We start from the raw sequence: 143,458 nt of genomic DNA on the forward strand, positions 1-143,458 counted from the left end.
ATGGAAAGGTATAAATATTCCCTCGGGGTAAATAATAAAAGACCCACATTAATTTTAATTTTTGTCTACTTAGTGACCACATGGTACTACTAGAGATTATGAAGGTTAACACCCTTTTAAATCCCATGTTCTTTCTCTTCCTTCTTGGATCACTCATTATTTATGTTTGATAATGCAAGCACTCAATATTATGGTTCAGAACAAAATAAAAAGAAACAAATATAAAGGCTGCAGATATAAATAGCTCATGAAATTTTGAGTGAGTTCACTTTTTTTTTTTCATGTTTATAGTTTTTTTTATCCGAATATCTTTTTAACAAATTAAGATTATTATATAAATTTGATCTATCACGATATTAAAAAAATTATTTAATAAAATAATAGTTATACAAATTTATATTATTAATTAGTCGTTTACTCATGCGTTGCACAACCGTTATTATTATTTCGACTATAAAATTAAGTTGATAGATAAAATTTAATAACATTTTTAATATTTTATATTAATTTATAATATTTTAAAAAGTAATAGTAAAATAGCTATTCTTAAATGTCCTTTTGATTTTTAAGATTTTAAAATTTTATTAGTACAATAATATAAGAATTATTTAAAAATATTTATTAATTAATTTTAGTATTATATAACTCAATACTATAATTGATATTACTACTTTTAAAATTGAAAATTTATTATACAATCAAAATAATTAAATATAATATTAAAAATATAATTTAAAATGTTAATTTTTAGAATTAAAATTATTATCTAACCAAGAATTTAATTTATTAGTTAATATAATACTAAAATATAATTAATATATTATTTTTTAGAATAGAATTAGTATCATTATTTTTTATTAATTAATATAATATTAAAATATAATTAATATGCTAATTTTTAGAATTGGGGTCAGTGTTTAATTAGAAATGTAACTTATTAGTCAATAAATAGAAAAGACTATATAATTACACATAAGCTTGAATTCTATGTGTCAAAAATAATACATATATCAAAATAAAAATACTACGTGTCAAAAAAATATTTTAAGTCTCAGAAATTTATATACACTAGTCGTTTACCCATGTGTTGCATAACTCAAGTATTATTATTTTAATTATAAATTAAGTTGATATATACAATTTAATAAAATCTAAATAACTTAATATTAGTTTCTAATATTTAAAAATAATAACAAACTAACTAATTTTAAATATTTTTTTAATTTTTAAAATTATAAAATTTTATTGGAACAATAATTCAAAAATTAATTTAAAATATTAGTTAATTAATTTTAGTATTATATAACTTAATACTATTATTATTTCTAAAATTTTAATTTATTATTAAATAATATATTAAAAATATAATTAATATATACTTTTTTTAATTATCCGATTAGAAAACTATTTATTAGTTAATATAATATTAAAATATAATGAATATATGATATCTTTTAGGATAGAATTAGTATAATTATCTGACTAGAAAATTATTTATTAGTTAATATTATATTAAAATATAATTAATATTTTTTTAAAATATAAAATTAATATCATTATCTGATTAGGAAACTATTTATTAGTCAATATAATATTAAAATATAATTAATATGTTATTTCTTAGTATTACAGTTAGTGTTTAATTAGAATTGTAACTTATTAATCAATAAATTAATAGAAAAATTTATAAAATTACACATAAGTGTGGATTCTGTATGTCAAAAATAGTACACGTATCAAAATGAAAGTCTAACGTGTCAAAGATTAAACACATATTATGAGTAAGTGGAGAGTCGTGGTCCAGGCTTGTCTAGAAAGTTATTTTGGTTTAGGTTAAAATGAATTTAGAACCTTTCTTCTGTAGATCTTCTTCTTTCTCAAATTCTTCTGCCTCTGAATCATCGAGGTACAAAGGTCTAGTAAATAATGAAGAAATCACTATTGAAGATTTTTCAAAGCATATCGACGATTGGGAAATACCCAAAGTCCAAAAGAAACAAATTTATGAGTTTTCAAAGTTCCCTCTCTTCGGAGACCGATTTTACAATCAAGATCAAGAAAGAGATATCCAAATTTCAAAACCTTTTGAAGAGATTTATCTCTTAAATCCAAAGACCCTCCAAAAGCATATGGAAAAGGATTATAAGTATATCCACATAGGTCTAGTCCAGGTAGGTATTAAGCCCCTTACCAGAGAAGGTCTAGATACTTCCATATTAGCCGTCCTTAGGGATGCTAGGTTTACAAATTTCTATGATTCCCTGTTAGGTACTGTTGAGTCGAGCCTCAATAAAGGACCTATTTCTTTCAATTGTTTTCCAAATATCACGATTTCTTTAAACGATAAAAATGTTTTAAAGAGCATCGTTCTTCAAATCAAAACTCACAATTACAAAATGCTTGAAGGATCTATTCCGATAGCATTAATTTTCAAAATTCATTACAAAGCTATGATTTCTGCCTTTGGTTCCAAACACAAGCTTCACTCACCAAAAGGAGAAACACTGTTCCTACAAACAGATCTATCCAAATCCAACGCAACTATTCCAAAGACCATTCAATGGAAAGACATTACACTTCCAGAAGAATGGATCCTTGAAGGTGCAACCCAACCTACTTCTCCAAAGCAAACAGAACCGAACACAAACCTTAAACACATAGCCCAATATCCAGATGGAAAGGTAAAGATCACATTCAATAGAAAGTCAACTTCCTCTAGATTTTCTGATGATGGTTCTTCAACCTCGACCATAAATATTGGAAGGGTATCCAAAATTCCTTCTGTTATCTATGCTCCTTACAAAGAACCAATTCCATCTCAAACTCAACCCAGATTTTCAACATCTGATATTCCAAAAACACTCCAGAATGTTGATTACCAAAGCAACATCCCCATACCAGTCTACACTGATCCAAAGAATGATGACGAAGATGTAGAAATAACCTCTACCCCATCTTCACCATCACCATCAGCCATTACCCAAAACCTTGAAGCAGAGATCAACATGATTTCAAAAGAGTTTGAAATTGATAAAAAACTCTTGCATGAAGATTTCTATTCAAAGAAAAACCATCTTAAGAAACTTTGGTTTTTTAAGAATTTTTTAAAAGAAAAAGATAGTATTCAGGAAAAATACTATCAATTTTGCATTCAAAACAAAGCCCAAATCAAATTTTTTGATTGGTTTCAAATTTACTGCAAAGAAAATGGTATCCTTTATCCCTTTAAGGATAAGTCCATTAGTCCTCACAAGGTAAGGAACAAAGCCCCCGAGTGGAAGGTAGGAGAAAACCTAATCAACATCCTCCCTTAGGAAGATAACCATTCCTTATGGAGAGAGTGAGATAGAGGCTACACCTTACAAATTGGTAGGCGAAGACCTTGAAAAGAATGTCAAGAATATTGTTCAACAGAACAATTATTCGAACACCTGTCTAAACACTATAGGAAAGCAACTGGTTAGAATAGAAAACCAGATTCAAAAGCCCCCTGTAGTGGTGACATCTCCAATCCCCAGTACTGGTCAACCAAAGGAGTCGAACCAGTCAGAAAAGCTTAAAAACCCCATTTTTAAGCCATATGAGCTTACAAAGCCAAGCCAAGACCATTTCCAAAAGCAAACTGAGTTTGCCAAAGCAGTTAGAGAATGATGATGAGGCTTTGGATTTGCCTTTAGAAGAAGCTGTCTCAGACAACTGTTTTATAAGTTGTAGGAAATCTTCTTCAATGCGAAGCTTTGGAAGGAGAAAAGACTTCTGTGCCAAGAACGTTGTTTGTTCTTTAGGAGGAGGCAAGAAGCTATATTTGGTCAAGAAGTTTTGAACGGCTTTTAGGGACAGTTTGTCTTGGTGGTTGAATTTATCCCACCATTTTACTTTGAATCGACGGATAAGTGTAATCTCACCATCTGGAAGCAGATTGAAGTGAAAGTACCATACACATACCTGTGGTAAAAGAGATTTGAACCGGAAAAGGAGAAGCGGGAAAAACGCTTTTCCATGGAATTTGGTTTGTAATTTGTTTTGAATAGGTTGAACAGGGGTAAGACTTCGGGAATAAGAGTCTCAAGGGCATTACCGTAGTAATTCCACCACTGTTTAAACCAGTAAGGAATTTTGGAGGTTTGGATATTGGTGTCGAAGTAGAATAGCCAGGAGTGGCTTCTTCCTTCGTTTTGGATAAGAAAGGTATTGAACCAGGCTTGCTGGTAATCCCAATAGGAGAAAGATGTGTTAAGATTTGAAGGGTAGGTTCTTTTTAGAGAAGTATGGAAGGAACGAAGAGAGTGTAAATCCATACCCCAATCAGACGGGTGAAGGATTCTTTGGATTGTGCATGTTGAATATGCAGGGTCTTTATGGGCTTTGTCTTTTTTGAAATGCTTGAATTTGGTACGAACCAGTAACCTCAAGGATTGACTGGTAATAAGCCTGAGGCTTTGAAATATTCCAGGGTTTAAAAAACCAACCTGGAGGGAAAATCTTTGAAACCAGTTTTGAGGGGCTTTCCGTGCAGAATCCTTCCTCAATGGTTAAAATATTTTGAAAAATAGGTTTTTCCAAATACTCATTTGATTTAAAACGTTTTGATTGCGTCAAAACAATCTCCTGAGAGTTTGGCTTTGAAAGACTATTTGAGTTTTGAGATAGATTTGGAGGGAAAATCTCTATCTCGGTATTTTGAAAAGGGATAGATAATATACCTTTACCCTTTGTGGAGGAAGATGACGACTTTGGAGTTGCTTCTAGCTTTGGAATAATTTGCTTTGTAGATGGTTCAGACAGGGATTGAACCATTTGTCTTTTGTATTCTTCTACTCTTTGAATGAATTTGTATTCTTCTACTCTTTGAATGAATTCAGGGTCTTGCTGGGCAAGCCATTCCTGAATTTGTTTGGCTTGATCGGCTTTGAAGGGATCCATTCGTTGTTGAACTGGATCCGGTTGATTAATTTCTTCTTGGATTATCTCAGTCCAAGTCCTGATGGGCTTTGAAGTTGAAGGGAGAACTTCCTTCACTGGGCTTTGGATGGGCCGGCTTTGAAGTGGCCGTGGACTTTTCTTCTTTGGATTTTGACTTTCTTGGCATTTTGTATCACTCCTATTTTTGTAAGAACTCTCTGGTTAGAAAGTCAGGAATAGAATTTGATTCTCCTCGAATAAATTCAATCTCAAAATCAAAAACAGATAAGATAGCTTGCCAACCAAGCAAAATCTGTTTTGAAGCTATATTTTGGACATCTTTTGTAAAACTTCTTTCGCAGACTTGCAATCAATCCTTAAAAGAAATTTTTGATTTAAAAGATCGCTTTGAAATTTAGAAATACAGAGAACTATCGAAAGGATTTCCTTTTGATAGTAGAATAATTCTTTTGGGTATCATTCCGGAGTGTGAAGTAAACTGGACAATACATTCTTTGGAATTTTGAACTTGCTTTAGAATCCCACCATATCCTAACTCCGATGCATCCGTTTCTACAATCTTAAATGCGAAGGATCAAATTAGATGCAAGGAATTTCTAAAACTTGTTTTTTAATGCTTTGGACAATCTTTGTATACGATCGGACCAAGGAGGAGGGTTTTTCCTTAGCCTATCATGCAGAGAGCTTTGCAAGACAGTTTAAATTAGGATAAAAATCCATGACATAATTTAAACTACCAAGAAATCTTCGTCGGGTTTTTTCCAAAATTTTATCCGGAAACTTTGGAAGTGAATGCAAGGGATCTCTCAATTGGAGTAATTGTTCCCCGAGAGATGTAATGACCAAGAAATCTAATTTCGTTTGAAAAGAGATATCTTAGACTTTGAAACCACTAAACCATTTTTCTTAACAACATAGAAAAACGTTTCTAGGTGTTTAAAATGTCGTTCAATGGAATTTGAAAAGATTAAAACATCATCTATGTAGACAATGCGAACTTTGAAAATGGATTAAAAATGTCATTCATGATTTTCCCGAAATTCGGAAGGGCATTTTTTAATCCAAAAGGCATGACATTCCACTCATATCGACCGAATGGGATCAGAAATGCCGTTTTGTACGATCTTTGGATCAATCTGGATTTGCCAAAATCCCGATTTCATGTCAAACTTTGAAAAGATGAATGCAGAATGCAGTTTTTGTAAAAGATCTTTCTTATTTGGAATAGGATACCTAATCCACTTAAGAGCTTTGTTCAGGGGTTTATAGTTGATCACTAGCCTAGGAGTTCCTCTTTCTATTTCGCTATTCTTATTGACATAGAAAGCTGCACAAGACCAAGGTGATCTAGACTTTGTAATTAAACCCTTAGACTCAAGATCTTTAATCTCTAATCTGCAATGGCTTTCTAAAGACTCATTCATCTGAATGGGTCTGGCTTTAGTAGGGATTTGCTTATCTGAAAAATCATTTTCATATGGCAAATCTACCATATGTTGCTTTCGATTCCAAAAAGCATTTGGAAGATCAGAACAGAGTTCATTCTCAATCTTCATTTGAAAATCAGAAATTTTTCTTTGAACAAAATCATTTTGCAGTTGATCTAGGATTTTCTTCAAACCCACATCTTGTTGAAGATGAGAAAGATGGGTTTGTTTACCTTTGATCAAAGCATTGATTTCAAAATTGTAAATGGAATGTGCTTTGATAAGATTCAAATTTCTCTTTTTTGGTTTTTCTAGAAAAGGAAAAACAATCTTTGAATCTTTAGCTTTGAAAATGATTCCAGCAGTTGTCACTTTAAAGGGAGTTATCAAATTGATAAACGGAGTCCCTAAGATAACAGTTTGCTGAAGATCCTTTGTAAGAATAAAAACATTCTTTAAAACAATGTTATTATTAAGAATTGCGGCTTCAGTTTTACCAGCAATCTTAATCTTTGAAGAATTGGCTGAAGTTAGCCTTTCTTTGGTTTCTTGATGAAACCTTTTAGGAACCAGTTCGCAGTTGATACAATTGAGGTCTGCTCCTGTATCAAACAACGCGATGGTTTCTATCTGGAAATCACCAGGAAAAACAAGCTTTATTTGAATCAAATATTTTCTTGAAGTAATTTCCTTTAAAACATTGATAAAGTTTTCAGGAACATTTTCAGAAACTTCAAGGTTTTGAAAATCATTTTCCTCATCAGAATCAGAATCACTATTCTGTTTGAGGATCAGGCTTTGAACATAAACATATAAACAACTTTGAAAGCTTTAAACAAACATATAACTTTGTAAAACTTTGAAACAAGAAGAATATAGACTTACAAGAGGAGTTACAAGATTTCTCTCTCTCTCACTCACTCTTTTCACTCTAATATAAGTTTATAGGCTAGAAAACAGATTCTGTAAGAGCATCTAAAGCTCCCACAGGCTGCTTAAAGCATGAATCTGGTTACAACGCCACGAACTTAGATCTAAATCTTCACTGCTTAATATTTCCTTCTATTTCCTAGATCTCGTTCTAATTTGGTATCAGAGCCAGGTTTTGAAGCAAAACAGAATCATTTTGTTGTTTTTCTTTCAACTCTTTGAGTTCTGTTTTGATGGTTTTAATCTCCTTCTGGAGTTCCTGAACAGTAGGAAGAGGGTTTTTCAACTTCTTCCCTTTGTCTAAAATCATAGTAAGATTATAAGTATTCTTACTAGAAGAAGGAACCAGAGATTCAGTTTTTAAAATTTCTTTTAAAACCTGCTTTTGAATAAGAGGATCATTAATATGCTTTACAGCCTCAAGAAGAGCTTCTTGTTGCCTAGTGAGCATATTAATGTTCTTCGAAGAGCTTTCCGAATCATCTCGGAATAATCAGTTGAGGTTTTGATTTCATCAATTTGAAATTCTTCCTCACTGTTTGAGAACTCGATTCGGATGAATCAACTAAGAGCGGTAAATTTTTGCAAAACTTCTTCTTCTATCTGAAGCTCAAGAAGTCTTTTGGAAAACTTACAATACTTCAAGTATGGCCTTTCTTACCACATTTAAAGCATGTAATTTTTGAAAAATCTTTTTAGAATCTTTCTTTGGAAATTTAGAATGAAATTTGGAAGAAGATGGCTTTTATAGAAATTCTCCTTGCTTTTAGAAGGCTTTCTATATTTGGAAAATCGCTTCTTTTGAAAGACTTTGAGTAAGAATCAACTTTGCATTTCCCTTTGCAACTAGACACAGGCTCTATTGGGTTGTACTCAAACTGGTTGTGAAACTACCTAGTTCCTGCCTAGTCTTTTTCATCTCCCATTCGAGCCGCTCTTTGAAGCTTAAGGTCATGACAAATCTTTAAACCTTCTTTCCGGGTTAGACTAACTAACTCACCATAAGTGTAGAAATCATAAGGGATTTGACCGCTATGGGCTTCTCTTATGGTATTCCTAACTCTTTCACCTAAAATCTTAGGTAAACCGGCTAAGAACTTTTCTTTCCGGAAGGTCGGCTAGAATCTTCCCTAAGCATGACTCTAGTTAGGAAAGTGTCTTTGTAACTTTGGAAGTTGCTAAGCTTCTTACAGGTAAGGTTGCTAAGGAGCTCGGCATTTTGTCTTTAAGCGGAGAAGGGTCTCCTATGAAATGTAAGGAAATAGTGAGGATTAGAGTTGACACCGCATCCTCAATCGGATTTCCTATTTCATCTAGAATGGGAGTTCCTTCACTGTGGTTTGGATAGCACCTAGGATTTGGAGTTCTTTGTGCTTGAGTGAGATGATAATCCCACCATCCTTTTAACCGGCCGGAAAATCCAGTTTATCGGAGCTCAAAGAATGGCTCTATCGGAGGTACCACTTTGGGTTTTGTAGGCATTGGGCCGCCATGGTCATCCTGTTGTAAGAGACCAAGGATGTTGTATTCAGACATTCCATCTATATTCCATTCATAGACGGAGGAGGCATTGAATCTAGACTGGGTTAGGATGTTGTTCCTATTCTCAATTCCTAGATCTGGAGCAGTACTCGTAGGAGTATTCCAGGTTAATCTAGGGGCTTGGATTCCCAATCTGTTGATGTTGAAGGGTTTTGGAATGGGGCTTTCAAGCCCTGAATCATCTGATTCATCGCTTTGGGCTTGTCCTATTGCACTGATATTCCTACTACTTTGGGGAGTATCTGGGTCCTGACTTTCAGATTTCTAGATTATAAAAAAGAATTGACGGAAATAATAAAAGAATTGAAATAGTAAACTAATTGAATGGTGAAAGTGAAAGAGGGAAATTTGGAAGAAAGCAGGTATAGTTTGACTTCTTTATTTTGTTGGTTTTCTGTTTTAATTATCCCATATTACAACAGCATTTCAATAAATTTGAAGTTTCAGAATTTTCAACTGACCAAATTAATCTAATTATTAATATTTAAAAATCACTCTCTCCTATTATCACATGGAAAACGCTGATACGTTCATTGTACGTTGACATTTTCTTGTCCTTCTTTTTCCTTTTCTTGAATTATTTGTACCTCTAATCTTTAATCATTGTAGTGAATAATGATGCTTTTCTTTTTCAAAAATAGAGACATTTTCATCCCTTTTCTTCCCAAAGCTTTTCACAAACAATATTAAAATTTGTTGAATGATATATCAATGTAGTTCAGTTGACTATCATTTTTGAGGTAAATATAAAATTTAGTGTACAAACATTAATTATTAAATATCTATTTAATTTACTCAATAATATAATATACATACATCTAAAGTTATGAATTCAGTATTAGTTATTGATTCGACATTCTTATTAGACTGATCGAAATATTCCGTTATTGCTTTTCGGATGATTCTAAATTTATATATATATATATATATATCAAAATAAAATATAAAAAATTCACTGATAGTATTATTTTGTCTCTTTTCCTTATCTTTATAGCATATTTTTTTATTAATTAAAAAATTGAAGGCAAATTATATAAATGTTAGAAATAGCTAAAAAACTTAGCTTATAAATTCTACTTTATATTACAATCACAAAAAAAGATTTATGCTTATAGTTATGCTAAATTATTAGCATAATCTAATTGAATATGCAACTTTTATTATTATAAAGTTACAATAATAAAACTCTTTCTATAACACGGCCAATCAAAGTGTAAAACAGTAATTTGTAATAGATAAGTCTTGAGTTGTTACTATTAAATAATATAGATCAAATTATAAAATTAAAAATTAAAAAATTAGTAAAAATAATAGCTAGATAAACTGTAGAGCACAAAATGAAGTGACAGATAAAAATAAATATATGATTTTGATGATTATTGAATTTTAGATTTTAGATTTGGATTTCTATTCATTTTTATTAGTAGAGAAAAAAATTATTAAGTTAGGGTTAATTAAACTATTAAATTTAGTTCAACAATATAACTTATTTTATAAAATTGCTTCATCTCGATTCATTTCGTTAATTTCAGGCGAAATGGTCATTTTAATTATTTTATTTTGAAAATCAAAATATTGGTCGATATAAAAAAAAAAGTGTCTTATTTTTTTTTTTTAATAAAATGAGATATTTCAACTAAAACGGAACTGAATTAATTACGTTATATACAAACGATGACTTGCTCTACAAACCGTCTCCCTCTATATATATGTCTATAGCAAATAAATTATTTTGGCTAATGTTTATACTTAATAATGATCTTATTGCTGTCTCAAAAAAAAAAATAGTTTTATTGGTAATTTAAAGCACAACCATTTACTTAAATAGAACTGTGGAAGTTTATATATGTTGCTTCAATGGAAATAATCATGATTTCTTCTAATACTTGCAAATGATTTACTTATACTAAATAAACCCCTTTATAAATAGATTTTACATAAAAGCCTTTATACTTATGAAAATAATTAATATAATAACTTATTATATGATATACTGTTATAACGACTAATTACATGTTCAGAAAATAAAAATAAAAATAATAAAAATAATAATATGTTCATAAGAGAAAAGGTATTTAATCATTTATTACATCATAACTATTCATGTAATGAGTTATTATTATTATTATCTTACCCAATTATTATCCTAGCAATTTGGTCCATTTTCCACTTATCATTTCCTTTGCACGCCAACTCACCCATTTGTTAAGATTTATGAAATTGTTAAAAACTCTGGGGAGAAAGCTCCACAATTAATATCCCTCTCCTCAATGTTTTTTACATAAAGATTTTGCATAATAGTTTTTAATTTATAAATTTACCTAATGACTTATATAATAAAAAATAATTATTTTTTTATATTTATTAAAATACGATATTTTATATAATATAAAAGTAGTAATTTAAATTTAAAACTTCTACCACTTTAATGTAAACGCTTGTATTATTTAAGTTATATATGTGAAGTATCGAAATGTATTTTGTCATAAATTTTTTTAAGGGAGATGTTTTTGCTTCTAGAGCTTACATCATAACCCTAACTTTCAATAATTTTGTATCAATTATTATGCATGAGAGAAACCCAAAACATTAATGAGAAAGCCAAAAACACTTTCATTCACAGTTCACATTTGGTATCAGAACAACAATTACTATCAACATTCATACAAAATCTGTGTCTACATGTCCCATGCATAAATTTATTGCTATTTTCCTTTCCTCTTTATCTCCACGAATTGAAAGCATATGAAAATATATGTTCTTGTGTTTCAGTGGCAGCTCATATGGGCCAGAAATTTGCCAATTGCTCTTCTGGGTCAGTAGCATTGGGTCCATTTTTACTTCATCCTAGAAGAAAGGCAGACAAAACATCTTCACTCACAATTTTGTACCTCCATTTCCCCTTATAGCTTACATCCTGCCACTAAAAGGTGGCGGTGTACAACTGAGCCTAAGGAAAGCAGCATTGCCTCATGTGAAGGCTACTTAATTCTTTCATAAGAACATGTAATTTCTGTAATGACATGCTATAAATTGCTATCATTTCATCATGTGACATAAAATTACATAATTAATGACCAATCAACTTTATCCCACTCATATGTTAAAACTGCATATAGGAAAGCTCGAATTATAAAAGAAATCTAATTTACACAAAAAAAAAAAAAAAAAGGAAAACATACATAGCAATGAAAATATTACATGTTTAAAGTTACAGAAGTTACTGTGTTTCTATATAAATTACTATTTCCCTCTCAAAATTTGGCTTCAATCATTACCCTTCACTTTTTTCGTTTTTGATAAAGTTTAATGCCTATTTCAAAATAATATATGTATCTATTTCCTATTTTTATATTTTAAACATTTCCATTTTTTGGACCTTGTAAAATAACAACTTTTAGTCCTTAAATGGTTAATATAAGAAAATAAAATATAAATTAATTGTAAAAGTAGGAGAGTAAAATATAATGCAAGGACTAAATGTATATGTTTTCAAAAGTTAAACAACGATCTCATAAAGTTTTAAAGGATGTAAAGTAATTAAAATTAAAATTCAGGGAGAGAATAGTAATTTACTATCCGGATAATTTATTGCATTTCGTGGCATCATATAAGACACCCAGAGAAAGATCCTAGCTGGCAATGATGACACATTTAAAGTCACAGGTGGGTAACGTGGTCCCCACAAAGGGAAGGACAAGAAAGGGAAAAGAAAGATTGTCGCCTAGCAGAGTACATCGTACGGACCGCGTATGAGCGGGCTGGCTATAGTAATTCGGACATGGATCATGGCAGATCATGCCAATCGTCTGCAGTATTTGCCACGTTGATCCCAACAGTGGATATAAATAAATCTCTGATCATTTATTAATGAAAAAATACTATAGATATTTATATTTTGTTTTTTTATTATATAATTCTTAAATTTGTTGACATTACAGTTCCAATTGTTTTTTATTATTTTAATTATTTTTAATAAATTAATTATAAAACAACTAATAAATAATTAAAAAATAATTACACCATAATTTTAAAATAACTATTACAATTTGTATTGCGTCAATATATTTAATTGATTACAAGATTAACTTAAAATCAACATTAAGTTTTAATATTGAAATTAAAAATTCAAAAATTTATTATATAAATTTTTAAAATTTAAATTTTTTTAAATATACATATTTAATTTTTGATATATAAAATTTTTATTTTGATATATATTTATTTTGACACATGGGATTCAAGATTATATATAATTTTATAATTTTTCTATTTATTTATTAATTAATAAGTTACATTCCTAATTAAATACTGACTCTAATACTAAAAAATAACATATTAATAATAAATTAGTTTTCTAATTAGATAATGATTCTAATTATAGAAAATAATATTTTTAAATATCACATTCACTAATAAATTAATATTTAATTATACAATAATTTTTAATTCTAAAAAATAATAATATCAGTTATATTGATAGTACTAATTTATATAATATTATAATTAATTAATATATTTTTTAAATAATTTTTATATTATTGCACTAATAAATTTTTTAAAATATATAAAAAAACTAAAGATATTTAAATATAGTTAGTTTACTATTATTTTTTAAAATATTATAAATTAATATTAAATATTAAAAAATTTATTAAATTGTATCTATAAACTTAATTTTTTTTATAATTAAAATAATAATAACAACCATACAATGCACGGATAACGACTAATTATATACTAAATTTAATAACAATAAATGACTAATTATATACTAAATTTAATAATAGGAATTAGCATACGATTTTATTTTTTTACTTTTGACAATAAAACTTATTTATCAATTAAAATGAAACAATCATTTACTATTTGATAAATAATAGTAATGGTAGTCATTTCTATTTTGGATCATCGTATATTAAAACATAAAATATAAAAATAAAAATTTTACAATGAGTGTCATTATATATATTGAAAAAATTGAAAAATTTATAATAAAATTTTAAAGTGTCAACAACATCATCAGGCTACCGTACATATATCACATAAATAGTGAATACCTTTCATCGATTATGTATATGCTTCTATCTTGCTTGTAAAGATAATATTACAATGGCAAGATCTGTTACATAAGCAAATGACACAGAATTATATCAATAAATCTCTATATAAATATTCTACTTGTTTATTATATATATAAGAGACATTTAAAACCAAAATTATTCTAACTTTGTATATTTAAAATAGCCATTTAACTATTGAGTTCGTACTTGTGTTTAATATAGTTGTTGAAAATTAACTCATGGTTTTTTGGTTTTCAACAATTATATTTAAATATTTTGTTAATTCTTTTAATAAAAATAAAAAACTATTAGCATTGTTAAATAGTTTCAATTTATAAAAATTTTAATTTATTAAATATTAACTAATTATTAGTCACGGCTATCAGCTATCAACAACATCTAACATACTTAAACAAACAAGTCTTAATGCAATTGCAAACAAATTAAGGTTTCCATCCATTTCTTGATGTTTGTCTTCGATGAGTATCTTTTTGGATCATAATGTGAATTCATATAGGATGTGGGTCTTCAATATCAAACTAGCCAGTGTGTGATTTTTAATTGCATGACACCTGCATTCCTACAGGCCACATAAATGTTTGTGTACCTTCCAGAAAATCCTCTCAGGACCCAGAAGTGATTCTAATCTGCATATTCTGACCATACAGCTGCCTTTCCTGCTTAGAATAAAACCTGTCAGCTTTGGCCTAACCATTGGCTCATTTGAGCAAGTATTCGCTGCATGTACATACATTTTTCATTCTGCCTTTCTTTGCAAAGTTCTTCATTTTATAAGAACAGACCAAAACAAAAAGAAAGGAAAGCTAAAAGGTGTTTCTACTCCAAACTGAAACGAAAAAGAAAATAATAATAAACTTTATATATAAATATTTAGAGTGACAGAAACCCTTTTGTATAATATCTCTATATTTATTTATCTATAGTTTCACTTTATTGTCATTCGAGATTCCAATTTGACCCTTGATCATGAGATAGCACATATTTGGATATGAATATAAATTGAGTGGCCCATGAGCCCATGTAACCATAATTCACAAAAATAAAGGTTTAGACTTGAGATTTATGTCATAGAAGTAGGGCCGGGCTTTCCAAAAATATAGGCCCATATGATTTCAAGCAAGATGCAAGATAGGGACTTTGCGATAAAAAAAAGTGGTAGCCTGATGGTTGGCTTTTACTAAGTAGCTCAAAATTTTGGTTTCAAAATTTAAGAGATGGTTTTTTAAAGGCACTTTCTTGAGTGTTTAGATCCACGATTTAGTTGGGTTTCCCTGCCTAATTCTGAAGTTGGTGCAGTGATGATCGACCTACTCCTTATCCAAACTAACTATAGTTTTACGAATATTTCGCAATAGAAAAGAGTTTATATAATCACGTCGACTAAAAGTTACGGCCCCTCTTCATCTCTAGAGAAACAAGCTTTGGTGCCATACTGGAAAATTTGAAGGCACCCGAGGGCTCAGGGCTCCAAGTGCTCATGGCACAAAGGCCAAACATGGCTTGGGCCTAATGACTACTGGGTATTATTATTTCCTGTGAATGTGTGGCATTATAGATTAGTAGGAGTGTAATGTAGCAGTGGGGAAGCCCAGTTTCCGATGCTGATTGGCTTGCTTTTCTCATTCAAAGAATTAGCACTCTTAACACAAGAGATTACTGCCGCATTATAAATAAATCATATATAATTTGAGTTATTTACAGTTTAATACAAAGAGTAACATATATCATAAATCGTATTATACGAATTATATATGATTTAAACATTGGCTAAAATTACAGTAATGTCCCATTCATGCCCCTGTCTCCTGCCATTCCTAATGTACTCTCTCTCTTGCCTTTTTTAGTAATTTACGTGTCCAAACTTAGGGGTAATTTTTCTACAAGATTCCATTTTCAGACTCGCAATTGCAAACAGGGCCACCAAAAAGCTCATTTTTTCCCCTTTTTCAGATTCGCCCAGACAAAATCACACTCCTGCGCGCTTAGATTCCGGCCCCATGCATGCATTAAATTCTCCAGAATACCCTCATTTCTTATACAAATTTACATTCTTTAGCCACGTATAATAGAAAAAACCGACAATCATCGGCCCCATTTTCTTAGTTACAAAAGGTATGACGTCACTGAAAAATCTGTTATATTATAAAATAACCACTAGCTTAAGAGAAGTCGAAATCTTCAGCTACTCTCCTTTCATGTTAAGACCTTTCTGTGTTAGCCGTCGTTTTCTGTTCAGAGCTGCTGGGTTTAACTCTTCTCATCGCAATTCTAGGTAAGACAGGTTCTTGTTTTGATCGAGAATTCGAATTGAATTAAATTATTATCTAGTTAGATTTTCAATGAATCTGAATTCGTTTGATTTTTTAAATTTTTTTGAAGGTCGGTAAGCTCGAGAATATTGCAAATGGCGCCTCCAATCTTGTCTTTGGCTCTTCCTTCAGAGACTGGTCGTGTTCTCAGCATTCAATCTCATACTGTTCAGGTAATTTTTTTGCTCTTTTTATCTATTTCAACCTTTGAAATCTTTCTTCTGTTTGATTCTCGAGAAAAATGAAGAGAAGCTTTAATTTCTGTCGTGCAATTGTTTAATTTTCTCGTTGAGTTATTTCTATTTGAATGTTTCTTTAGAATTAGATGGAATGTTTGTGTTGACCGTTGACTTTTCAAGTGCTTTTTTTTTTTTTTGGAAAAAGGAAAAGTAAAAATTGCTTATTGTTAGTTGTATTTTTATCTGATTATTAATTTATAAGCTAGATTAAGAAAAATGAGGGAATGAAGATTTTCTTATTTAAGTGTGATGATAGGAGAGTTATAAATTTTAAGTGAAGTTTAATCTTTTAGGAAAATGAGATAAGTGAATTAAGAAGTTGAAAGGAAACAAAAGGCGTGGAAGTGGAATTACAAATCTGCTGTGGTTAAGTAGTGAATTTGTTTCCATTTGATGTACTTCTTTCTTTCACCAATCACAATTTTTATGAGAATCTCTCCTTTTCAATCATTTTTTGAGGATTGTGAAAAAGACAAAGGTAGTTTATCCATGCATCAAAGATTATGCCAAAATTGATGATCCACGTGGAATGTATAGCTACGAATATTGTCTTCGTGTGTTCCTTCTTTGTCATTTTCTATATAAATTTGGGGTTGATTTTATGTAGATTCTCATTTTGCAAAATTGATGGAGGATAATAAAAGCGAGAAAGTTAGGTGATCCTTAAAGCAAGTAAAGGTGGGATTATGTCATAATTAGTGAACAGTGCAGAATGTGTAACTATGGATATGGTATTCTTATATTCCTTTTGTCTTGATGTTGATAGATATGGATTGACATTATTAGATTCTGATTTTGGAAAAATTGGAGTATATATGGTAACAATCCTTTAACTCGCCAGTGTCATGGATTGCATGAATCTTAAAATACTATTTCTTGGAAGCACACATAGCGGAAACTGCATCTTTCATATTCTGCATTGCTTTGTTTCTCAATTCAGTATGGAAGAATTGAGTTTATTGTGGCATATTGGAATGTTAAATTAGACACACAATGGAAGGTAGTGGGATAAGCTGAGACCTCCTTTTGGAATTCTGAATCTTTTACTGCTATTGAGTCTTATTGGTATTGGAACAGTTAAGTTCCGAATAGTCCAAGTGTATCTCAATTGGCAATATGGTATGATTCTAGAGTTATCCATCTTATGTTCCATTCTGTATGTTTCTGTTTCAGGGATACGTTGGCAACAAGTCAGCTGTCTTTCCCCTCCAGATTCTAGGTTATGATGTTGATCCAATCAATTCAGTACAATTCTCAAACCATACAGGCAAGCAGCTTATACTACTTCATTCAAACAGTCTCAGAACTCTGAGGCCTGATATACGGTGCGATGCCATCTATCAATCTGTATAAGTTCAGGCATGATTTCCTGGCTATAACACAGGTGGATTTTTGTTTGATCAATCTTTGAATTGAGCAGGATATCCATCCGTTAAAGGCCAAGTTTTGAATGGGCAACAACTATGGGATCTAATAGAAGGTCTTGAAGGAAATGACTTACTGTATTATACTCATTTGTTAACAGGTACATCGCCTCATTTGCCCATTCTTTTTTAAATTTATTATGGGTATATGTCACTCAATGAAGGGTCACCACCAATATAATCAGGAAATAGGTTATGACGATATAAATAAAAGGAATGGTTTTCCACATTCTTTTATAATGGTATGTTTCAGGAATAAACCAAAGCACAAAGCAAGAGTTATAGTTGAGTGATTGATAAGATCAGAAAGATTTCCCTATCTTGTAATTACCTTCATCATGTTGATGTACTATACCAAATTCGTTATCAACTTGCTACTTTCTGAATTTTGAGAATAGCAAAAACTGAAGTTGCCTTTCTGCCAGGGAGAGGAGTGGAATCTGAGCTCAAAACTTTAGTAAATATTGCTTTATTGTAATCTGGCTTTCCTTTGCACTTTCTTATATTGTTATACTATAGATGGAACTTGCTCCACTTTTATGTGGCTCAATTGTTGTTATTGTACTTTCCAGGTTATATTGGTTCTGTTTCATTTTTGAACACTATATTGGAAGTAGTCAATAAGCTGCGGTCCATAAATCCAAAACTCACATATGGTAAGTAAATCATGATGTAGAAAGCCATTTCTAATTTATTTTTGCCTCTTCTTGCCCCCAAAAGGAAATAAAATAAAATAGAAGTGCCAATGTTTCCCCTACCTGAATGGATGGTGAGTATATATCACTAAAGTAGGAAAAATCATTGCAATATTATTTTTGCTTATATCTTACCTTGAAAGAGGAGAACAGAAACAAGAATAAGAAAAGTTGATCTTTCTGCATCCTGAATGTGCTCTTTTGCAAGTAATTTTGCTTCTTGAAGTTTTTTGCATTGCATCAATCAATTGGTAGACAACTTTCCCATTTTAGCTTCAGTACATTTCCTTTATTCTTATGTGATAAAATGTTATGACAGAAATGTAGAACAGATAAAATTAATACAAGCAGTTTTGTTGTTGGCATAAACTAAAATGTTGATTACTAACATTGGAGATCATCTTGAAGAATAGGTAAATGACTTAAAATCAATTGTTTTTAAGGGTCAAAGAATCATAAATCAGCAGATGATTGACTGTTCAGTTTTCCTGACAAAATTTGAGTTAATTTTACGGTTTATTTTTCAAATCTTTGACGTCTCTGGTATGTTGTGGAGAACATTCATTTCAACTGGACAACTGTATCTATACATATTTGTATACCTATATTTTCGTGAATAAAGAAGAATGCTTTCTTTAGTCTGATGGATCTGTATTAGCTTTAACTGGTAGAATTGCACCAACTTTGCATGCTTTGATCGTTAAGTTTCTAAGAAATCAGTTCTCCAGTCAGCTTTTAGGAGTTAAAGCTTGTATGTCTAGTGCTATCAAGGCTATAAGGTTGACAATCATGGTTGTAAGTAAATGTCATTCTTTCTTGCATCAGGATTTTGGACTACTGTCTCAGACATTACTTTTAGCATAGAAACAGGATGACTATTGCTTCTTATAAATGTGGCTCTACATCTTGTCTTTTGGCAGCATGGTAAAAAACAAGTCTATTCATGAATATTTTGTTTTCTTGTCTAGTTTGTGATCCAGTGATGGGTGACGAAGGAAAGCTTTATGTTCCACCCGAGCTAGTAGCTGTGTACCGTGAAAAGGTGAGCCTTTTAAAATTTAAGTTCATATTGACTTTATTGAGGCTTAACTTCATCATTCAGCAGTATCAAATGCTAGGGATCTGGTTATTGGTTTGATCATGCAATTTGTCGTTGCACTTGATGAACATAATAGTTTTAATTTATTTAATGACTCTGATTTAAAGTTAGTTACTATAAATTAAACGTGATGTCGTAATGACACATTTTGGAGACTGAACTTCATAATAGGTTGTCCCAGTGGCTTCAATGTTGACACCTAACCAGTTTGAAGCTGAACAGTTGACTGGGTTCAGGTATTTGCTGATACAATGTAACTGATCATATGATCTTCACTTATGTGTTGATATATTCTTTTTTTTCCCCTCTCTAATAGATACAATTATAAATTATTAACTCAGTTTATTCTTGTGGAAAATCTGATTCTCTTTCCCTTTTTTTTTTTCTTCCGGTTGTGCATTGAAGAAGTTTTCATAACCATGAATAATGCATGTAAAAGCCAATGGTTGACGACTGAAAAATACTAAATGTATGAAATTAATTGATACAAAAATATGCAAGTCAATTGGCAGTTTACCCTTAATGTAGTCTTCTTTTTCCCCAAGGGAGGGAAACAGCAAAGACAGGGGTTTGAATGCTCACTGTCTACACCATGAGGCAAATGGACTGCTAGGCTAGTGGACCAATGAAATTTGATAATGAATAACAATATTCTTAGAAATTACGGCTATAATCAAGTCCAGTAAGTTGAAGGGGTTTACATCAATTACTTTCCCTGAAAAATCTTTTCAGAGGTCAAAACCAAGCTCATTAACTCTTTTGCCTGCAGTCTTGAATCAATGAAAAAAAGTGAAGATTTTACACTTTCTAATACTCAAACATTGATGATTTTGGGGGAATTGTGTTTAATAAATTCATAAGGTAGTTTATATTGAAGATTCTACCCTAACACTGACATTTGATTCATTAGTTCATGCTTTCAAAATGTTCTTGTCTATGATTTTTTATTAATTATTTATTCTTTCCTTTTTTTCTTCTCCAAGAGCATCCTTACCCATGTTCTGTTGCCTTCCGCTTCTGACATCATTATTATTATTATTACAGGATTGTCACTGAAAAGGACGGCAGGGAAGCTTGTAACACTCTTCATGCTGCTGGACCCTCAAAGGTTTTTGCCAAATTTTGTTGTTAGGAACCTGCTATAAAACCCTTCAATCTACCACATTTTAGAATGAGTGGCTTCTTTATTTTGGTCTTGGTTTCTCGCCTCTGATTTCTGTACAATGATTATTGACTGGCTCAATAACATGAAATTTGTAATTTGTCTTTTCTGATTTTATTCATACTTGGCATAACATATGATACAATTTGTGGATATATACCTCGTGTAAGATAACATACTTTGTGACATGTTAGCATCTCATTTTTTTCAGAGGCAACAACTATGCTTTATGAGAATAATATTTTATGAGAAACTACCCCATGGACTCGCTGTTTCATTCTCAGCAAAATGTATAACTTCTGATGGGTTTCAGGTCATAATCACAAGCATCAATATAGATGGAAATCTTCTCCTCGTTGGCAGTCATCAAAAAGAAAAGGTATGTTCCACCGTGTTTCATCTATCTTTCCTTCAGAATCTAAGCTGATGCTGCCATCACTTTGTTGGATGTCATCAATGATTGTTGGCTATTCTCGTGATATTTTGCCAAGTTAAATGGCCTCTATGTATGGCTGTCTTTTCTTCTTTTATTTTCTAGTCATGCTTTTATACTTTAGATATTAATTTATAAAGTTTTTCTTTCTCTGAAAATAGTGTAGCAGTCAAAGTAAGATAAGGTTTATGTTTACAGTTTTATGCTTTATACATTTTTATGATAGGACCAACCTCCTGAGCAATTCAAGATAGAGATACCCAAAATTCCTGCATATTTTACGGTATGTAGATTTTCCTTTTGAATCCTCTTATTAATCGAACTTGCTTTGCTATTTGAGGTGTTAAAAGAAAACAAATATCTATCTTGCGGTCATGATTAGCATGAAGATTCTGTTTTTTCTAGTCCATTTCAGATTTGTTCTTGTGTAAGCTAGTTATTCATTTAGTTATTAACATTATTGTGTTTGGAGCTTCAAGCATTTCATGCATTAGGCTGTCAAATTTTTAACTGCTCTTCAGCATTAAGGAATGGGGGCTTTCCTAGCATTATTGTCCTGTTGAGTTATGTGATGTGATTCATTTTGGATACAGATTATCGCATAAGGAAGGTTCTAACAGGGTTGTTTATCCTATATGGTCTGCACCATCGAACTTCCTTTTAACAAAAGAAAAAGAACAACCATAGGAGGTTTCCATGATCAAACGTCCAGTAATGAGCTGTGGATTCTCTCTGACGTTAGCAGCTTAGATAACACATGCCACAGCTTTAAAAGCCAATAGAGATTGGCATGACAAACTTGATTAAATTGAAAGCAGTCTACATGTCGTGTTCTAAAGAGTCCCATTCCAGAACCACTTTCTGATCAATATTGCGTCATTATTAGTACAAAAGAATACCTTCCTTGTTCCATGACATTCTCAAAATCCTTGGCTTTTTTATAGAAAAAGATTTCTTTACAAATATGTGATCCTTTCTATTGTATAATACTGCTAAACTTAAGTATGTAACTTGATACTGATGTAGGGAACCGGGGATCTGATGACTGCACTTCTGCTTGGATGGAGTAATGTAATGTGCCATCATTGGGATCCATTTTAAGCTATCTTGAGCAATTCTTTCCCTTCAAGTTTTTATTGTTTATTTTATTTGCTTTCCTTTGTATCCAGAAATATCCTGACAATCTTGGCACAGCAGCAGAGCTTGCAGTATCAAGCTTGCAGGTATTTTCTTTCCCTGGGTGTTTTCCGAAGTTTATACAAAAGAATAGACAAGTAGCTTTCAGGTGTCTGCAAATCGCAATTGGGTAAGGATGGATATGATATTTGGATGTCTTCCAAAATTTGCAGGCGCTTCTGCAGAGAACAGTGAATGACTACAGAAGCGTCGGATATGATCCCCAGTCTAGCAGTTTGGAGATCAGACTAATTCAAAGCCAGGATGACATTCGCCATCCTCAAGTTAAATTTAAAGCTGAAAAATATGATTAGAAGGGTGAAACTGTAATGAAGTTTAACTGTGGGATGTTCATGTCAAAAACTTCTTCTATTTTGGCTTATATAACAATTGAAGGAATAAGGTTTAATTTGCCCCTTGAACTTTTCGAAAAAGATCAATTCACCCCTTTTGACCTTTTTTGTTCAGATCAGTCTAGAACTTTGCTATTTTGGTTCAATATCCTCTTTAACTGAGAGAGTGAGAAACACTTTCTTAACAAATAAAAAAATTAATAATTATTAAAATGTATTTTATAATTTAAAAACAGCTCAAATATTAAATTAAAATAAGTAAATTTTAGTTTTTTTTTACACCACCACCATTGCCACCGCATTGCTATTAATACTTTTAGGTGGTGGATGGAGCAGCTAAACATCTTATACCAGCAAAGCTAGTTGATCGGCCAAACACCAGCATCAGGGGTTGTCGTCCTTCATTCAGAGATTTTTGGCAGTGAGGAATCGATCGCCAACCTCTAATTAGTGAGATCGAGCAGGTGAATTACGTCGATGAGCAGGCGAATTACGAACGAGAATGGCGCGATTTCCTCTCTCTTAAATTGACACACGTGGCTTTTTCTAACAATAAATGTGGTAGGAAAAAGCTCACGACATTGAGGAGAGCCCATAATAGGAGTTTATTGTCTAACAGTAATTAAAGAAAGAAAAAAATAGAAGAAAGACTCAAATGATGAGAGGGAGAGAGAACCCGGAGGAAAGAGAAAGTGTATAGTAGCCTAAACATATAATTGATAATATTCAAATTTACTGTTAGACTCCTGAAGTAGTATTTTTAAATTAAAAAAAATTAATTTAATTTAAATTTAATATTTATTATTTTCTTATTGTATCATTCTCTTATTAGTGAGAGTGAAACTCACTCTCTGAAAAATGGGTTAAACTAAATCCAAAAACAAAGCTCTAGGCTGATTTGAATAAAAAAGATCAAAATGGGTGAATTGATCTTTTTTGAAAAGTCCAAAGGGCAAATTGAATCTTATTCCAGCAATTGAATGCAATCAAGAATCGCCTTGTTGCAGCCTGGTAGTAGACTAATAGACTTGCCAAGCTTTCAAGGTTATCTCGAATCAGCAGTGTAGCCATAAATTTTAGGGATGGTAAGGGTGCTGAATCGGTTTTCTTCTTCTTCTTCTTCTTCTTCTTTCTTTTTAAATTTTTTTTTAAAGATGATTGGAAAAGGTTCCTGAGATTTATCATAATATGCACTTTTGGTTGTTCACTTTTTTTTTTAAAAAAAAAATTAATGGCACACGGTTTTTTTCTAAAAAAATTCAGACGAATTCTTTTTCAAAATTTGTTTTACAATTCTTTTCTATAATTCTTTGTTTATATAGTTTTCTTTTTTAAAAAAAAAATTCAGGAATGTTGTAGATTTTTTATTTTTATTTTGTATTATCTATATTTGATATCTATAAATTAAATGATATTATATATTTTTTATAGCAATTAATATATTTTGATGATATGAAATATATATTTTAGAAAATATTATTATAATATATTAAAAATATATTATAATACGGTTAAAAGTATATGAAAATAAAATTAAAATAAATTAAATAACTTTATTTAAGTGCTCAAAAAAGAATATTGTGTTTATAACGGCTATTTAAATTTTAACGACAATAAAAATGTGAATAAGGATGAAGATGATGTCGTTATAATTTCATTAAAAAAATGATATTAAAATAATATTAAAAAAAATACTATAGTACAAATTTAAAAAATTGTATAAATAAAATATTTTTATATTTTAAATAAAAAAGATATTTGAGCTGTAAAATAATTTTTTATATATTTTAGGTTGTAAAAGAAATATTTGAACCGTAAAAATAAATTTTTTTAGCTTATTTTTCATATATATATATATGTAAAAGGAAGCCTTTCCTTTTTATCTTTTTTAAAGACTCTACATTTTAGGGCTTCATTAATCAAAGTATATGTATAGTGTTTGTTGCATTGAATATTAATAGAACCGAAGATGTTGAATTTGGCTCTCTTATTCATAGTTGTTTATTAGTATTGGACCACGAAACGAAATTGCTCATTTGCTTTCTTCTTCTTAGTGAAAGTTTATTTTGTTTCAAAAAATAATAATAATAATTGGATTAATTATTTATTCATAATAAAAATAAATAATTATTAAATTTGAAATAATAAGTGCTTTCAATGTTAAAGAATTGCATAGGTTTTAACAAGTAGTTCACTTAATTTTGTTTTCAAAATCAATTAATTTATCTTGCTATTGTATTTATATGTGATTTATTATATTCATAAATAAATTAGTTAAGTTAATTCGTGAAAGTTTTTAAATAATTGAATTTCAATTTTTTATAATTAAAAATAAAATAATTATTAAATTAAAATTAATAAATTATTTTTAATAGGTTGATTCATTATAATCACAATAATTATAAAAATTATATTTCCTTAACCATATCATTATATATTTGTTTGGTAAAAATGATTAATCTAATATATATTGGATATTTCACCATTTAATCAATTTAATTTTTTTATTTCAACACATATTATATATAAGTGTTTAAATATTATTATAAAAATAGAGTTTAATTGTCTATTATATTATTTAAAAAATCAAAAGTATTTAAAAATTATTAAAAAAAAGAGCTAAAATATTTGTAAAGTTAAACTAAAAATTAAGTGATTGAATGATCAAAACTCAAGTATTTCATTAAATATATAATTCTATCAACCTGAATATTCATATAATTTTTAGGTTAATATTCATTTCCTAATATGTTATATATTTTTTATTTATAAGTTTTTTGGCAAATTGTTTAATTTTATTGCATGCAATTTAGTGCTAATTTACAAGGAAGAAGCTTCTATTTCTAGCTTGTATATTTAATGCATCAAATACTAATTCATAACAAATAAAATTGAAAAATTTTATAAGAATATTATTTTAAATAACATTAATTGCTCAGGAATATTTTAATTCTTTTGTTGTTACATTTTCTTTTTTGTTCCTCATTGTTATGTTTCATAGCTCTTAATTCTGTTATCATGGCGTAAATCTAAATATTAAAGGCTATAATTGTTTCTAATAATTAGATTTTATTTTTACGTATTAAATTATAGTTGTATTAATTATTTAATTTTAGTTAAATATCTAATTTCAATTGATTTATATGCAAATACTTTTAGTCCACTAAAAATGACGGTAACTTTTGTTTATTTGTTTAGGCCAACTTAACCTATTTAAATTAAAATAAAACACTCTCATATTCTTTATAATTAACCATTACTAAAAACACAATAATTTATTATGTATAAAACACTAACTTTTTCTTCTTTCATATAATAAAAATCTAATTTTTAACTAACATTGAGAATTTTAATAGACTTGGACTTTTGATATTGGACATGTAATTCCTGAATTATTAATGTTATATTTAATAAATTTTAATTACTAAATGACTAAATTAATTAAACCATTCATAAAATCTTTCAATAAATTTATTCATCTTTCTCTTCACGCTTTTATATATATATATATATATATATATATATATATATATATATATATATAGTAAAAGGATTAAAAGTCCAATCTTAAAACAGTAGAAATTAAAGTATATATGATAGTTAACTTCTAATTTTAACCTTTTCTTTTTCAGATATCTTTTACATTGAAAATCTCTAGGCTTTTAATTCTAAACTAAATTAATCAAATTTGTCTGTAAAATTCAATGGATTTTATTCTCATTAATGTAATGTGAGGATTGACAATTGAATAAAATTTTAGTCCATTACTTAGCTAAAAGTTCAATAGAAAGAGATTATCTTAAATGATGAACAGTAATTCTTCATTACTTAGAAGTGGTGGCACTCCTAAAATGTAACAGAAAAATATTAGGACATTTGCACAAAACCAGCCTCAATCATATTTAATTTCTAGCTACCAGGCTGTTGGAACAGGACTTTGATCAAAAAAACAGTTTGAATTGTACCCTTTTCCCTCCTCCTGTTTTCCTGATAGGTAACCAAACATTAGAAGCTGTGTCTGGGCTGACAGGAAAATTTTCAAAACAACCCATCTAACTTATTATCATTTATCAGGCATGCTATCATTAAGCTCATTTTGATTTTGTGATTTTGTTTTATGGTTTATCCTTTCCCTTTGTGGGGGATCTTTGCTCCCACTCAATCATTCATGCTGTCATTATAAAGGTAATAAACAAACATTAATGATTGTGGTAATATGCTTTGTGAGTTGATATCAACTGTAAAACACAATTAAGTGAATAACCATACTCCAAACACTTCTGTCACTTTCTTATAATCTTTGTGGGTTCCATTCTTTTGTTTTCTTGTTATTTTTTTATTTAGTTTGCTTGTCACCTCCCTATCGCCCAAGTTCAAAGGATACAAGTGGATAGGCCAAGCATATTCAGAATCTTGTAAAATAAGGCTTCATTATTTTTTTTTATTTTTTTTTTTTTTGCATAAGGTACTTTTCTAAAGATGATGAAATGGAAGGAAATTAAGAAAAAAGGCATTGAATATAGAATCGAGATCCTCTTATGTACAATTTGAACATAATTTATCTGTTTATAATTTTTGTTTTTTATTTTGAATTAAATGGTTGAAATTTTATCATAACAGAAATTTAAATTTCAGAAAAGAGATATTAATTATTATATAAATAGAGTTTTGACTTATGTTGTCAAATCTCATAGCTAATGGAGCACAGATGATTTTTTTGTGAGTTCTACCATAATTTTCAAAAAAAAAAAAAAAAAATAGCCCCTCCAAATGTGTATTTCTTGTATTAAAAATATAACACCACTAATTTATACTAACTTCTAATAGCCACTCCCATTTTAAATTCTAGTTGCACCCATGTGTGATATGAACCATTCATCACCCACCCCTATATGCTTATAGAACAACGGCAAAACCCCACCCATAACAAATCAAAAGCAACAAAAACCAGCTCAATGTGGCAACTACGCAAGTGATTCATAAAATAGACAGAGATGTTGGCAATGGCCAAGTGATGATGATACAAATTTGAAGCACATAAGAACATAAATAAATAAGAGAGGGAGAGAGGATAGTTGGGTGTGTTGAGGTAGTGGGTGGTTAAATGCTAGTTTGTCTCATGCATTGGCTTCTTTCTATTGAGTCCATTTGTTGTCCTTAAAAGGGTCAGAAGGCTCTTTTTTTCTTTTTTTTCTTTTTCTTTCTTTTCTCTAAAAGCTGTAAGAGACTTTATCACCCATCTCTGCAGCCTGTTGTCTGGGCCCATTCCAATCTGTTTCTCTTATGTGGGCCCTTTTTTATAAAAAAAGGGCCCATTTCTGCATCCTAACCAGGTTTCACATGTACATTTGATCTTGCCTCATCCTGTGCATCTACAAACACACTCACACATACATACATACTTTCCTCTAAATATGCAATTAGCTAGCAGCTCCTGCACTGCAGGAAATTTGGTGAAAAATGCTGGCTTCCTTCTTCAACCCCTTTTGCTTACAGCCTGGATTTGGTCCCACCTTGACCATTTCTTTTCGGACATCCACATCCCAACCACAAAGAAAATTGTGGACTAGGCTGTTAACTGTCTTCGGTGGTAGCTCAAAATTACCCTCATCTTATAAAATCTACGGCCCAAAAAGAAAAATAAAATAAAATGAATAAGTTAATGAACTTATTTTTTTTCACATTATAAATTTTTAAAAAATTCTTTATCCAGATTGACACATGTTCATTAATTTTAAATAATAGAATATGTGTTAATCATCCAATATCAAAGTATTTATTCTCCTATTTATTATAGTGTTTATAGGAATGGTAGTCGTACGGATATTTTCGGACTTTCGACCCGACCGAACCCAATAGGACATAATCGAGTAATAATAAATGAGTTAATAATTTAATTTTACTACCATATCGAGTTCTGGTCGAATTCGGGTTTAAATTTACGATATCTGTTACTTGATTATATTAAATTTTATTATTTAGAATATTATTTTAAATTATACTAAATTTATATTTAAATTGTATTAATATATTAAATATTTTATGTTAAATATCTAAATTTTATTAGTTTATATTTGTGTTTTTTATTTACATTAATTTTTGTTAATATATTTAATAATTTAATTATTGTAAACAAGTTGGGTAAATAAGTATCTATTTAATTATCCGAGTATTTATATAAACAGGTTGGGTACTCGTTATCCATTTAAATATCCATAAATATATTTAATAATTATTTAATTTAAACGAATTTTAATCAGGTTCGGATAGTATGCGGGTATTTCTATTTAGATTTGAGACGAGTTTGGATAACAAAGACAATTTTTTAAACGAATTTAGAAAGGATTCAGATACGTATATTTTAATCAGATTTAAATTCTGATATGCTTAAATGGACGGACACTCTACCAGTTGTCATTCCTAAGTGTATTTAAATAATAAGGTTACTAAATTCTTTCAAATTTTTATTATGTAATGGTATGAGATAATCTCTACCAGTTGCCATTTTTATTTTCAAATTCCGTGTAACATTAGTGAGAACATAAGTTCAACCTTAATATATATAAAAAAAAAAATAAATAAATAAATAAAAACACCAAAATTTATAGGATCTATTTTATTAGTCATGCATTGCCCCAAGGAACAGAAGCTAAATTTTCGAATGCAACTGTCATGACAACTGTCATCATAAATAAGTTTTAGAGTATAGTATTTGTGGGTCTATTTTTGTAATAATAAATTAGAGTTAGAATTAAAAAATAAAAAATAAAAAATCTCGATGTAACCATACACAAGAAAAGGTGCATAGGAGGGGGAGCAACCTGATAAATGATGATTGGGCCATTTAAAGGTAATTATTTTTATGACTTTTTTATAAGTTTTATTTTGACCGTTTTTAAATTTTTTATTTATATAAATTTTGTAAAAAAAAATAAAATTAAAAGCATACATAAAAAATTATAAAAAATATATATAATTTAACTTGCATTATTGTTAAATTAATCAAGTGAGATAAATTTATTATTTTTATGTTATTTTTTATATTTGGTGCCGATGAATTGAATGATATTTCTTTTTCTTTTATAGCAGTTAGTATGTTTTGATGACAATAAGAAAATATATTTTTAAAATATATAAGAATATATAGATGCAATTAAAAATATATAAAAATTAAAATTAAAATAAAACTAAAAACTTCATTTAAAAATGTAAAATGTATTTATAGGAGCTAAAATGAAAAATGATGTTGTCATAAATTTTATTAAAAAAATACTAAAAGAATACCAAAAAAGATATTAAAAGGATATTATAATAAAATCCTAAAAAAAATAGTATGAAAGACAACCATCCATCACAATAATTCACTATTTCATTGATATTTTGCTTTATGCGATGTTTGGATTCGCTCTAGAAACAATTGTTTTATGTCAATTCTTTTTTCTTGGTTGAAATTTATTTATTTGTTTATGTTAAATTGTGAATATTTTTAATTAATAATGTCGTACAAAATATTCATAAAAAATATTTTTCTTATAAATTAATTATATAACTTAAAATGGCATTTAGAATGGTAAGTTATATATATTTAATTAGATAAAGAGAAGGACAAAATTTAAAATAATTTAGGCCTAATTAGTTAAATATATTATGAAATCCTTTACTATATTCAGAGAAAATGAGCATAAATAACTTTAAATTGTGTAATAATTTTGGAAATACAAATTTAAGTGTCTTTTTCAATTATAAAATTAATGCTTGTAGAAATGTCTAATCAAATCACAAGGGAAAAGGTTTTCTAGAACAAAATGTCATTGCATGAGACAAAAGTATATGGTTCCTACTTACTTTACCCGTGGCTCTTAATGCACATGAAAGATTATTATATCTCCTTTTGATTAATCTTAATTGTTATATTCATTTCGGGCCAAAAAAAAATAGACTTTTATATTTATTATAGAGATGATAATTATAATAATTTATTATTAACTTGATTATAAAAGAATTTATAATATGAAAAGGAAAAAGATTATTAACTTGATTTAAATTACACTTAATTGTTAGCCAATCCTTAATCTTCTATTGCTGTAATTTAATTCAATTATATCATACTACATGTTTCTCTACTATACTTTATCTCATTAGATTAATTCCCAACTAACTATCTCCCATCAATATTGTATCATATGTTATGAATAATCTCGATCACTTATGTTTTATGATGTTCAAATGTGAATGAGAAATTATTGTCGGACATCGAATTGAGACACTTCTATAAAAGTCATTGCATAATTTCCACATATATCGACAAAGATATGCAATTTCGACAAAACAAAGAGAAAATTCATCAAGTTGTAAATACAATGTGTGGAGTAGTCTATTTTTAAATATTAAAAACATGAAAGATGTCGGAATATCTTTTCTTTTCATATAATTTTTTTATAGAAATAGTTACTCGTTATTTTTTTATTTTCAATTTCAACAAAAATACTAAAATTTTGTTTTTTTTTTTATTTTTTTAGTTCATTGAGAAACAAATAAAACTTTGAAAGACAATGCTGAAAATTTATTAAAAAAGAAAAAGAAAAATATGAAAGTATTTAAAAATAAGGTATTTAATTCCATTACTTATTGAAACAGACTGGATAAATATTTTAATATCTAAAACCGACTAAAATACTATATTGAATATTTTTAATTTAGTTAAACACTTGATTGAATAAAAAATAACTTAGATATTAAAATTGTGTAAATAAAAAAATTGAGGCACCAAATTGTTTTTTTTTTTTTTCCTTCTAGTTATTGCTTGTTTGTGTTGTTCCCGGACAACATCCTAGATGATTTGACAATTTTATAGTGGGCCTTACCAATGTACCCCACCCAATCAAATCAAATCTTTGCATCAGTGATCAGTACTTACTTACTTCTCACCTCGTTACAGCTGGACGGTCCTGATTAACTCTTTCCTCCCTCTCCCCCTCTCTTCTGTCTTCCACCCACTCTGTTCCTTTCCCTCCAAAAATCCTTTCTCTCCCCCTATCACCATCCCCCCATCCCTTACGTGGCACACAACCCGTCATGCCCACGTCATCACTTCCTCGAAATTGTCCAAATGCCTCCTCACAATTACCATAATACCCTCAGTCTTTCCATTACGAAAAGAACATTTCTTCATTCACAGCAAAGGTATCTTGGGAAATAAAGAGATTATTTGGCTCCTACTCGCTGCGGGGATTTGAGTACAGACAGAGGCGGATATAAACACAGGTAAAGTGGCAGACACGTGGCCTCTTACTACTGGTCCCATCTACAGAAGATACCATCAGTACGTAGAGTAAAATAATTAAATGCTTGTGATGGGGGCATTTTCGTCCAATGAAAAGGTGAAGAAAGGCAAATGGTCGTAGATTTCCTGTGTGACCCATTAGTTTTCATCCGTAGATGATTGGTAAAGAATAATTGAAACATCATTATACACTTTTTAATCTTTGACCAAGAAAGTCCATCATAACATTAGATAATTAATATTTTAATAGCCAATGGACTTGAAAATAATATTTATTATTATTGTTTAAGCCCTGTAATATTATAAACTTCATCTACTAATGAAATTATTACATTTTATATTTCTCTTTATCTTTTTTACATATTTGGCATTTGGTATTAATAAGATAAGGGAAAAAGAAAAGCAACTCTACAATACTATGTAAATATCAAACTATAATCAATTTAATTTAACTAAATGATTGAAATTTTTTAACTTATTAAAAAAGAAAATAACACTAGTATATTAGACAACATCTGAAAAGAACAAATAAATTGAAAAAATATAAATAAAATAATAAAACATCCTCTAATTTAACTAAAAATTCTTTGAATTTTTAATATGCGAGTGCATCAAATTATTTAAAATAATATTTCATTATTTGAAAGAGCTCTATCCAATAGAGCTCTAAATTACTCTAGATTATTAATAGCCATGTAGGATGTAAATAGTACATTTTCCTACACTAGCACTATTGTGAAATAACTTTACTAAAAAAATTTGAATAGTTTTATCATTATTTTTATTTTATTCTTGTACATTAAAAAATGAGTATCAAAGTCTTTATAAACAAATGTCATCCAACTATCTATAAAAATCAAATAGGATAATCAATAGTTTTCTATAGGCATATAGACCAATTTTAGTTTGAGTTCAGATTATATTAACAGTCTGACCAAATAAAGAAAAAAATAAATTCTTATATAAATATTAAAAACTAACAAAAACCCTCTTCATTTTTCACTTAAACTTGAGACTATCCCCAATTCCTTTATATAATCAACGCATAATGATAACGAAAAAAAAAAGAAGAAAAAAGGTAGGGTCTTCTACTCTCTCTCTCTCTCTCTCACTCTAACAAAAGAGATATATAAAAATTAGAGAGAGATATTATACGATATATATAACTAGTGGTTGTCTTATCTACGGTTGCTGTACATCCGACGCAGAGGATCGAGGCCGCTTTGCCAGTGGCTCAGCTTCGGCTTGGCTAACAGAACTAGGATTCTCGGAACGCGTGTCACAGCTCCTACAAGCAGCGGCGTCGAGCACGGCAACTGGGCTAGGCGGCGCTACTGGCGGCTCAGATGTTGTATCTTTAAACCGAGCTGATGGACACGTGTCAATTAAGTACTCCTGCATTAGTTGGTGACAGCTTCTCACCATTTCCTTTCAAAACACAAAAAAAAAAAAGAAGAAGCAAAAAAGAAAAGCCAATTTTTATTACACAGTTTTCAATACAACTTCTCAAAGCTTCGAAATTCTCGTTAAAAGAAATTAAATATTTACAATTTAATCCCAACATAAACAAGTTTTTATTAAAATAACCACAAACGAATTTAAATTTTTTAAACTTTACCCACTTTATTTATTCTCTTATGAAATAACTCTTCGTTAATCGCCGGTGTTTCAAGACTCTCTCCGGCGCCGGCAGCACATAGCACAGCCGCTGCTGCTATCGTTGATGCCGTAAAGCCCAAGAAGTCAATCACTGCAAAAGTTTTTTTTTTTTCAGAAATACATTAAATTCCAAGAACAGGGAATGAATAAAAGGGTCGAATGCGGGTCCAGAAATTACCGCGGGTTGTGCTAAGAATGAGATCCGAACAAGCGGTGAAGACCCGACTGTAAGCATCGGGTTCTGGACAGGAGTTTGAAGGCAATCTAGAGATGAAATAATCGAGATAATCAAAAGGAGTAACAGAACGCAGTCGCCAATTGAGATTAGACATAACATGGAGCTCCATCCTTTGAATGGTTTTGGGTTCAAATATGAATCCGGGTTCAAGTACTTGAAGGTCTAATAATAATGGCACGTGCATCTCTTCCATTTTTGCCGCTAAAGACAAACACGCCACTGATAATAGCTGTAACGGCCACCCATTTCCCTGTCGCCAAAACCCAAAAGATAAATACTTTCCACTATGCAAAAAATTTAATTAAAAAAGAAAACTGACGGCGAGTAATGTATTCATACCGGAAAAGAATGAGAAGAAAGGAAACGGTCGAAGTAGTTAACGGAGAGTAACACCGTTGCTGGCCTGAAACGATAATATGCACGCACCTGCATTGCATTTAATTAACACCAACATCTAAATATATACACACTAAGGATATAAGCTTTTTATATATAAACAGGTCAGACCTTGAGGATCCAGTTAATGGAGTCTTGACGAGCGGTGATGTCGATGGAACGGTGACGGAAACGGATGAGGTAATCAGAGAAAGGAGAGAAGTGAGGTTCAGAGCCAATGAGCGTGTTAAAAGTACTTTCATCTAACGGTGGAGATTGGAGATGATGGGAGGAGATCCGCGTGTGAGGTTGAGATTGGACGAGTTCGCCGGCGTCTTCGTCACAGTACAAGTTGTTAGCAGCGGAAGAAGCGGAAGAACGGTTTGGTGAGTGAGACATAATTATGAGAAATGACGAAAGAAGTTAACGGGAGAGTGACGGCATTGGTGAGGAAGAAACAACGGCGGCGGCGGCGGTGGTGGATTAAGAGAGAAGAATTGGTGGTGGCGGTGGGGGTGGTGGTGGTGGCTTGTGGGTTTGGTACGGTCATGGTTTATGTTATGAGTAGTCTGTGTGTAGCATGTTTTAAGCTCTTCGTGTACTCTACTCTCTCTTCATTTTTCTCATTTTTATTTTTATTTACTCTTTTTTTCTGGATTTGTAGGCTTAGACAAGAGTGAGTGTGTGTGGGATAGGGAAGGGCGTCAAGATTGTAGACGTGGATATAGCAGGGAGTGACTTTGATTTTTTTCTTATTTTGACCAATAGTAAAATGATATAGAATTTCTTGTGTGGACCATTTGTCCCTTGGATCATATCACATATATAGTTTTTAAAATATGCGATGGATCTTACGTACACTTGGCTTATGATTCCATAAATCAGAGTAACAAAAAAAAGAAAATTCAATCCTCCTACTGGATTCATTCTATACTAATATTCTCCTTTTGAAAACAAAAAAAAGTCTGTAATTTTTACATATTTAATATGATATTAATTTTTTTATTTTTTCTTTATTTTAGAATAAATGTAATAATATATACAATATTTATAGTATGGTAAATTAATAAAATTAGCTAGTTTATTTTTTATAATTAATCATCTTAAATAAATTTTTTAGTCTGAATGAATTATTAAAAAAATAGTTCGTATATAATGGATTTATATAAGATTAATAATCCCCTTAAAACGTAGCTTAAGTGGTTCTTAAAAAGTAAATGACTTAGAATTTAGGTTTTTTTCTCTTTATATATGACCTAATAGTCTAAAAATTCAAATATTTGTGATAGTTTGCTATTTTAGCCAATTCTTTAAAAATTGTCAATTTATTCATAATTTAACTAATTGAGTTGTTAGTCAAAATTAAATAATATTGAATGAGAATTCAAAATTAAGTCACGTGTATAAATAATGTGACATTAGGATCCATTAATTTGGGTTTCTTATTTTCTAATTGACGTCCATATTACTGTTTGCATTGCTTAATTTTGATAAACAACTCAATTTGCTAAATCATTGTTGAATTGATAACTTTTAAAGAACTTACCAAAATAATAAAAATTTATAAAAATTTAAATTATTTAGACTATTGGAATTTATTATTTTTATATTCGATAAATAATATTTTTTCCACTGTGAACATAGAAAATGATTATATCTATTTATTTAGCTCATAACTTATTAGACCTTTCATGAATATAGAAGAAATAACAACTCTAAGTAAGCTGTATTACATCTCTTCCTACCCCAACAAGTTTTGTTTATTTGGGGTGTCTTAGCTAGCTGGTTGAGTATATTTGGGAAGAATTACCCAACCGATTCATTTTAAAATAATAATGAATATTTGAAATTATGTAGTAATTGCCTTTTAGCTTTATTATTTTTTTTATTTATGAGAGAGTTAATAAGTCGTATAATATATAATAGAGATAGTTATCTTCTTACACTCATTATAAAAATAAAAAATTCATATATTTAGAAGAAATAATTCAAATTCGAAATTTTTTATTTTCAAAGTAAACTCTTTTAGCACTTGAATTAGCGTAAAATATATTTTATTCTTTTCCTAGCAAAATAAGCTACGAACGTGAAAAACTCACAGAAGAATAATTATTCTTGATTATAGTGGCTTAATAATTTTAAAGGCATAATAAATACTCTCTAAGTATATTTCGGAATTACTTTTACAGAAGACTAACATTAAATAATATGAAATTAATTTATCACCAAAATTAAATTTCATGGTTTAGTGTGTTGTGATTCAATAATGCTTTTTAAATTTGATAGAATTTTAGAAGCATATAGAGTAGACATATTGAGTTTTACCTTTTGTAGATATTGATGCATGCATTATTGACATTGTTCACATATGTATATTTATGATAGTGGACCTATGTGAAAAATCAAATAATGTTGATAAAACCAGCCGAAATAAATTCTTAATCCAACATCATATATCAATAATTGTCAATACATTTATCTAATCATAATCTTTTTTCCTAGTTCATTTTAAGTGTGTATGTCTAATTACATTTATTTGGACTAACTAGTATAGTTAAAAGTAATGTAGCATTTCCATTTAGTAAGTACTCCCACCATTCCATATTAATTGTCTGATTATTTATCAATTTTATATTATATTTAATGTAACATTAATTTTTTTTCTATTTATCTTTATATTGGAATAGATGTAATAAATTTTTCAATTTTTATAGAAGGGTAATATAGTCTAATTTAAATATAATTAAACTTATTACATATTTTTTTAATTTAATGAACTACTAAAAAAATGATAGTTAGTATGAAATGGAGAAAATAATAGAGAAATTAAATGATTGCTTTGTGTATATAAAACCAAAAGCCAAGAAAGGGAAAGTCAAAGAGGGGGGGAGGTGTACTTTTATACGTATAATTGCTTTTTGTTTGCTCCTTTTTCAAGATAAAAAGAAAAAATGAAATCATGAATGCACATAATCTAAAGCACATGCAAGTGTGTGACTTTGTACACAAAAAAGGGTCTTTGATTTGAATGCAAGACAAGGCACAAAATTAAGCAAGAAAGATTGGGATTAATTGATGTGTGTTGAAGGAGGCATGTACTAGCTATACTTATAATGTTTGTACTTAAATAAAAAGATGAATAAAGAGATGTGGGCAACCTCCCCTCTCCAATTTCATATCAAGAAGGGAAAAATCTTAATGACTTGTTTGGATCAATTTAAAGAAATCTTTCTATATTGAATAAACGAATCAATGTTTATACACTATAAGGACATGAAAGAAACTAATAGCATTTTGTTGGTTGTTGTTCTATATAAGCGTAAAGTGTTTTCTGTCTAATGGCTCCAAGGCCTGGGGCTACCTATAGCAAATTTTTCTGTACCTATAAGCTGTCAAGCACCTTATGGGTATGCTAATTTCCATAAGAATAAGATGTGTCCCAACCCTATATTTCTGGATATATATGTTGGATGTGCAATTATGCTTCTCTATAATTTCACTAATTTGTTGCCTGACCTAAACAATTAAATCCATCAATGCTGAGCAATTATGTGGTCAAAGGGTAAGGCTTAAACTAAGAGGTCTTGGGTTCAAATGTATTGCTCCTGGAGGAGTTTGGATTCCTTTTTACTGTTTTGCAAGTGTACGTGGTTTAGAGTAACCTCTTAAAAAGATATTTGAATTTTTATTTTTTAATAGTATTTAAATGTTTATCTAAGTACAAGTAAACGTATTGAATGAAGACACATGTTAAAAAATATTTAAATAACACAAAAAAATAAGTTAATGAGTTTATTAAGTTATATTAAAAATTAAAGTGTTCAAATGATTAAAGTCTAAGTGTCTAAATACAGTAAAACCTATCTATAGTGATACTCTATATAGAAATAACTTTTATATAGTGATAAAAAATTATAGTCTTATTTTGAGCCAGTTATAAATAAGAATAAACTATCTATTGTAATAAGTTATAAATTTCTTAAATCCCATCTTAAGAAAATATTTCTTTATATGCTAATATTTATATATATAACTTTAAAATATATATATTATATTATGTTTTGTCTTACAGTAATATTATTTCTTCTCATCAATTTTATTTGTATAGCATGACAAGATATTAACATATCTTATTTCTGGTTTATATAATTTAATCTACAAGATTAAGTATTAAGTCTAAATAAAAAAATTAATACTCAAATCTCTATTAAATTATAACCTTCTTATAGTCATAAATTGTATTTGGTGCCAGATGTATGACTATAAAAAGGTTTTATTGTGCATATTTTGTCATTTATTATAATGATATGTAATAGTGTAATTTTATCTCTTTTTTGTTTGTTTGTACTTATACATGTCTCGACGTATACATCAAACTGATACCTAATTGACATATATTTATTAATTTTAAATATTAGAGCATGTGTCAATCATTTAATGTCAATATGTATATATATGTTATTCTTCTATTCGTGTGATGTATAAATCTGGTGTGGGTAAGAATATTCTTTTCTTTTAAAATTATATAACTATTTGAGTCTTTGTTAATGTGATTTTGTGAATGTTATAATTGAGTAAAGAAGACTAATTTCTTTTAATTTAATTATAAAACTGAATTTTATAAATTAATTTGCAGAATTGGAAGGTCAATATAATGCTGATTGCTGATAAGATAAAATCAGAGGGCAAAGATTATCAAAATCCACAATGTAAATTGGTTTTCTACCATAGAGAAAATCTGGAGAAGAGAGAGTTCGCATCTTTGATCTCTACTTCGCTTTTATAGAGCAATAACTGTCACGTTTAAAGTTATTTTTTCTTTAATTTAATTAAAAAATTAGATTAGATTTTTTTAATTCATTATAGGTGGATCCGGATCTAGATCCGACCCTAATTAATAATAATTGGGCAAACTGCCTTTTCGTTAAGCAACTAATTTTCTTACACCACACTTTCAAGTGATGAACAAATTGAAGTTTAATTGACTTAAAATCAATGGAATTATTCTGAGTTTTGGACTTCATATAGCTGAATTATAATCTTCTTAAATCTGTATGGATGTTATGCATAAAATATTTGTTTAATGGAGTGTATATATTAATTTTTTTTCTCATAATTTTCAGAAAAAAAAATCTAAAATCACCTGCTTATACACAAAATTTAATATAAAGCACTATAATTGTTTAAACTCTTTTCATTCATTATAAACTCATTGATTTTGCTATTTTATTCACTAAATAAGTGGTCTTTTTTTTATTGAAATAAAAAAATTATAATATTATATGGTGTATAAGTAAAAAAGAAATAATTATTGTCTATTTTTATTAAAACTAAATATAGTTAGTATGTTAACGTGTTAAACAGAAAAGTGAAATATTTTCATAAAATGGAAAGTAAACAACTGCATTAATCTCCGATATCAAGTTTATAGGACGGGCCAAAGCCTAGTGGCATCACCGATGGTATACCTCATCAATCCATATTATAATTATTTAATTCTGCTGATGAATGCATTGATAACTTTGTAACCGATAATTGATGGCTAATAAATTAAACTGTTTGGTAAAATTTTATTAACAATTGTTGTTAGTATGTTAAATGAATATCGAGAGTATAATTTATCGATAAATATATTTTATTTTATTATATTATATTTAATTATATAAATTAATAAAATAATTTATAATAATTAAAATTATTATATTTAATTTTTTAGCTCAATTTTATTTATTATTAAGAATATTTATAAAAATTATTTTAAATATAAAAATTTAAATTTAAACTTTACTAATAAAAATTTATAATTTCAAATACTATAATTATAAATATTAAATATTTTAATTATTTATAATAAAATATAAAAAATCAAATTATATGAAACCAACTTAAAATAAATTATTATAAATAAGTTTTAATAAGTATAATAGTGTTTAAATAAATAAATAAATAATCAAATCAACTATCGACTGATAATAAAAAACTCCAAAATAAAGCTGATGCAATTAGTATCTGATTGGAACTAAATCAGCTTTTATCTGATGTTGCATTAAACTTTTGAATTAAACAACCTATAATGAAAAATCTGTATACATATATGAAAGCAAGATTTTGAATATCCTTTCTCTTTCTTACATGGCTTTTTCTCTATTTTTAAGGCATTTTTTATTTATATAAATTATTTCTTTTTCTCTTAAGTTCCCTCTTTTTTCTATTAAAATGAGACATTTAAGAGATTTTATTTCACCTAAATTTTTTGTTTTTTTATCTTTTATTGATCTTGCATCTAATTTTTTTAACTTTTTTTCTTTTATTGTCATTTTTCTTTCATATATAACTACTAGCACTTTATTCATGTCATTACATGATTATTTTAATTATTTTATATCTAAGAATTTTATTTTATATATTATATAATTCAATTTATAATTATATTAGTATAAAAATAAATATTTATTTTATTTTATGTTATATATATATAATATTTTATAAAAATCATAATACATTTCTATAAAAAATTTCTATTTTTATATGCTAAGGTAAATAAACAAGAGATATATATACTTATCAATTTTAATTCGTTATCTATTTTATTGCACTAATAAATTTTCATATATTTATATAATACTTATTTTTAATAAATAAGATTTTTAGAAATTTTTATGTTTATTTTTTAATTATTTTTGATATCACATATATATAGATTAATTTTTTATTTATTATATTGAACTAATAAATTCTTTAATATGTCACAAATTTCTTTTAACTATTTTTAATGATCCAAATATAAATTCTTATTTTATACTATTTTATTAATTATTATATATATATATATATATATATATATATATATATATATATATATATATATATATATATATAAACACATATTTTATTAGAAAGATAATTAGATCTATTATTAATATAGAGTACTTTTAATAATTATTATACATTTAAGAATATAATAATCTTATATTTAAATAAATTAAAAATACTATATTCATTATTTGTATCATTTAAGATCACATAAATTCTTTTATGAATATTTATAAGTTAATATTTGAATATGCTATGTCATTTTCCCATTGGAAAACAATATGACATGGCTTCATAAGATTTTGCCATATAGAAACTCATGGGAAAAATTAGCATTTTTTTTATATATATTCTATAGTTTTTATTTTTTTAACTCTTCTTCTCCTATTTCTAAAAAAAACAAAAAAAAAACTTAATTCTCATATTTCATTTATTAATTTTTCTCCTTACCATTTATTTTATTTTATTTTATTCGCAAACTACCGCCATCTTCTTTAACTCAATTTCTTCATTATTTTTATGTTTGTCATAGATTTTTTTTATATGAACAGATAAATTTATCTTTATTCTTTTTAACTTTTTCTATGCTAGGTTAGTTAAATTCAAATCAATAGTCTCTCTATATAAAAGGAGCATTTTAAGAAACGTTTTCTCTTTTCTAAATATCTATTTTTATTCTTTAAAATTATTTTTATGTATTTTGATATATTTTTAAAAACTTTTTATCACATATTTTAATATAGTTTTTTTTTCTTACATAGCACTGTTTCTATTATTTGAGGATATATGTGTAATATATTATTTTTTTCTCTTAATAATTTAATTAAGACCTAGATGAGTTTATCCATATTATTATCTCCTTCACTTTTAACAATGGAAGTTTAAATTTTTAAATTTTTTTGATTTATTTCGTATATTTTATTTAAAAAAAGTTATACTAAAGTAGTGATTATCAAATACTGAAATTTTCAATAATTCATAAAATACTAATTATAATGAAACTTAATAATTGATAATTTATGATATAATTATCTAATATTTTGATATTTTATTATATTTTATTAATAACTATATAAATAAATTATTTAATATTATTGTAATCCGTCCAGAATGCCGGCACTCGTCTAATTATAAACTAGAGCAAGAGGTGATCACCAAAGATGCATCCTAAAGTTGAAAATGGAGAGAATTGATTTATATACTATAAACTCTGTAGATGATGTGTGCAGCTTTGGCTAGTTGTGCAGCAATAATTTATGTGCTTTCAATGCTTCTATGTGATTCCAAGGCCAACCAGCATCATATTATTATTGATTATTGATTATTGAACATGCAAGGAAACTGGCCTAACTGAGCACAAGTTTCTGGAAAGTAATTTCCAGGAAGCAGCTGAAGGGTTCACTCCAATTCAAATGGGCATTTAATTATTAAGTCTGTCAGGTTTAATTTGAATACTGAAATCTTTGCTCAAAATGCTCGTTACTTACAGCTTTGCTTCTTGATTACTAAAAATATGTCACAAACCCAATGTTGTGATTTTGGCAGCTTTCACATTAGTGGATGCATGCGAAATACCATATCATTTTGTTGTATAATAATACTGCATATTAGATTTTTCCCCTTTTCAGTTTGATGATAGCCAACAATATGACATGAGCATTGCCTTTATTTATTTATTTATTTATTTTTGGGTAATATCAGGATTTCTTTGAAGACAAAATTGCACCAGTGGGGTGCAAATTTTTCAATTTTTGTTTATATTTTTTATTTTATTTAATTAAATTGTTAAATTCTTAAAAAATATTCGAATTTATTTTTATCGGATTCGATTTGATTGGATTATGCTTTCGTGTATAGCACGTACACTTTTTAATTGGTGTGTCACTTGATAAAATAAATACTTGAATGAAAGTGAAATTTAATCTAATCTAATTTAGAAATATTTATTTAAATATATATTTTATATTTCAATAAATTGATTGCAAAGGAAAATATTCAAATGACAAACTAACAAAATGTATGCCATCATTAGTGCAGTTTTTACTATTTTTTCATGCATATACTTGCATTTAATTGGACATAAATTTGAGCCCCCTACCACATCATTGTCCCATCCTTTTTTGGGCCATGATAAGACTTTGATTGATTCATAGTTCTTTTCACATGAAGACTTGTGGGCTTAAGCTCATAATTTCACCACTCAATTAGCATCCTTCTGTTACTAAAATGGGGTTCCACAAAGAAAAAAAAAGAAAAAAGAATCAAAATGATATAAGAAGTTGTCATTCTAAAATGCTTCCAAAAGCCCTATGATCTAATTAAGAATTCTCTTAGCTTAAAGAAATGAATAGAATCCTTAAGGAACCTTTGATTAAAATAATTAATTTATAAGTGTTCATATCAATTAAATTATTGTAAGACTAATTACATCATTTGTAACATGAATTTATTTGTAAACATAAAAATTTTACGAAATATAATTTAATTGTATCGAATTATTTTATATATAAATGTTTGAAACGCACTTAAATAACTGTAGACAAAATCTGTTTATATTATCAACCGCAAATAGTTAATTCAAATCAAAACAGTTTATGATAATAATTTTATTTACAAAAAATATAAAATTCTTTGTTAATACTCATAATTTAATACCAAATATATTAATATAAGACTTTTATGAAATTAAATAGTAGTCTCTTATCTTTCTCTCATCTTTTTTTTTTTTTAAGTTAAAATTTTATTTCTTAGCTCCTTGTGGATCCTTTTAGATATTAAATTATTACTTATAATAACTAATTAAAATAAATTTGACCAGGGATTCAAAAGCTTTAAATTTTATTTCAAGCTCAAAAGAGAATAAAGAGAAAAGAAAAGAAAAGAAAAGGTGTCTGCAGTCGATCAGAATCATGAGAAGAAATCACTAAGACTAGAAGGAAGAGAGTAGATTTGCGTATCAGGGGCCTTGATATCTTTCAACTTCTTTTTCTTGGCTCTGATTAAATATGGAGCAGGGGGTCTCCCAGGAACTTTTTCCTGTTTCTTCTCCTCGTCCTTTTTTGCCTCTTTTTTCTTCACTGAAATGTGAATGTCATCAGCAAATCTGAGTTTTTCCAACTGCTTCAATGTCTTAAACATAAGTGTGCCATCATCAGCGGCTTTGCTTCTTTTCAACTTTGCTTTTTTAATTATTTTTTTCTCCTCTTTCAATTTCTCAGCAGCTTGCTGGTTGCTGTCCTCTTTCTTAGGCTCATCAGCAGCCATGGGTATATCATCATCGTCTTCACTCGATGCATCTTCTTGCTCACGTGACTCCTTAGACAGAATTCTTTTCAGAAATTTTTCATTGTGAAGTAGGTCAGAAAAGAAAGCAGCTATAGTTGCAACTGTTGGTGGGGATGAAAATATCACTTGTATTATGTCGTTGAACTGCCCAACCATAATAATAATAATAATCATTATGTTTAGTAATAATAATAATAATAATAAAGTTGCAATTCAAACACATACACACCCTGGTTGAGGGAGTAATAGGAGGAGCAGTGGCTTGACCAGAAACTAAAAGATAGCCATTGAAGTTTTGAGGCAGAGAGAGTCCAGTGAAGAGAGAAAACCCTAAAATGAACTTTGACCTGAATCTATTGGTATTGCAGAATTGGAGGTAGTCAAGACCTACTGTAGCTGTTAAACCCACAAGTGATCTTTCAGTCATGACGCAATTTCTATGAAAAGTCAAAAAAAAAATTAAAACAAAAGTAATAAACAATAAATAAATACATAGGATGAATTTGAAAACATTATGAAAGTTGGGGCCAACAATTGAAAAATCCAAAATATATCGGAAAGGTTTAAAAATTCTGAAAGTCTAGGGCTCAGAATGGAAACTTTTAAAATTTCATAGATAAAAAACTAGAATCTTAAAACATTAATAGTAGCACATGGAAGTCAATCTTATAAATCATCCAACATAGAAAGAGGATACATACCCACGTAGGGGAAGAAGACAATCTGCAAAGCAGCCACAATTGGAAAGGGTATGGAAGCGAGAAAAGCCCCAATCTTTGCTGTTAAAGATGTAATTAATATGAACCCACAATCAGATCAATTACTAGTAAACAGTTCTCTGTCTTTGTCTCTTTTTCTTTTCTTGTTTTGAGAATGAAAAACCGACAGCTTAATGGAAATTATCAAGCAAACTGACAAGTTTTTAAAGATATGATATATTCGAAAAGAATGACCCGGACTATGGAGACCCCATTAGGCCTAATATATAAATAAAATGAATAAAATGTAAGAATAGACTTCGGGAAATAGCAATACACCTAGTATGGAAAGGGTAAGCATGAAAGCTGATGATACCAGGACGACCCTTCTGCTGCCTACCTGTGTTAATCCCACAAGACCTGCATGTTCACTGTAAGTGCAGAAGAGCTTATTTAATTGGCCATCACATACAACGTACATATATACATATATATTATATGATATGGGGGAGTGTATATATATAGTCTGGATGTTCAAAGTTTATTCATTACTTACACTGAAGCAGTGGAGCCATGTCCCATGCCAAATATTGCTTCTATAAGAGTTCCAATTCCCTATATATATATCAATATTCATAAAAGTTAAAACCAGCAATTACAGAATTAATGCGAGCGACAGATTTTATAAAGAACATATTGATAGAACCGGCGCCTGCATAAGCATAACAAAGTATGAAGCCCCTCGAGAAGAAAAGAAAGGCTCTAGGCAAAAAGAAAGCCGAAAAAAGTCTCAAGATTTTTTATTGATAAGTGGCCTAGCTAAGGGCCGGCCCTGAATAGCTACCTGCACGCCGATTGCACGATCGAGTGCTTTAGATCGTATGCGATACGCACCCCCTAATCTGGATGTTGAAATAAATGTTCCACTAGACTGCAGAAACAAGAATTAAGGTGATTCCGATCGAGTTAAAGATTAAGATATATATATATATATATATATATTCATTACCACGTTTGCCAGGGTAAGCTGTGAGTTTTAGCTTTGGCTAATCTTTTCTTTTTCTATCAGATGTATATATATATATATATATATATATATATAAGACGAATAAAAGGAATTAATGCATGATCAAATCAAACCTCAATACTAGCAACAAAACAAGCAGCTATCATTGGAAAGGCATCAAGGGGTTCAAAAATGGGACTTCCCCATTGAAATGGAAGTGAAATCTTTATCCTGAAAATAATGAAGCAACATGTTATCAGAAGATAAAGCAAGAGAAGATGGATTCACGCCAGTTTCAGCTACTAATACTAGTATTAAACATATACAAACTTCACCATGGAGTATACGGAATGTGTCCAGAACGATCAGTTCGACAGTTAGCTTGTGTTCCTTGAGCTGCACTATTGTATGCACCAGCAGCAGTCAAAATCTCTGCAAACAACCATGCAACTATAACCGAGCTTGTGACAGCAAATCTGTCGACTAGCTCTCTTTTTGATTTCCAAATCCGGGGAAGAAGCTGCATTACAAATTGTTAATTAACAACATGCATGATAGAACTGCAGTAAAATATGTTTATTAATGGAACCTTTAAGAACACCAGCGTAATAATATAAATGATGACTGTTCGTCTTAATCATATAAATGATGACCCATTAATTATTTATTTGCAAGACTAAATTAAAAAAAAAATTGTAATTGAATAATTGAAATAATAAATTAAAATTTTCAAAACCTATTAAAAAAAAGAAAAGAAAAGAAGAAGTGTTAAAGCATATAGCTCACCTGAGTTGAGAGAACTATAATAAGCAATGTTGGGACTCCAATTTCCTTACATCTCAACAACTACGTGGCAGCAATCAGAACCACATAAAAGTCATCAAAGCAGTCTCCCAAACAAAAACATGTTACTTTACTGATTTCAATTTTGATAAAAGTATGGATATAATACTAAATCAATTAGATTTCACTATTTTTTGTTCTTATTTGAAATTAGTTTATGTAGATAGTTTCGATGTTTTCCAAAAATTATTGTTATTGATATAACTTGAAACAAGAACCAAAGTTTAACCCATAAAATATTATTAAATTAATTTTTATTTAATATTATTAAATTATTATGTATTTTAATTTTAAATTTTTAAATAAAATAAATAGTTCGCAGTTATTATTTTTATTAGACACTAAAATTAAATTATATTAAAAATAAAAATTTTACTTGTATTAATCTCATTTGAATGGTTGATAAGAAGTTTTATTTTTAACTTATAAGATTATTATGATCTTCTTTATTGACAGTGAATTTGTCAACTTCATATCTAAATTATTTCACTAGATTAAAACATGATTATTTAATTTAAATTTTACTTCTTATATAGTTTAACTATAATATAAAATAAAAATAATAGTAGAATGATATTGTTTAACTAGAAATATTTATTTTATATTAATAACTAAAATTATGATTTAATAATTTGATAATATTTAAATTTATTTAAATTAAATTGTACTAAAAAAAAGTAGAGCAAAAAGAAGAATATTAAATTTATGATTTTAGATTAGATATTAAAACTAGTTTATGTTAAAATTAAGATTTTACTCTAATTGGATAATAAAATTAATTTTTAAACGAGTTTAATATTTGAAAATAAATTTAAAGATTAAATTGTAATATTAAATTATCAGTTTAATCCTTAAACTAATACAAAAAGAAATAATAGTTAATTTTATTAAAATCAAAGAAAATTTTAATATAACAAAAAAATATAAAAGCCGTCTCATATATTATATCAAACTACGAGAGATAACTAGTATTTAATTCTAAAATAGAAAGTAGCATTGATTACCTGCGGATATCCCCGTGAATAAAGCCCAAGTCCGATGAGAGTCAAGAAGGGAGCAGATCGGAGAGGGTGTACTTTTCTGGCATAATAATTTCAGATTAAAACTTGGTATTGTTTTGGAATAACTCGTATGCAAGAATTTAAATGATTTTTGGAAAATTAAAATAGCTTTATGATTTTATTTTTCTTTTTGACTATTTGCTTCTTTTATTTAATCAAAAAATTCATCTATAGCATATTTGGATATTTCAAACATAATGATTAATTAAGAGGGTGTTTGGTTAAAATGTTTGATGCAGTCTATATTTATTTTTCATTGAACAGCTATATTACTGAACAGCTATATTAAAGCGTTTGATAAAAACTTAAAAAATAACAGCTGATAACTTACTTAGTTCGAATCAGCTGCTGATACACAGCTCTATTATAGAGCTTTTTTTGTTAATAGATAGCTGATTTGATTTTCTTATTTATTTGGAACTATTATTCTTATTAAAACTTATTAATAATAATTTACTATAAGTTGATCTCATATAATTATATTTTCATATTTTATAAGTTATTATTATTTTAAAATTATTTTTAGTAGTTAAATAATTATAATATTTATAATTATGGTATTTGAAATTAGAATTTTTTATTAGTAGAATTTAAATTTAATTTCTAGTTTTAAGATAACTTTTATAAATTTTTTAATAATAAATACAATTGAGCTAATAAAAATTAGCTATAATATCTTTATTTATTATAAGTTATTTTTATTAATTTGTATCATCGAATATAATATAATAAGATAAAATATATTTAACGATAAATTATACTCTCAATGGTCATTTAACATATTAACAGCAATCGTTAATAAGATTTTACTAAAAAGTTTAATTTATCAACTATCAGCTATCAGTTGTTCTGATCAGCCGAACCAAACAATTCCCTAAATAAATTTAAATTAAATTTATATTTTTTATTTTATATTTAGACTTTCTGGGAACATCTTCAATGGTGTTTTCAAAAAAAGAACATTTAATAAAGGGTATTTTAATAAATATTTAAATATAAAAAATAAAAATAAATTTTAAACCGGTAGATAATTTACTAATTAAAAAATAAAAATATCATAAAATGCATGAAAACTTATATTTCATTTAATATCTCTAATGCATTTTTTATATATATGTTAATTTCATAAAATATGATTCTAAAACTCTTTATTAAAATCTAAATAAACAGTAAAGTTCGATTGTTCATAAATTAATTATTCATCTTGTATATTAAAACTATAAAGAACACTCTTTATTTCTGTAAAATACTTAATATGTACAATAGATGAGTGAGACATAAAAAAATGCAGCAGCAGAGACTTATAATAGGAGCACTGTTCTGTACCTTGTAAAAAACTTGGTTAAACCAGAGAAAGCAACAATCATTTGAACCAAGGACGCAATAATACTTGCCCCTTGTACCCGTCTCACAGATAGCTTAAACCGCTAATATTTGAATTAGCCACCCACGGAAAGCATGCTCTGTTAGTTCATAAACCATTTCTAAAGCTAATACGTTATAATTCAAGTGATTAATTTAAATGGATACAAATTTTCCATATAAATACTTATCGAATTTAAAAGAAAAATGAAGAACATTTCAAAAAAGAGCAATTTTAAGATATTAAGAATAATTTTATAAAAATATTAAATATCATGTGTCAAATATCAAGTAAACGCGCGAGATTCTCAAATTAAAAAGAAAAAAATAAATCTCCGCTCGAAAAGAAAATAAAGACAAATCCCGAAACCAACCTGACGGTGATTGAGTGTGATGCTACAATTACTGTTGGTAGATAAAGCAATGGAGATGGCGGGTATGATAAAAGCTTGGGATCTCCGCATCACAACAGGAAGCCGAGAACCGAAACCAACTTGTAAAATTGTGCTTATTCCCGTTACAAATAGGGAAGTCTGGATTGCCTCGGCCTTTTCCAACTGAAAATATCATGCAAAGCAGAATCAGTAAAAGTTCAATCCCTCAGTTCGAGTTTGAAAGAAAATAGTTTATATATATATATATATGATAGTTGTATATCTTACATTGGCACCGCCCATCATAGCAGAAAGTGTGGAGGGGATCATTATTGCATTCCAGACGATGACTAGGGTGTGCTGAATTCCCAAGACATAAAGCTTTGGATCATCTATATTTGATAATATTCACACAAACGAGCAAGACCCAGGAGTTTTATCAGAACATAACTCCTCCATCTCGAATGAGACAGTGACATTCAAATTGTAAAAGCTTAAGATTTTTGTTAGCACCTCACGCATTTTGATCCTGACATGCCTAGAATGAGGGTTTCTTTTAGGTTTTTCTCCTAAGTGGGACAATGCTATTTCGTGTACTGTAGTACATTTTGCTCCAGCAATGTGGGATCTAAAAAGAATGGAAGAGAAATTTAAATCCCTCGTTTCAAAATTGAGTCTTCTTCACTCTTCTCCACACCGCACGTCGAGTTTCTATTTCTAATTTATTTTTTAATTTATAAAAAGGCATTGGCGGTGGACTACATAATGAAAATTATAATATTTTTATATTAATCTAATTTTAAATTTTTATTGAGAGTTGCTAGATACCATCTCAACCTTTTTTCTGATGGAAAACTCACTTTATCATTTGCAATTAATCTTAACTTCAAAAATGAATGATCTAAACTCAAAACCACTCATAGATCGAAAGGACCCGGATTGAATAAACTTGAATTCTAAAATACTTGAATCTGAAATATCTAAAATTAAGACGAACGAGTATACTTGAGGCTAAAGACAACTTGAAGCTTATATATAATCTACATTATTTTGTAAGACCTGGAATATATATATATATAGGAATGAAAGAAAGGAGAGAATGAAAGAGAATTACTCCAAGCTGGATTTTCTCCGACAGGTAAAGCAACATCAGGGACCTTCAACACCATACTTCCCTCCTTGAGATTATCAATAGTCGACTTGTACTTTCTTTCAATCCTTTCCTTAATCCGTTTTCCATCTGTTGTATGGTTTATCCTTGGCGGAGGGGGCGGGGGATCATCATGGTTTCCTTTCGACGGTGGCTTGTCTGGGGAGTCATCATAGCCAGAAGAGGAATTAGGGACATAATTGCAATCTGGAGGGATATGGCCATTTTGATAGGTGCAGCAAGGATAAGAAGGGAAGTAATAGTCAAATGGTGGTGGTGGTGGCGGGACTATTTGCTGGCCGCATTGGCAACAATGGCAAGGTGGCCCGATGCAGATCTCATCCACTTGTATTGTTGTCATCTCTGGTTTAATAACATGGAGAAAACGCGAATGCTTATATCAACGAGTGAAGAGACTGACATTTTTAATTTTTTTAGAACATTAAGTGACTGCATGTTGACTCTCTTTGAATACAGATAATCTTTTTAAAAAAAAAAGAAAATAATTATTTTTTAAACTAAAATCAAAAAAATTTAATAAAAAAGAATTTTTAACTCAAGTATTTAGAAACGTAAATATATTAAAATTCTTATAGTGTTTTACCATCCTCGAGAGTTCTATTCGATACACTTTTTAGTCAAACTAATTTTAAATACTAAATTAAATAAAAAGTAAGAATTGTTAATAATTTATGTTAAAATTTTGATAAAAGATCAATTTGGCTTATAAACTTGTACTAAGGATAAATAAAAAGTTTAGCTTTTTAAGCAAATCATTAAATTTAAAATTTTTATTTAAAGACCAAATAAGACCGAGTCGAATAGTTTGCAAAGTACCCTCTTTTAGAGAAAGTGCATAATATTATTATTATTATTATTATTATTATTATTATTATTATTGTATGTTTCATATTCTGGTGGTATACCAGCACTTCTGCAAAGCAAGAGATAAAGGTGGTGATAGTGGATTTAAGTAGGGTAATGGTGGATGGAAATGGGTATAAAGGTTAGTGAAGGAAAAACTCAGTACTCTTTTAGACATATATTAAATATGAAGAAAACTTAAAAGTTAAATTTAAAAAAAAAAAACAAACTTTTATTTTCTATTATTATATCTGACCAGTTAGTTACACATGCCCAGCTCATCTGGACTCTTGATTTAAATACATTTTTAATAGAAGTTTTGGACTTCGATTTATTTGGTCCCTTAACACCAATTTATAGGGCAAATTGATCCACTTTCTGTTAAAAACTTGATATGTTTCATCTTGTTCTAAAGTTAACTTTAAATTTCTATTTAAATTTAATTTATTAATTTATTTTATTTATAAGAAAGTGAATGGACTATGAACTATACAACAAGTAATAGTTATTTTTTTACATTCGTAAAAAATACAATATAACGCACATAATACAGAAGAGATATCGCACTCCCAAGAACAAACATTCTTGCCACTTGAGTTAGATTTTAAATATAATTTTTTAATTTTTTAAAAATATGTCAAGTTAATTGATCTCTAGTCCAACAGGGTTAACAACATGAAGAACATTATTGGTAGAATAAGTATCATTATATAAATAATGTTGTAATACTTAACCAAATAATTATAATTATAAAATAAAAAATGAAAAATTTAAAGTGAGGATATAATTAAGAGAATAATTATTTAATTAGTCATAATATAATTATTGAGTGATTATCAAAATTGGTATTTCATGGCTTAGGCCCTGTCGACTGGATAACTTATGCAAATAATTGAAAACAGTCACATGTTTGGTCGATAATAAAATTGATTTATAGAGAAAACAACTTGGGGGGAATCTTTTTGTAGAACCAAGTTGCAGTCAGCCACCTAATTTACTTAGTTTACTTTTATAGGTCAACAAAAAATATGAATTATTCCAGTTGGTACTAAGTTACAATCAGTCATCTAAGAATTCATTTGAGAAACATTAAGAATACTAATAATGATTCCAATATTTCATTTAATACTATAATGTAGATCAATCAGCTAAATAATATTTCATTTCAACTAACATATGCCAGCTGCTAATTAAAATTAAAATACAAGGAGAATATGATGAAATTGATTTGGCTCTTGGGGCGTCATTGAATCACTTCACTGTCTTTAGGGCAATATGCCTCCGGGATACAACAAAACATATTTTAGAAAAATACACAAGGATAAGAAAATATATATGTATATTCTTTTATTTATGAAAGACCAAAGAACGGTGAACTATCCAGTATGAATAGTTATTCCCTTACGTTTATTATAAAAATAAAAATTCACATAATGTAAATTAAAAATATATATATTTTTTAAATAATTGTTGAACAATTATTCAAAATTTAAAATAATTGCCTCAATTCCAAATGTAAAATACTTGTTAGCACATCTATATCTCTACCTAAAAAAAGTAACTGTTGAACAAAAATTCCAAGTAAATGTTTCTACCCATGCACAAAATTAACTCTTCATATACAAAATTAATATAGTTGAGTTCGTGCAAGTAATCTAATAGTAAAATATAAAACATTCGTATATACATATTAAGTTATTTATTTATTGCGATATATATATATATATATAGTAGAGGAAATTTTTACTTAAAATTAGTTCTAATTTTGACTTTTTGCAGTCATGTTCCCTTTAATGTGGGATTGAATCAAACACTACAAAACTCCAAAACTAGCATGTACATTGTCAAACAGAGAGATGTATACATAAAAATACAAGAAAGAAAAGCAAATATATCATCAAAAGCTGTAATCGATTTGACATGACAAGGCTGTGAAAGATAATCTCTTTGGCACAAGAGCAAGATTTGTAACCTCATAATTGTTTTATTTTACAGTGGATAAAAATTGTTGTGGTAATATTTTTTTCAAGATCCTTGCTGATACATATTAGATATTTCTATAATATAACTCCGTGATAAGAGTAATCGCAAGTTATGCCAAGTCGGTATCACTGGCCTAATCGCCCTATACAAATTTCATTTCTTGTGTTCTACATCTGACAAACATTTTAGCCAAAATGTAATGCAGTAAATTCATGAGAGTCTCTACCTCTACTGCTAGCACCGATGGCAAGCACTACTTTGAAATCAGAAGGAAGGGAAGAACCTGTTGAGGTTGTAAGGAAGTGCATAAAATTCTTCACTTCTAATGTCTTGATCAAAAACTCGGAACTTTCTCCACCAATGCCTGCCACTGTCCCGCCGGGTCGCACTGTCCCCCAAGCTGTGAGTGCAATCCAAGAAGTAGGCAACTGAAATTCCCACTGTTGCCGCAGATGTGAAAATCACTTGCATTATGTCATTGAACTGCGAGCAAAGGAAAATATAAGAACTTCATCCGAGGATGGAATTTGTTATATAAATAAGCTGCAAATGCAAACATACGCACCCAGATGGCACCACTGTGAACAGGGCCGTGTCCGGAAATTAATACATATTCATTGAAGTATTGAGGCACGGAAAAGCCCATGAAGAGAGAGAAGCCGAGGATAAACTTTGACCTGAAGCTATTCAGGTTACAGAACTGTAGAAGTCCGAGACCAGCAGAAGCTGCTCCGCGCACAAGTATATATATCGCAATTAATGTCTATTTAAACTGATTTTTTTCTGAAGTGTCAAAATCAAGTAGTAAAGACTGGTTTGCCAATTGATAATTGGGTGGACAAATGGATTTCAGTCATATTCTTTTAGCCAAGTTGTAGACGGGATTCTTACCAACATAGGCAAAGAGAACACAGTACAGAGCTGCCACAATGGGTAAGGGTATTGAAGCAAGAATAGCCCCAAATTTTCCTGTTAAAGATGGATCATGACACAGACACCATTAGAGCAACCAACCACTGAGCGAATTAGAAATTATAAGCATTGTGCTAACTGATTGCAACATTGTTTAAGCAAAAAAAGAAATGCACGCAAAAGCTCAAAAGAAGATAAACGATCAGATCAGCAAGGAGAAAACATAAAACGTACAAAAGGATCATAAAATAGATACTGCACCTAAGACAGAAAAGAAAAGCATAAAGCCAGCCGATATTTGAACAACTCTACGACTTCCAACTCTTGTTAATCCCAAAAGGCCTGCGTTTTCACTAAAAGTACAACAGAGAATTATTAGATTGCAGAATTCTAAGAAAGAAATGTTAGGATTAGGATGTGCACTAACTCCAAAACCCTGAAGCGTTCAACATTCAGCACTTTTATATATCCGCCTACTCCACATTCTTAAATTGTGTTAATCAGGATTGCTGAGATGTTCAACTTCAGAGAATAACATACTTATCTAAATTTGTCTGCTACAAGAAAAGCAAATGACTAATTTCAAAAGTTTAAAATCGTGATTACACTGAAGCTGTGGAGCCAGTCCCAGTACCAAATGCTCCAGCCATCAAAGTTCCTATTCCCTATATTCATAAAGTTGAAAAGGTGATAGAGAGATCAGTGCCAACAAATATTGAATGTAAGAGGTCCTAAAAGAAATACAGTGAGATATCTTAATACCAGCCAGCCAATACCCCGGCTGAGTACAGAAGGTGGTACAGGGGTGGCACTCCCAAATCTTGATACTGCAATAATTGTCCCGATTGACTGCAACCAAATATTTGTTAAAAGCTAATCATAGATGAAGAAGATGAGTAGAATTGAGGTAAAGCAATAAGTCAATGCATTAATACAAATTTATCCAGCTTTTACGTCATATACATTCATTAAGGTATTGAAATTGTATCCAGAGTGAAGATGTCTTCGAGAAATATTATATATTATATATATATTAATAGTTCATCTTCTCTGGTGTCTCACTTTCAATATAGGTAAAAATAAAACAAAACAGTAAAAATATTTGCTTTAAGCAAAAATTGAATTAGAGGAATCATTCTAAAGGGCAACTGTTAAAGGAATAGATGAAGAAATTCTGCTCCAATAGCCTACCTCAATAACAGCAACAAAACAAGCAGCCGTCATTGCAAATATATCACCAGCATTAAAAGTGGGACGTCCCCATTGAAATGGATATGGAACCCTTATCCTGCATACACGTAAAATATAATTGAACGTCCAACTAATTCCATAATTTCCTTTAGGAGCTATAGCATAAGCCTAAAACATATGCTAGAGATAAACCAGCAAAGCCAAGGTAGTGGAATATAGAGATAAGTTAGGTAAGCACTCTTTTTTTCTTAATGGACGAAGCTATTAGCCCCATACTAAACTACAGATTTTCGAAATTATTCTGGGCTTTCTAAATTAAAATGGCAATTCAACATGGAACTCAGACTATTAGCGACTAGGTGCAATCAGATTAATTAAAACTTAGTTATTAAATGTGAGCTCACCATGGAGCAGCACTAAGGAGCCCAGACCGATCAGTGCGGCAACTGATTTGTGTGTTGGGAGATCTATTATCATATGCACCAGCCACTGTTAAAATTTCAGCGAAAACCCATACAACTGCAACCGAGAATAGGACTGCAAATCGTTGCAATATGTGTCCTTTTGATTTTATCATATGAGGAAGAAACTGCAAGAGCATCAATCATAAGCAAGATGGAGCCCCAAGAAAAACAGGTAACTTCATTCCCAACAATTGAAGAGATCACGAAACAGAGGCCATTATTAATCTCTTATTTGTTGCACTTATACATAATATTTCTTTTCAGGATAATTGACACGGAATCTTTATTGCCTGAAGCAAGTAGCGCAAGAATGATAAGGGATGTCTCTCACCTGGGACAATAAGACCACAACAACCAATGCTGGAAGACCTATTTCAATACATTTTGCCAGCTAGAAGCATCAACAGAAAGGTACATAATCAGTATCCAAAATAGAAGAAAAAATTCAGTACTAAAACATAGAATTTTATAGAAAATTGTTCCATGAGTAATATAAATAATTGATTTCAAAAAAAAGTAATAAGTAAATAATTTAACAGTTTAAGTTAACCATAACCCATCCAGTAAAAGGTCTTTTCAAGGCAAAGGAATTCAACATGTGGAACAGAATTGTTCTGTATATAATCTTCCATTGGCAATTCCCATAACAAAGTTAACAATTAATCAATGAAAAGGTGTGTATAAAGGAGCAAGGAGTTACTCGATTCACGAGTCCAGTAAACATCCTCAATAGTAGGAGAAATGAGCACCAATATGAATTACATAAACAAAAGAAGAAATCACTCATCTTCCCTGATCCGTTCAGTTATTAATAAATCTCACAAGGTTCTATCTCCTCACCAAACAGATTTTTTTAAGAATTTTTTTCTGTGTAATTAAAGACAACAAGTTCTTGTCTGCCTTGAAGTTAATAATAAGTCATTAACAAAAATGTTTTGCTTATTTCACCAATGAAATGAATTTACAAAATTATGTTGAGATATTGACGTAATATCAGTGCTACAGCTTTTGAATTTGTAATTTGGTTCTTATGGAGTCAATTATAAGAGTCTTTAGTGCTCTTACTTGTGGAAAACCATGGGCATAAAGCCCAAGTCCAGTGAGAATTACAAGAGGAACAGCTGCGAGAGGGCTAAGAAATCTGCATAAAGCAAAACATCAGAAAATGTGGTCCTTGAAGTAAGCAGATAACGAATAAAAACATCCCAAATCCACTATGATACTTATACTGCATTCACCTCCCAAAAATTCTGCAGAAACCAAAGAAACCAAGAATCACTTGAAATAATGAAGCAATAATAAGTGCTCCTTGTATAGCTCTCATGGATTGCTCAAACCTCTAAAAAAGAAACAACAAGAGAGGTCATCAGCACAAAATGGCAAAACAAATATTCAATTTTCTTCAAATGCTTTTCGCAATAACCATTCTCTTCCATGCTCTCCGAGAACCAACACAAGCACAAAATAGGAGCCTAGCAATCACCAAATGGCTCAAGTTAACCAACCTGATGGGGTCTAAGGAATACAGTGTTACTGCTAGTATTTCTTCTCAGAGCAATAGAGATGGCGGGTATAATAAAAGCGTAAGATCCTCCTATCACCACAGGAAGCCGAGTCCCAAACAAAGTCTGGAGGAGTGTGGATATTCCCGCAACAAAGAGCAAAGTGTTGATAAGTTCTGCCTTCTCTACCTAATAATTAATACAATAACAAAGCAGTAATTCCCAATTCAAAACAAATCTAAATAAAACTGCATGTATTTAAGAGGATTGGACTGGTAGATAATTACATTGCCACCACCCATTACAGGGACAAGTATCGATGGAATTATAACAGTAGTTCCAAGCACCACTATGTAGTGCTGAAATCCTAAAATTATAGCCTCAGCTGCAATCATTTGAGACAAGTTTTATTAAATATTAATTGTGTGTACATGAAATTAATAACGTGAACTAAATGCAGGAAAATATCAAAATGGTAACTGAGAGCCATTATTAATATAAACAAATATATTTCTTTGAAAACGTTATTTGTAGGATTTAAATAGGATTTATTACCGATCAAAACTAGTCACTTGACCAAACTTATATGAGACTGTTATTTATTTTCCCGTATACTATTGGTGAAGCTTAGCTTCTATTTGGTTGACCGGAAAATACAGGAAAAATAAAAGAAAACGTTTCAGTAAAATATTTCATTAAGAGATGGACTGCCAGTTATACAGTAGCAAAGCATAGTCAGTTCAGGTGATTTTATAATCTAATTACTTATAAAAAAATAAAAAAAGAAATTAAGTATAGAACAGAAAACATTTCTGTTCGTTCTTCACTTCTTTCGTTTACATCAATTTTCTCGGAAACAAAACAGAATCTGTTGGCAAAAATAACGTAATAGGAATCATATTTTTCTTTCTCCCAAAATATAAATAAAAAAAGCGCGGGAAATCTGTCAATAAAAAACTGCAAGGATTTAGCTTAGATTTCGGATTTCTGCCTGAAGAATTATACTCCAATAAAATGCAAAACGAAGTTTAATCTAAAAGCAAAAAACGAAACAAAATGGAAGCAGAGAATTTTTTTTTTTTTTTTTTTGTTTTTCTGAGAGAGAGAGTACGCCAAGAAGGAGAGCTGGAGACGCAAAAGTCAATGCCGGGAAGCTGGTCTTTGACAGGAAACGGTACTAACTCATCCACTTTAGCTCCGCCTCCTCCGACCGCCATTTTCTGTGTTTCGCTCTGTTTTTAGTAGACAAGAACAAAAAATATTATTAAAAGAAAAGCAGTCTCTCTCTCTCTCTCTCTCTCTCTCTCTTTTTTCTTTTAATTGCCTCGAGAGAGTAATTTGAAGAGAGCCCGTGTTAGGCGCGACTGTTATATATACGTGGTTTTGCTGGTTTGTTCGTTTTTTGTACTAATTGCTGTTTGTCTTGGTGTTATTGGAAAAAAAGTAAAGAGATAATGACGAGGAAGAAGGAGGAGGAGGATATTATTCTTGTTTGGGAAGCTACCACCAACCTCTCAGCTGATTGATCGTGACTTCTTTCTTTTCTCTCTCCCTCTCAGTATTTCATTCTCTGCTCTCTGCATGCCCCAAGGAGGATTTTGTTTTCTACAGTGCTGCTCTTTTTTTCATTTCTTTTTTTCATTTCTTTCTTACCCATTTTGCCCCCTCCATCTGGATTCTCACTTTTTTTTTTTATTCTCTCTTGATTTTAAGAAGAAAAGAAAAAAGAATACACCAGTTCCACGGCCAGGGGGGCCCGCTCAAAGCCAGCTGGAAAATTTGAGTTCATTTAATTATTTTTTTTAGAAATTATTATATATACCGGAATTAATAAAAAAATAATAGATAAGTGTATGAATATTTTATATGTTATATTGGATGATTAATACATATTTTAGGAATAAAATGTAATTTAGCTATTACCTTATTATACGAGTTCAATTTAATCATTCTTTAAATTTATAGACTTTTTAGATAAAATTTTGATATATTTAATTCAAACTAATTCTATTTAAAAGAAAAATAAAAGAGTGAGTGGCGCTCTCTTGAAAATAAAAAAATAGTTAAAAATTATAATATTATTTAAAAATTATTTTATAATTTTTGTATAATTAATATAATTAAACAATAACTAACAATTTCCACTATTATTCTCCCTAAAATTGCTCTAATCTTCATGGCCTTTAGTACCTAATTCATTATTAAGAAAAAATAGTAAAAATACTATAGCAATATTTATTTTTTTATTATATTTTATTTAAATATCATTATATATTTTTAATTTATATAAAAGAAATTAATTATTTTTATTTTTCATTCTATCTTTTCTCTTTCTATAGACTATTCTCGAATTTTATCATTTAAAACTAGTAAATATGTATCAATCATCTATCAATTTGATATATAGACATGACATACATTAAGTCTATGTAAAAAAAAAAATATCCATTTCAGTAAGACGCTTAAAAAATTTAAATTTTTTTATCCATTTATTTAGAGTAATTTTAAAGTGTGCTAGACATAATTTTTGTGTATGGTAAAATACTATTTTAATTTTTAAGAATTTTAATATATTTACATACTCCGAATTTAAACTAACAACCTTGATTAAACTATAAGAAATCTTTGGCATTGCATCTACACGATTACGAAACTTTAATTGCTTTCTAAATGAGAATAGGAAATACTAATTTTTAAACCTTTTTGATAAATTTATATATTTTTAAATTATAGATAATATTTGAATAAAATAACTATCCTTGAATAATCATATTGAATCAGACTTTATTATAAATTTAATAAAGTAATTAAAAACCTAATTAGCTATAAATATAAATTATTATTCATTATCAAATTGATAAATAAATGATATATATATATATATATATATACTAATTATTTTACATTTGATTGTAAAATTATTAAATTATATATCGCTCATCTTTTCATTAGTCCTACCAAAGTTTAACTCATATCCCACTCCTCCATAATGCGTTTTCACTGTCAAGTCGCAAATGTTGTAACTGGAATTTAATAGCATATGTTCTTATATTGTTCAAATTTTAATCTAATAATTATAGATAAATTGACATAATTTTATAGGTAATTACTCTAAATTCATTAATAAATTAAATTAATTTCTTTTTTTTTATCCTATCAAACCAAAAGACTATAAATTATAATACTCAAAATAATAAAATTTTGGATTTGTGCTTCAATAAAAACTAAAAAATATACAAACAGCTAAATGATTGAACATATTTAGCTATACTGATAGACTAATAATTACTTAGCTTAAAGGTCGGATTTCGACTAGCACAGAGAGTCGGACTTCAGCTATCGGAAAGTCTTTTTATCAAATGTGAGACACCTAGTAAAAAGTTCAAGCCTAATATTTTAAAAGAACAATATGATAATTTCACCAAAAGGACATTAAACTCTAATGGATAAAAAAGTATAATTTCTTTATTATTCTCCTATTATGATTTAACTTGGGTATTGGAGTTAGATTACTGGAATCCGACATCTACTTTATTGATATTTTTTTCTCTTTGTTCTGTAAGTTCTATGAATCAAGAATCTTCAAATTTTCCTTTTCAAATTCATTCGAAATTTGTTAAATCTATCAGTAAATACTCTAAATTCATTAATAAATAAAATTAATTTATTTACTTTATCCTATCAAATCAAAGGATCAGAAATTATAAACTTAAAATAATAAAATTTTGAATTTGTACTTCAGTAAAAGCCATAAAATATACCGAGCATTATTTAACTATATTGAAAGGTTAATATTTTCTTTCCATGCTCATTTATTGACACGAAGTTTTTGGGTCTGTTTTATTATATTATTATTTTTAAAATATGAATTAGTTTTTTGTATTGTTGTGAAAATTAGAGAATTATAAACTTACGTTTCATTAAATCTATTTTCCTTTGATTTTTTCCAAAAATCTATTTTCCTTTATTTCCTTTGATTTTTTTCCGAAATGAGATGAAATAAAGAAAATAGCATTCAAATATATATACAAAAATTTAATTTTTTTCTTCTATTTGTCCTTTTTTATTTTGGTGGCTTCATCCCATCTGAAACCATTAGCTGTGATGATACAATTCTTGTTTTTTTTTTTTTTTTTTTTGATTTCATTTTTCAGACAATTAAAAGGAAATATCACAAAAAATTAATTGATATATAAATTATGATTTTAAAAATTATATAATGCAAAATGGTGAGACAGTTAGACTTAACCAGGACTTCTCACCTGATGGTTGTTGGCCTATTTCCATCAACCAAGGAAAACAAACAATTAAATGCATTCTTTTTTCTTTAAAGAAAATCAATATACTCAGTAATTCTCTCTCACAAAAATACTTAAACTAGTCTAACAGAGAGAAGAAAGTGAAAGCTTCCCTCACCATTTTGATGGAAGCCATTGCTTTAAAAAATAAATACTTAAACATGATCTAGAAGATTAATTAGTCCTCTTCATGCATACAACCATTGTTTATTATTATTATTTTGAAAAGGGTTTCTGTCATTATGTAATACACAGTTTAAAATATTACTGGAAAAAGAAATGCAACACAAAGAATTATATAAAGGGAGAAACCAAAAAATTGTACTTATTTTGGGGGTTTTTTTTTTCAGTTTGCTTAATAATTCATCTTTTCTTTTCTGCGAATATTAATATTATATTAATAGCTTATTCACGTGTTATATTAGTTATCATAATTATATTATTATAAATAATAATATAAATTAAATGTATAGATAGATTTTTTAATATTTTATAAATAATTTATAAATCAAATATTTTTATTTTTTATATTTTTTGATATTTTAAAATTTTATCAGTTACAATTTTATTAATGTACTAATATAAAATTATTTATTAATCAAATTTCTAATAGTATATAAATTAATACCATAAATATAATTGAATATTACTATTCTTAGGATTAGAAATTATTGTATAATTAGAAATTTATAAGTTAATAAAATTTTTTAAAATATTATTCTTTTAAATTAAAATTATTATCTGTAATTTGTCAGTTAATATAATATTATAAATATAAATAAAATGCTATTTTCTAAAAAAAATAAAAATCTAACTTATTAATTAATAAATTAATAGAAAAATAATACAATGACAATGAAACTTAAATTCATGTTTCAAAAATAAATACTCATATTAAAATAAAAAATTTATATATCAAAATATAATTTTATATTTTAAAAAACTTTATGCCTCAAAATTTAATATATATAGATTTATATATTCATTTAAAATAATTCTGTTTGGTTTAAATCTATAAAAAAAATTATTAAACAAGAAAATTCATAATTTTAAACCATGAATTTTCTATCCATACCAAAAAAAAAAAAAAAATCTTCTTATATAAGCAAAGGTATATAATGAAAATTTATTCAAAATAATACCAACTGATTGTCTATAATTAAAGAAAAAATAGATCCATTGCAAAACGCTCAATTTAAACATTATATAATGCTATTCAAAGACTGATGCACCAACCCTGATGCATTAACGTTTAGGTACCTGCTAATGCTAATTAATAATTAATCTTTGATTAGGCAATCCACTTTACTTCTCTATTAGTAAAAAGAAAGTAGCAACTCGGAAGTATCTAATACAAGTAACCCAAATAAGTACGCATAATTCTAATTTCGTGAACCAGTGGCTAAACTTTAAATTTTCAAATATAAAAGAACTATGAAAATAATGTCAATCTAGTGTCACCAGATAATTAGTTAAGACTCTCTTTTTTTAAATGTGGTTTTATAAAATAATTATTTCTTTTTTTCTTATATACTAAACAATTAACTATTTTTAATTTACTTTTAAAATAAAAAATAAAACGCATAATAATTGACTAAAAAAAGCTTAAATGTATAATTATTAACTCTGATTTTGCTGCTTTTATGTTTGGTTATTTGTCCAAGAAAAAGGAAAAAATGAAGAACAAAGAGTTGATAGTTGCCCTTTTGAAAGAATTTTTTTTTTATTAAAAAGGATAATTATTATCTATTAATTACAGTTTACTTTTGAAACCTTACGGATTTATAGACCATTTTTGAATTAAGATAGCTACACTTAATTGGTAAGAGAATAATAAATTTAATTATGTTAGAAAAATAGGGAATGTGCTTATTAGCATAGGTGACCTTTTCTTCTCATAGCCCCAAAATATATATATATATATATATTTGTTTCATGATTAATGAAGGTGGACTATAAAACTTTCATAATACTATAATTATAGCATTTCATTCTAAATAATTGAATAGTGATAAAAGTAAAGAAAAAATAATAAAAATATTTATATTTTTATATTTTTGATCAAATTTACAGTGTTTACAGTGTTAAAATATTAAAAATATAATTATTTGAATTTTTTTTAAGTACAATTTTTATTATTTTTGATAAAATAAAAAATCTAAAAAATAATTACATCGTATATAAAAAAGTTAAAAAATATTTTTTAAAAAGGGATAGTTTTTATTAATTTTAGAATATTTATGAAAACTTTCCGAAAGTAAATTATGAGATGAAATAATTGGGCCAGGAAAATAATCATTTTTATAACTTTTTAGGTAATACTACTGGGCCTCCAAATATAGTTCTCTTCACCAAAGCCCATGTGATTGTAACTCGTATCCAAATTTTCTTATAGAAATTGTGGAGGCACTTCAATTCTCAATTTATTTTAATCATTACAGTATATTATATTAGAATAATTTCTATATAATTATAAAAAAATAATTATAATACAAGTCAGTTATAAATATAAATAAATTATATATTATTATAAAATTTTTTAAAATTTTATTTATATAATAGGATAAGATATTAACATATCATATTTCTAACTGTTATTATCTTACTAATAAAATTAAGTATTAAATTTAAAAAGATATTATTTAAACCTCCGTTATATTATAATCTCTTCATAGGCATAAATTTTATTTTAATACCAAATATACGACTATAACGAGGAAGAGGTTTTACTCTATTTGATCGAGACTTGCCTTGAAAACAATTAATCAACTGATTATTACTTAATAGTAATTTCCTAGACCAAGAACTAAGTATTCTCTTTATACCTCCTGGCAGCCCATTCCAAGCCTTCCCTGCTTATTGCCTTCTTTACTATCACAGAGTTCTTGTGGAGCTGTTAAAGTTTGACCCTCTTGCACTGCCTCATCAAATTCTGTTTTTCCATTGTCGTCGTCAACAATTTGGACATGTCTACTTACTTCCTCCTGTGAAGTAACACTTCAGTTAGAAGGTTTCTGAAAATGGGAAGGTTGAGGCTATCTATATATTGACATTTGGTGACACGCGGCGGCCGGCCGCCTTGTGGGCTTTGTATATCAGCTTACATGATGGGTTACTGTATACTGTGATTCAGCCTACCTGTACAATAAACTTTCAAGACGCCATTGAATTTTGACCAGAGATCTTCTCCAAATTATATGCATGTTGCATGATGCCTCGGTCCGTCCAAATATATCTCATGAATTTGTTGACCAATGTGTGTGAATACAAAGAAGGAAGCATTTCAAATATCATTTTTATAATTAGGAGAAACAGACTTACTAATTAATATGAAATTGCTTACTTACTTGTAAGCTAAGAAGTTTAGCACTAAATTAAATCCAACAAGGTAGACTTTTTGATTTTAGATTATACTAGTATCTAGGATTGCTTTTTTTTTTTTATTATTGATAAAAAAAATAATAATTAATGGTAGTAATTCTCACCTTACGTGATTATATGAGTTTTAATGATAGTAATTTTCACCTTATATAACTATACGAGCTTTCTTTTATTATAAAATATTTATAAACCATATTAAGTTTGAGATGAAATTCAAATCCGTCTTTTTCTGAAGAGGGAAACTGACCCGATGCAAACCACCAGCCTACCGTCGGATGCTGTAGTATCAACTATTACATGCAAATCCACCTTTAATCATATTAATTAAGAATAATTAATATATATATATATATATATATATATATATATATATATATATATATATATATATATATATATTTATAGGGCCATAGGGGGTGTCTTACCAAGTAAAAAAAGAATTAATTTTGAAAGATGTGTGAGTTACCAGTAATTTGGCAGCATCTCTCTTGGGTCAAAACCTATCCATTTAATTGATTTCCCTGCTTTATTTTATTATTTTTTGAATTTTTTAACTGGATATATTTTACTTGAATCATATATAATATTCATAGCATATCATATCCTTTAATTAATTAAGATTAATATTAAAAACGTTCAGTTGACGTCCGGCTATAATATATAGCATATAAATAATTCTTGTCATAAAGTTTTCATGTTTCTTGTGCAAGATTGTAAAACCAAAACAGACCTTCAAAATTGGAGGGCTGAGATTAAATACGGCCTATCCAAATAACTGTTGATATTACTTTATTTATTTCTGGTCATTGTAATTTTTTATCATTTTATTTTATAAATTTATATTAAAAAAATTTCCCATTAATTTTTTTATTAATGAATTGGTTTAGATATTACTTATTTTTAATTTTTTATCTAATATATGAATTTATTTGTATAATTTATTTATTATATTCAATATTTTATAATTTAATAAAGTAACTGTTACTCCTACAAATAAAAGTCAATATAGTAAAACAACGAAATTGATAAAAGAATTATAATATAGTCTGTGATTTTCTTATTAGATGGAATCTAATAATGTCAATAATAAATAATATTTTTAATTAAAAATATTTATTTTATCTTAAAAATTAAAAAGTAAATAATATAAAATTTTTGAAAATGAAACTAACTAAAAGCGAATATGAATACTTTATATTTACTAAAATTAAAATATGATAAAAATTAGAGCAACTAAAAAATATTGATTAAATATTTTAATAATATTAATATTAGTTTTGGCCACAAATAAAATTTTACTATAATTTAATAAAAAATTTAAATAAATTTAATATTTGATAATAAATATAAAAATATATATATATATTAATTAGATAATAATTCTGATTCTAAAAATTAATATTTCTAAGATTATATTCAGCAATAAATTAAAATTTTAATTATATAATAAATTTTAATCTTAGAAAATAATAATATCAATTATATCGATAGTATTAATTTATATAATGCTAAAATTAATCATCAAATATTTTTAAAATAATTTTTATATTATCGTACGAATAAATTTTTAAAATCTTAAAAAAATTAAAAAGATTTTTAAATATAGTTAGTTTGCTATTATTTTAAAAATATTATATATTAATATCAAATATCAAAAAATTATTAAATTGTATTTATCAACTTAATTTTATAATCGAATTATAATAATTACTGTACAATGTATGAATATACGACTAAATTTTTTATTAATTTAATAAATAGTATTTATTTTTTTATTTTTTTACTTTTACGAGAGATCTCCATTGTTTGATTTTAATGTTAATAAGGATATTAATATTAACAATAAAAAAAAAGATAAATCTATCATTGTGGAGAATAATTCATCCTCTTTGAAGGATGAAAACTTAGTCCGATCTAACAAGTTCTAGCCGCCAATTCAGAGAGCTTGATGGTTCCTCATTAGAAAAATTGGCGGCGCATTTTAACCTTCTATTACATATATTTATTTAAATTGTTTATATATATAAATGAATCATCCGAAAAGTGATCTAAAATCCATCGTATTCCTCTTTATAAGTTTTTTTTTTAATTAATAGTTTAGTGAGGTTCAACAATAATAGTAGACTACATAAGAAAAACAATATTTTTTGAACCCATTATAAAAATAGTAAATTTTATTAAAAAAAGAAGAAGTAAATAATGGCAAATAAACTAATTAATTAATTAAATCATTATCTTATTGAATAACATACTCTCTTCTAGAAAAATGGATATGGCTGCCCAACTGATATTATATTATTGGTGTTACAAATTTTTATTTTTAAAAAAGAACTGATATTATTATTATTATTATTATTTAGTTGGACCGGCCATGACTAGTCATTCAGCAGCCTAAGTTATAATACTTCCTTCTCGACAGAGAATTATCAGTTGTCAATTTGTTGGAAATCAATTCGAAAAAGAAAATCAATGGCACTGAAAGGACAATTACCAAATTTTAATAGCTTATTTTATTATGCAAAAATAAATAAATAACACTTATGATTTATGTGAAATATTAAGATATATTTTATTAAAGGCCAAAGGGTCATATGAGCATTATAACATAAAATGACGATTTGTTTATATAAGCCGATTTTTTTAAAATTTATATTAGTAAATAGTGATAAGAAAATCTAGAATTTAAAATATTTGTCTTCTGAAGAAGAATAAAAATACCCACAAATTAATTGCTTGTTGATTGGTATTATAAAAATAATACTATAATATACAAAAAAAGAACAAATAAAAATGTATTTTATTTTTTTTTAAAAATAAATAATTGTAGACTTAGTTTTCATAATAATATAAAAAGTTTAAGTTTAATATGTAATGTTCCATCAATTTGTCAAAAGAATTTTAGTTATCCACAGTAAGTTTTTATTTTTTTTATTAAAAAAAATTCATTGTTAAGTTTCTCAAATTTTCACTTTTATTTTATTAATTTCTGAATTTTTAATTTTATTTTAATTAGATTAAAGATTTTTTATATATAATTTATAAAATTTTACTTTTTTTATTAAGTCACCTTACTTTTATTTTATTTTGACTAAAGAATTTTGAATTATCAGTCAAAATAAGAATAAAGGTTCCCTTGTATATTAAGTGAGTTTGGTTCCTTATGAATTCTATTAGATGATAAATCTCATTTTGAAATAAATAAAGTAATTATTAGGAATAGGAATTTATATTTTTTTTTTCTTTCATAATTCCTTTATCCAACGATAAGACGGCACGTACCCACAAATCCAATACCTGAATTGGATTGGATTCAGTTTACCAAATCAAAATCTAATAGAAACAGCATTAACTCAATTCATTTAAAATAAGGGATAATATTATTATATATTTTTTGAGGTTTGATTTACTATGTATTTTGATTGGAAATAATATTGTTTATTCTTCACTCTAAATGTTATTAATATATCTATCAATAGGGTGTAAAATGATAAATGACAAAAAGATAATTTAATATTTTTTTAGAGAAAAAAAATAACTTAATTGTAACAAAGTTGTTATTAAGTGTTGAAAAAGTAGAATCATATTTTTTTTAAATTTATAGTTATATAATTTAATTATTATAAAGTATTTTTATCAAATTTATTTTTAAAAATTATTATCTTACTAATTTTTCTGAAAATAAATCTTAAAATTCAGAAAAATTAATTTTTATGGAAAGAATATTTTTATCGACCGCCAATACTAAATAAAATTTGATATTTTTCAGTTTATTTTTTAAATTTTTATTATATTATAAATTAATAATATTAAATTTTGTATTATAAACACTCCAGTTTTTGAGAGAAATAACATCTGAAATGTTTAATTAGTTTTATAGTATTTAACCTAACAAATAACAAAGACAAAAAATGAAGTGATTAAGCAAACTAAGAAGTATTTATAATTATTTATTCAAAAAAGAACTAAAAGAAAACCAAGGCTACGCGTATTCAAGAAAAACAAGATAATCCAAAAATAAATCCACGTCATCAAGACCCTACCCTACAACTGCTGACATGTCAGCATCAGTAAATAAAACAACAATATAATAATGATTAAAGAAAGTAAATTCTTGAAAATATTCAACACAGAGAAGCCTCCATTGGTTATAATAACCTCCCCTAGTCTTCCTGTTCCTTTATAAACAGCCAAGTCTTTCTCTTGCCTTCTCTCTCTCTTTCTCTCTCTTTCTACTAAATACAATCACTACCTACCTAACCTCCCTGTACAAACAAAACAACACACCCTTTTCCTTTCTTGTAAGATAAGCTCTCTAGAATCAGATCTCTTTCTTTTACCGGAAAACTCAAAAAACTCATTTTTCTCTCTTTCTTCTTCGTCAAGAACAAAGAATGAGTTATTACAATCAGCAGCAGCCTCCTGTCGGTGTTCCTCCTCCTCAAGGTACACCGTTTTTAATTAAATATTTTCTGGGTTTCTGTTTTCTTCAGATTTACTCAAATGGGTGTTTTCGTTTTCCGATTTGGTATCATGTTATTGAGTAAATAGGGTTTTTGCTCAAGGTATACACTTTTCGATAAAATGCTTTCTGGGTTTCTCTTTTCTTTGATTGTTTTTTCTTTCAACTGGGTTTGCTGGCTTTGATATGGTATGCATGTTTTTGAATGATCGGGGATTAATTGGGTTTTCTTAGCTTGTGTAAAATTGGGGATTTTGATACGGTATTCCTGTAATTGAGTGATTACTTATCAATGGGTTTTGTTTAGTTTTTCTGTTGATTACATTGATTGATCGGATCTAGCACTAGATCTGATATAAATTGATTAAGATTTTGTTGGTTCTAATTGTTTTTGACTTTCATGGAATAATAGGTTATCCACCAGAAGGATACCCAAAAGACGCTTATCCACCACCAGGTTATCCACCACAAGGATACCCACAGGGTTACCCACCACCAGGATATCCTCCTCAAGGCGGTTATCCTCCTCAAGGTGGTTATCCTCCTCAGTATGCTCAGCCTCCTCCTCAACAAAACAGCAGTTCTGGTTGCTTGGAAGGATGGTATGCTTCTCGTTCTCTATTAAGTTTGGATTTTTATGTCATTTTATTACAAGTTCAGGGTTACTGTTTGATCATTCAGATCTGGGTTTGTTTGCTCGGTTGAAAGATTCTGTGCTATGAAAATACTTAATGTTTATCTGGTTTTGCTATAAAAATCGCCTTATTTTTTTGGGTTTTGGTCAAAGTTCCTGTGTTGCTCACCTCTATCCACATAGGGAACTGTGGAAGGGTATTTCGGTCATTTAGTTTGTTGCTAAAGCCGAGGTCAAGTTCATGGAAATATCAGATGTTCTTCTTGCATGTTGTGCACAAACACCGTGTTCATATAATTGTCAGAGATATGGTCCTCACTCAACTTGCTGGTCCTAAGTAAAATGTGTACTCTCATTGGATTTTTGGTAATCATAGTAAATGGCACTACTGTACCCATGATATAATAGTATTTTTAATCTGTATTAGGATCCTTGTTGCTTAGCATTTGCTCATACTACTATTATACCAAGTTTATACTTGAACATAAGCCATTGGTGTCAGGTCATTTGATTTTGTCTTTAGGTTTTCAAGCAAATACCAACTGTTTATTCTTCAACCTGTTGTCATCAAACACTAACTGAATAATTGGAATTGAGTTGGAAAAGCACTCAATGGTGTTTGTATTATTGCACTTAATCATGATAATGTGTTATGATTGGATGATTATTGATATATTTTTTTTCTTGACACATGCAGTTTGGCTGCTCTGTGCTGTTGCTGCCTGCTAGATGCCTGTTTCCGATTATGAGAGGATTGTTTGGGGCTGATTCAACAGAAGTGTGATTTTAAAAAACTGAAAACTTTGATAGAGATTCTATGGGATTGTCCTTATTGCCATTGCTTTTAAATCTAGCCTGTCCAGCAGCTTTAGTCGTCTTCTTTTGATTATTTTTTTCTCTCTTTTTAATGTGTATCTTGCACAAATAATTGGAACCTTCTCTTTTTCAAATGGGATTCAGCATTTGGTACACATAATGTTATGTGCATATGTTATCTTCCTTTATGATTGTGTTGAATGTGATTTGAGTTTTTTAGGTGTTTGTAAATTCTGGAATGCTCTGATTTTTGATTTGTGAAAGTACAATGGCGCAGCTGTTTTCTTTTCTAAATGACAAATAAAAACTAGCTTTAGGACTAAGCTTTTGCTTAGTTGTTGTAAATAGGTTGTGGATGTGGGTGTCATCCTTTTGAAAAGCAGAAAGGCCAGTCAGAAAGGAATATTTGCCTTTCACATTATGTTATGAATGTGGCTGACGTTGGACTTCTGATCTGGCCTATGTGGATACCCTTTTTGTAGTCCTTCCTGTGAGGGTAAAGGTTTATGCTTTACTTGTAATTGTGCATTATTATTGTGGGAATATGACCACTAAAATACAAAATTCATTACTTATAAATTATAATTTGGTTATTTTATATTCGGTTCATAGTTAATGCCACTGAGTAATGTCAACTTCGTTGGTGTCTCCTAACCATCATTCGCATAAGACATTTAGCTGGTTTTAAACTAAGAAAAGGACTTCTTGTTTCTCATATTATTATTATTATTATTATTATTATTATTGTTGGGAACACAGTCCATTCCTTTATACTGATTCTGATGATCCCATAATATCACCACAGTCGATTTTGTTATACTGATTCTGATAGGACCATATCAAAAATGATTTTCTTTTATTTAAACTTATTTTCCATATAATGTTATTATATAATTTAATGCTATACTAAGAATTTCATGAATGCTGAGATTCTCAAAATTTATGATAACAGCAAGTTATACCAAATTTCGTTTGAAAATATTGTGGGTCTTTTCTCAGTGGAAGATTTTCCTATGTCTTTTTTTTTTTAAAAAATTTTTCAAGAACTTTTTACTAATCCTAGTTCCTAATGCATTCTCATCTTTTTAAATATGAATTGTACATTTTATAACAAATAACAATGAAGGTGCATTTGAGAAATCAGAGTCCAATGATTAGCCGGTGTTTTTGTATGTATCATAGGCAAATATTTCAATAACTAGGAAAATAACAAAGGATTATATACGCATAATAAGTAAATTTGCTGAAAAATCTTCCTTCATAAAGAGAATAAAAAATCTCTCTTTGTCTCAGTACCCAGCACTTGGAACATTTTATGATAAATTAACTCCACCTTCTCTTTCCTTATTTGTATGTTTATGTATACCATATTAGATTACAAGTAATCTTATTTCTGAATGCATAACTTAATTGGTTGTATATAAATATATTTCAATACCATGCTTATACTTTTTTAACAAAAAAAATAAAAATATTTAAGAGTTCCCTTTTTGGAGTGAAAGTCTCGAGTTTGAGTAATCTTTTATGCATCATATTAACTTTCATTTTTATAGCGAGTGTAATGAGACGACTATCCTTGCATTAAAATTTAATTCTATTTATATTTTTTTTTGAAAATTTCTAAGGTTATTTTTGTTAATTTATAAAAGTTAAATGTCCTTTTATGTCAATAATATTATCCATTATTAATACTCTTTAGTTTAGATCACCTAAGTTAACTCTATAAATATTTTTAAGAACAACAAAATGACTAATTATTCTCAATCTTTTTCTCTATTACTATAACTTTACAATAGAACAGTAACCACCGATTTAAAACGCAACGTTTTGATCGAACACTGCGATAAGTCTTTACACGTGTAAACCGCGCTTTTTCTTTGTAACTGAATTCACACAAACAGAAATGATTATTGTTATTATTCAGAAAAGAACCCTAAAACTAATTTAGTGCCCTGTTTGGTCATACAAAAAAAACTCTCATTAGTCCTCTCCGTTATTATCAAAATCAAACAATCACAAAATAAAGAATATAATAAATTTATTTAAATTATTATTATCATTAATTAATTCAAAAATTAACAATACCACATCACTTTCTCTCTCGCTGCGTAATCATCGCATCTCTCCCCGGTAAATTCTCATTTTTTTTTTTAAAATTTGTTTTGTTCCAATTTGAGTCAGTAATATAGGCATTCAGTTTTTCTTTAATGATTGATTTGTTTCTTAGCTGATTTTCTTTGTGAGATTTGTAATTCTCGCCTTTTTATTTATTTATTAGGGTTAGTTTTCTTTCACAATTATAGTCATTGAGAAGTAATTGTTGCTGTTAATATTAATTTGAGGCTCTTTTAGTGCATCTCCTTATTAGGTTTTTTTTTTTTTTTAAATTATGTTTCAATTTTAATTAGGTTATATAATTATGTTTTAATTGTTGCTTATTGCTGTTATTGATATTGATGTGTTATAATCTGGGTTCTTGATTGCATGTTCTTATTTGACTTACTAGGTTTTGCGGGAATTGGATTCGTTTTAGAGGGTTTTTGCTTTGAGATACTTTTAATGGGCGCACCTAAACAAAAATGGACAGCAGAAGAAGAAGCAGCTTTAAAAGCTGGAGTTATTAAACATGGAGCTGGAAAATGGCGTACAATACTTAAAGATCCTGAATTTAGTAGTGTACTGTATTTGCGATCAAATGTAGATCTCAAGGTTGGCACTTATTCTTAACGTTGTTATTGTTTTTAGAAAGAATCATCATTGACTTTTACAATTTGAATGTTTTAAAATGTGTGTTATTAGGATAAATGGAGAAATATGAGTGTAATGGCGAATGGATGGAGCTCACGGGAGAAGTCTAAGTTAGCTGTTAAAAGGGTGCACCATGTTGCTAAACAGGAAGAGAATAACAACCCTATCTCTCTCACTGTTGTTCAAAGCGATGAAGATATGTCTGATGCTAAGTCTATTGTAGTTGCTAATCCCGCTATGCAGACCGGTGGTCCGAGGAGAAGTACTGTAAGGTTAGGAAATCTTTCTTATTTACTTGATATTGCATGTCGCACTTTTATGTGTTCTTTTAGTGTAATGTGGCATTAGAATTGCCTTACCTTAGTAATTGTTGGTTTATAGTTTTGGTGCCTGATTAGTGTGAAACAGTTGGACCTTTAACTTTCTATTTTGATTATGATGAAATATGCTTTTCATTTGTGTTTACTTACATATATTCTCTTTTGTCCTTCCATTGTTTTAGGCTGGATAATCTTATAATGGAGGCTATAACTAGCTTGAAGGAGTCTGGTGGTTCTAATAAGACAGCAATTGCTGCATACATTGAGGTAATCTTTTATCTGCAGTGTTGTAGTCTGGCAGATCTCGATTAGTTTCTTTTTTACTTAATCTAAGGATGTCATGGATACCAGTAGCATGTTATTAAGGAAGTAAGTTTCACTTTACTTGGACCAAAATCACCATAAAAAACGAAATAATATTTATTTGGATAATTAATACTTGCTTTGAAATTTATACGACTAAAATTATGACAGGTTTCTTTGCTAAAGTTTGTGGTTTTTGCCATATGTTCAACTTCCCTTCTGAACTCATGCCATTTTCTTATCTTTAAATTATGATTTATCTTGTTTTAGAGGCTGATTTTCTCATTTTATTCTGTAGGAACAATATTGGCCACCTCATGATTTTAAAAGGATACTGTCAGCAAAATTGAAATACTTGACATCAAATGGCAAGCTGATTAAGGTATTTATACTCTGTATCTTGGTGCAATGGGTCAATTGGATGTTCTGAGTTCTGACAGTTTCCTTAATGCTATTATCTGCAGCTTAAACGTATTTAATTCTTTAAGTAATCCTTTAGTCAATTCTCATTGACTACTAATTTGAAGTTCTTGTTTGGTTGTGGGGAGTAGAACATTACAAGATGCAGCATGGCCAATTTTGTGGATAAGTAGTTTGGCTTATTGGAAGAAGTTGAGGGCTTGAATTAGTTGTATGTTATAGTTTCACACCCGCTTAACGCTTTTGTGAATTCTTTGGGGATAAGGAAGTTGGTAAATTTAAACTTTTTATTCTCTCTTTTAGCAACAAGGTTCTCATTCGATATTTTTTTATGTAGGCCTAGCATTAGTCATATTTGGGGTTGCGGAAATTTTTAGTCAACTTATAGTGGTTAAAACCCTTAAATCAAATGCTGAATTTTGTTTGAATAATTTTATTTCTGCCATCACATTATTTTGATGTCTCATAGCTTATGAACATTATTGTGGATCAAATTTATTTTTCTTGAAAGCCATACCTAGTTGTGGTCTCCCAAAAGCAGGGTCTGCCAATATATACTCACAGAAAATGCAAGCCACATTTCTGGATAAGCTGTTGGTATAAATGCTCAAAAGATTATTACATCCTCGAAATTCAGCAGTGTATTAAACCTTAGATGGTGCTCTATAAATGAACTGTTTTTGCATGTTGATCAGTACCTGGACTTGTGTGATTATAATATGGTAGATGGTTTACAGTTTTGTGATATTTGGAATATTAACTTTTGTTAGTTGTATATTTCCAAAAATTTCTCGTTTATGGGCTGGTTTATCTCTTCCTATTCTGGGTTAGGTTATCGTGGTGTTGGATCCTAATTTCAATTTGGCATTTTGTTTTTGCAGGTTAAACGCAAATATAGGATTGCACCTACATTTTCTGACAGGAGGAGGAATCCTTCTATGTTATTCCTGGAGGGAAGACACAGGATTTCTCCAAAAGTTGAGAGGGATGATTTCAATATGCTTACAAAGTCACAGATTGATGTGGAACTGGCCAAGATGAGAACTATGACTGCGCAAGAGGCTGCTATAGCAGCTGCTCGAGCTGTTGCAGAGGCAGAAGCTGCTATAGCTGAAGCTGAAGAGGCTGCAATAGAAGCAGAGGCTGCAGAAGCAGATGCAGAAGCAGCACAAGCATTTGCAGAAGCAGCTATGAAGACGTTGAAAGGGAAGCACATGCCTAAGATGGTAAACCTCAATAAAGAATTTATTATCTGGAAATTGGGTAATTTATTTTGAGATGTTTGGGAAGTCATTAAGGCGTTTCACCCTGGTCAGACTACTTTTCAGCCTCTTTATACTTTGGATGAAATAGCCAACTTGCATATGAAATCAAAATTGAAGGGGGAGAGAGAGAGAGAGAGAGAGAGAGAGAGAGAGAGAAGGAAAGCGATATGGAGGCCTTGATTTTCATACACTCTTCCCTCACTTATACATGCGAGTGTGACAACCATGACTTGAGACTTCTTTTATTGTCTGTTTATTTTTTTCCTTTTTGTGGATGTACTTCTGAAACTGGCTCACTTGAAAACTTTTTGTTAAACTAGAGACCAAGGAAGTCCTCTTTGCTACTTAAGACTTTGATGTGGCCTTAGCTGTGGATATATACTAGGAAATATGCAATGATTCTTTTCATCTTTTGCAATATGCAATGATTCTTTTCATCTTTTGCTCAAGTCCCGACCTCAAAATTTGTCTCTTATCAGATTTTGATTAAAGATACTTTGCAAAAATATGTGCAGATGATTCGAGCTTGATGCAGAATTGGAGACGAGCAGAATCAATGGATGCTCATCACATGCTGACATTGCATCTCTGTAAATATGAAAACAAAGCCTTTTTGTAGGGTACAAAATGTATTTAGCTGTGGATCCTGGTGGTTTGGTAGATTGCAATTGCATAGGCAGCTCTTTCTTGTAGACAGTTTCAAATGCCAGTATGTTATTTTCTTTCTCTTTCTTTTTTGGCCTCTCTCTCTCAAAGTTAGAATTCACGATTAGTAGTATGTATTACCATCTTTGTCTGTTCTTTTAAGAAGTAGCTTAGTGTAGAAAGAAATCAGAGCAGTTGGAATTTTGATTGTTGTATTCTGATGAAGATGTTTGTTTCTAGTGCATCTTACATTTACTATTTTTCATTGATGTGCAACGTTGATTTTAACAATTGGACTCCTTATACGAATGATAAAATAATATTTAAACTAATAATCATAAGCTCTTTAATTTTAAATTATAATCAAATGTTTAATGGATATTAATATATTAAGAAGTCATTTGGTTCGTGAAAAAGAATAAGGACGAGAATGAGATTTAGTAATTTCTTGATTTATTAAAAATTACTCTTAGATCAATATGAGTATTAATCGGAACTAAGAAATAAATTTTTCATTTGTATTTTCATTAAAATTGAGTTAAATTAATTATAAATAGTTAAATAAGTAAAATAATAATTTATTATATATATATATATTATCATTAATAATAATAAATTAAATATTATTATCTTTTGACATATACATTAATTTATTAAGTAAAAGATTACATATTTAAACTAAAAAGTAAACCAAATTGTAAATATATATATATATATATATATATATATATATATTTTTTTTTTACAGTTTAAGTTGGTATGAGATGGTAAACGTAGCAACTGCAAGCATTATGCAAAGGTAATTTTGATACTAAACGAAAATATTGTTTTTTCTTTTCCTCAGCTGGTTGCTTAACAGGTAGAAAAGGAAATCTAATTTCAACTTTAGATTTTTTAAAAAATAGGTCCAAAAAATTTTCAAAATGGTCCTAAAATAAAGTCGTCATTATATATATTCCATGTATCATATACAGATTATAAATTAATTAATTTTTTAATGAGCTATTCGAGACTCGATTCGATAAATATTCACTGATTTTATTTAAAATTGATCCGAGTTCAAATTAGATAGAAATCAATTAGATAAAATTATGAGCTAGCTTATAAAATATTTAATTCAAAATATTTATAATTTAGATATTATAATCATAAAAATATCTATTTAAAATTATTTACTGAAATAAAATATAAATGTTAGTAAATGTGTTACAATCTTATATAGCAAATATGTTATATGAATTGACAAATTATATTTCTTATGTTTTTTTCTTATCAGATATTTTAAATTTATTTATTTCATAAATTTAAATCGAATTTAATGCACAAAATAGTAAATAAATTGAGTTTTAAAATTGATTGCGGTTTAATTTGCTTATAATTAAATCTTAAATCTTCAACTAGATACTACAGATAATGACGGTTTAATTAATTATATTACAAGCTAAAAAAATAACTATTAAAAAACCAATCATAATCTTTTGAATCGTAGACCGAATTATTTACCCAAAAAATCATTGGCTTGGGTGAAAAATTGAGCGTCTAGCCATCAACTTTTGATTAACTGGAAAAATCAAATGGTTAACCAGTTTTGAACTAATTAACCATGAATGAAAACCGGTTAATTACTGTTTAAGAATCAGCTAATCAGTTGTTGAAAACCGGATAAAAATTAAATTTATAATACTTTTGATCGGTCAACCGAAACTGAAGCAGAATCAAGAATGAATTTCTGAAAAACTAAAACCTAAACCTAATTATCAGTTTAGTTAACTAATAAATTCAATTCGGTTGTATCGGTTCAGGGGAATATGGGTTTAGTCTTTTTTTTTTTTTTATCTCACTCCCTGAACAGTAAAAAACAAAACAAAAGGAAATTTCCGTGTAGAAAAACACGAGATCTCTTTTAACATAAAGGCCTTCGGTCGTTGCTTCAGGTTAGAGAAAGGAGAGAGAAGGCTCTCTTCCTATCTCTCTCACTCATAAGCAAAACTCAGTTCCTGTTTTTGTTTTGGCCCTTCAATTCACTTATTTCTTTTGTTAAATTAGCTATCTTTGCTTCCTATTTCCAACATCTCTCTATTATTTTCAGGTATTACTCTGTAATTATAAACATAAATATCTTACATTTTCTGCTTTTATTGGCTATCTTGGTTTTGTGTTTTTATTCATTTCATGTTTTAGAAAAATCAATCTTTTAATGGAATTTAGTAAATATACTTGATAAAGTTTTCTCCATTTTTCTCTTATATGTATAAGGCCAAGAAATCGAAACTTTGTGTCTTCTTGTTGTTATTCGGATTCAAAGTGCACATATGTTACAAATTAGTAAATTTTAGAGCTTTTGTTGATTACTTGATGCCCATTTCGTGAACTCTATAACTTTTCTTTTTTTGTCGTGTTCTTATTCAGACCATATATAATGTCTATGCTGTTGTCTTTGTTTTTGGGTTCTTTGTTTAGCTTACTTTGTGTTGCCCTTTTCAGACATGGATCTGAAGGTAAGTGGAAATGAGTCCTTGATAGCTCGCATTCAACAACTGGAGCATGGTAATAATTCTTATTTTATTACTATATAATGCTTTTGGTTTGTGCTTGGTCCCGTAGTGTTGCTTTTTGTTTTTTTCTTTGTCCAGTTAACTGCATTTAAAGAGGTCCGATTTTATTGGCTTTATAATATTCTAAACAAATTGAGTGAATGCAAAAAAGATGTGCACAGTAGGTTGTAATGAATATCATAAACCATTTGTAGTATACTCCGTTATCCTCATTGCTTACAATGTGATGATCCATTGGAATGAGTAGCTTATGTCTTAAATTTTAAGTTTATTTGCTGGTAATTAGTCCCATTTGATTGTTGACAATTAGACTTAAGCTTTTTCCAGTTTTTGGCTGATGTTTTCTCGCTGTTGGATCTCTTAGGCATTTTGGACTCAGTATTATTATATTACTATGTTTTGTAGAGCGTGATGAGTTACATAAAGATATAGAGCAATTGTGCATGCAGCAAGCTGGACCAAGCTACCTTGCTGTGGCTACCAAAATGCATTTCCAAAGGTACAAATGTATTTCTTTCTTTTGTCCATGAGATCAAATTGCTTCCCCTTTATATTATACATCATTTTGTTTGGGGAAGGGATGGAGTGACTGCATGGAAGGAGAGAAGGGGGTTCTATGGTCTATGGGTTAGTGCCAATGAGAAAGCAACAAGTCTAGGATTAAATTAATGCTCTATTAGGACAGCTGGCTTGGAGCAGGAGATTGAGAGCTTGAAAAAGAAGTTAGCTGCTTGCACAAGAGATAATCTAAATCTTCAAGAGGAGCTTTCAGAGGCTTACCGAATCAAAGTAAGAATTTTGACTTTATAACTTATTACATTTCTGCAAAACGTTTTATGAGCTTATATGTCCCTTTCGCTGTGTCCAGAGCCAACTGGCAGATCTACATAATGCAGAGGTTGCAAAGGTATCTCTCTCTCTCCATGTCTGTGTGAGCATGATGCATGCTTGTGCCGTTTTTCTTTTCCTTTAGAAATTATGTCATCCCAAGTGATTAAACAATAATGGAAAACAGTGATGATGAGAAGTGAATCAAGAGAATAGGAAATAGATTTGGCATGAACTCAGTGCATAATAAGAAACTATCATAGAAATGGAGAACTACCTAAGTGCTGCATTCTAAGACTCTTTTGTCCTGCAACAGGCATGAGCTGAATGAGTGCTATCATGATTAAGGATCTAGCTTGATCTGTTATCATATTTCTTACAGCAGAGCATCAAATTTATTGATAGCAAAGTTTTGCTATCATAAAGAACAGATGCAGTTGCCGACAAGAAAAATTAGTGTTTAAGTTTCACCTGCAGTTGGTTGAAGTCATTGACTGAGCTGCTTTAGCAAGCTACAAAGAAATCTATAAAGCACTTATTCTTCTTGTAATTTTTGTTTGCTTTGGAAGAAGAAATTACTCAATGCAATTTTTGCAGTGAATATTGGGATTATGCTTTGATTAGTGGTTGACTCCTGACATGTTTCTTTCCTTTTTCCAGAATAAGGAGGCAGAGAAGCAGCTGAAATTTTTTCAAGGCTGTGTAGCTTCTGCTTTTGCTGAACGTGATAATTCAATAATGGAGGTTATTAATTTTATTCAAGGTTTCACTTATCCAGTTTAGCATGCAATATTTGTAAAGCTTAAATTTTCTGAATGCTTGGTGATAGGCTGAGAAGGCTAAGGAGAAGGAGGAACTCATGTCACAAAAATTTAATGAGTTTCAGAAGAGGTACTGAGATATTTGATCTATTTTGGTGTTTGCCTGATTTTGGAGTCATGAAGTTGAAAGACCACTCTCCATGCACTAATTACTGCATTGTGTTTGAGGTGGCTGCTTTGCAAGTCCTGATAGAAATTCTGTCGGGTCCATTGAGATTTCCATATAAGAGAATGCATTTTAAATCTCAAGAATTTGTAGAAATCAGAAAGCAGTTTATGGTTATTTCTAAGGTGGTTTTGGTGTACTAATTAACGTGATAATAATGTTGGATAACTTGTTTCCTGAAAAATGAAAATCTGGTGGTTTGTTAACTGTGTGTTTCTGCTCTCATATTTTGGAAGATTCCATGGTGAATTCTGGATTTATTGGTGTACAATAAGGATATGAGCTGTTAAGAGTTCTAAGTTTCTGGTGATTTTGGCAATTGCAGTCTTGGCTCTTGCAATACATTGGGCTGTGTGTAAAATAACAAGAAATCCTTTCTAGGGGAAAGAGTACTTGGTTGATGAATAGGATCACATATCACATCTTAATTATTCCAAAGTTGTTTGTTTTAGATGCTTTTGAGAAGCAAAGTTTCCTTTATCGTATACATGGTGTGCAATTTTGTGCCTGTAGTTTTACAAAGGGATTGATGCTTTGCAATTGTTTCTATTTATGTGTATATGTATATTAGAGATGAAAAATTTGCATCAATCTTGTATTGAGTCATTCATTATTTATCATTTAATAAATGTTGATTATGTACCTTTTGGCTTGTATTTTTGAGTCTTTTGTTGATCCTCTTGCTGGATCAATTTCGTCTGGACCTGACTTGGAATCTCATCCCTTGAACTTTTGTTTCTTATGGGATGAATTTTATTAATTTAAATATCTTAATCAGTATTTAATAGATTTTATTTTAACAGGTTAGAAGAGCTTACCTCAGATTGTCTTGAACAAAAGAGACAAAATGAAGCACTGCAGATTGATCTTGCAAAGCAAGAAGAGCAGAATGAAAGTCTCAAGAAGGTAGTTGTCTTTCACTTTCATGAACCTGTCATAGAAACAATTGAAGGGTATTAATGGTTAGCTGTTTGTATCCAGGCATATGTTTCTGGAGCTTTTATATTGACATGATTTAGCTTCCTGTAGTTTTACCATGTATATTCTGATATCTCCTTTTTGGCACAATTCTATAACAATGAATTTGGCTTCTTTATCATATTTTCTGTGGTATGATATAATAATAATAAACAGCATGAGTTTGTTCATTGCTAGGCAACATAATTAGCCTGTTTTAATGTTATATCTCATTTGTGCTTTCCTTTGTTCTTGCTCAATAAAACTTCTTTTTTTGTTGAAAAATTATAGTTTGCTTATGTCATTTTTTTTTGCTGACTGAGTTTGATTTTGTAGGATCAATCTGAAACTGATTTGTGCATTTGCCGCTCTGAATTTATCTTCCAGTTTTTTAATTTTTTTTAAGTAACATTTCCTTTTTTCTAACCGTTTTTTTACTTATTATTTTTCACAAATTGCAGGTTGCCAACAAGTTCTATGAGATCAGGCAGCATTCTCTTGAAGGATTTGAGGATGCAAGTTGGGAAGATAAATGCACTTGGCTGTTGCATGACTCAAAAGAAATGTGGAGTTATAATGACGCCTCCACCTCTAACTACATAGTAATTTTCACGACCTTTATTTTTGTTTATTCCTTAAGCATCTGCAATATTATCACTATTCATTTATCACATGATGTATGGTATTGTTTTCCTTGCTGCATAAGAAGATGATAGGACTTTGACATGTGGCTTTGGCCCTGTTTCTAGCATGTTTTACCACACCAGTTAGAATATCTAATGTGATTCTCTCATTGTGTATGTTGTACACATGACTAGACAAGGATAAAAGTAGAAGTTTTTGATATTTGTAAGCTCTATGTGGATTTGGAATTAGAAGTCAATCCCAAAGGGCCAAAGCATAACATCAAACCTTGGAGTTTGATCTAAAATGCTTTCATCTATGAGATGGGTCTAATGGGCATTATTACCTTGTTTTAGTTATCAACTAGCTTGATAACATTCTCCAAAACTTGAGTTTGTCACTTAGGCTTATATTTTTTATTTAGCCAAATAAACATCATATTTGCTATGCAACTTGTATAACTTTCTCATCAGACAGAGTGCATTAGAAGAAGAGCTGGAGCAAGTGAGGAAATCTGCGGATAATCTTCAAAGTAAATTACGAGTGGTATGGATTATTCTGGTTAAGGTCTACCTTCCTGGCTTGCAAATGGAATATATGTTCTCTCTTTCTTAAATATGAATTCTGCTATGGCATGTAGGGGTTGGAAATAGAAAATCATTTAAAGAAGCAAGTTCGTGAACTAGAAAAGAAGCAGGTGGGTATACTGATTTCTTCAGATTTGATATTTAAAGTTGCTTCCCAAATTTTCTTTCTAATTTTTGAACTCATTGGTTATGCACAGATTCAACTGGACAAAATGGTAATGAATGGGATTGCAGGGTTACGCCACTACCATTCTGAGCACAGAGGTCACATCATGAATTTACTGAATGAGGGGAAATTGCATATGAAATCAACTATGGATATGCTAGAAGAAAAGATAGGAGAAACCTATGGGAGCAAAGAGCAGAATTTAAGGCCTTCTCAGAGAGTCATTGATCTGGAGGAAAATGAATGTCGAGATGTACACATAAGTAATGACATTGGCTCAGCTTTGATATCTGAGGTTTGATAACTAGTGCCTTGCCAGTTGTCTTCCTTCTTTGTCTTTCCACATGGGGTGGCAACTTTTTGCATTACCCATTCAAGTAGATTCTTAATTTCTCAAATTAAACATTGACTGGATACCAGTAAACTTGCAATTGGAAGTCAGCAAGTCCTTTATTATGTCTAGGCACTACAGGCAGGAGCTTCTATAGGCTTGAGCTCTATCTCGTCAATCACAATGTTTGCATTGGGATTAGAAGCTAGAGTATTTCTAGTTCTATTGGCTATTAATATCTTTAGCAGTCATAAATTTTTAGTGGTAGTTTATGTTCATTATCTCTACCTCTTGTAGGAAGTTAAACATGGCTTACATGATTCTGGGGATAATGAAGAAGAGAATAGCTCTGAAGCTCTTGCTCAGGCCCTGCAAGAGAAGGTTTGCATGTTCACTTATGCCCCACAATCTTGTTTTATTTCTGTTCTGTGTTTATATCTTTTCAGTTGAATGTATGCTACTAATTTGAAATAATTGTACTTCTTTCTGCTCAGGTTGCAGCATTGTTGCTTTTATCTCAGCAGGAAGAGAGACATTTACTGGAGAGAAATGTGAATGCAGTTCTTCAGAAAAAAATGGAGGAGCTTCAGAGAAACTTACTGCAGGTAATTCCTGTGGAATCTTTTGATTGCACTTTGTGCACTAAAAGCATGTTTCCTGTTATCATTATTAGTATTTTGGGAATATTATGCATATCCTATATGGTTTTTATATATTTAATGCTTGTTTATGACTACAAAGTTCAATGTGGAAGTGTGCGAGTAATTTTTTTCTTCCCAGATAATTTTTATGAACAAGGGTTTTTCTTTTTCTTTTTTTTCTTAACCCATGGGACTAACGGGACATCATTATTTATACGTACTGTGAGATTGGCATAAACTTAAAACTTGCACAAGGGAAGAAATCTCTTTGGGGATTGTTGCTGTACAAGTTTATCTTGTCACTATCTGAAAATGTTGTAATATGGAATTTGACGTGCCTCCATTAACATGAACTTCTCACTGCCTTATTTGAAATTCATATTGCTCGTTTGTTCTCAGTGACAATGAGCTTGTTGGTTGGTTTTTGTTTCTGCATTTAACCAAAAGAAAAAAAGCCTGTTGGTTGGATTTCTTGATAGTCCACTGAATGTTAATATTCTTTTTAAGGTCACAAATGAAAAGGTTAAAGCTCTCGTGGAGTTGGCACAGTTAAAGCAGGCATATCAGCAATTACACGAGTATGATTCTTCTTTTCTTTAAATTATGACATTATGGTTCATGCATTGTTTAACTTTTTCTTTTCTCAGGTCTGCTTTTGTTTTTTGGTAGTAAAATCTTTGCTGGAGCTGAAAGTATTTCAATTACCTCATGATTGATGTTCATTTTTTCCGTTTTTGTTTGGTTATCTTTTGTATGTTTAAACATGAAAGATGATAAAGTAGTAATTTTTATTAAAGGATTCTTATACTCGTGCAGCACATATCTAATTTCACTTCTAATATTCTAAACTACTTACTAACATGTCACTTAATTGTGCAGGAAAATTAGCCATGGGATACAAGAAGGAAATTTATCAATTGACAAAGTGGAGAGAAGGCACTTCACTCATGATAAAGATGGAAGGTTAAGAAACCTGCTTAAAAGGACATATCTGAAACGTTGGATGGGTACATCAGGTATTGGTGTAAATGAAGAGGAAGCTCACCTAAACAATGAAGGGAATTTCTCCAGCCGAACGCATAGTAGCATTGATTTTGCCAGGTTAGCAAAAAAAATAAAGAAGATTTTTGGATTAGTTCTGCTTCTGGAGGCAAATGCTAAGGGGTGGTTGTCATGCTTATGGGGTTATATCAATACACTTTAAGAAGAAACTTTTGAATGTCAATCTCATTGATCCACAAAGCTAACCATTAGATAACAGTGTTTTTGCATGTTAAATCATACCTTTAATATATGTATTGAGATTCCTTAGGTAATTACATTATGATGATTAGCTCTTAACAAATCGAATGCTTTTTGTTCTTCCTAGGATGAAGATTGAAAATGCCACCCTTAAAGAGAGCATGGAAAGTATGGAGCACCTGACTTCTTCAATTCATAGACTTCGTTGTGCTCTTCTAAAGGTAATCATTTCATATAATGTATGTGCAAAATCACCTTTCCATTCATTGAGGTCTTCCTTGTATTGTTTGCCCCGGGCAGGAACTGTTTTCAAGTTGCAGGGTAATGTAAATGTGATTTATGCTAGTGAACTAGATTGGAAGTTTTGTTTTTAAGCTGCATTTGGTTCGTGGTTGTCATAAGGTCAAAACCATTAATCATCATTGGATGATAGATTCGTAATATGCTGATGCTGCTTTTTGGAAGTATATGTGAAGTTCAAATAAAAGGGTCACATTATTCCTTCATAATTTGAATTAAGAGTTTTATTTTTGATGTAATGTACTTCATAGGTCAAAGAGTCAGCTGCATGTGAAGGTACATGTGTTGGCGTATTAGAAGCTCTTCATGATATCGTGTCTGAGGCCAAACTCTTGAAGACTGCCTTTGGGAGCTCATTACCCATTAGCTGGTCGGCTGAGGCTGTTGATACATCAACTGGCGGGAGCACCCACAATGAGCCAGGTGATTTAGATGAGGACTCTAGCTACGAGAAGATGGATTCTGTTTCTGCTGCAGGATTTGAAATGGTGGAGCTTCTGATACTTGCAGCACAGATACTAGAAGCCTATTCTACCAAACAAGGTTTGAGAGATGCAAGTTGATTCTATCCTGGTCTGCTAGTTTCTGGCTAATACCAAGCATGAAGCACGTCAGAAGTTGTATGGAACGAAGGCATGGTTGCCCAACTGGAGGTGCTAAAAAAGGAAAATCTCTCCGTGAGGGAAGAAAGTAGACTTGGCTCAAACATGAAGGAAGAGTATCCTACTTGTGCATTATAGTTGATACAAAATGACATACAGTATCTTGTGATACACATTTTAAACCTCTTTGTTATAGTGATTTTGGTGCCATGCGGGGTGAGTCTTTCGAAGTTTCATTCTGTATTTCCAGTGTGTATATATATATATATATATATATGGTTAGATGCTTGCGAATGTACAGTTTTATCAAATGGGTTAAGATTATTGCACAGAAGTTGAATGAAATCTTTCTGGTGTTAATCTACTGTCTGGCTTTCTCAGCTTCTCTTCTCATTAAATTACCGGAATCAGCATCAATGGTTTCATGTACGCACAGCTCTTATTTTTTGGTTCATTACCTGAAGATGTCTCATAGCATTGCTTTGTATGGTTGAATAAATGGTTGCTTCATTGATTTGAAATCGAGTTTGCCAAATGATTTGTGTTTATGACTTTGGTTTGAGCAGGAAGGAAGATGGGGAAAAGTTAGTCTCTAATTCAAACAAAATAAAAACAGAAGAATTTCTGTATAACCATCTTAACATTATTATAAACAGATTGATTGTAGCTCAGAAAACCCAGCCAGACATTGTAGTATCAACAACAGCAACATATATCATCTTACAAATGAAAAAATAACACCAACCTTGACTAAGAGAAGGAAAATCATCCATTAAGACACACTGGAATACCATGTAGAGGCAAAGCCATACATAAACAGGAATCAATATAAACATGGTAATAATACTCTGGGTTCATTATGATTCAGCAGCAATTTCCACAGCTGTTATTTTCTCGGTGGTGGTCGGCTGGCGTTCATTCTCAAGCTGGCTGTAGTTTCCTTTCTCCTTGAAAAGTTGGATATGGTGATGCTTGCAGTAGAGTTTTCCCTCATGAGCAATGTAGTTAGATGGGCTTATAGTACACCCTCCATAAGTGCACTTGAAACAGCTCCTGTGGTATGGAGTTCCATTTACTGTAACCTTCAAGAACATACATAGGAAAAAAGAAGAAAAAAGATAAGTTTTAATTTTCAGAGGAAGCTTCATAGTTTGATAAATTTGTTACTACTGATCAAAAAGAACTTGAAGGTCATATTTTGATTATTTTTCATATGACGATCTTTCTTTTTAATCGGATATTTTTTATCAGCGCGAAGAAATATTAAATTTAAATTTTTTAACTTTCTTAAATATTAGCAAAATTTGATATTTTTATAGTGAGATTTATGATAAAGAGTTTAGTAAGATGATCTACTTCACATACCCTCTCAATAGGATAGACAGTCTTGCTACAACCCACACATTTTTCTCTTGTGCCTGCGAACTTGTTTGACACTTTGCTTGCATTCTGTGGGATGAAGAAAAGAAAAAGAAAAATTCAGCTCATGTTAGAAGCAAGAAACTTAAGTAATTTTATAAGATTCCAAAAGCATGTTTATTTTTAACTATCGGTACCACATTCACTTATAGCAAAACATAGATAATTTTTCTTCTTCACTTCGGATCGGAAAATCAAAGAGTTGAGTGAACAAAAACCCCAAGAAAGTTCATGGCCAAGTAAAGATGTCCGAGTAAGTTTTTTTTAAAATGTACTAGTTGTGTTTAAAACAGCGTTAATAAAAAATGAACAGGTATTTCCAGATATATTACTCAAAAGAATCGACATCTTGTTGCCTATGAACCATTTCACAAAGTATGTATCCGGATAGTCCAAAATTTCGATAGTTAGCTCTTGACATGACATGAGCGTGCAGATCCTTTACTAATACTCATTCAATTGAATGGATTGATCAATTAATAAAAATTATGTTTCATAATTTCATAATCCAATTTTTTGAATTTCTTTACCAATGGTGTTAGGAGATCAGTTAATTACCTCACTATCAATAGGTTTTTCTGGTTTTGCAACTTTTGGTGTTCCTGAAACAATTTCACACGAGAAGATTGATTAAAATTATGGAAAAACAATTATTATTATTTTTAGAGCTTTCATGATGGGTAGTTCTTTATATATATATATAATAAATTAGATATATTACCTTCAAAACTCTTGTCAAGACTACCAGTTAGCTTGAAGAGTTGGTCATAGTGAGGCCTGCAGTACAGAACCCCTTCAAAAGAACAGTAGTTGCTTAGCTGCAAATGATTAAAAACACATGTCATTGAGTTGTCTTTGAAGGTCATGATACAAGAATCTAGCGATCAGCAATAATATCTTGATTAAATAATCTTCATTTTACTGAACTGAAAAATCAAACAAAAATCTAGTGATCAACTGTGCAATAATTTACCTAACACATAAGTTATCTCTACTTTGTAATTAATGTAAATGAAAACTTTGTTAAAGAAGAAAGGAAATCGGAAATGATTCTCAGAAATATCTTATATATTCCCTTAGACACGAAATCTCATCAACAGTTAAATGGATACAAGAAGATAAACGCAATTCTAGCTTTAAAGGAAAACTGATGGCAAATGTTTTTGCAAGAAAACACCAAACACCAAACAAAAAACAAAAAAAATCTTCCCCAAGATTTTCCTTGGTAACTTTTCAACAGAATATAAAGAAAAAGGAATTACATAAACATACATTAGCATACACAACGTATATAAAGAGAGGTGTATATAAGGGATGTATACATGCAGCAGGTCCTCTCATTTGTACAATTAACATATGTCATTTGAAATATATATTGATTTTACAGTGAAAAAGGATAAAAGGGCATGTGCTTTCTAAATCATTTTATGGAGCAGATTTGCAGTAAAAAAGTTTACCTTAAGAGTGCCCTTGCAATGGTGGCATCTAAAGCAGGCCTTGTGAAAAACCCTATTATCAGCAGTTAGCTTATCAACAAGATAAACAGTTTTATCACATGCCATACATTTTTGTTGAGTTCCTCCAAAGGTAGTGGCCATAACCCTAATAACCAACCTTATAGGCAGAACTGACCAACGAAAATGTATATATATTCTCTCTTTCTAATGCCTTTTTGCCTCTTCTTTTTGCTCTCACTCTCACTCTCCTCCTCCTCCTCTTCTTCTTCTTCTTCTTCTTCTTCTCTCTTTCTTTAGCAATATATATATAGTATTTTTATAAAATAATACAAGATCAATGGAGAAAACATTTAAAGAAAGCAATGAGATGTAGTGAATTGCGGGTAAACTTCAAAAGCTATCATTGATAGGACTGATCTTGCCACTTTAGCCATCATTTTGTCCGATTTTAAAGCAATTTCTTGCCGTACATGCATCCGGATTTTCTTAGATAATTCATAGAGATATTTAATAAAAATTAACATTGTAATTATGAGCTATTTTGGTATTATTGTAGTTGCCAGATTTTTATAAATTTAAGTTTAAACTTTTATTGTTATTTTTTAGTGTATCTTAAAATTATTGTTATTAATCAGACAGGTAAAATTGAAATAAATAGTTGCACTTTAATTTCTTTTCAGAAAAGAAATATTATATGATTGGCAAAGAAAATGATTTGTTGGTTACAGTTTGCATTGAATTAATGTTAATTTTATTAGTTGAAAATGATTCCGTGGGTACCACTACTGAACCAAGTCCAATTATAATTAGTTGGTTGTATCATACTTATATATTAATTTGTAAAATAAATAATAAAATTATTAATAATATATACTCTTTTCTTAAAGAAAAGAACAATATACTCCCAATTCCATACTAATTATATTTTTAGTAGTTTATTAATATGTTTAATTATAAAAAAAATTATTTAAATTAGATTAAAATTACCTTTTTATAAATATTGTAAAATTTATTACACCTAACTTAATATAAAAATAAAAAGAAAAAAGAAAAAAATTAATATCGCATTACATATATAAACGTAACATATAATTAAATTTTCTTTTAATTTGAAAAAGAGATAGTATAAAATGTATAAAAAAATAATTATTTTTTATTATATAATACACAGTTCACTAAACTTTTGATCATTGAAAAGAAAAAGAATTTAACAATTTTGAGTTTCTTATTATTATTTCTTTTTTCAGAGTACCAAATTCTTTATTACTACACATAAATAATTAAAATGTGAAGACTTTCATAAGGACTATCCAAGTTTTATTTGTTTACTCATAAGAATGAGTTATTGGAGTTATAATATTGGAGGAAAACGTTTCCTTTTCCTTTAATTTTTTTTTTTGGATAAAGAAGGACATTAATTGATTTTTGAGGTAGATTATCAAATATGAAGTGGGTTTATCCTTTTCATAAATGTGGTGGGTCTAAAGGTTTTTTTTTTAACAGCAGAATTTCATGATGAAGTTCCTAGCTGGAAACCTTATTACTTTCCTTTCTTTTTCATAATTTTATGTTTTCTGTGATGACTTTTTTTAACTTGATTAATGACATTTTAGGTGTCCTTGATGAATTGGCACCACATCAAAATCATGATTAGGGTTGTGATTTAGAAGATCAAATGATCTTTTAAGAATGGTATTATACATCTATCAAGGTCTAGTTCTTTAAATGGTTGATGATTTCTGGTAAGCTAATTAGATCAAATTATTGTAGTAGCTATAACAAATTTAATATTCTCATTAATTATTATTTACCAAAAAGACTTGAACCCTAATCAACAATAATTAAAATGTTTTCCAGCATCTTAAAAGTAGCTTTTTTAACCTCCTACCAAACTATTGGTGATATCATATGTTTAATTTTGAATTAATTTCTTTACAGTAATAATAATTGTTTAGTCACTTGACACCAACCGGGCGTTTGGTCTAGTGGTATGATTCTCGCTTTGGGTGCGAGAGGTCCCGAGTTCGATTCTCGGAACGCCCCATTTTATAATTTTAGTAGTTTTATAGTCATTTTCAGTCCCATTTTGTAATTTCAATGTTTCTATAGCCATTTTCAGCCTACAAACTAAAACAGCCAAACAATATCTTATGCTATCACATGTATATACATATATACATGCAATAAATAAATTTCATAATATATTCAATAAATAAATAAACAATTCTCAATGTGAAATAGGTAATTTTCTAAATTGAAACAAACTTTATACAAAAGTATAAAAGAATATCATGCGCCTGCATAATTTTTCACTTAAGAGTATAATTTTTTTTCTTTTTTTGTAAAATTTTTTAGTCTGTAATTTTATTTTATTTTAACTTTCACACCCTCTTGGTAAATATGTTAAACTTATATGGTCTTATATTAGTATATAATATTAGATTTTAAAGAAATTATTTATTAAATAGTTTATCATACAACTATAATAAATTCATGATTAATGATGATATTATTTGTCACGACCTGACCTGTGGGCCTGTGACCGGCATTAGCAAATGAGTAGGCGTAAGACCACCAAATCTTGTAGTAAGCCTGGCCATTCACTAACTTAATCAAATTGAAATTCGGACTCACTCTAAAGCACGGTTCACAATTAACCTTAACCATAAAATTTTACATATTTAATTCGGTCTGCCTGCATAATTAGGCAAGACCCGAATTTACATAAAATTACAACTGATAAGTCTAAAATTTCTACTGCGGAGAATCTAAAATTTTACAACTCAAGCATACCAAAATCAATTACATCAATCCGATGATAAATGAGTCGGGTTGCTAGATAAGAACTGCGGGAAGACTAACAATCACCTGAAAAACAGTGAAATTGAGACTGTCACTCTCGAGAGTGAGTTAAAATAATATATTCAAAAATAATTACAAACACTTCAATAACACATTTATTTAATTTGAAATAAACATTAAGTCATGCAAAAATATACGTGTCATGCTATGCTTAAATAAAAAAAATAACTTTCACATACTACAGGACGAAGTAGTTCAGTAGAACCCTAATCCCAACACTAACATCTCGACTCTCTCATTCCAATAGAATTGGCGCTCAGAGAGCGAAGCTCGATTAGGGTCCTTAACTCCAGTCCAGTCACTTAATTATCACTATCAGTTTTAGCCTTTTGACTCTTTTACTCCAATAAGACTGGTGCCCAGAGAGCGAAGCTCGACCAGGGTCCTTAACTCCAGTCCAGTCCCTTAGGTTTCCAAATAAGCCGGCGCCTAGAGAGCAATGCTCGACCAGGGACCTTTACTCCCGCAAACTTACTCTACTCAGCCTAGAGAGCAATGCTCGATGAGGGTAAGTCCTAAATTTACCTTTTAAAATTTATCCTTTTTACTATCTATTTCAGATTTCTACTAGTACGTACACGGTCCTAATGCAACTCATCAAATAGCATGTTCTACAGCCGTCCTATCCCGAGTCAACACGAAATCAATAAAATTATAATACAGAAAATGAAACATATATAAACAGTAAATAACTAAATAATTAAAATATTAATTATTTAATCAGAGATATCACGTAAAAATCTTAGCATGACATACGTAAGCAGACATATGACTTTAACTCACAGTTCTGACGACCTCCTAGCTCTACTCCGATGCCTCGGGTGGAGCGAGCCGAACTGACGGATTATCTAATCGTATAAAACAATTTAATCAATAACATTAAAACATTTGACAATTAACCCTAAGTCTAGACTCCTAGGACTGACTGTCTAAGAATCTCGACTCGGAAGAATCCTACCGAAAATTCGGCAGAACCTCCCTAAATTACGAACATTTACTCTCCGTATAAAGGGTCTAGAACTTGCCAGGAAACACTTCAAATATTCAACAATTTATTTTAACGGGAGTCTGGTCCCCAAGACTTCACTATTTTTTTCAACTTCGCCACACATCATAAATTACGACCAATGGCAGACAGTCCGACAATTAATTATTTTAACTCACAATATTTTCTAATACTCAACACAATTCAATAAACATATAAATTTTACCAATGAATTCTAAGATCAACGAGCCAGAGAAATTACCGAGACGCTTGATCGCTCAGCCGTCTCGCCTCTAGCCGCTGGAGTCCAATCGATGATTCGAACGTACCAATGGATTCAAAATAACGCGCTGATGACGATCCCAGCTTCCGATCTTCCGATCCGACCCTCGATCATCCAGAGAGATTTACGGACAATCTCGACCATCGATTTTCAAACGGAGTCCGATCACCATAAAACTGGTGCCATTGGGAAGCTTGAGCTGAGGAGAATTCGGATATGTACTTTGATCAGCCAAAGCTCGCCGGAAAAGCCAGGAAATGCGGCTGCCATCCATTTTCTCTCTCCACCACAAATTTCCAACTCTGTCTACCATTTACGACACCACCACCACTAAAATGAAGCTTAGGTCGAGGGAAGTCGATCGCCACCAAAAATAGTAGCTACCAATGCCGGAAACGCCATAAACGGCGTCCAGAAAGGCTGCTGCTTTCCTTCCTTTTCACCGCCTGCTGACGTCCCCAACGTTGCCACCGTCGCCACCCTTGAGCTCGCCGGTGCTAGTTGCACCTCCGGCCAGCTTCGCTGAGCCCTAGACGGATGCCTCCCCCGACTGCCATGAAGGCCGATGGAAGCTTCTCCCCCCTTTCCTCCTTTTCCTTTTCTTCCCCGATTTCTCTCTCTTTTCTTTCTTTTCTTATCGCAAAATGGTCCCTCAATTTTTGCTTAATAACCATTTAGTCTCTCAACTTCTTTAATTACCAACAATTTCGTCCAACAAAATTTGTGATTAACCCTTAAACTTTTCTTTAGCTTTTCAATTAAGCCCCTAACTATTTAATTTGGGCCAAATTAGAATTATTAAAAATATATAATTACTTATTTACCCTTGCTTTTAAATGTAAAATTACCAAAAAGCTCTTGCCGACATATTTAATTACAAAAATACAAAATATACAAATTTCATTAAAACCCCTATATTAATAAAATTATATTTTTAATCCTTATTCCAAAATAAATTTTCAATTTAATCCTAACACAATTAATTTAATTAATCAATTTGCTAAATATTTTTCAATTAAAATTAACACCATTAGCTAATTAAAATGCCATTTTCCCAATAATTCTTTTATAAAATATCCTTTACTAATTCTTTCATAACTTTCAATATAGAAATTAATTTATATATTCATATTGAAAAAAAATTGAATGATCGAAAATATAATACATTTTTTTAAAAATTTACTTAATTAATTTCTTAAAAAAAATCAAAAAAATTAGATATACAAAGTAACTCTCTTATTTTATCTAGCATTAAAATCCCATTTAAATCATTCCACTTAAACTAAATAAAAATAAAGTAAAATTAATTTAAATAAAAACTCATTCATTAATTATTATTAATATTATCATTATTAAAAAAAAATTATGGGTATTACATTATTATGTTAGTTTTATAAGGAATAAAATAAAATAATTTTTAAAATAATGTTCTATTAGTCAGTGTAATAGTAAATCAGTTAGAGAATAATTTTACTATTGAAATCAATATATATTAATGTCATAGTATAAAAGATAACAATATTAGTTGAGAAATTATGAGACAAAAAAGAAATGAAATCATAATAATATCATTAAATGAAAAAACATGCAACCACTTGATTTTTTTTTTTTACTTTCCTAAAATAAATTTTTTTGGATCAAAATGGCAGAAGTTTAGATTATTTTATATTAGGATTAAATAAAAAACATGAAGGTGGTATCAAACATCAAGATTAGCGATCTTAGGATTATAGCTCAATGGCAAAACGACTAAGAACATCTTCACAAACAAGAAATTCAACCAATGGAAGTTTGGTACAATTGCAATAGCATATACTCAGCTCCACATAAGGAACTTTGTGTCTTCTGTTAAAGCATTTTGCTGATACGAATTTGATTATAAAAAAAATAAAAAAAAATAAAAAGAAGAGTCTAACATAAGAAAATGTTTAATCTAATCCGATTCGATTTAATAGGGAAAAGAAACACTAAATATTTAAGGAGTGGGCATTTGGTCTAGTGGTATGATTCTCGCTTTGGGTGCGAGAGGTCCCGAGTTCGATTCTCGGAATGCCCCTGTATATATGCTATTGCTTTTTTTTGCGATATTGGAAACTAACTACAGTCATCAGCAGAACTACAAGTTGCTGCTGGTGCCCCCGCCTTCTTTATGGGTTAGGATCTGTCTGCAGAATAAAACAAACATGTTATTTAATATAGTAGTTTGCTTTCTTTCTTTTTTTTGACAATAAAGTTGAGAAAATATGGCCATGTGATCTGGCCTAAAAGTCTTCAGAAAAATATTCAATGTTCAGTGGCTGCACATATATATATATATATATGCTCTGGTTAAGATTCCAAAGTAGGTAGAGTGGTTCTACAACCCAGCTGGCCAGTACCTATGACCCTGGGGAATCAATGAAAAGCCAGCTGCAGCCCAGCGCCCGCCCCCCAGCCCCCCTTCAGCTCATCTCAAGAGAGAAAGTTCACTCACCCAACAACCCAGATGATGATGATGACCAAAAGTAGACTATAAACTAACTCTAGACCACATTCTTGATTCATGCCCAGAACTGTAAATTTACTTCATAAATCTTGAGAAAGAACCTCATCAGGATTGATGATTTATTGCATAAATTTCCCACAATGTTTATTTCATAAATCTTTTGCAGTGTGGGAGCAGGCAAAGAATGGGAAATGGGTACTGCAACTGCCATATTACACAAGTATTCTGATTCATACACACACATGACAATGGAAAAAAGAAAGAAGAGAGCAGCTGAAAGAAAATACATCCTAGAACTAGCAAGAAACTATTGTGCCCCACCAAACATTCAAACAAGTAATTGTATGACCGCCAGCACAAATCATACATAACCAGTATCAATAAATGGGCATTTGGTCTAGTGGTATGATTCTCGCTTTGGGTGCGAGAGGTCCCGAGTTCGATTCTCGGAATGCCCCCTTCTCTACCATTACAATTTTAATGGTTTTTGAGAAGAATAAGTCAAATAAACAGTAGCAAAAGAAAAATGCTTTATGCTTGCTTCTTAGATGTTTACTCGGATCTAATACTAACAGTCAACTATGCCAATGATTTTAGAAACTAAATTAGCAGCCCTCGATTTCAGTTTAATAGTCTATAACACAATAAAATAATTAGGTTTTCTGACAAGATTCCAAATCCATGCCAAACAATTTCTTTTTGGAAAACAAAAAATTTGATAGACAGAACAGTAGATGCTGAAATCTAGATGGATAAAAAACTACTGCATAAGGGATCATAAATCAAGTGCTAAATATGGTCATCACAGATGAAGATATGTTTCTTCTGAATCCAAAGTGAGAAAATATCATTTAAAAGTCTTTTTCAATCAAGCCTTACATAGCTATAAGGTCAAATTGGGAATTTGGTCTAGTGGCATGATTCTTGCTTAGGGTGCGAGAGGTCCGGAGTTCAATTCTCAGAATGCCCCATTTATTCAGAAATCAAGTGTTCCATGATTTTTTTTTTTTCTTTTTTCTGAAAAGCAGAAGTTTCTTCCACAGAATGCAAGAAGATGGTGCTAAGAACTTAACAAGATTAGAAAGCTAGTATCAAACCTGTCTCTGCCTCCCAATTAACCTGAAACCTGCCAAAATGGTACAAATTTTAAGAACAAGTTTATTAACAAAAATTACTACCAGTATAGGGGCTAAGATTATAATTTACAGGTATGCATATGCATTCAACTTCATTGCTCCATAAAAGAAAGTTTGTTTTCTTCTGGTTAAGGCATTTTGCTCATATGAGTCTGATACACTATCCAAGGCCATCAAAGAAACCCCAACCAACATTAGACATGTTCAGTCTAATCAGATTTAAATTAATAGGAGCAGAGAAGAAGTTAATTACAAATTAAAACAAAATAATATTGAAAAATGGGCATTTGGTCTAGTGGTATGATTCTCGCTTTGGGTGCGAGAGGTCCCGAGTTCGATTCTCGGAATGCCCCCATCATGTTTTTGGTTTTGTGATATTGAATTATAATCTGTCCTGAAGTTAACAGCATAACTAGTAGTCCCTAGTGCCTCAACTTTATTGTCTGTTTAAAGAATTCAGCAAACATATTCAACGTAGTTTTCTTATAATTAAGTTGAAATGATTTGGTCATGTGAACTGGCATAAAGTCAACTGCAGAACAATATTTAATCTTCATCACTGCACATTTATCGTAAGCTCTGAATATATTCTACACTAACAACAAGGGTTACCAAGTGCATCAGTCAATGGTTTTTGCAACCTAGCTGACCAGAGACATACCAACAAAAATGCCGGCAATTGATGAAAAACCAGGTGCCTTCCCTGCCAAAAGGTTATAAGCACATTCAGGAGCAGTTCAATCACTCGATCACCAAATCAAATGAAGACAACAAATGGTAGACTAGAAACTAATTCTAGACCATCATACTTTATCATGACCAGCAATAGAAATTTACTTGAAAAACCTTGAGAAAAGCACCTCAGTAAAATTAGTGACTTATAGCAAAGTTATTGCTTGTTTCCACAACCTTTAATAAAACCACATTGTCTAATTAAAGAGTTCACCAAGTGAGATGCAAATGGGCAAATAAAATTCCAATAAAAGTAGCAAAGTAAATCAGCTAAAAATCAAGTAAAATATTTTGCAAGAATGGGAATGATAAAGGGCCAGTATGCAAGTATTCTCGTTCATTACTACTCGGATAAGACCCCAAACACACCCCAAAAGAAGAAAAAGAGAAGCTGCTATAAAATACAGCCCAAGACTAGCAAGAAGCTAAGTGTCATGCATTGAATATCTTTGTCAATTACACTTACCATCCTGTAAGGGAAATTGTGCTTCAAATGTTCAAACCAGTAATTGCATTGCCATGGACACATATTGTATATACTATCAACAAATGGGCATTTGGTCTAGTGGTATGATTCTCGCTTTGGGTGCAAGAGGTCCCGAGTTCGATTCTCGGAATGCCCCTACTTTATAACTACAATTTAAATTATCATTGTGCACAATAAGTCAACTAGCCAGAGACAAATGTTTTATGATATTTTATAATAATCTGCAATGCTACCTACCCTGATCTAATAGTTTATCATCTATGCTCATGAGTTTAGGAAGTAAATCAGTAACCATGAAGTTCAGTTTATATGGTCTTTCAGCTGAGGAATGTCAAACAGTAAAACTGTAAAAGCAAATAAAATAACTCAGTTATCTGACAAGATTCCATGTCAATCATTTTTTTTTGGTTAATGTTAGAGAAAGAGCAGTAGATGTTGAGATCTAGGTGGCCAGATTACTGCATAAATGATCATAAATCAAGTTCTATATGCCATTACCTAAAAGAGATATGTTTCTTTGATCCAAAGAGGAGAAAATAACTTTTCAAAAGTCTTTTCGGTTTTCACCCAAATCTTAGATTGGAAATGGCATTAAGACTCACCAGAGAAAATAACATTTACAGTTGGGCATTTGGTCTAGTGGTATGATTCTCGCTTAGGGTGCGAGAGGTCCCGAGTTCAATTCTCAGAATGCCCCATTTTATACAAAAATCAAATGTTCCATGATTTTTCGGTTTTTTTCTTGAAGTTTCTTCCACAGATTGCAATAAGACGATTTCACAACTTCATAACAAGATTAGAAAGCTCAGTAACATACCTGTATCTAGCTCCCTTTCAGCAACAGCAAAGGCAATTAACCTGAACATTACCAAATGATACAAATACGAAGAACAAGTTTATTCACAAATTTACTATCTAAGATTTCTAAAACTATAATATACAGTTATGCATATGAATGCAACTTAAGTTTGTTTCTTCTGTTAATTCATTTTGCTCATACGAGTCTGATACATCATCCAAGACCTTCAAAGAAAGCCCAATGGCAGAAATGTTCAGTCTAATCAGTTTTAAACTAAAAGAAGCGGTTAGAGAAGAAATTAAATACAAATTAAGGCAAAATAACATTTACAAATGGGCATTTGGTCTAGTGGTATGATTCTCGCTTTGGGTGCGAGAGGTCCCGAGTTCGATTCTCGGAATGCCCCAACATGTTTTTGGTATTATAATAATGAAATTAAAATCTGGCCTGAAGTCAACAGCAAAACTACAAGTCCCTAATGCCCCACCTTTATTTTCTGTTTGAAGAATTAGCAAACATATTCAACATAGTTCTTGTTTATATAATAAAGGTGAAATCATTTGGTCATGTGATCTGGCATAAAGTCAACTGCAGAACAATAGTTAATGTTCATGACTACACATATAATATAAGCCCTGATAAGATTCTACACCTAACAGCATGGATTACCAAGTACATCCGCCAGTACTTTTGCAATATTAGCTCAAGAAACATAACAACAAATGCGAGAAATTGATTAAAAGCTAGCTGCCTTAACCCTGCCAAAAGGTTATGGAAGCACATTTCCAGGCAGTTCAATCACTAATCAACAAACCAAACGAATACAACAAATGAACAAAAGGAAGAATAGAAACCTGAACCCTGCCAAAAATGGTATAAATATTGAAAACAAGTTTACTAACAAAAATTACTACCAACATAGGGGCTAAGTTTATAATTTACAGGTATGCATATGTACTCAATTTCATTGCTCTATAAAAGAAATTTCGTTTTGTTCTGTTCAAGGCATTTTGCTCATACGATTCTCGGAATGCCCCCATCATGTTTTTGGTTTTGTGTAATTGAATTAAAATTTGTCCTGAAGTCAACAGCATAACTATACGTCCCTAGTGCCTCACCTTTATTGTCTGTTTAAAGAATTCAGCAAACATATTCAATATAGTTTTTTTGCAATAAAGTTGAATTAATTAGGTCACATGATCTGGCATAAAGTCAACTAGAGAACAATATTTAATCTTCACCACTGCACATATTATATAAGCTATGAATACATTCTATACTAACACCAAGGTTTATCAAGTGCATAAGCCAATAATTTTTGCAACCTAGCTGACCAGAAACATACCAACAAAAATGCCGCCATTTGATGAAAAGCCAACTGCCTCAACCCTGCCAAGAGGTTATATAATCACATTTCAGGAGCAGTTCAATCATTCAATCAACAAATCAAATGAAGACAACAAATTGTAGAGTAGAAACTAGTTGTAGACCATCATACTTTATCATGACCAGCAATAGAAATTTACTTGAAAAACCTTGAGAAACGAACCTTAGTAAAATTGGTGACTCATAGCAAAGTTATTGCTTGTTTCCACAACCTTTAATAAAACCACATCGTCTAGTTACATAGTGCACCAAGTGAGATGCAAATGGGCAAATAAAATTCCAAGAAAAGCAGCAAGTTTAATCTGCTAAACATCAATTAAAATTTTTTTGTAGCAGGTGGAGCAGGCAAGAATGGGAACTATAAAGGGCCAGTATGCAAGTATTCTCATTCATTACTGCTCAGATAAAACGCCAAACACACACCCCAATAGAAGAAAAAGAGAAGCTGGTAGAAAATACAGCCAAAGACTAACAAGAAGCTACCAAGTGTCATGCATTGAATATCTTTGTCAATTACACTTCCAATCCTGTAAGGGAAATTGTGCTTCAAATGTTCAAACCAGTAATTGTATTGCATGAACACATACTGTGAGAAGCTGGTAGAAAATACAGCCCAAGACTAACAAGAAGCTACCAAGTGTCATGCTTTGAATATCTTTGTCAATTAGACTTCCAATCCTGTAAGGGAAATTGTGCTTCAAACGTTCAAACCAGTAATTGTATTGCATGAACACATACTGTACATATTATCAACAAATGGGCATTTGGTCTAGTGGTATGATTCTCGCTTTGGGTGCGAGAGGTCCCGAGTTCGATTCTCGAAATGCCCCTACTTTATAACTATGATTTAAATTGTCATTGTGCACAATAAGTCAAATAGCCAGAGAAAAATGTTTTATGATTTTTTATAATAATCTGCAATGCTACCTACTCTGATCTAATAGTTTATCATCTATGCTCATGAGTTTAGGAAGTAAATCAGGAACCATGGAGTTCAGTTTATATGGTCTTTCAGCAGAGGAATGTCAAACAGTAAAAACTGTAACAGCAAATAAAATAACTCAGTTATCTGACAAGATTCCATGTCAATCATTTTTTTCTGAGAAACTGAAAGTATTACAGAAAGAGCAGTAGATGCTGAGATCTAGGTGGCCGGATTACTGCATAAATGATCATAAATCAAGTGCTATATGCCATTTCCTAACAGAGATATGTTTCTTTGATCCAAAGAGAAGAAAATAACTTTTCAAAAGTCTTTTCGGTTTTCACCCAAACCTTAGATTGGAGATAGCATTAAGAATCACCAGAGAAAATAACATCTACAGTTGGGCATTTGGTCTAGTGGTATGATTCTCGCTTAGGGTGCGAGAGGTCCCGAGTTCAATTCTCGGAATGCCCCATTTTATACAAAAATCAAATGTTCCATGATTTTTCGTTTTTTTTTCTTGAAATTTCTTCCACAGATGGCAATAAGACGATTTTCACAACTTCATAACAAGATTAGCAAGCTTAGTATCATACCTGTATCTAGCTCCCTTTCATCAACACCAAAGGCAATTAACCTGAATTTGCCAAATGATACAAATACTAAAGTACTCACAAAAATTACTACCTAAGATTCTAAAACTATAATATACAGTTATGCAAATGAATGCTACTTAAGTTTGTTTCTTCTGTTAAGGCATTTTGCTCGTATGAGTCCGATACATCATCCAAGAACTTCAAAGAAAGCCCAATGGCAGACATGTTCAGTCTAGTCAATTTTAAACTAAAAGAAGCAGTTAGAGAAGAAATTAAATACAAATTAAAACAAATAACGTTTACAAATGAGCATTTGGTCTAGTGGTATGATTCTCGCTTTGGGTGCGAGAGGTCCCGAGTTCAATTCTCGGAATGCCCCAGCATATTTTTGGTTTTATAATATTGAAATTAAAATCTGGCATGAAGTCAACAGCATAACTACAAGTCCCTAATGCCCCGCCTTTATTGTCTGTTTGAAGAATTCAGCAAACATATTCAACATAGTTTTTGTTTCTATAATGAAGTTGAAATAATTTGGTCATGTGATCTGGCATAAAGTCAACTGCAGACAATAGTTAATATTCATGGCAACACATATAATATATACTCTGATAAGATTCTGCACCTAACAGCATGGATTACCAAGTACTTCAGCCAGTGGTTATGCAATCTAGCTCAGCAGAAACATAACAACAAATGCGAGAAATTGATTAAAGCCAGCTGCCTTAACTGCCAAAAGGTTATGGAAGCACATTTCCAGGGCAGTCCAATCACTCAATCAACAAACCAAACGAAAATAACAAATGAACAGAAGGAAGAATAGAAACCTGAACCCTGCCAAAATGGTATAAATATTAAACAAAAGTTTACTAACAAAAATTACTTCCAATATAGGGGCTAAGATTGTAATTTACAGGTGTACAAAAGTACTCAATTTCATTGCTCCATAAAAGAAATTTCGTTTTCTTCTGTTCAAGGCATCTGGCTCATATGAGTCTGATATATCATCCAAGGCCATCAAAGAAAGCCCAATAATAGACATGTTCAGTATAATCAGATTTAAATTAATAGGAGCAGAGAAGATGTTAATTACAAATTAAAACAAAATAACATTGATAAATGGGGACTTGGTCTAGTGGTATGATTCTCGCTTTGGGTGCAAGAGGTCCCGAGTTGGATTCTCGGAATGCCCCCATCATGTTTTTGGCTTTGTGTTATTGAATTAAAATCTGTCCTGAAGTCAACAACATAACTATACTTCCCTAGTGCCTCACTTCTATTGTCTGTTTAAGGAATTCAGCAAACATATTCAACATAGTGTTTTTCTAAATAAAGTTGAAATAATTTGGTCAAGATCTGGCATAAAGTCAACTGCAGAACAACATTTAGTCTTCATGACTGCACATATAATATAAGCTCTGAATATATTCTACACTAACACCAAGGGTTACCAAGTGCATCAGCCGGTGGTTTTGCGACCTAGCTGAGCAGAAACGTAACAACAAATGCGAGGAATTGTGCTCAAGTCTACATAACACCCAGCACAATGGGGACTATAAAGGGCCAATATGCATGCATTCTGATTTATTACTACTCAGATAAGACCCCAAACACACATCCCAAGAAGCTGGTAGGAAATACATCCTCGAACTAGCTAAAAGCCACTAACCGTCGTGCATTCAGTATATTTGCCAATTACACTTCCAATCTGACAGGGAGTTTGTGCTCCAAATCTTTAAACTAGCAATTCCATTACCATGAACAAATATTGTACATAGTTAGTAACAACAAATGGGCATTTGATCTAGTGGTATGATTCTTGCTTTGGGTGCGACAAGTCCCCAGTTTGATTCTCGGATTGCCCCCACTTTACCATTTCAATTTAAATATTTTTTGGGCAAAACAAGTCAAATAGCAAAAGTAAAATGCTTGGTTTTTTTTTATAATAATCATTGATCTTAATTACTCTGATCCAATAGTTTATCTGCCAAATAATTTAGGAAGGAACCAATGAGTTTAGTTCATATGGCCCTTAAGCAGAGGCATGTCAAACAGTGAAAACTATATCAGAGAATAAATAAACACAGTTGTCTGACAAGATTCCCTGCCAATCAATTCTTTTCCTATTTTCTTTTTGTAGAAATTGTTACAGAAAGAGCAGTAGATGTTGAAATCTAGGTGGACAGGTTACTGCATAAATGATCATTAATCAAGTGCTAAATGCCATTAACATGCAGAGATATACTTCTTTTAGTTGAAACAGAAGAATATAACTTTTCAAAAGTCTTCAATTTTCATTCAAACCTTGCATAGGAAATGGTATTTGGAATCACCACAGAAACTAACATCAGTGGTTGGGCATTTGGTCTAGTGGTATGATCTCGCTTAGGGTGCGAGAGGTCCCGAGTTCAATTCTCGGAGAGCCCCATTATTTTCAGATGATTAGTGTTTCATATTTTTTTCTTTTATTTTTTTAAGCTTCTTCTACCGTATGCATGAAGATTGTGTTTATAACTTCACATAAAGATTTGCAAGCTCAGGATCATACCAGTATCCAGCTGCCCATTCATCAAGAATATTGGCCATCAACCCAAACCCTGCCAAATGCTACAATTACTAAGAACAAATTCACTAACCAAAAACACTAGCAATTTAAAGATGGCTGAAATTGTAATATACAGGTATGCATATGCATGCAACTTCATCGCAGAAAATTTGTGCTTCTGTTAAAGTATTTTTCTCATATGAGTCTGATAGGTCATCCAAGGCCTTCAAAAGTATCCAACAAGAGACATGTTTAGTGTAATCTGATTTAAATTAATAGGAGTAACATTGACAAATCGGCATTTGGTCTAGTGGTATGATTCTCGCTTTGGGTGTGAGAGGTACCAAGTTCGATTCTCGGAATGCCCCACCTTGTTTTTTGTCCCTCGTTCTTGTTCTGTTTCAAGAATTAATTATCTGGCCTGAAGCCAACAGAAGAACTAAAAGTCCCTAGTGGACGACCTTCTTTGTCGAAGACTCAGTATACATTCAATATATTATTTGGTTCCTAATAATAAAGTTAAAAATAATTTGGCCATGTGATCTGGCCTAAAGTCAACTGCAGAACAATATGAAATTTTCATGATTGAAATTCTCTAATAAAAGTTTTATCTACCAAGCAAACAGCCAATGACTTTGCATTCTAGGTAAGCAATGAATATGACTAAGACCTCAGCAATCAATAAAAACCAGCTGCCTCAACTCTATGAAATGTTGTGGAAGTTTATTCTAAGCGTAAGCTCAATCACTCGAGCAACAAATAGAAACTAACTGAAGACCACCATCCTTTATCACAACTAGTACAAAGTTTTTAAGAAATCTTGAGAAAAGCAACTTATAAATATTTATGATCTATAGCACAATATATTGCTCATTCTCACAACCTTTACTAATATGATCAAGTAACGATCTATAGCACAATACATTGTTCACAATCACAACCTTTACTAATGTGATCAAGTAATGATCCATAGCACAATGTATTGCTCATTCTCACAACCTTTACTAATATAATCAGGTAACACGTAGTCCGAAAAAAGCAGCAAGTGACATGGAAGTGGGAAACTAAAATTCCAAACTCAAATCTTTGGCGTCTGCAGTAAGTGAGAATCCAGTTCACTAAAGTAGATTTCACTCAGTCAATAACCCAGCCAAGGGAACCAAAGTTAAAGCTATAATTTGCCTGAAGCTGTAAATCTGAATTTCCTAAGAAATTTTTTAGGTAAGTACCTCATCTCAATGAGTGTCTTATGACTGGTATATTAATTATTCTTTATATCTTTAATGACATTGTAAAAATTAGTATCTAAGTCAAAGACTGCAAGAAGTGTGAATGCGAAATTCCAAGAGAAGAAAAGCTGCAACAGCAAATCAGGCATCAGTTAAGCAAAACATACACTTTTGCCATGGTAGGTTTACCAGAGCAAGAACATAAAAGAGTTAGTGAAACTATTTTTTGAATAATTGCTGCTCTCCAAACTTACCTTTCCTGAGAGCAATTCTGTCAATGTTTTTTGAGAAAAATAAGAAGCAAACATTCCCATTATACTATGTTTACTCCACAATCCTGTGGTATGAAAGAAATACTAAACTAACAATAGACAACAAAGCAAATTTGAATGTATTTGCTAATCAGAGGTAAAAGGAAATGTGAAATAAACCTTCAAACAGTCTTTTGCATTAATACAGATTCAGCTTAAATTGAAAATTGTACATGACAAGTGTTAATGAATGGGCATTTAGTCTAGTGGTATGATTCTCGCTTTTGGTGTGATAGGTCTAGAGTTCAATTCTCAGAACGCCCCATCTAGATTGTTTTTTAAATTATAAGCCCTTACTTTTTGCGTACAGCTTATACCAGAAGTAGTTGTGTAAAATAATGAATCAAGCACAAGCTTGATGCTGATAGCCTCCACCCAGGTCAAGACATGAAAAGAAGAAAGCAATTACTCATGATGTTAGAGGAATCTGCTTATCTATGGCATGGGATTATGCTAGGCCAAGATAATTGTATTTAGCATCAGCACCTTAAGTTTTTAACCAATTTAAGCTTTCAATGCATTTTGCAAATGTCTTGTATCTGACTGACCAGATAAATGACTAAGAGGTAATGGTAGCATCAAAGGTCAAAGTCTAGCAAGTACCTACTTCAGAGAGTTCACGAAAATTAACAGAAATAACTAGCGAAATAAGTTATAAAAGATAGCTACAGGACATTTGGTCTAGTGGTATGATTCTCGCTTTGGGTGCGAGAGATCCCGAGTTCGATTCTCGGAATGCCCCCACCTGTTGTTAGTTTTCAATATTGACATTAAAATAATACAACTACGTATCTGTCTCCATGTCAACTATAGACTACCTATCCCACCTTTCCTGTCTTGTTTTTGGCATCTGATAATGAAAGATCCAAATAATCTAGCCTAAACTCAACTGCATAACTACAAGTCCTAGTGCCCCACTTCCGTTCTTGCCTAATTGTTGAATATAGTAACCAGATTTTATTAACTTGTGGTTTCTGGCAAGAAAGTAAAATAATTTTGCTATGTCAAACAATTTGAAAAATTCATGAGAGCCCACATAATTTATTGTCCATCCAATATGATTTCACACCATGCAATTGTTAAGTAAATAAGTCACTGGTTTGCAGTCTAAGCAAGCAATTTAGAACTATACCTGTGGCTCAGCAAGCAATACAAATCCAATTGCTTCAAGCTGCCAAATGATTGTGGGAGTTCACGTAAAGTGCAGATTCAATCACTGAATCAACAACCCAAATGAAGACGACCAAAATCAGAGAGTAGAAACAATCTCCAGCTCACTGTCTCCTGCACGAATGGTGATATACATTCTGAGAAAAGCACCTCACAGAGTTTAAGAACCTGTTTCCTTCTAACTTTCAACAAGGTAACATCTACTATGATATTGGAGCAAGTGACATGAAATTTGCAAATAAAATTTACAAATGCACCTAAATAAATCAGCAGCTGATGTGAAAACGGACAAGGCAACATCAAAACTAGCGAACTCATTGCTAGTCCACAGTACAATGTTGATTCCAAACATTATTTATAACCACCACCCAACAAGTACCACACACCAAACAACAATTTTCATTACTCAAAACTAGTAATTTCACTGTTACTCTAGAACAAGGTTGGCAATTTTTGACAACCTGATTACATGGCGTCACACGTAGTTAAACAGGGGTTGGGTTTTGGATAAACAATTTGGCCTATAAACGGGTCAATCCATTTATAAAAAAGTAAAATAGTAGGTTTATGACCCATCTCTGGTTAGACACGTTTATTTAATCAGGTTAATAAATTAACATGTAAATACACTAGACAAATATACACAATAAACATATTTAATTAAAATAATATAAAAATATATCATTATTTGCTAATTATATTAATATTTTTCAAACTATTAATTGTGTTATCGTGTAATTTTGTAAAATGATGAACACATTGATATGCTATGACTTGCATAATATTAAACAGGTTACACGGGCCTTGTCGTGTAATTTGCTTAATATCATTTTCGTATTAAGGTTTAGAATCTTGACCCGATTAGTTAAATGGGTCATGTTCGGGTTGAGTATTTCTGTGTTATACCAGTGTCTTGACACGACCCGTTTATACCCACCAGCCCGAATTACCAATCCTTCTAGAATCCTTGATTTTAGTGAAGTGGCTACCCAAGCTTTCCACAGCACCCCACCCAACAAAAGGAAAAGCCACGTAGATATTATGGAGGTGTCCTAAGACTAGGAAGAATCAACAGAGGAAGCATCAAACATTGAATATCTTTGCTAATTACATTTAAAGAGTCCCTGGAGGAAAACTGAGCTGTGGACTTTCAAACTAGAAATAGCATGATCATAAATGCACAAAAATGGCACATAACTACAACGAAAAATGCACAGTTCTTCAGAATGTTAGTGTGATTCTTACTTTTGGTGGAAGAGGTACTGAATTCAGTTCTTAAAATGCCCCATGCTATTAAGGAATTTAGAATCCCATTAACTTTTTTGTTTTTGGTATCTTTCTATAGATTAAAATACTTTAGCCACGAAAACTCACCTAACATCAAACATAATTTTCTAATATGGAGAAGGATAAGCAGATTTAGAAATATTTATTTGCTGGCTTTTTAAGTCTTAACCAATGAATTGATAGTGCTAAAATTAACAGAGGCAAAGCAGGATTAAATCTGTATCTAGCTTCATTCATCATTTAAATGGCACTATCAGTATTTGTGTTCTGTACTTGGGGAAACTAAAGTAGGAACCAGGGAATCAAAATCAACTAAAAGTTTTAGATCAGGCTTCAAACAAGGACATCCAAGATTTCAAATGGGAAGTGCACAAAGGAGCAGAAATAACCTGTATTTATTACTCCAGAGGAGCAAGTAACTCAAGAGACGATCATTGTTCTTTTTATCAATGAAGAAGGTAAAAATGAAAAATTCAGTGATGTGAAAGGGATCACCCGAAGAAGCAGGCTAATACCATTATCAATTCGAGTGAACCAATTAGATGTTTTCGTTAAAAGTCACTATTCAATCACATAATAAATAAAGCCAGGCAAAATTGACATCAAGAAGAGTAGTTAAATCGTCAACCTAGAACATGATGCAGCACTGAAAGTAAATTTAATTGGCATGTAAACTAAGCCATATAACACAAAGAAATTTTCAAAATCACAAAACAGAAAGCAGAAAGTATCTATAAATGGGCATGCAATCCAATGTTATGAGACCTAAAATTCCCAGGTATTTTTATCATAAAAAACTGGAATTGGTTAATGGACACATGCAAAAGAAATTAATGAGATTTCAAAAGGACACCGGAGTTCATAGCTTTAGGTAATAAAGAAAGTGAAATAGAACCTGAAAATTGAGAAACAGAAATAACCAAGCATGGCAGGCAGGCAAGAGCTGCAAAATAGAAGCCAAAGGAGTGATAGAAACAAGTCGACCATAAACACATGCAAAAATAAAAACCATAAATCAACAAGTACAAACAAAACCTGGAAATATATCACTGGAAGTTTTTCACTTTTCCTTACTCACATGAGCAAAATCAACTATTTGATGATAATAACTAAAGAAAGAGAGGAAAAACAATCTCTGGCACTGGTGCTCTATTTGGGTATCGGAAAAACCGATGAAAAGAAAAGGAAAGTTTTTTTTTGTTTTTTGCCCTTTTGGCTTTTCCTGGGTTTTCTGGCAAGCAAGCAGAACGGAGTGTTTTGACTTGAGTCAATAATGCAAAGACTTTCTGGTTGCTTATTGGTCAGCTTATTGGTCAGCACTAGGAAGTGGAATGCAAATAATCAGTTACTAACCATATTTTCTCGTGCCTGTGATGATCGTACAGTTCGTACAACTTCCAAATGTTGGTTATAGAGTTATCCACGTGGAAGTACCTATTGGCTATCTGCTACCAGTTTTTTTCTTACAATTACAATTTAGAGAGAGAAGAGCCCGCTCATCAATATTAAAATAATTAGAATTAACTATATTAAAATAATTAGAATCAACCATTTGTTGGTTGGATCTTATATTTTCTATCTTTTACTGATTATGAGATCTCTAACATGTAGAAGATATTGTTTTCAAAGATTCTTTAATAGAAAACACCCATCCTTTTGTTTTCTTGAATCTTAATTCAATGGTTTTGTTATTTCAAGATTGAAGTTGAGTAAAATCTATTTATTCTAAGTGTACACTGAAATAAATAAGTGACAGTATTCTGAATGTGTTCCAATGGTAAATTTTGCTTCTTTTTCTAATGTCTGCAAGAATCATGGAAAAACCAAAACGTATGGAGACTCCTTGACCTTCCAAACGATATTCACAGTCGGGCTGCTTCAAACTTCAGTATCTGACTAATATTTACACATTTTGGAGAGTTATGCAACAGATTGTCACTTCCTACAGATTCAAGAAAAGCTGCAATGGATTTAAAGATAACCCCACAGCAATGGATAACACTAGTAAATGAACAGATGGAGAACATCCACCAGAAATCCTTTGCTTACCAAAGGAAACATGAAAGATGATTCACATTAGTCTAAACCACAGCATATGAACAGAAAATTGCCATTACACGAACAGCCTGCAACCCGATCAGTATCGCCATTTTAAGACAGGACATCCATGAATAGTATTCTTTCACTCAAAACCACAATTCATGTTGAATGTTTACACTGCAAATAATAAATTAATTATCTGTACATAGAAATCAAGCTAGATTGTAACCCAACAGATACAAGGGTGTGAACAAAACCTGGATGTCAACCCCAATTACACATGCTATGATCAAAGCCATGCAGAGATATTAAAGATGATGGTCAGACTCGGACATCAATAAAGCAGTTAGACATAGTAGATGCCACTTCAATCAAACTCAAGTTCAGCCGCTTAAAATTGTCATAATCATCACTACAAGTACAGGAATTACAACTCAATTCTTTGATTTTGAATGCTTTACGAGCCAATCAATAACTGTATCAATGTTGGTGGAGTTCTTGCATGAAATCATGAAGCAACATACTTCTCTATCGGTAATAGACTTGAGCCCCCTGCAAAAAAGAACACAGTTAATAAGCCAGTGCTTACTTGCGCAATAGAACTATTTTTAGAACTATTTTTAAATAACCATTAACTGCTTATGCAGCATATGTTTTTGGCAATAAGAGTTCTTTATGAGAAGCCTCCTATAATTGTTCCACTTACATTTGCTCTGTAAAAGCTTCTTTAGACAAAGCTCCTGGTTTGTCAATCTTGTTGCCCAATACTAGCAATGGAATACCATTCAATGAGGGCTTACTCAAAAGGTCATGAAGTTCACTTTTCGAGACAGATAAATTATCAAAATCAGCTGCATCGACAACATATCTGCAAACATATATCCAAAACTTATTTAAGCCATTTCTTATATTGGGGTAGCATGGGCAACTTTTGTCGAAATACAGATGTTGAGTTTGTACAAGCAGCATAAACAGTGACTTATGCAGCAACATCACAACTTCATTACAAGTAAGATGCTATTAAAATTTATGCACCAGAAAATTTAGAAATAGACAACTTATAAAGGGGTGTGTGCTTAATTTCATCTGTTCCAGATAGAAAGGAATAACATCACCATCATAGGAGAAAAAGAAAAGAAGAAGGAGAAAAAAAAAAAAAGACGAAGGGTCATAGTAGATAGCAGCAGAAATACAAACAACTTCCTCTTTGACCATTTCTTCTTTTAGGGGGGAAAAAGGAAAGAAAAGCTAAGTAGCATGAAGGGGTGCCAATCCAAATGCATGATAAGACACCCTTTCTCTCCATCAAAAGCCTGCTCCGTAAGGGCTAAATAGTTGCAGCATCACAAGAAATCCTAACTAGGGGTAGAATTCTTGATAGAAAAATATAAAGAACTTCTGAGAAACAAAGATTCTGCTCATGATATTTTAGCATTAACATATTATTCAAATTGAAAGCACAAGAGTGCAAAGATACACAAAGAAGATTGAACATAAAAACAGTAATCAAAGGTTCCAGAGCACAGGCACAAGTAAAGGTGTAATAGTACAAGTAACATATTCTTCATTCTATTTAAATTTTCTGTTCCATGTAAGTGTGATCTAATTAGCATGGAAAAGAAAACCTCAAGTGAATTTGCAGCTGAGCTAACAAAGAAATACAAAGGAAACATAATTAAAACATTTAGCAGAGTTAAAATGACAATGGAAAATAAGAGGACTAAGATATTGTATTTCTAATAAAACTAAGTAGATGAAGCATGAATTCTTGACAAAGACATTGTTCAAAACTGTAAAGTTTCTTCTCCATTTCTTGACCAAGGGATGCACATGCAATTGATATATCTTATAAAGTCCTTTGAAGGAAAAGTTCATATCTTCACTTCTGCTTAAAAGAAATAAGGTAGATCACCGCTTAGCTATGGACTTCCAAATTCTTACCCAAAGAAGTGTGGAGCCTTTTCAGTCTGTAAACTTGTATAATCATCAAGTGGTTTGAACCAAGAATTATGTTAACCCAATAACTTGGGGGCACATCATTTATAAAAAGACAGCAGACACCCCTAAACTTCATTTCTTACTAAATATGCTGAAAACATAATTATTTATTAAAATGTTGCAAGATGAGCGATTTGAAGCACCAATCAGATAAACATAAAGTTCAAATAATCTAAAATTACATAATACTATTCAACAGAAACACCCCAAGATCTTCCTGTAATATTGAGAGAGCTAAAAACCTTCCAGTTTGCAAAAATTCTTGTGAATTAATAGTTTAAATTATACGTACACAATAGCTGAAACTGCACGGCAGTATCTCTCCCACATGCTGCGAAACCTTGGTTGACCTCCAAGATCCCACAACTTTATTGTGACATTCCCTTTTGTTACCTTCCTCATATTAAATCCCACCTTTAGGCAAAAGAGATAATTTTCTAACGTCAGTGAATTAATCTAATTACAAATAAAACAGAGTTCTGCAATAGAAAGGAGAGATACTCAGGTATGATTACTAGTCATCAAAAGTTCATTTAGAAAGAGAACGCACCGTAGGGATCATGTCTTCACTATATCCACCTGTCTAGAAACAGGAGGCAGAAACAAAGATTCTGCCATCAGCATCAAAACCAAAAGAGAATAGCAAAAGATGTAAACATATATATCATGAACTCTTTCACTTACTGCAACAACATTTACAAGTGATGTTTTCCCTGCATTTTGGAGTCCTATCAGAGACAACTCCATCTCTTGCTTGAAAAAGAGACTATACAATCAAGAAACAAGGAAAAAAAGTCAAAAAAAGAAAAAGATATTACTTCTCAAGGGTCAATGCCAATCACATATTTCCATAAAAAGGCAAGTAGCAGGTTGGAACAAAAATGAAATATTCATAAGACCCCAGGATGAAAATATAATGTTCAACTCAACAGAGGTACAGCAATACAAACTCTCAAGACATATACTGACATTTTTCACAGAACATTTTCTTTAGCTGTCAGCATAAATAGCTGAGCTAACACTAGGCTATCCCTCAAGAACATCATTAAAACATCAAGCAAATTCATGTGCCAAAATTCTTTAAGCACCAATTTAATTGCATGGATGCCTTCTTTGAACCTATCAAGTGATATTAGCGGTCTTCATACTGTCATGAAACTCAAAGAACTTCCAAGAAGCTATACTAAAGATATCTAAGATCACAAAACCTAATTGTCCTACATTGTAAAATTCAACCACCTTAAGACCAATTAATAACTTCCACCTAGTTTCCATTGCCTCCTCTACCACCACCATAGCAAATAACCAAAAAAAAAAAAAAAAAAAAAAAATACATATCCAAAATCAAAATATCTCATAACCATACTTTAAAACCATTCACAGTTTCACTTCAAAATTCAGCATACCAAAAGATGATGAATACGTTAATTCAAGTAAAATTAGAATCAACCACTTAATTTAAATCACCCTAGCATAAATAGCTGAAAAAATCAACCTAAACAAAAATCCTTTACCTAGTCATGAACTTTAATAAAAGATCTAATTAAAACATCCGAAAAAGCTCAATTCAGATCCTATTCAGATCCTACATACTACTTATAAAATAAACTTTGACCAAGAATTTTCTTATTTAAAACAAATCATAATTAGTGCTCAACTTAAAATTTGACCTCACTTTCTCATATAATCATTTAGACTAATTTAAGTAGCACCAAAAAGACAATTCCCACTTTTTATCCCCACCTCCCTCCCAAACCAACCAAAAGATCCCAAAACAAGAAAACCCCAATCTTCTTTCCACCAAAATTTACCTCTATCATTGTAAGAAAAAAAAAAAAAAAAAACAAACAGGTTTCTTCAAAAAAATTAAAAAGAGGCAATTAACACTAAAAATCAAATCAAGAAACGAACTTTATTATAATTACTATTGTCCTTTAAGTGCAAAGTCATAACCTTTTTCTACTCCATACAATAAAAACACCTAAAAACAATCACATTAATTTTTCGCAGCATCCAAACAGAACGATTAAAATGAAAATTACCTTCTTAGCCAATTGAGAAAAGCTTCCCACAATCCCATCTTGCAATTACAATCAAACAAACAAAAAAATTTAGATTTTCTAGTTCTATAAAGAGATCGATTTGTCAAAATTACAACAAAAGAAAAATAAATTAAGTGCCTTTTGTTCTCAATAATTGAATTCCCTTCCCTCGCTATTTAAAATCGAAAAAGATAATGATAATCCAGGTTAGGACAAGATAAAGAATGTTTTAATTTTCGTTTCCACGCGTTGGGAAAAGAGTGTGGATATATTAGCCAATGGTGGCAGTTTCTCTCGTAGAAGATGTGCGGATAATATTGGGTAAAATGTTTCACGCGCTTTAAATTAGTGTGGGAAAAGATTGGTGTTGAGTGTGTGTAAACGATGGCGTTTTAGGGAGAATGAAAAGGAAATGCGTTTTTAATTTGTCCTTTGTGTTAATAATCGCGTGAGGTAACGTCTTCTCAGTTGGCAGTTGCAATCTCCAGGTTGTCTATTTCTGAGTTCACGACTTAAACCACATACACTAATATGTGGCGTCAACTGATTGGCTATATATATATATATAAATAAGCAATTGTCACCAATGTCGGGTTGTCCGTATTGATTATTGATAAAATACTTTGCTCTTGTAAAAGAAAAAAAAAAAAAAAGGGGAATATTGGACCATTTTATTTTGTTGGCCTAATTTCCAAAAAAATAATCTCAATTTTTTGTACATTTTAATATCCCTATCTTATTCTTTCAAATTTTACAATAGGTGAGCTAGTGGGATTTAAGCCGGACTTGTTGAATTTGATCAGACAGATTTCAAAGTTTGAGCGGATTGAACATGAAAAATCATGTGTTTAAGTCTAAAATTTTTCAAATAAATTTAAATCAGTCGAGCGTATATCAAAAAATATGAAAATATTTACTTACGTGATGTATAACTAAAAAAAATATAAAAAACTTGAGTCAACATTATTTGTTATTGACTTATAAAAACACTGCCAAAACTCATCGTTCTGTTAATTATGAGAAACAGTACGTTTTGATTATTTACATGGCCTTCATTCACCAAGTTTCGGTTCTTATTTTGTTACTTTGAATTGCTAGCTCTTCCTTCTTCTTCTTTGTTCAAATCATTGATTAAAAACCAAATTAAGAAACGAAAATAACTTGAGCAACCTTACAAACATCCTCTTTCATAAGCTTTCTTTCTATGATCTTCAAAATGCATTAACCTTAAAGTCTCAATATAAATATTTACATCACCATAATCAACAATCTCCACAGCATAAGGCAACAAATAACATTTCTGCTGCTGCTGTTTTCACAGCAAAGAACCTACTATGAACAACCAAGAATCCGCTTATGCACACTCATTAAAACACTAATACCAACTTCAGAACTTATTGTAAGTTTCACATCACTAGTTAAAGAATCATTAAATTGATTACCCAAAATATTATTTATTCTCTGCATAATTAAACTTTACTTATATTTGAGTAAATACATATACTGTGTTCGATTAAAATCTTTTTAAAAATTAATTTCATTTAAGAGAAAACATAAGAGAAAGTAAAATTGAAAGAGATATATTGGTGCTATTGAAATATATAGATTTACCAATGTGAATAAAATTAAAAAATTTATCTATTTTGTTTGAATTTAGTTTAGCTATATCTAATTCTACAAATTTGATAACTTAAAATTCTAAGCTTACAATATATAAATTTTAAATTTACAAATAAATTCCATAAATTTTATGGATTTTAATTAAACACGATGTTAGGTATTATTATTAAGTGACCTATTTTGTCACGATCCCACCCGTGGGCCCGTGACCGGCACTAGGGAATGGGTAGGCGTAAGGCTACCGAAACCCGTAGTAAGCCTGACACTCACTGACTTAAACAAATCTCATCTCAAATTTATATTATTAAAACCACAAATTATCTTAATAGCTACATTCTACATAAATACTTCGGTCTGCCAGAAAAATTAGGCGAGACCCGAAACTCATAAAATTTACAACTGATACATCTACTAATTACTATTGCGGAGAATCTAAGATTTACCAATTTACATACCAAATCAAATACATCACCCGATGATGAAGAGTCAAGATTCGAATAAGAGTCGAGAGGACTAACAGTCACGAATCAAAAACAAGAAAATAAGACCGCCCGAGAGTGAGTTAAAATCAAATAATCTAGAGACTATTGCTTCTTCTCAGAAAACATAGATTATTCAAATCAGTATATCAAACCATGCACGTAAATACAATCCACATTATAATCATACCATAATAAATAAATAAATAAAAATATATATTTACTTTTACGGGACGAGTGGCTCAGTAGAACCCTAACCCCAAATTCTAATAGCCTTTCGGCTCTCTTAATCCAACAGGTCTGGCGCCCAGAGAGCAAGCTCGATCAGGGTCCTTACCTCCAGCCTGAACACTTGAATTCCAAATAAGCCGGCGCCCAGAGAGCGTTGCTCGATCAGGGACCTTAACTCCGACAATCAACTGAACTCAGCCCAGAGAGTAATGCTCGATCAGGGCAAACAAATCCATAATAACCTTATGTCCATGATCATTACTGGTGCACACGCGGTCCTGATGCAACCCACCAGGTGGCATATTCTACGAAAGCCACATCTCCCAAAACGCAATCATCCATTTAATAAATATCATTGTATAATGAAATCATTCAACCATATCAAAATAACGATTAACAATTAAGATTAAGACATCAGGCAACTCATGTGGAAAACTGATTATATTTGGTATTATTATAACATTACTATAATAATACTTATATTATCTTCAATAATTAATAATCCAGTAAAATTATTTACGTTGCGATACTAATAACCATATTAAGCATAAACTTCCAAAATAGCATATTAAATCAGACTTAGCAATAGTGCAATGATTAAATGACTTTAACTCACATGATTGGGCGACCTCCTAACTCTGCTCCGGTGCCTCGGTTGGAGCGAGCCGAACAAACTGACAATCTAAACATGGAAGACAATTTATCAAAACGCTGAAACAATCGATCATTAATCCTAGGTCTAGACTCTTAGGACTGACTGTCTAAGAATCTCGACTCAGGAGAATTCTACCGAAAATCCGGCAGAACCTCCCCTACAACACGAACATTACCCCCCGTAAAAACGAGTCCAAGACCTGCCAGAAAAACACTCCAAATACTTAACGATTCAAACAACAAGAGTCGAGTCCCCAAACTTCACTATTTCCCGACTCCGCCACACAGCACAAAAACACGACTATGGCAGGCAAACTGACAATTATTTATGACTCACAAATATCATCAAATACTCAATACAATCAATAGACACACAAAATAAATCAAAGAATTTCTAAAATTAACGGGCCGGAAAATTACGAGAGGCTCGGCCAACCCGCCTCCGGCTGAATCCGATCGACGATCTGAACACACCATCGGACTCACAACGACGTGCTGACGACGATCCCCGCTTTTGATTTTCCGATTTGACACCCGATCATCTGGAGAGATTTGGGAATGATCTCGGCCGTCGATTTGCAAACGAAGCCCGATCGCCACGAAACCGATCCCTATGCGAAGCTTGAGCTGATGAGAGTTGGGATACGTCCTCCGATCGTCCATCCTCCGGCCGGAGCTCACGGAAAAGTTTGAAAAACTCGGCTACCCCCTACTTTCTCTCTCCACCGGATCTTCCGTCTCCGGCCACCACAGTGCGCTGCTTGCCGCTAAAAGAGAGCCCTTGCCGGAGAGAGTCGATCGCCACTCGACTCGGCCGCCAACGGCCTCCGGAAGTCGGCCGCTCCTACGCGATTCCAGCCGCCAGACTGCGTGTTTCTCCAGACGCTACCACGCCATCGCCCGACGGCCACCACAGACTCCGGCCGCCACCGACGGCGCCGCCTTCCTCTTCTTCTTCTTCAGCTATCACCTTCTCTCTCTCTCTCCCGATCTACTTTCTCTCTCCTCGATCCCATTCCTTTCAATATCGACATTATGCCCCCGAACTTTTCCTTATTACAATTTGGTCCCTCTACTTTCTTAATTACTTACAATTTCATCCTGCAGAATTCCAAATTAACCCCTAAACTTTCCTTTATCCTTTCAATTAAGCCCTTAACTAATTAATTTGGGCCAAAACCGAATTATTGAAAATACACAATTACAAAAATATTCCTGACCGACATATTTATTTACGAAAATACCAAACTCACAAATTTCCATTAAACCCTCACAAAAATAAAATTATACTTTTAATCCTTATTCCAAAATAATCCTCCAATTAAATCCTATACACAATTAAATTAAATAATCAATTTGCAACTCAAAATTTAATACTACTAATCAATTATAATACCAATTTTTCCCAAAATTCTTTTATAAACATCCCTCACAATTTCTATCATAATTTTCCAATATATAATTTTATTTATATATATATATACATTTGGAAAAATTTTGAATAACCAAATAAAAATATAATTTATTCCTCAAATAATTTATTTAATTAACTCCTTAAAAATCAAACTAATTGGATATGGAAAATAACTCATTTATTTGTCTAACATAAAAATTTAAAATTTATATTTAAATCATTCCAATTAAACCGAATAAAAATAAAACTAAAATTAACTTAAATAAAAACTTATTATTAAATATATAAAAATTCCGGGTGTTACATATTATATCAACATTGTTGAATTAGTTGTTTATGGGTTATGACAATTCTAATTCACTAGCCATCATATCAGAAAGGGTAAGACCAGATGGTGATCTTTAAAAGATCTGCAATGAGTGTAGAGTTAAACTTAGTGAAACTTAAGGAAAAACAATATGGTGTTTCATAATGTGGATAAAGATTATTACTGTTATAGCCATTGGGTATGAAATCCATGATTGGTGATAGATTATCAGGAAAATAAAAAATCAGTTCTTGAATGTTGATAGTGAATCAAGAAATAAACTTTTTAAAAGTTTATGTACTGTAATACATAAAATCGCTATGAGAATAACAATCTCCTAAGTATAGTTCACCTAAATCTTATTTTTATTAGAATGTACACAAAAAAGAAGAAGCATAATTTAATTAAAATTGTAATCTAAATTGTATATCAAATACTTTTAAGCAAAAATCATTGTTATCTAAATTATTAAAAGATTTCTAATCCTATAAAGAATTGATGAATTACTATATATCACACTGTATATATTTATACCTAGGATAGAGTACAAATAATTTAATATAAATTCTTACAAAAATTGAAGACAAAAAGTCATAAAAAGAATATGATACTTTCATATTTTATTTTATTGACAATATTAATTCATACGTTTTTATTATTATAATACATTGTACTTCTATTTAATATTGTATTATCTACTAATTTATTAAATAACTTACACGATAATTTTCATAATAAGTACGTGACGAGCAATACTAGTAACAATATAACGATGCATTTAATTTTTTTTGATAGAATAAACCACATATATTATTTGTTAAGAAAAATATATGTCCACAAAACTTTGGTTAAGTGTTTTTCTTTGTTATTTTTCTTTAATAGATTATTTTATTTTTTTTCCTTAACAAATGTATATTTTGGAATATAGACTATTAAAAAACCATAAATTTTAAATATAAAGTACACTTTACCACCTGAGCTCGTTACCTTTATACTATTTTAAATGGATCTTTTGCGTTGATTTTTTTTTTAATTTTTTTATCTTTATATAATAATTAGGAACATGTAATTCTTCAAAAAAAATTAACCAGGTGAATTGCTATGGTATTTTTCTGTTTGGATATTAGCAGAGACTGACAGGAAAGGTTTTATTGATATTTTAATTATAATTGAGAGTTTTTGTGATACAAATTGAAAATTAGAATCCACGAAGACATTAACATTAAATCTATTAACATTAAATTTAAAGAACTGTCTGTACAGTTTAACTAAAAATCTGGGATGTTTGAAGTTCTTAGAGACAATATGTTCAGGAATTAATCCACCAAAGAACATTATATTGAAGAAATCTAATGATATATTTGCAACGAATGCCTCTCGTAAATTAACCCCCAAAAAAAGAAATCACATTTGGTAAATGATCTTATCTTAAGTTAGGAAATGGAGCCCCATTGCAATCGGTGCCTCTCATAAAACACAATTGTCTTGCACTTCCCATTTTCAGACCAGAAGACAAGTGCCAATTATTGACAACAAAAGCAGCTTTTTCTGTTCTTGGATTATCAGGAAATTACAAGGAAGCATCCTGGAAGTTGCACTTGATCATCTAGGTAAGACAATTAACAAGCTTCCAGGCTACTCTAGCAACTGAAATTTCATTTATTTGTTTTTATCTAAAGCAAGTTCATTTCATTTGCTCTAGGCAATTTTATTTTGAGTTCTGAACTTATTCTTGGCACTTCACTGATTATATATGTTCTACTCTTTTGCTAAGAGTTGACAGTCAGTAATGGCAATGTTGGTAGGAGTGTTTGAAGGGATGTTTCTATGTGTTTCAACTCTTTGGGATTTGCAAGAAATGAGATTTGCTGCCATTTTTGATGATGTGAGCTCCATTGCAATGGCAATTATCATGGCTGCTCTTTCTTGTTTTATAGCTGTGAGAAGGAGGTGATAAAAACAGCAGCTTCATGCAGGCTTGTCTTATTTTTTTTCCCTTCTCTTTTTTCTTTTTCTTTTTTTTTTCAAAACCAAATTTTTTTTTCCAATTTTAATATACCTTCATTTCATAAATAAATTATCAATCTTTGCCTTTTTTCTATTGATGACGATTATTATCATTGGTTTTGGTAGAGTTGTTTGTTCATGAGTTATATGTGCTTTCTTGTAATTTTTATATGGTTGATCAATCGAGAAAATCTCATCTAGTGTAGAGGTGAATGCTTGAACTGAAGACTTCCATCTCTTTTGCTATTTGAGCTAGGTTTGAAGTGTAACAGTTATTTCTATTTGATGCTTAGAACTATTTCTATTGGATAAATGATCAAATATAGCTCAGGGTCAAATAGATCTAGATCTTGAAAAAATTATGAATATGCCTATCATACTTATTATTCAAATTAGTTAAATGAAATAAAAATTTAAATATATATTAATTTTTAATATTTAAAATAAATTTAAATTTAAATTTTTAAATTTTATATATTAAATCTTTTGTATTTTATCAAAAAAATCAAAATTAATAATTATTACCTCTATTTTACTATAACCGTCGACTTTGCTAAATCATCATTAACCCTGTTACCATTAATTTTATTAGTTTTAATCAAAATTTGAATCTATTAAATCTTTAAATAGAAGTTATAGATCTATTTATTAAAATAATTAAAATTAGACTTATTTAACTCTGAATTACAAGTTGAGGGAGTATTTGATCCTTTTGTCTTATTTCTATCTGATAGAGTGGATATTGCAATTAATGTTATAATTAATTCAACTATTGCCTGCCTGATCGTGAAAAATGCCAAAGTACACAGAAGGCTTATATTCATAAGTCCAATTTTAAGGGTAAATTTTATAAGTCCCTAATTTTAAGCGTATCTTTTATTATAATATTTCTGAATTTAAAATTGTATAATGAAATTTCTTATAATTCTTATTTTGATAACAATAAAATTATTCTAGCTTGATTCCGAAAAAAAAATTCTCGTAAACTATAATATGATATACTTATAATAATTTTTAAATTCACACATCAAGTAAATCTATATGGAGTTATAATGTTATATCATACTTTTAATATCTTTTTCGATCAGCAGAAAGAATGTTATTGTTATTAAATTAAAGTAAAATGAATTTTTATGAGTTGAAATGTAGGAACTACAATGGAAATATGCTTAAAAGTATAAGCAATTTTATGATATAAAGTCGAAATGTTGGAAGTACAATGAAAACACTTACATTGTGTATGGATTGAGGGTAATCTAAAAGAAAGGAAGATGAATAGATGAAAAATTAGTTTTAATCATGTTTGACATATAAGATTTTTTAGAAGGGAAAGAGAATTAAATGGGAATGATTTCTCTTTATTTTCCTTGTAAAAATTGAATTTGATTGCACTGCAATTTGAGATGTAAAAAAATTTAATTCATAGAAATAAATTAAAATATAATTAATTATTCTTTTCTTTTTTGTAATTATAATAAAAATTTCAAAATTAATTAATTTCCTTCCCTTTCTTTAATGAATTTTTTTATGTAACCAAATATAATATAATAATATCTTTTCTTTCCTTCCCTTCAACTTCCTTCCCTTTCCTTAAAACTGGAGATTGTGAGAAAAATTTATCCAAATATGAGCCAATGAATATCAAAAATCCGTCATCCGATCAAAAGAAAGATATCTAAGAAAAGAGGTTTAATAGGCCGTGGACTATACAACACATGATACAACCCCTTACACTCACTGTACCAAAAGAAAAATATTTAAGAAAAAAGGTTCAATAAGCCGTGGACTACACAACATGGGATACAATCCTTTACACTCACCATAATGCTCGCTATAATGGCGAAAACTTATATAGTGAGAATGAGAGGATTCAAACTTGAGACTTTGTCGTTCCTAAGAGCAATCCACTTGAACTAAACCTCAAGTGTTCCGTCATTCAAATTATTTTGCAAATGAGATGTTATGTAAATTGATGGATCCTCTTCCAATCCAATTCTAGAAATTAATCCTGAAGGAAGTATATTATAGCAAAGCAAAAGCTTAACTTCAAAACTTATGATACACTATCAATTAGGCATGTAATTACATAAATATTCTGCAGCCAGAAGTGCTTATTGTGGTCCAACGATTTCATAAAATTTCTTGGAAGAAATTTTATTTTTAGTAGTCATTACTACATAAGAAACATGAACAATGTTAATACTAACATGAAATAAGAAATGATGCTGGTCAGCATCTTCCATCATAGCAAATTCTACTAGCTACCATCAAGATCAGAATCAACTTGTAAGCTCAAATATCATACTGCTCCTACCATTAAGATTGGCTGCTACTGCTGAATGAACTTCCGAGATTTGGTTGGTGGGAAGCTTGATGAAGAGAGATTTTGATGGTGTTCATATGAGACAAGCTAAGTAAGTCTATACACTCCTCAAGATCAGCATCACAAGTCAATAAAACCGACTCGTGATCAATGTCCAAGTACTTGAGATAAATTTTTGTGAAGTCATCTATTTTGAAACGCTTGGCAATCTCTAGCTGTAAATCCCTGAAACCCCAATTCGGCAGCAAGCTGAATCGTATGTTTTCTTCTCCAAAAGTAGCTTTCACTCTGAAGATTACTCCATCTCGTAAATTCTGGCCAGTACTTTTTGGCAAGGATGGTAAGTTCAGGGAATGCAATTGTGCTTCGCTGCCAGTTCTCTTCAGTGCAACAGCAGGAACTTCGACCCCTATATTAGTACATCCATTTTTCAAGTCATTGGTGGGGGTGGGGGTGTTAAGCTGCCTTGCTTCGTTACAACCACAAATTCTTGAACGAGAATTCTGACTGCATGAAGAGGACTGAGATTTTGAATCATTGGCTTGGGGTCTCAACAGGCCAGTCTCAGGTTGAGGGTTTAATTTCTTGGAATTGTCACTTGTCTCGAATGACTGTAATGGACCCTTTCCGGAAATCTTTGGTGAGCTAAATTCTCCGAAGGTTTTATAGAAGGAATCAACCTGAATGAGACCCTCTGCCCCCCGGATGGAGTTAACTACAAGTTGGAGTTTCCTCAAAGAGTGATCAACTTTCTTGATTTTTCGAGACGGCCAACGGTTGATACCATGTTGCCTGCATATCCTTTTCAGAGTAGTGGGGCATACTACAATATAAGTGTAAACTTGGTAAGCACTTGTCGGTCAATTAGGCTAAAGCATCAAATGTGTAAGAGAGAGCATACTTATTCAATTGCAGTGACATATTTTCTCACCTCCAATACTCTTAGCAGCATCCTTAAGACTCCCTGCAAAGTATTGTCGAAGAACTTGCAGACTGATTGTTTTCTCTGTTTTCATCTGTCTCTTCTCGCCAGCGCTTCTGCTGCTTAATGATCGATACTGACCAACAGATGAGTCTTCACTATCATTAACACGAAGATCAAGCATGAAATTTGGATGATCAAAATCTGAAAAGATCTGTTCTTGGTATATGTCTAGCTCATTATTATCCCAATGAGTTGTAATCTTGAACTCATCTTCAGCTTCTTCTTTTGGGCATCCCCATGACATAAAATCACATTTCCCCTTCTTCTCTGTATCAATCTTGTGCGGAGTCCAAAATGACTCCTCTTGAGAGGGTTCAGAAGGTGAAGATACAAACTTCAGAAGCCTTCTGTCCAAATCAACAACTACCTGTTCACTGACTTCATTATCTAGTTCCTTGTCCATAATAACATGAAAACTCTGACAAGCCTGTTGGACGATACCAGGCAATATATCCCATATCTGCTTTTGTTCTTCAATACTTTTGCAATCCCTTGGCAAGAATAGCTCCAAGACGTATTCAACCAATCCAGTGTACATGTTTCGCAAAGGTATTGCTACAGCTGCACCCAAATTAAAGATCCTGGCATGGTGAGATAGAGGATAACTTGTTTTGCTAAAGGAGGTTATATCAGTAGCAAACCGTTGCTTGTTTGTCGCAAATGCTTTCCCAACTATGCCCTGGTCTAGAAAAAGGTATTGTTCGGAGCATGCTTCATGAAATCCCATGAGATCATTTTCAGCTACACAGCAAGCAGAATCGACAGTGCATATACAATAACCAAACTCTTCAGCGAATTGATGCTGTTCACTTTCGCCTTGCCGGTCACATATTGCCCATGTCATAGCTAAAGGCAATCTAAATGTATCGTAGACAGATTGTAAAATCTCTGAAATCTCTGGAACTGCAATTTGGTAGAATTGATTGCAAGCCTGTTGAGAAAGGAAGCATCATTGTTCTATCAGGCATGTTCCACAAATTTTCATGTACTATAGTCTGATGTTTACGACACCGTCTACTTACTTTTACACCAAAAGGGAAGCAGTCTTGTGAACCCTTTAGATCGACAGCCTGCAAATTAGCATCTTTATTTAGACTAGAAAACAAGGAAGATTTTAAACTAAGTTCAAAAAAAAGTACATAAGAATAAAAGAAAAACGAACAGACCTCAAGAGCTTTACATACAATTTCTACTTCCAGATGGTAACTAATCTTTTGAGTAGTTGTCACAATCTCAACAACAGCCATGCAAACTCCACTGTCTTGTTCAAAAACAGGTAGAGCAAGACATCCACTGATTTGATACAGTTTGGCATAATTTTTTCTTGGGCATTCATCGCTCCTAAAGAAACGAACATCAGGAGTCCATTCAGGCAACTTCCCCAAGAAAACTCGACCAGGCAAACCGGCTGACTCCTTCAAGTCCGCATCAGCTGTGAGGTGAAATGTTTTCGAAACATTTCTGTAACTTGCAAGACCCTTGCAATTTGGATTCAGAGAATAAGGCTGGTCAATAGTGGTGAGTACAATTTGACCTCCTTTGTTAGTAGGCACCCATATCTGAATAAGTACATCACTTTCTTCCACATAGTCTTTCAAGTATTCTATAGCTATCATCAATCTACTATTTATTGTACTAGATGGATCGGTCAAACACCTTTTTCCTGATTCACCACCTTCAGGTTGTACTAAAGATATGGTAGTATCAGCCACATGTTCTTTAATTCCTGGATAAACATCTAGAGATGGGTTTTCAGGCATGTTCTCGATTTCCTTTCGGTGGATCTGAAGATCCGAATCTAGACTGAAATGATCAGGTCTTTTAAAAGGAGAATATTGTGAAGTGTCAAAAAGAACACTGGAGCGGGAAGGTTCAGGCTCCAAGAGGTTGATCCCGTCCGTACACTCGAGCCAACTTGCTGGAGATAAAGATTTATCCAGGAAATCCAAATCCATGGAAGTGCTTGAGAAGGTCAATAATGTAGAATTAAGTGCAGAAACAGCATGATCCATCTCTGAAATAGCTTCTGACAGAGCCTGTCAATTCCAAATTCTAAAAGTTGTCACGAGCCAGAACACAATAAAGCAGTAAAGATGAAAAACAAAAAGAGGAACTTCCATGAAGGATTGGTATTGCTTGTATCCAAAGATCCGATATGCTCAGGTCGAAGAAACATCGAGTCAACACTAAAAAGTACTGTCTTGAGAGCTGCAATCACAAATATATTTCAGAGGCAGAAACCTGCCGCAGTGCAATTGATATCTAACACAAAAATAATAATTTGACTATGATAAAATTTGCAAAGAAAATATATGTTTACTCAAGTGATTCCATATATCTGCAATAAGCTGTGAAAATAAACCCCATCTTAGAAACCCCTACTTGAGAGATTAACACAACTGTACTGTCAGGATTCTCATTTTGAGCTATAAAAAGCAGCAAGCAACAAACAAGAATCTGAAACTTTTGTTGTCTTTGCTTAGGACTTGCTGAAGTACACCTAAGTAGAAATTTTCATAAACTCTGGTATAGCAAGTCTTTTGGATTCTTTACCTCTTTCTATAGACCGACCAATTATGTGTAAAATATCTTCTTCTTTTGATGTTTCTCTTCCATAATGGAAGGGAAAAAGAAGAAGAAGAAGAAGAAGAAGAAGAAGAAACCAATATGGTTTTAGTCTAGTGGGGTACTGGACAGATCCCAGATGTTCAAAAAGAAAAGAAGAAGCCTAAAAACAGAAATCTATGCTGTCCCGTGTCTTTTCTTTCTTTATATATGTTCGTTCAAAATTTCTATGTTTATGCTCAAACATTTTCGTGGCTTCAAGGCTTAAGACTGCCTAAAAAGTCATAAGTTGCACTCTTTTGCAATTCTGACCGTTCCTCAGCAGCACTTTACCCATAATTGCAACTGAGAGTAGAAAGATCACATTTTCCTAGTCACAAAATGACATCAAGGTAGAGACCTTTTAAGGATTAAGCCTAAAAGGAGACAGATACCAACATCTAGAACCCACATCCAAAGGGAAGTTGGTTGAGCTGTTGATTCTGGGAACAACTGGCATTTCATGATGCATAAAAGCTTAACAAAATAAAGAAAATAGAGAAAACATGAAGAAATAAATGAAAAAGGAGGAAACGAAACTTACCCACTTCAGGAAGATCCTTGAAACAGAGATATGTTAGTAATACTATGGTGTATCTAGTCACTTTCCTGTAAAGGAAAAATCACAACTTTTAAGAGTCAAAGAACAAAGTACAGCACGCAACTCGCAAAAGATACTAATCAGAGAAGAGAGTTATTTGAGTTATGGCACAGCACTAATATGTTGAAGCTACTCTTTTTTATAATGATAAGCAAAGGGTACTTACGTAAAGAATCTTCCCTGTTAAGGTAATTGCCATGAAAAGTCAATCATGTAAACTTAACTAGGGTTAACTAATAACTTGCACATGATAATGACCCATGGCTATCTGCTAATAAACTTTCAGGTATTTTCTTTTCCTAAAAATTATCTATTTGGATAAAAATTTATCATTTATACAATGAATAGAATTGTCTTTAACTCTGAATTTCACTAATACAAATTCTTCTTTATCTAATATATTTAGAATTTTTAACAATATAAAAGCTATCAAAACTTAAATATATCAACAGCTAATCGCTAATTTATCAATTCAAATCCTGATAGGCACAATCCTCCCTTTTCATAATACTAATATTTATATATGCATAAGAAAACTTGTGAACACTTGATCATCATGTCAGAATTCCAGTCTTAAGTGCATTGATTTCCATTAATATGTTTTGCAGTTGAGGGTACCCTCCTTATTTATACAGTGAACTGAACTCTCTATCTGACTTGTGAAAACTTGACAAAGCTCTCAAATTATTGGATGGGATAAATATTTATGAATATTTTCAGTTAAGATAAAAGAAAAAGCAAGGGTTTTAGAATATTTAATTAATATTTTAATACTAAATGTTTGCCTTGATGGAAGATTCCTAGTGCAACATCAATTTCTTTTGATAAAGCAAGTTGTTTTTTTTTTTTTTAAAAGAAAATAAAATTCTGTGTTAGTAGTTCAAATATGAAATGGGGGTCCATGAATAGGTTCTTAATCTGACCTGTTCTTCTATGTAAGTTCGTTGATTCAAATTCCCAACTGGCTCTGTAACCATTATTACCTTTTAACCTTGCTTAACTTCTTCAGGCTAGCCATCTTCCTTTTCTATTTCTTTTTTTATTTTATATAAATTACAGTCTTTTCCACTGGCTATTATTGTGCCTGTCAATGTTCTAATTGCCAAAATGATTAAATTAAAATGTAACTAAAGTTAAATAATTACAACCAACCAAATTAAAATTTTATGATCAAAAGGAAACTAAATACAAAAGGTAACTATTTGTATTATTATTTCATCCTATCGTATGACTATTACTTAAACTTTTGAAGAGTTATGTAAATTATAAATATGAAGGATTTTTAACTCTTTTAAAGATAGTTGAAATTGAACATGTAAAAAGAAGTTGATAATTTTCCTCATAATTCTACGAATCTAAGCATATCTGATAAAGTTTGGAACTGTTAAGGCAGGTTGGAGGACTCCATTGATTTTTATATTCATTTGGGTTCTGATACAGCATGCAGAATCTCTGAAATATTATTTTCCTGTAATTGTCTCTTCTTTGCATGATCGAGTCGCCACGTGTGTCTAACCAATAGGAAATTTTTACAATTAAGATAATAAAATCCAGTCATTATTTGGTTAATGGTCCCCTCTAATGGTGGATTCCTTATCATGCGTCCTGACTTTCTGAATCCAAGTAAAAAAGGACAGAAAAAGATACGTGCGAATTCTTGCAGAACGCGTTCTGATCATGTCCCTTTGCTTGGAAAAAAAACCTGAAGGTCCTACAAATGTGCTTTCAGGAATTTCTCCCCACTAGAGTAATTTGAGGAAGTACATAAAGGAAATGGAAGATGGTTCTGAAAAGTTCAATATATATCGTGTACAAGTACAGGTTGACGGCTATCTTCGTATTTCAGAGTTAAATAATACCTGAGCTCAATGTTCAAAATCTATGAAAGGGAGTTCAAGAAAATAGTATGTTTTAGTATTTCTAGCAAGCCCCACTGAATTGGTAGAATGTAAACATCAAGATTATAAAGAAATCGAATTTAATTAAGTCTCTGACTTCATAGATGTTGCAAATAGCCAACCCTATCTGCATTATTATGCATAAAATTCCACTCAAAAGATGGTATCTAAATTGTTTAACGACATCATAGATTCAGTGATTCTGGAACAATGCAACAAATTAATTGTATAAATAATTCAAGTTTATGGATGTAATTAGTAATCAAATAGAATATTTTAAAGGCCTTAATATGTCATTGGAAGTGGATTATAATGATAATCAATAGTCAACAGATATATGTAGCCAATGAAACGAAGATACTTGATAGATTAGCCTTAGGTTTGGAGAAGTTTTCCCGGGTTAGTGATCTATCTGGAAGTGTTCTTGGGTGTTAAAATATAAAATTGAGAATTTTTTATTTGATTAAATTGATTTCTTTTTTTTTTTTTTGTTTTTTATATAAGCCACATCATAGAAGAATATATAAACTGGATTTCAATTTGTTTATTTTCTTTCTAAAAATGAATTTTATAAACCGTAACATTTTTACCATGTTCTTTTCCAACATTTTCACATAATTTAATCAACTTACATGGGATGTGGCGATTAGCATTGGCATATACATATAGAACAAAAGTTTGATAAAATATGTGGCGATTGGCCAATGCATCAACAAGTTTGATTATTGAAATCTCGACCCAAGTGCATTCCACCAAAAACGACTTGTCAAAGTTCAATTAATAATTAATAATTAGTAATTTATGCTGTTTCTGCCCTTAAATAAATCTACTGAACTAAGCTGACCATCCACTTGCATCTCCTGTACATAATTTCATTTATTTTTATATAGTTATGTATAAGATATCCTCATCTAATGGTTTCTGTTCTATGGATTTGCTTTTTCTTCTAAACCATGAGTTAGCCATTAGTTAAGATCTAAATCAACTGATAAGTTTCCTAGGTTCCTAGTGATTAACTTGGTAGAGAAATTTAATTACTAATTAAGCTTGAATCCAAGGTTGATATAATGTGGATACTACAGAGGTGCCAATCTAGCTGGGATGTTCCGATGCATTCTTGATCTTTTTCTGGGTAATATTTATAAAAGAGAAGTCATGGTAAGATAGTTACTTTGCCAAATTAAAAAACAAGCAAGTCAGGAATTTTAAATTTTAGTAATATTTTAGAATAGATTTTAAAAAGAAATGGATGATGTAAGTGAACATGATTAATTTATATTAAGTCTTTTCATGATAGAATCACTTCTTACGTCATGACAACTTGTTTAAGTAAGTGGTATCAAACTTTTATGCAGAAACTCGATTCTAATTAATATTATAAGATAGACAGATACCCATTTGAATTAATGATGATGACGATTGCCATATTTTCTTTTTTTAAAAGGAAAGAGTCAATAATTGTGATCGAAAACCCTTTTGTCAATTACTGTGTGCATGCATAGTTTGAAAAATGATGCCTTGGTTGGACCGATGGCGCCCTTATGCCAATTTGTATTATACTTTTAAGTTGTAATGTTTATGTTATGTAGTATAAACATGCATTTTGTTCCTCTCATGTACACTATTAATATTACTGGTGCATGTTAAATTTCCGGTAATGAAGTTTTAAGTTATGAACGGAGGAAAAAGAAAACCACAAACTACAAGGAAAAGAAGCTGGGGTATGACACCCCAAAATGGTCGTGAGAAAGCCAATAGCAAAACATCATGAGGGGGCGCCCTCCAGGCTGTGAATACCGAGTTGAAGCAGTACTGGGTGATTTGCAGGCCAACCTGCTGCAAAATTGGCCTCAGGATAAGCCTGCGTAATAAGAACTTGCCAATCCAAGGAGAGGAGAGCAATACTTGATGAAAAAGGTCCAACAAAGAGAAGAATAAACACTTGCTGAGGACTAGAAGTTCAGAAACTGGTGACGCTTGTCTTTGTTCTGAAACAGGAGAAAACTGTAGAAAAATATGAACCTGATAGAACAAAATAACAGCTAATAATTTGAAAAAATAAAGATAAAGTAAGACAAAATACACAATTGAACACACAGATTTACGTGGAAAACCCCTAAACAAATTAAGGTAAAAATCACGAGTAAGGATAAAAGAATTTTATTATAAGAAAATAATAGGAGTTATAGACTCTCTATTTATAAAAAATAAAACATTAAAATTCTCTCTTTATAATAGGAGAAAAATAATTGTTTAACTCTCTAATATGTTTCTCTTATTTTTGGGATGATAGAATAACAAGGTGAGGCCTCTATTATATAGGCTTGGAAGGTACCTCAACATTGTTAACTTAGCAATGTGGGAGAAATACTCCTTAAAAATTAATAACTTAACAATGTGGGAGAGATACAAATCCCTAAATATCAACAATCTCCCACTTGAAGATTTGATTGAGGATCAGTCAAATCTTCACACCGTTCTTTCTTCCTTGCCTTTCCATGCTGCTTATACTTTTATCAGGCCACTAGAGGATTGACACCAAATAAATTTATCAGTGTTAACTGCCTTCGTCAGAAAATCTGCTAGATTGTCTTTAGTATGAATTTTTTACATATCCACTGTGCCCTCTTCCACTTTTTCATGAACGAAGTGATACTGGACTCGTATGTGCTTTGACTTTGAATGAAAAGCTGGATTCCTTGCGAGATGCAAGGCACTCTGATTGTCACAGAACAGAGAAATATGCTCTTGTTCGTTCCCGAGTTCCTCCATCATCATTTTCAACCATACTGCTTCCTTACTAGCTTGTGTACGCTACATATTCTCGCCTACATTGTTGATGTCGCCACAACCGACCGCAGCTGATACTCACCACACCAAGAAGTGTGAACACATACCCTGTAGTAGATTTGCTTTTATCAAGATCACCTGCATAATCTGAGTCAACATATCCTCTGATAATAAAGTCTGATCCTCCATAACACAGTGCAACATCTGAGGTTCCCTTAACATATCTTAGGATCCTCTTTACAAAGATTCCAATGTTTCTACCGGGATTCGCCATGTACCGACTTACTACTCCCAATCGCATGTGCAATGTCCGGTCGTGTACAAATCATTCGCGAACATTAAACTCTCCACTACCGATGCATACGATTTTCGAGACATTTCCATCCTTCCTTCTTCAACGCTAGGACTCATCTTGGAGGATAATTTGAAACTAACAGGAAGTGGGGTAGAAATTGACTTACAATCTTGCATATTGAAGCGTTGCAAGACCTTCTTCAAATAATTTTTCTAAGAAAGCCAAATCTTCCTATTGTTTCTGTCTCGGTGAATTTGCATCCCTAGAATCTTGTTTGCTGGTCCCAAGTGCTTCATTTCAAATTCCCTAGCCAACTGTGCCTTTAGTTCTTCAATATGATCTTTATTGGGGCCTGCTACCAACATGTCATCTACATACAACAGTAAGATCATAAAATCACTTTTACCAAACCTCTTGAAATATGCACAAGAGTCTGCATTAAGTCTGTTGTATCCAAGGCTCATGATGAAGGAATCAAATCTCTTATACCAACACCTCGGCGCCTGCTTTAAACCGTATAAAGATTTGTTCAACCTACAAACCAAGTTCTGCTTTCTTTTTTCTTCAAAACCTTATGGCTGGAGCATATAAATTTCTTCCTTAAGATCTCCATGAAGAAAAGTTGTTTTCACATCTAGCTGCTCTAGATGTAAGTCAAATGTAGCACACATCGCCAAAACTACTCGAACAGTTGTTAATCGAACCACAGGGGAAAATATTTCGTTGAAGTCAATCCCCTCCTTTTGAGCATATCCTTTCACCACCATTCTTGCACGAAACCGCTCCATTTGATCATCACTATTTCTTTTGATCTTAAAGACCCATTTGTTGCCAATGGCCTTTCTTCCTTATGGTAGTGGCACAAGCTCCCAAGTCTTGTTCTTATGTAGAGCTTCCATCTCTTTTTGCATTGCTGTCATCCACTGAGATGCATCTGAACTGCTCATTGCTTCTTAGAGAGTTGATGGCTCCCCTTTCTCAGTTAGAAGACAGTATGCAACATTGCTGCCTATATCATAATCTTTCTGCCAGGTTGGTGTAAATTTTATACGTTTTTCCTTTCCAAGTTCTGACTCTTCAAACTCGGCTGGCTCTTCAAACTTGACTGGTTCTTCCTCTTCGTGCTCTGGTGCTGCTTCAGAAGAATCTTCTTCTGTAGACTTTCTTTCCACCTGTATAGTTGTAGTCTCTGAATTTTCTTTTGAAGTGCTATCATCTTCTCCCTTCAATTTATCTTCTAAGAAGATTACATCCCTGCTGATTATAACCTTGTGGGCAGTGGGATCCCACGGGCGATACCCCTTCACACCATCAGCATATCCCAAGAACAAACACTTCCTGGATTTTGGATCCAGCTTTGTAGTTTCTTGGGTATTATACATCACATACACAGGACTTCCAAATATATAGAGGTTTGAATAATCAACTGGCTTCCCAGTCCACATCTCCATCGGTGTCTTTTGATCAATTGCTGTAGATGGAGACCGGTTAATCACATAACAGGCGATGTTAACTGCCTCAGCCCAGAATGCCTTATTTAGGCCTGCAGCTCCCAACAATGCTCTAGTTCTTTCTAACAGAGTTCTGTTCATCCGCTCTGCCACTCCATTTTATTGAGGAGTGTATGCCGTAGTGAACTGCCTCTTGATGCCTTCTTGCTTGCAAAAGCTATTAAATTCATTACCTGTGTATTCTCCTCCATTATCTGTCCTCAAACATTTGATCTTATTGCCTGAATCAAGTTCAACCCGCGCTTTGTAAGTTTTAAAAACTGCAAATACATCTCCCTTGCTCTTGATAGGATACACCCAACATCTCCTGAAGTAATCATCGATGAAGGACACAAAGTACTTAGCTCCTCCTAGTGATGAAACTGGTGCTTGCCATACATCAGAGTGAACTAATTCTAGAACATCCTTGCTTCTAGAATTGGATGTATTGAACTGTAGTCGATGCTGCTTGCTTGTTATGCAATGCTCACAAAAGGGTAATGACACCTTTGTGAGACTAGGAAATAGATTTTTCTCAGCAAGAACCTTCATTCCTTGTTCAAACATATGTCCAAGCTTCTGATGCCACACCAGTGCAGATCTCTCGCTTGAACTACTTGAAGCTACAGATGCTTCTACTTCATGCACAGTCTCTCCCAAAAACATATACAAATTAACAGCAATTTTTTCTCCTTTCATAATTACAAGCGCTCCTCGGCTAATCTTCATGATTCCTTTCTGAACTTTGATAATGCAATTAAGATCATCCAACTATCCCAGAGATAACAAATTCTTCTTCAGACCTTTCATATGTCGCACTCCTTGAATAGTGTGGACTGTACCGTCATGCATCTTCAACCTGATAGTTCCAATGCCTATGATTTTTAAGACATTATCTTCACAACTATACACAGATCCTCCTAAGATAGGTTCATAATGATGGAACCATTCTCTTCGAGAGGTCATGTGATAAGTTGCTCCTGAGTCACAGCTAATAATTTGTGATTATTAAGTTGCTTTGAAGTGTCCAAAAGATACCAATTATAGAAAAATATGAACCTGATAGAGCAAAATCACAGCTAATAATTTGAGAAAATAAAGATAAAGTAAGACAAAATACACAATAGAACACACAGATTTACATGGAAAACCCCTAAACAAATTAGGGTAAAAATCACAGGCAAGGATAGAAGAATTTTACTATAAGAAAATAATAGGAGTTACAAACTCTCTATTTATAAAGAAAAAAACATTAAAATTCTCTCTCTATAATAGGAGAAAAATAATTGTCTAACTCTCTAATATTTTTCTCTTATTTTTTGGATGATAGAATAACAATGTGAGGCCTCTATTATATAGGCTTGGAAGGTACCTCAACATTGTTAACTTAGCAATGTGAGAGAAATACTTCTTAAAAATTAATAACTTAACAATGTGGGAGAGATACAAATCCCTAAATATCAACAAAAACTTGTTGCAAATTTGCAATACATAGTTCTTAGTCGTCATTCTAAGAACTACAAACCTCTATGCAGCAATCCAAAAAAGTGCAGTTGGCTAGGTGAAGATTATGTCCCTCCCTGTTTAATTAAATTAAGAAAGAAAAAAAAGAACCTCTGTCAGATTAATGTTGACAAGTTTAATTCTTTTAGGAGGGACGTACCAGTAGCTCTTTTAATAGAATAGTGACAACTACGTAGCCGAGCCGCTCCATTTATATTGTTCAAAAAGTCATTCCCAAATGAGGACTGCTAGTTTTGATTATGGTTTGACATTGATAATTAAATTCAGCTAGAAGAAACAAGTTCATGGATTCCACAAGCCAATTACATCATAGCAAGCAAGATGCCAACTGAAGGAAGGCTTGCCTCTTTTCTTCTTCTTTTTTTGTCTCACAGATTTGCCCATTCTCAGTGTATACACCCAATTATATATTATTAGATGAGCCACATATATTTTTAAGTGTTTTACAATTTATAAATCTTTTAACTACTTTATATGTATCACTCATCCAATTATTAGAAAAATATGTTAGAAATATAGCAAGAATGTTTTTTTTTTTAATTTCCCTTGTATTTTGAGGAAGTGTTACTAAAATATACCAGGAAAGAGGAGAAGAACTAATTAAAAGAAGAAGATACTTGCTTTGAAGTGTCCAAATTGGATATTCGATCTTAGCCCTTCAAGATTCATAGAATAATCTGTGTCTAATAAGATGAAGCAGTTGATTTAATTAGGATTGCTCAAAATCATGTTTCCGTGATAGCCTATAGTGTCAGCATCAGTATTGCCTTGTAACTATGACTTTTCTTGATTGATTGTATTAATAATCATTGAGAAGTGTCCTGACGTATCAATAGTTAACAAACAAAGAAAGTCAAAAAGAATGCAACAATGTTAAATAGATTGGAAACAATGACACGAAGTGGTGTGAATGATGTTTATAATGAATTAAGTATTGAATTGGCTAAAATAATGAGCTGAGTCTTGTCAAAGATCCATTAATTAATTGCTAGCCCCACAGCACAATTCACATATCCTGTCAAGTGGAGAAAGTTTCTTCACTGTAACACATTACGTACAGGTCTGTCTACCATTTAGTCAACATATGTTATGCTAAACACGAGTACAAATTGTTTGTTAACGTGGTCAGGTAAATATAAGGGAAACCATAAAATTAAACCTGGAAAATTCAAATACTCGATTATAGTTTCACAATAAAGAACATTAATAATAGTAAAAATTACAGATAGTCATAAATATTTTATGTACCTGATTTTGTAGGGATATATTGTGGTTAAGATTTGTTTGTAATATCTTTTATTTTTGGGTATTTAAGTAACAAAGATGATTCGTATTAGCTGTGCAGTTAACAAGAGAGAATAGAAGCAAAGGGTTAACTCACAGGTCTGTTTTACTCTTCTTTTATTTGCATAATTTTGTTCCAAAATGCAAGTGATCTTCCTGTTGATGTTGTTTTTATTTATCGAAAGTGTTTGAGAAGAGAAAAAGTCTATAAAATTTTTGTTCAGCTTTTTAAAGTTCCCAAGAATCGAGAAGAAAATTATGCTATTGTGATATTGCTTTTTGAAGGGCTACTAAATGATTGTAAAGGAAATTTCAATTCTATATATCTTTGAGAATCAAAGATACTTAGTCGATGATATTTAGATTTATAGTTTCTTGAAATTTTTCTTCTTCCACCTTGTAGCTTAAAGTAGTTGAGAAATTGCTCCTTGGATGTTTAACTGTTAATTCATAATCCCCATGGAATAATGAAACTTCTGCAAATCCTTTGCTATCAGTAACCAGTTCCAAATTCCCCGTTTTCCATTCTTCAATCAGCTTATCAACAACGTCTCCAGCTGGAGTGTTCTTGAAATCTTCGTCCCCTAGAGTTGTAACGTTGAATCCAGCTATTCTTGGGCCTCCAAAAATGATGATCCCTTTAACAGCAGGATGAGAGTAGCCTTCCCTCAGTATCTGCTCAAAGTAGTTTGCCTGCACAGAAACAAATCTTAAGATTAGCAATTACATTGGTCCAATCCGCGCAGGATCATATTTCATCTCTTTTTTTTTTTCTTTTAATTTAAACATGAAACCCGACAGTTCTATAGACGACTCTAATATCACCGAGTAAAATCTCAATTTATTTATATTTCATATTTAGTAGCTCGAAAGAGTACACATCACCTGATTGTGGCCTTCGTCAACATCTACTTCTGTAAGCCATATAGGCAATTTTGTCGATCCAAGAATGTCTAAAGCAGATCTCATATAAACAAGATTTGGCTGGCCAGAAGTAAAATGGCCCTGCAGTCCTATTCCCACTAGCATGTCTTTGTTACTTGGATATGAAAGAATCTCTTCAAGTTTCTTTATGTATTGAACTGGATTTGCTGCCTCATCTTCACTACATTCAATGGTATTATACTCATTCATGAACATTCTTGTATGTGGATCAAAATGGTAAGTTCTTGCATGAAATTCTGCAGAAGCATTTTCGCCAAGGTTTTGCTCATAAAACCTGAAATGAAGATTCTCATTCATTACATCCCATGCAATTAGCTGCCCCGAGTATCTTCGCGCAACTGAGTTTACTCTTTTCATTGCTGCTCTTCTCAATTTCTTGGGAGGAAGTTTTTGCACCCACCGAGGCTGGTGCTCTGGATTATCCCACAAGATGTTATGACCTCTAACCGAAATACCATTCTCCTTAGCGAATCTAAGCATTGCATCCGCGACTGTGTAATTCTCTAGTCCTTTGATTGCTTCTATACTGTACCATTTCATTTCATTAGTGAAGGTTGTGAACTTAAATCTTGAAGAAAACCATTTCCTGTAAGCTTCGCTGGTAAGAATATAGTGGTTCATGCCACATCCAAATGGGAAGTGTGGCCTAGTTTGCTTGATAGAGACTACAGCACCTTCGAAGACTGTCTGATTAGCATAAGTTGCCTGCAACTTCACCTTGGTTTTGCGTACCTACAGCATTCCAATTTGAGTTAATCCTGACGGTCCTGAATGCAACTCTTGGTCCATTAAGCATGCACATACAAATGTAATGAACATAAATAGCATGATAAATTTTGCATTTTATTCACCTTTTCAATGATTTTATCTTGGTGGGATCTCCATTCCTCCATCGTGAATGGTTGCAATGAGACATTATCGATCCATATATCCACTATTGTATTCTTGCACTGCATTGAGAGAAGAAACACATCCGTTCAGTTGTTATGCTGCCTAATTTTAGTAAAATGTAGACATCAAATGTTGGTTCAAATAAGTAGATTTCATAGTGTATCTAACCTCAAAAAGAATTTCTACAAGGCCTGAAACATTAGCAACCATGCCGCCTTTTAGCAGAGACCAACATCCGTGCTTAGCTATGATATAACCACCATGTATCCATTCACTATTAACAGCTCTGAACACAGTGGCTACAGTTTCACTTCCTTCACTGATTTGAACCCAAGCTGAAAAGTTCAGTTCAGACATCAGGCTAAACTAAGAAAGACCGGAATCAGTTTAGAAAACAATAGTACATTATATTACTTGTATACTTTGACAGATTTAGGAAAATTTTACCAGAAAAACTATAGAGCTTTCCTTTCTCCAACTGAACTTTCTGCGAGATGCTGTCTAACGGTCCTGATCTATTGTATGCCACAGCGAAATTGTTTCCATCCTCTGATATCCCTCTTTTCATTTCCCCTTTTCCAAAAACTTTCCATCCTTCAATGCTATTCCTAAATTCTGGATTAACTATTATGCCTCCGCCATAAGGAGGTCTGCGCGGCTTCACCAAACACTGCTTGATAAAAAATTTAAGTCAAAAATGTCATTATGTAAATGTTTCTTAAAGATTCTGAAACACTAAAATAGATTCTTTTCTGAGAGCTGAGAGATTTATACTTTCCTTTCTTGTTGCAGAATAATCATAGGAGAAAGACTGAGTTCCAGGCACTATACAAGAATACAGTACTGTACATTAGTAATTGAGGAAAATAGTTTAAAATTTACATGATTAATAAGCATTGCTTTTAAAATTATTTTTAGCTCACGGGTACTGGAGTCATATTCAGAATGCCGGATAAGCGATAATAAATTTAAACCTTGGGTTAGTGTACATTTCCAGAAAATGAGAATGCTTGTCAAGAAGTTACCCTTTCTAAATGCTAATTCAAAGAGCAATTGGAGACTAGTATTTTAGCTTTTTGGGGTTCTTAAGCATGGAAACAGACAGAGGGAGAAGGGTTATCTCCCGTTGCAGACTCAGGCATTTGGTTTGAGAAAGAGGGCACTACCTGAATATAACAAAATGCAGGAAATTATGAATATACAAGTCTTCATCTTCTCCCGACATAACAAGCTAGCTAGCATTCCCTGTAAGTAAAGCAATATCAGTACAAATGCTGAAAAAATAGATTAATTGATATCAGTATTAGAAATACTAAAACAATTATTATGAGCCCATCAAATAACATATCCAATATGTCAACAAAAAAAAAATCCTCTCCCCTTTTTTTCTGTAGAATTCAATTTACATATGCATGGAAAAACATTGATAAACAAAATTAATGTCCAAGAAAGTATAACTATCTCATATACTGATATTTACCAAGTTAAAAAGCTCTTTGAAAGTTACAAAATTCGACAGTATCAATGAAAATTATTTGAAAGGGTACACCAGCCAAAACTTCAGGTGATGAATATTTCTAAGAATCATTACAAATTAATCAACACTTCATTCACTTATAAAACAACAAATTCTCTGTTAAAAAAGTTTACTTCTCTTAGTGTATAAAATGATTAAAGTGTTGAATTTTAAACCTCTATATATTAGACCAAATTTATATTTAGAAATCTACTTGGGCGATGATAGCACTACTTGATGTATAATTTTTAAGTAACTATTCAATGGAAGTAGAAAGATAGGCTTGCATACGTTTTAGCTACAGAGAGAAATTCAATGGAGAATACACTGCTAAAAATTAATCAGGAAGAACAAAGGGCTTTTATTTAGGGAACCATATATTGTATAATAATATGATTGAGTTTCCTTTTGTGCTTCCTTCAAATTTAGGCACTGGATCTTTCATTTTTTTGCATACTTGGCAACTCCAAGAAATACCCTTGTATGACATTTTCTTGTTCTGACAGGTCAAGCAACAAAAAGAAAATAAATTATTTCTCTCTATGTTTGGGAGGAGGATTACCATTTATGAAGTTTGAATTGCTGAATTCTTTTTTTTTTTCTTTTTCTTTTTTTAATACAAAGGATGACCAATTAACACAAGAAAAAGAAAAAAGAAAGACAAGAAAAAACAGAAAAAATAAAACTATGAAACAAGAATCTGCATCAAAGCTAGAAATTCTAAGCAACTAGAAATTATGTATAACTAGCTTTTCCCTCCCATGCATTACAGGTGAATGTTAATAACTTGACTAGCTATTATTATTATTATTTTATTATATTTTTTTAATCGTACGCATCAATTGGAAAGTCAAAAAAGAAGTTTTATTTAGACTTATTATTATTTCAATCAATAATAATAAAAAATAATTAATAAAAAAAAAATACATTCACTTGAATTATTGGTATCAGTTGGTATTTTTTTATTAATTGGATTGAAAACTCTAAGAATAAAATAGACTTTTTCTTTTTTTATTAAATTCAATAGTTTATTATCTATAAAATTAGACTTATAATTTAATGAATTTTTAATATTATTTTCTAATAATTTTTTATAGGGTTCTTTATTTATTTTTCATTAGAAATCTAGTTGTGGAATAAAACTAACAACTCAAAACCCTATTAGTTGTATTCAACGGGCACTTAGTTCTAAACAACGGCAAATACAATTAAATTTTTGTTGGGCAGCTTAGATATATAATTAGTCTTTGTGCCCGCAGGATGGGCAGGTTAATATATTTTTTTTTAGTTTTTTTCAAAATATATTATAAATTTAATAAAAAAAATTATTTTTACTGTATAAATATTTTATTTCAGAAATATTATCTTTTTTTATTTTTATTTTAAAAATAAGGTATAATTATTATTTTTTTCCTTTAGTTGTTTTATAAATAAAAAAAATTTTAAAAAAAAAACTGAAAACAATCAAATACCATATTTAAAAAAAAAAAACTAAAAACATATTTGTAATATTTTTATACAGTAAAAATTAAAATAAATTAAAAATATCAGTATTTTTGTCATTTTACCTTTATTTTTTATTAGGCTAAATTTTTGTGTTTTGTACTTAAATTAATTTGTTATTGTCATTGTAATATACAAATAAATATAACTAAATTCTCTGTACTTTGTTATTTATAAAGAATATATTTTTATGTGTCATTTATATCGTATTATCAACTACATGGTAACACTCTAAAAATTTACTATAATTAATTATATACATGGTCAATGTATATTATTGACTATTTTTGACAAATATGACATGGAAATAAGTGATAGTTTTAGTTAATTACATACTTGAGTTTTGTGAATTTTATGTGTAGTATATAAAACAATCATATTGTATTTAGCTGATTAGAGGTTTTAACCTTTTCTATATTTTTACATGTCCAATGATATTATCTTTGATTTTACATTAGTATTTTTAATTGATATAATTTAAACAAGTCCAACATATTAAAAATAATGATAAAATCGATTTTGGAGTTGTTTTTTAAATTGAAATAGTATTATTTATAATGTTCGTTTATGCATTTATATCTAATTTGGATGAGTTTACAATTTATATCTTTTTCGTGTGTTACAATAATGATTTAGATTATAGTATATTAAAGATATTATTCTTTTTTTTTTTTATCTCTTTCCTTTAATTTAGAAAGTTTATTTTTAATGTTGGTCTGAATAAAATGATTCATTTTACATTAGAATTAAATAATCTTTTGATACTACAATTCTGCACCTTTTATTTTGATACTATGAGTATCTTTTTTTAGTACCCAAAAACCTATTTTCTTTCCCTTTCTTTAAGTAGTAGAAAGATAAAATTTGTATATCAAATATTTAGTAATTTGTTATTCGCAAAATAAGATATTACAGATTTAAGTTTATACAATTGGCCTACAAGGAACACAAATCA

The 143,458-nt window shown here is 30.8% G+C and overlaps 11 protein-coding genes and 11 non-coding genes across 25 annotated transcripts; 15 read left to right on the forward strand and 7 right to left on the reverse strand.

The window, feature by feature from the left end:
* The first annotated feature begins 16,005 nt into the window (after positions 1-16,005).
* On the forward strand, positions 16,006-22,910 carry LOC8273858 (pyridoxal kinase). The gene is made up of 13 exons (XM_048376114.1): positions 16,006-16,178; positions 16,286-16,388; positions 17,628-17,721; positions 17,875-17,979; positions 18,451-18,534; positions 19,542-19,615; positions 19,844-19,908; positions 20,717-20,780; positions 21,148-21,213; positions 21,494-21,550; positions 22,294-22,338; positions 22,437-22,490; positions 22,617-22,910. Exons 1-13 carry the CDS (start codon positions 16,021-16,023, stop codon positions 22,755-22,757), a joined length of 1,110 nt encoding a protein of 369 aa, XP_048232071.1. The 5' UTR covers positions 16,006-16,020; the 3' UTR covers positions 22,758-22,910.
* Positions 22,911-33,018: 10,108 nt separating this feature from the next.
* Positions 33,019-35,180, reverse strand: LOC8273859 (cyclin-D2-1). Its single transcript, XM_048376157.1, has 5 exons — positions 34,484-35,180; positions 34,316-34,402; positions 33,917-34,226; positions 33,702-33,829; positions 33,019-33,507 (listed from the first exon to the last, which is right to left on the reverse strand). The coding sequence occupies exons 1-5, from the start codon at positions 34,748-34,750 to the stop codon at positions 33,262-33,264; spliced, it is 1,038 nt and encodes a 345-aa protein (XP_048232114.1). The 5' UTR covers positions 34,751-35,180; the 3' UTR covers positions 33,019-33,261.
* Positions 35,181-43,983: 8,803 nt separating this feature from the next.
* On the reverse strand, positions 43,984-51,372 carry LOC112537086 (nucleobase-ascorbate transporter 4). The gene is made up of 14 exons (XM_048376156.1): positions 50,908-51,372; positions 50,082-50,185; positions 49,794-49,976; positions 49,384-49,484; positions 48,001-48,076; positions 46,940-46,999; positions 46,489-46,673; positions 46,288-46,384; positions 45,992-46,078; positions 45,704-45,762; positions 45,487-45,578; positions 45,151-45,228; positions 44,679-44,845; positions 43,984-44,593 (listed from the first exon to the last, which is right to left on the reverse strand). The coding sequence occupies exons 1-14, from the start codon at positions 51,302-51,304 to the stop codon at positions 44,072-44,074; spliced, it is 2,208 nt and encodes a 735-aa protein (XP_048232113.1). The 5' UTR covers positions 51,305-51,372; the 3' UTR covers positions 43,984-44,071.
* A 2,370-nt stretch (positions 51,373-53,742) lies between these two features.
* On the reverse strand, positions 53,743-59,690 carry LOC8261090 (nucleobase-ascorbate transporter 4). Of its 2 annotated transcripts, XM_048375246.1 has the most exons (15): positions 59,371-59,690; positions 58,971-59,091; positions 58,147-58,244; positions 57,863-58,048; positions 57,596-57,696; positions 57,423-57,498; positions 56,689-56,748; positions 56,298-56,482; positions 55,894-55,990; positions 55,465-55,551; positions 55,309-55,367; positions 54,964-55,055; positions 54,682-54,759; positions 54,356-54,516; positions 53,743-54,273 (listed from the first exon to the last, which is right to left on the reverse strand). In XM_048375246.1, the coding sequence occupies exons 2-15, from the start codon at positions 59,074-59,076 to the stop codon at positions 54,055-54,057; spliced, it is 1,605 nt and encodes a 534-aa protein (XP_048231203.1). In that variant the 5' UTR covers positions 59,077-59,091; positions 59,371-59,690; the 3' UTR covers positions 53,743-54,054. The 2 variants fall into 2 exon arrangements, with proteins under 2 accessions (XP_048231203.1, XP_048231202.1); XM_048375245.1 differs by having other exon boundaries at positions 58,971-59,690.
* Positions 59,691-69,717: 10,027 nt separating this feature from the next.
* On the forward strand, positions 69,718-71,602 carry LOC107262302 (cysteine-rich and transmembrane domain-containing protein WIH2-like). The gene is made up of 3 exons (XM_015727382.3): positions 69,718-69,981; positions 70,410-70,599; positions 71,329-71,602. The coding sequence occupies exons 1-3, from the start codon at positions 69,930-69,932 to the stop codon at positions 71,378-71,380; spliced, it is 294 nt and encodes a 97-aa protein (XP_015582868.2). The 5' UTR covers positions 69,718-69,929; the 3' UTR covers positions 71,381-71,602.
* A 1,762-nt stretch (positions 71,603-73,364) lies between these two features.
* On the forward strand, positions 73,365-77,413 carry LOC8262294 (telomere repeat-binding factor 1). The gene is made up of 7 exons (XM_015727387.3): positions 73,365-73,577; positions 73,954-74,156; positions 74,247-74,467; positions 74,698-74,782; positions 75,117-75,200; positions 76,120-76,464; positions 77,019-77,413. The coding sequence occupies exons 2-7, from the start codon at positions 74,007-74,009 to the stop codon at positions 77,031-77,033; spliced, it is 900 nt and encodes a 299-aa protein (XP_015582873.1). The 5' UTR covers positions 73,365-73,577; positions 73,954-74,006; the 3' UTR covers positions 77,034-77,413.
* A 1,547-nt stretch (positions 77,414-78,960) lies between these two features.
* On the forward strand, positions 78,961-87,332 carry LOC8262293 (protein Hook homolog 3). Of its 3 annotated transcripts, none has more exons than XM_015727390.3 (18): positions 78,961-79,082; positions 79,633-79,695; positions 80,109-80,202; positions 80,384-80,492; positions 80,572-80,610; positions 81,192-81,275; positions 81,361-81,422; positions 82,322-82,424; positions 82,937-83,077; positions 83,577-83,645; positions 83,740-83,796; positions 83,884-84,147; positions 84,481-84,564; positions 84,678-84,788; positions 85,332-85,402; positions 85,704-85,925; positions 86,194-86,287; positions 86,618-87,332. In XM_015727390.3, the coding sequence occupies exons 2-18, from the start codon at positions 79,635-79,637 to the stop codon at positions 86,927-86,929; spliced, it is 1,977 nt and encodes a 658-aa protein (XP_015582876.2). In that variant the 5' UTR covers positions 78,961-79,082; positions 79,633-79,634; the 3' UTR covers positions 86,930-87,332. The 3 variants fall into 3 exon arrangements, with proteins under 3 accessions (XP_015582876.2, XP_002532426.2, XP_015582877.2); XM_002532380.4 differs by lacking the exon at positions 78,961-79,082 and adding an exon at positions 79,089-79,237; XM_015727391.2 differs by lacking the exon at positions 78,961-79,082 and having other exon boundaries at positions 79,650-79,695; positions 80,389-80,492.
* Positions 87,333-87,589: 257 nt separating this feature from the next.
* LOC8262296 (LIM domain-containing protein WLIM1) lies at positions 87,590-90,303 on the reverse strand. Its single transcript, XM_002532379.3, has 5 exons — positions 89,845-90,303; positions 89,109-89,205; positions 88,946-88,989; positions 88,334-88,417; positions 87,590-88,050 (listed from the first exon to the last, which is right to left on the reverse strand). Exons 1-5 carry the CDS (start codon positions 89,983-89,985, stop codon positions 87,826-87,828), a joined length of 591 nt encoding a protein of 196 aa, XP_002532425.2. The 5' UTR covers positions 89,986-90,303; the 3' UTR covers positions 87,590-87,825.
* A 1,512-nt stretch (positions 90,304-91,815) lies between these two features.
* TRNAP-UGG lies at positions 91,816-91,887 on the forward strand. The gene has a single exon. It is a non-coding gene; the product is annotated as a tRNA-Pro (tRNA).
* Positions 91,888-95,958: 4,071 nt separating this feature from the next.
* TRNAP-UGG lies at positions 95,959-96,030 on the forward strand. Its single transcript has one exon. It is a non-coding gene; the product is annotated as a tRNA-Pro (tRNA).
* An 815-nt stretch (positions 96,031-96,845) lies between these two features.
* TRNAP-UGG lies at positions 96,846-96,917 on the forward strand. The gene has a single exon. It is a non-coding gene; the product is annotated as a tRNA-Pro (tRNA).
* A 959-nt stretch (positions 96,918-97,876) lies between these two features.
* On the forward strand, positions 97,877-97,948 carry TRNAP-UGG. Its single transcript has one exon. It is a non-coding gene; the product is annotated as a tRNA-Pro (tRNA).
* A 930-nt stretch (positions 97,949-98,878) lies between these two features.
* Positions 98,879-98,950, forward strand: TRNAP-UGG. Its single transcript has one exon. It is a non-coding gene; the product is annotated as a tRNA-Pro (tRNA).
* A 489-nt stretch (positions 98,951-99,439) lies between these two features.
* Positions 99,440-99,511, forward strand: TRNAP-AGG. Its single transcript has one exon. It is a non-coding gene; the product is annotated as a tRNA-Pro (tRNA).
* Positions 99,512-99,947: 436 nt separating this feature from the next.
* Positions 99,948-100,019, forward strand: TRNAP-UGG. Its single transcript has one exon. It is a non-coding gene; the product is annotated as a tRNA-Pro (tRNA).
* A 1,738-nt stretch (positions 100,020-101,757) lies between these two features.
* On the forward strand, positions 101,758-101,829 carry TRNAP-UGG. The gene has a single exon. It is a non-coding gene; the product is annotated as a tRNA-Pro (tRNA).
* A 497-nt stretch (positions 101,830-102,326) lies between these two features.
* On the forward strand, positions 102,327-102,398 carry TRNAP-AGG. Its single transcript has one exon. It is a non-coding gene; the product is annotated as a tRNA-Pro (tRNA).
* Positions 102,399-102,827: 429 nt separating this feature from the next.
* TRNAP-UGG lies at positions 102,828-102,900 on the forward strand. The gene has a single exon. It is a non-coding gene; the product is annotated as a tRNA-Pro (tRNA).
* Positions 102,901-107,275: 4,375 nt separating this feature from the next.
* On the forward strand, positions 107,276-107,347 carry TRNAP-UGG. The gene has a single exon. It is a non-coding gene; the product is annotated as a tRNA-Pro (tRNA).
* Positions 107,348-111,226: 3,879 nt separating this feature from the next.
* Positions 111,227-115,333, reverse strand: LOC8262291 (ADP-ribosylation factor-like protein 8a). The gene is made up of 6 exons (XM_002532378.4): positions 115,143-115,333; positions 113,785-113,866; positions 113,651-113,683; positions 113,393-113,514; positions 111,809-111,970; positions 111,227-111,654 (listed from the first exon to the last, which is right to left on the reverse strand). Exons 1-6 carry the CDS (start codon positions 115,178-115,180, stop codon positions 111,537-111,539), a joined length of 555 nt encoding a protein of 184 aa, XP_002532424.1. The 5' UTR covers positions 115,181-115,333; the 3' UTR covers positions 111,227-111,536.
* An 8,656-nt stretch (positions 115,334-123,989) lies between these two features.
* Positions 123,990-128,481, reverse strand: LOC8262290 (protein NLP2). The gene is made up of 5 exons (XM_015727383.3): positions 128,311-128,481; positions 126,329-127,370; positions 126,185-126,232; positions 125,109-126,093; positions 123,990-125,000 (listed from the first exon to the last, which is right to left on the reverse strand). Exons 2-5 carry the CDS (start codon positions 127,172-127,174, stop codon positions 124,171-124,173), a joined length of 2,709 nt encoding a protein of 902 aa, XP_015582869.2. The 5' UTR covers positions 127,175-127,370; positions 128,311-128,481; the 3' UTR covers positions 123,990-124,170.
* A 9,345-nt stretch (positions 128,482-137,826) lies between these two features.
* On the reverse strand, positions 137,827-141,632 carry LOC8262289 (endo-1,4-beta-xylanase 5-like). The gene is made up of 8 exons (XM_015727386.3): positions 141,292-141,632; positions 140,651-140,729; positions 140,263-140,309; positions 139,932-140,154; positions 139,653-139,819; positions 139,445-139,543; positions 138,534-139,325; positions 137,827-138,341 (listed from the first exon to the last, which is right to left on the reverse strand). Exons 2-8 carry the CDS (start codon positions 140,724-140,726, stop codon positions 137,994-137,996), a joined length of 1,752 nt encoding a protein of 583 aa, XP_015582872.2. The 5' UTR covers positions 140,727-140,729; positions 141,292-141,632; the 3' UTR covers positions 137,827-137,993.
* Between the last annotated feature and the right edge of the window lie 1,826 nt (positions 141,633-143,458).

Source organism: Ricinus communis, chromosome 6 (genome assembly GCF_019578655.1).
Source record: "Ricinus communis isolate WT05 ecotype wild-type chromosome 6, ASM1957865v1, whole genome shotgun sequence".
Taxonomy (NCBI): domain Eukaryota; kingdom Viridiplantae; phylum Streptophyta; class Magnoliopsida; order Malpighiales; family Euphorbiaceae; genus Ricinus; species Ricinus communis.

Coding starts and splice junctions, on each gene's coding strand:
- LOC8273858 (XM_048376114.1), top strand. CDS start 16,021: ATGACGTCACTGAAAAATCTGTTATATTATAAAATAACCACTAGCTTA. Junction 19,616..19,843: donor TAGCTGTGTACCGTGAAAAG/GTGAGCCTTTTA, acceptor ACTTCATAATAG/GTTGTCCCAGTGGCTTCAAT. Junction 22,339..22,436: donor TTCTGCTTGGATGGAGTAAT/GTAATGTGCCAT, acceptor CTTTGTATCCAG/AAATATCCTGACAATCTTGG.
- LOC8273859 (XM_048376157.1), bottom strand. CDS start 34,750: ATGTCTCACTCACCAAACCGTTCTTCCGCTTCTTCCGCTGCTAACAAC. Junction 34,227..34,315: donor TTTCTTCTCATTCTTTTCCG/GTATGAATACAT, acceptor TTTTGGCGACAG/GGAAATGGGTGGCCGTTACA. Junction 33,830..33,916: donor CATTCTTAGCACAACCCGCG/GTAATTTCTGGA, acceptor AAACTTTTGCAG/TGATTGACTTCTTGGGCTTT.
- LOC112537086 (XM_048376156.1), bottom strand. CDS start 51,304: ATGACAACAATACAAGTGGATGAGATCTGCATCGGGCCACCTTGCCAT. Junction 45,763..45,991: donor ATCGTGCAATCGGCGTGCAG/GTAGCTATTCAG, acceptor ATATATATATAG/GGAATTGGAACTCTTATAGA. Junction 45,579..45,703: donor CATGGCTCCACTGCTTCAGT/GTAAGTAATGAA, acceptor CTGCACTTACAG/TGAACATGCAGGTCTTGTGG.
- LOC8261090 (XM_048375246.1), bottom strand. CDS start 59,076: ATGGCGGTCGGAGGAGGCGGAGCTAAAGTGGATGAGTTAGTACCGTTT. Junction 57,697..57,862: donor TATTCCTTAGACCCCATCAG/GTTGGTTAACTT, acceptor TTTCTTTTTTAG/AGGTTTGAGCAATCCATGAG. Junction 54,760..54,963: donor GCTTTTCTTTTCTGTCTTAG/GTGCAGTATCTA, acceptor CATCTTTAACAG/GAAAATTTGGGGCTATTCTT.
- LOC107262302 (XM_015727382.3), top strand. CDS start 69,930: ATGAGTTATTACAATCAGCAGCAGCCTCCTGTCGGTGTTCCTCCTCCT. Junction 69,982..70,409: donor CGGTGTTCCTCCTCCTCAAG/GTACACCGTTTT, acceptor ATGGAATAATAG/GTTATCCACCAGAAGGATAC. Junction 70,600..71,328: donor TCTGGTTGCTTGGAAGGATG/GTATGCTTCTCG, acceptor TGACACATGCAG/TTTGGCTGCTCTGTGCTGTT.
- LOC8262294 (XM_015727387.3), top strand. CDS start 74,007: ATGGGCGCACCTAAACAAAAATGGACAGCAGAAGAAGAAGCAGCTTTA. Junction 74,783..75,116: donor CAATTGCTGCATACATTGAG/GTAATCTTTTAT, acceptor TTTATTCTGTAG/GAACAATATTGGCCACCTCA. Junction 75,201..76,119: donor CAAATGGCAAGCTGATTAAG/GTATTTATACTC, acceptor TTGTTTTTGCAG/GTTAAACGCAAATATAGGAT.
- LOC8262293 (XM_015727390.3), top strand. CDS start 79,635: ATGGATCTGAAGGTAAGTGGAAATGAGTCCTTGATAGCTCGCATTCAA. Junction 79,696..80,108: donor CATTCAACAACTGGAGCATG/GTAATAATTCTT, acceptor TATGTTTTGTAG/AGCGTGATGAGTTACATAAA. Junction 80,203..80,383: donor ACCAAAATGCATTTCCAAAG/GTACAAATGTAT, acceptor ATGCTCTATTAG/GACAGCTGGCTTGGAGCAGG.
- LOC8262296 (XM_002532379.3), bottom strand. CDS start 89,985: ATGGCCACTACCTTTGGAGGAACTCAACAAAAATGTATGGCATGTGAT. Junction 89,206..89,844: donor ATTGCAAGGGCACTCTTAAG/GTAAACTTTTTT, acceptor AATCATTTGCAG/CTAAGCAACTACTGTTCTTT. Junction 88,990..89,108: donor TCTTGACAAGAGTTTTGAAG/GTAATATATCTA, acceptor AAATTGTTTCAG/GAACACCAAAAGTTGCAAAA.
- LOC8262291 (XM_002532378.4), bottom strand. CDS start 115,180: ATGGGATTGTGGGAAGCTTTTCTCAATTGGCTAAGAAG. Junction 113,867..115,142: donor TTTCTCAATTGGCTAAGAAG/GTAATTTTCATT, acceptor TTGATTGTATAG/TCTCTTTTTCAAGCAAGAGA. Junction 113,684..113,784: donor CACTTGTAAATGTTGTTGCA/GTAAGTGAAAGA, acceptor TCCTGTTTCTAG/ACAGGTGGATATAGTGAAGA.
- LOC8262290 (XM_015727383.3), bottom strand. CDS start 127,174: ATGGATCATGCTGTTTCTGCACTTAATTCTACATTATTGACCTTCTCA. Junction 126,233..126,328: donor TTGTATGTAAAGCTCTTGAG/GTCTGTTCGTTT, acceptor GCTAATTTGCAG/GCTGTCGATCTAAAGGGTTC. Junction 125,001..125,108: donor TGCTGCTAAGAGTATTGGAG/GTGAGAAAATAT, acceptor CTTATATTGTAG/TATGCCCCACTACTCTGAAA.
- LOC8262289 (XM_015727386.3), bottom strand. CDS start 140,726: ATGCTAGCTAGCTTGTTATGTCGGGAGAAGATGAAGACTTGTATATTC. Junction 140,310..140,650: donor CTGCATTTTGTTATATTCAG/GTAGTGCCCTCT, acceptor ATTCTTGTATAG/TGCCTGGAACTCAGTCTTTC. Junction 139,326..139,444: donor AAGATAAAATCATTGAAAAG/GTGAATAAAATG, acceptor GGAATGCTGTAG/GTACGCAAAACCAAGGTGAA.